Source organism: Dermacentor variabilis, chromosome 11, assembly GCF_050947875.1.
Source record: "Dermacentor variabilis isolate Ectoservices chromosome 11, ASM5094787v1, whole genome shotgun sequence".
NCBI lineage: Eukaryota > Metazoa > Arthropoda > Arachnida > Ixodida > Ixodidae > Dermacentor > Dermacentor variabilis.
In genome coordinates, this window is record NC_134578.1 from 105,014,242 (window position 1) to 105,136,137 (window position 121,896).

At 47.5% G+C, this 121,896-nt stretch overlaps 1 protein-coding gene across 1 annotated transcript; it reads right to left on the reverse strand.

Annotated features, from left to right (window-relative positions):
* Nucleotides 1–58,625: 58,625 nt before the first annotated feature.
* LOC142563418 (uncharacterized) lies at nucleotides 58,626–121,589 on the reverse strand. The gene is made up of 11 exons (XM_075673971.1): nucleotides 120,815–121,589; nucleotides 120,408–120,683; nucleotides 103,905–103,964; nucleotides 98,568–98,747; nucleotides 92,462–92,690; nucleotides 85,877–86,030; nucleotides 81,893–82,005; nucleotides 78,312–78,450; nucleotides 75,086–75,271; nucleotides 66,782–66,916; nucleotides 58,626–58,963 (listed from the first exon to the last, which is right to left on the reverse strand). Exons 1-11 carry the CDS (start codon nucleotides 121,587–121,589, stop codon nucleotides 58,742–58,744), a joined length of 2,469 nt encoding a protein of 822 aa, XP_075530086.1. The 3' UTR covers nucleotides 58,626–58,741.
* Between the last annotated feature and the right edge of the window lie 307 nt (nucleotides 121,590–121,896).

The following is a 121,896-nucleotide window of genomic DNA, read 5'->3' on the forward strand; positions in this document are numbered from 1 at the left end:
AATTGGTTTTTTTTCTATTTAGTGTCTCCGCACACAGAGTCACTGTTACTGTACCGATGATTTACAGTTGATTGCTTTCCTTTTTTGTTTTTACCATATTGCTCTCTTTTGCTACAATGAACGCCTTGCGTAGCAGAGAACTGACGGGCTGGTCGCTTGACGTGCACCAGTATCCAGGAGAGGTCAGTAGGTGATGAAAACAGACTTTATTTTCCTCTTTAAATTAAATGACTATGACTCTTGCGCTCTGCGCTAAAATATGATTCGTAAATAATCAGGCTCCCTTAATCTTTTGTCAAATTTGCCAACCCGCCATGAAAACTAGACAATTTCTGTACATTCAGCGCGCATTTTTTTAGTTATCCAGTTAAGGCAATGCCCTGGGAGCTGGAATTTCAGAAAAGACTGGTTTGCCGGGTGTCGCCTCACGCCCGCACCACGCTTTTTCTCTGGTTTAGGGCAACCCCACGTAGGATGTTGAGGCGCCGATATGCAACATCCACCCTCTCCTTTCCCACTCTGCTTTACACCTCTAGAGGCACTGCAGCTGAGGTCTCTTTTCATGAAATGCTGAGAAAGTGTGCTGGTGTCCGGAACAAAAACAAGATAACATTTTGGACAAGGGGGAAAAATACTGAAAACAGTTGTGAGTTCTGATAAAACGCTAATGAAGTACGTGCATTTGTTCAGTAGTTTATAAAGAAAGCAATGAAAAAGATAAGAAGCATGAAAGGATTCTGGCGAACCTACCATGGTAGGGAGTCGATATGATTCATTAGGAATGGAAAAGGCTTACACAGCCGCTATATTCAGCGCAAAAAAAATGACATTTGCTGCTGAACCTAGTGACCTGCTCTGATCGTGGAACCAGTAAAAATCGATCATATCGTCACACTTAGGAAATCGCATTGAATTTTCAGGACTGCCAAAGCTGATGAACAAGCAACAGGCAATATCCGAAATGATAATATCGGGAAGTTTGAGGTAGCCGCGCTACCCTCTGACATCGTCGGTGCCATAGGCGACTTACTAGCGGGTACGCCTTCGACCACAGCATACGACGACGAACTGAAAAGCACGGTCCTGCTCCGTATCGAGCAATCGCAATAGAGTGAGCTCCAACAGCTCATGTCTCTGACGAACTTGGTGACCAACGACCGTTGCCTCCGTTGCTGGGTGGCCATTCCACGAACGATAGCCAGCCTCCAATTTCGCGCGAGTGGTTCTTGCGGCACCTCCTACAGTCAGCACGCCTGATGCTAGCGCGTTCCGACGAGATGATTCTCGATCGGCTAGCTGCCCTTGCTGACTGCGTATGCGACGGCTCGTTTGCGGGACAACTACCTGTCGCCGCTGCGAGTGTCTCAGAGCAGGAAGACCGACTGTCGTGACTGGAGGGAACAGTCGACAGCCTTACCAGTGCCCTGGAGAACCTGACGACAGGTGACAACATTGGCGACCAACTTCGGCGCAACTATTTACCTTCACAGTCTCGCAGCGCACCGAGAGACTCGCCGCGGCAGTTGTGCTGGTAACACCGTCGCCGTCTCAAACAAGGAAGTTGCTGCACGCAGCCCGTTCGTGGACGGTAAATGCACCGGCCAGTCGCTAATGGCGGTATGCGACGCAGGCCCTCACACAAGCCGCCTACTCTTCGTAGTCGCCCGCATCCCTGGCACCCGCCTTCTCGTCGACACCGGAGCGGAGCTGTTGACCGTTCCCACCACGGCCGCAGATCGCCATCGCGGAAAGCCCACTCCTACGCTCCACGCATTGAACAATGCTGCAATCCCTTCGTATGGGCTCCGTTCAGTAGCGCAAGACATAGGACTCGAGCGCTCGCACAGATGTGCGTTTGTGATCGCCGACATGAGCGATGCCATAATGGGAGTGGAGTTCCTGAGCCATTTGAACCTAGATGTGAGTGTTCGCGATCGGCATCTAAAGGATAACGTCATATCCCTCGATTGACTTCGCCTGCAGTGGAACCTCACCTCGGCTGGCATCCGCACGTTTCGGCTGGTCTCAACGTACGACAAGATACTTGCGATTACCCGCAACTCACGAAGCCCGGGAAACACAAGGTGATCGACGCAGCATATGACGACCACCGGCGCACCTGTCGCCGTGTGACTTCGAGGGCTAGCTGGACTGAGGTCGGAAGTCACCCGCCGTGAGTTCGAACACATGCTCCAGCGCGGCGTTATTCGTCCCTTCTTTAGCAAGTAGTCTTCACGTCTCCACCTGGTTCCAAAGCAGGACAGTTGCGCCTGGCGTCCTTGCGGTGATTACCGTTCTTTTAATGCCGTCCCTATTCCGAATCAGTATCCCCTTCCCCACATACATGACTTCGGAGCCTGTCTCGCAGTAACCGAAATAACAACAATATCGGGTTGATGAGAGCGCACGACGAAATCCCTGTCGAACCCTGCAACATTCCTGAGACAGCAATCACTACTCCATTTGACCTGTTTCAGTTTGTCCGTAAAATTTACGGTTTGAAGCTTGCGGCGCAAGTATTTTAAATGTTCATGGAGGAGATTATGCGCGGACTCGATCCCGTTCATTTTTGTCTTCCTTGACGACATTCTCGTTGCAAGTCGCAGAGACAAAGGTCACAAAGGGTGTCTTCAACTTCTATTTGAGCAACTGGATGAACACGGCCTCGTCCTCAAGCCCCAGAAATGCATTTTAGGAAATGCAAGTACGAGAGTACAGGGCATGGGGTCAAGCGAGACCAAGCGTCCCTACACAGCCTTTAGAGTGGCTACCACAGCGCACTCACAGTTTGGCTGGCGCGATGCGTTACTCGCCGAACTGAACGAGAGGAGACCGCAGGTGTGTTCTCACAGACTCTGCTTCGTCTGCTTGTTGACGAGAGCGGAAAACGTGTCGTTTAGAGGCGCCTTAGTGCGATGGCACTCGACCAGGTCCCTCCGACAACTGATGGCGCCCGCCGATTGACATCCGACTAAGGCCAATGCGTCTTCCGTGCTCCGCTTCTCAGCTCTGCCGACGTGGTTTCTTCGCCTTCTGTAGGTTGCATGAATCACGCGTTTCTTGCCTATTCGCTGAGCGCTGTTTCTACAGCGAAGCTTTCTTTGCCTTTTCCTTCGACTTTCCCACTGATGCCAACTGCCGTCCGGCACCCCGCGTCAGAGGGTGCTTCAGAGCCTCTATATATATGAAAGGAGCGTGGCAGAGAAAGAAGAGACGCGAGGAACTCGTTTGGACAGCACCGCGTCTAATGTGCACAATGCCCTCTGGAGTTCCCGGGCCGTCGCCAAATTAGCCTCTTGACAGCTGTATTATCCGTGATCCCCCGCAAGCGCTTACCTTTCTACCAACATGAAAGTCCATAGCGAAACTGGATATAATGGAAGAGAGGAGCGGAGAGGGAGACACACAATAGGTAAAACTAACACAGTTACGAAACTAGTGAATAACAGCCTTGCCCCTCTTCGCTCGCACTTCTCACACATATCCAAGAGGGAGGAAGGGAAAAGGCGATGTGAGAAGGCAGAAAAACGCGGGATAAATTTAACCTAAAGGTGCGGCACAGTGCGTTTCTGCTATTTCTAAAAAAATAAAAAGATGCAAATATGTCGAGCAGACCACTTACGCAGGGCATGCCGAAGCAGAGCCGCATCAATTCGCTTGATGCGCTGCGACACCACATAGCCGAGCACACGAGGGTTGGACCCCCCCCCCCCCCGCGTGTAGCCGTGTACGCCTTAGGCGTGTCCGGGGAAAGGGGAATCCTGGAGGTTGAGTCGATGCCGGATGTTCGGACATTTAAGGCCCCCCGGCGGAGGCAACACTCGTCTTTGGCCTCTGCTTCACATAGATGGCACACCCGGACTGACCGACCTGGGGGAAATTGGCAGTCGCCTTATCCTGTCTCTCTCTCCTCAAATCTATGTCTTTCTCGCTAAATTTCTGGACTTTCCTGTATTCTTCTCTCTTCCATTTGTAGCTGGACATTTAGCTCCATTTATAGCTCTCGTCCATATATAGCTCGACAACAGCTAAAAGAATGTGTAATCAGCTTCGTAAGTTTAGAGGCGAATACGGTTCTTACACTATCCCCATACTATCACCCCAGGCACGCAAGCATATTTAGAAAAAGAAGTACACATAGTAGGGCAGCATTTACATGATAAATCAAGTTCAGTTAATTATTCTGTCACATTTCTAAAACATAAGCAATCAGCAGAAAAACTAAAGCTTACGACCGCAGGAAGTTCAGAGAGATCGTATAATGCCCCCTTAACGCTCCCGAAAATGATTAGAGTACTCACTACTGGAAAAAAAAACAGCACCTGTTCCGGACAGAGTACAATACGCAATGCTCGCTCACCTATTTTCTAAAGCAGTTGAAACGTTGCTTCGTTTCTTTTACATAATCTGGGAAACGGCAAAAATGCCCAGTGAGAGGAAGAAAGCCATTATAATCCCTTTCTTGCAAGCTGGAAAACCTCCCACAACAACAACTAGCTACAGACATATAGCATTCGCAAGTTGTCTAGCAAAGTCTTATAAAGCCATCATAATTATAAGGTTGGCATACGTCCTTGCAACCAAGAACCTGCTTGATAACCATCAACGTGGATACAAAGGTTGCTACACAAAGGATCACCTAGTCCGGCTAGAACACGAGATACGTGCGGCCTTTCTAAACAAGAAATACTGTTTCACTGTTTTCTTTCACCCGGAAAAGGCGTACGACACAACATGGAGGTTTGGTACTCTAAGGGACTTGGCGGATTTATGGATCCGCAGTAGAATGCTCAAATATCTTCCCGATTTCATGTCCAACCGAGGATTTCAATTCGTTTAGGAACGATGCTGTCACGCGTATTCATCCAGCAAAATGGTGCGCCACAGGGATGTGTATTAAGAGGAAGCTTTAGCTCGGGTGCTCCTATCTAAATACATGTAAAAGGAGAATTCGTTTTTCTCGGCAACCACTGCACCAAATTTGACGAGGTTTGTTGCATTTAAAAGGCAAACCTAAAATCTAGTGACTGTTGGTTTCGAATTTTGGAGTTAGGTCGTCAATTTTTTATTATTAATTGGCAAAAATAGAAAATTTTCAAAAAATGAAACTATCAGGTTTACAACTCTGTAACTCAACCACTAAAAATGATAATACAATTCTGTGAATTTCATCTAATAGTACATCTAAAGCGGACAAAATTGATATGTTACACATGAATATCAAAAAATTTAATCATAGGAAAATACAACTTTTGCAAAACCGTTGTAACCAACATAACAAATTCACGTAAGATGTAAAATGACATATTGAATTTGTCCGCTTTGAATGATCTAATGGATGCCGTTTACAGAACCGCGATATCAGTTTGTGATGCAGAGCTATGAATTTCTAAACTTCGTGCTTCTATTTTTTTCGAACGGTCAAATATTTGAAATTCATTTTAAGAAAATTGAAGCCCTAAATCGAAATTTGGCTTCCAACAGTCACTAGAATTTAACTTTCTCTTTCAAATGCAACAAATTTCATCAAAATCTGTCCAGGGGTTATCTCATAAAAACGTTTTTGCGTTTTACATGTATTTGAATAGGCCGCGTCGGAGTTGGGCCCGAGCTAAAGCTTCCTCTTAAGCACAATGTTTGTGGTGAAAATGAACTCAGTAAGTAATGTAATTCCAATCTCTGTAATGTATGCACTCATTATATGTTCATTATCTACAAATCGTGTGTCGTGCATCGAACTAGGCAACCTGCGAGGGGCTAATTCAAATTGCGTTAAACAACCTCATGCGGTAGGCACCTGAAAACGGTTTTCGCTCCTCAACTGAAAAAAACTAATAGTGTAGTTTTTTTCGCAAAAAAAGAGGCCTTCAACCAGATCCCATCCTTGAGCTACAGGAAGCCACCACTACCAGTAAAGCAAGAACACGAGTGTCTGAGTCTTCTGTTTGATAAAAAGTTGAACTTTCTCGCGCACATAAATCGGCTTAAAATTAAAGCGAACAATGCACTTAACATCCTCGAAGTACTGTGAATGCCTGCTACGCATCTACCGTACTTTGGTGCCTACCATCTTATACCACGGTAGGATCATATATGGTTCAACCAGACTGTCTTACGTCCGACGACTTGATCCAGTTCATAACACATAACTGCGACTGGCAAGCGGTGCTTACAGAACATCACCTGTTCAGAGTTTACACGTTGAATGCAATGAGCCTCCTTTACAGCATCGCAGAGTGCTACTAACTTTTTCCTAGATAATCAGAACCCAGTCCTCACGACAACACATATGCTACAACATCGTCACACAGCACAACTCACGATTACACTAAACAAATAAACCGAACGAGATTAGACCTCCTCTTCTACGGTATGAGGAATACTGCCGTGATTACGACATTCCTGATAAGCTCCTTCAGGTTGCTAAACGGCCACAACGATTACCCCCGTGGGGCGAATTCATGCAGTTATGTGATTGGACATTGGTCCTTCTAAAGAAAAATTACACCTCGCACGAACACATCATACAAGAATTCCGCGCTCTTCAAGACAAATATCAAAATTACATAGAATATTACACTGATGGCTCTCAAATAAAAGAGTACGGGGGCGTGGGGGCCATGACAAAAACTGGGAAAGAAGTATTCGATTGCCACAACATGCCTCTGTCTACATAGCTGAAGTCTACGCAAATATGGACTGTGGTTAAAAATGTCATCGCTGAAAAACACGAAAACACGATCATATATACACTGAATCATAAGGCACGCTGAATGCACTTCACGTGAAATCTTAATGTGAACCCCTGATAGGCGACATTTTAGACATGGTAACATCAAACAAATAGGGAAGAAGAATTTGGTTTTGTTGGGGACCAAGCCATGTTGGTATACCAGGTAACGAAACAGCGGATAGATGTGCATCAATGGCAGGGCACAAATACATAAGAAACACCACACTACCAAATAAGGACAGTATCACTACGATTAGGATAAGGCCTTGATGTCAAAATGGCAACAAAAATGAGAACATTGTATAAGCAACTAGCTACATCTCACTGAGCCCGTAATTGGTGAGTGGAAATTGTGCACTCACCAGCAACGGTTCTATGAAGTGATCCTGTGTCGACTTCGGATTGTGCACACACATCTAACACACAATTTTCTCCTTCAAAAAGACACGCCGCCGACTTACGAAAAATGCAATGATCCTTTTACTGTAATACATATCCTTTTAAGATGTCCGCACTTTGAAACACAGAGAGGGAAGCTTTTACCCAACCTATATAATTTACATATGCCTTTACACCCTGCCCTATTCCTGGCAGATGACCCTCTAGTGTTGTTGTTGTTGAAATAATCCTTGTTGTTCAAATAAAAGCACCGTGAGATTAACAGGGAGAGACTGATAGCAGAAAGGTCAACCAGGGTAGAGTATGAGAGCCCTGTAAACAGTCGTACAAGCAGTAAAATAGTATAGGAATAAATGAGAAAAATTGACAGTGTGCACAGAGAATATACACTCTCTATATTTGACATTAAAGGTGATCTTAAAAGGCAAGCAGATATACTTGGGCAGCACTTGGGTGGAATTCCGAGCCAGGCTTATAGCACTCCTGAATTTTTAATTTCAAATCCACTGCACAAAAGATACGTCGCATATCGCTGAATAGTACTCATTCGAATAAATGTTCTTTCACCAAAACTGACCTCCTCGACGCAATCAATTTAGGAAAGCCGGTCCGGACAACATACACTGTGAAATGTTGAGACACCTACACAGAAAAACATACCACACAATCCTAAACCTCCTTAAGAGTTTGTAGACCGAAGGCTATATTCAAAAAGCCTGGAAGAAAATTATATTATACCACTTCTAAAACCTGGAGAGGAACGCTCTGACCCGAACAGTTGTCATTCCATTGCTTTAACCAGCTGCTTAGGAAAGAACATTTGAAAGAATGGTTAACAAACATCTTGTGCACTTTGTCGAAAGCAACGGGTTACTCGATCAGTATCAGTGTATTTTTGGATCAAATCGCAGCATAATTAGTTAGTCAGACTATAAACGAAAATGCGTGAATCTTGCGTCCAAAGGGAAGATTTCGTCTCTGTTTTCTTTGACTGATCAAAAGATTATGATACATGTGAAGTGATAACACCCCACATGGAGACGTGGGGTGTTAATGGACTTAGACACATATGGGATAAAAGGGCGCATCTTTGCTATAATCAAAAGCTATCTGGAGGAGCGAATCTTTCAGGTAATGTTTGGCGCAACTCTATCTAGATGATTTATAGAGAAGAATGGAATGCCACAATGTGGCGGACTAAGTGTGACATTATATTTAACTAAGCTCAACTCTATAAGTACAGTTATTTCTTCTTCCTTAATGCACTCTTTATACGTAGATGGCATAGATCTTAGTTGCTACTTTTGTAATGTGGTTACTTGCGAGCGCCAACTGCAGCTAGGCGTAAGCTAACCCGCCGTGCTTGGTTACTGGCTATGGTTTTAGGCTGCTAAGCACAAGATCGCAGGATCTAATCCCGGCCACGGCGGCCGCATTTCGATGGAAGCAAAATGCGAGAACGCCCGTGTATATAGATTTAGGTGCACGTTCAAAACCCAAGGTGGCCCGAATTTACGAAGCCCCCACTGCGGCGTGCCTCATAATTAGTAAGTGGTTTTGGCACGTAAAACCACGCAGGCATCACCTACAGCTCTATGAGAACATTAAACTTGAAAAACTAGAAATTAGGCGACACCGTGAGAGAATTAAACTTTTTATCTTTTTTACCCTCAACAATTAGGTATTATAAAGGATACATAATTAAGCGGCATAATTGAGCGGCGCTCGCTCCTATCACACTAAAAAGAGTAACTGAGCTTTCACGAAACACCAAATTGTTTCGATATTCCTTTTTCCCAAGAACTACAACCAATTAGAATTCACTTCCAGCAGCTGTAGTCGAATGCCCGACAGTATCATCTTATTTGCATGCCTTCAATCCCGTAATACATAGATATGATGCATTATATGAGCCTTGATGTCAATTATTTGCGTCTCTCTGTGTATATTGTTTCTTTTGTAACTGTGCCGTACAGTGTTTCCACCAACTAAGCTTCTTTTCGAAATCTTCTCATTCTTGACGTTCATTTCTTTGTTTGTTAACGTTCATATGTGTTTACTCTATATTTGTTGTATGTATGAAAACAATTGTAACCACTCCTTCCTAAATTCCGAAACTAAACTGGCATTACTGACATAAATAAAAAAATTGGCAGATTGCGAAAGCAATCTCATCCGCCCACGTAACTTTCCGCCGCCCTCTGCTACGCTTCCCTTCCCTTGGAATCTATTCTGTAACTCTTAAGCACCATCGGTTATCTTCCCTCCTCATTACTTGTCCTGCCCATGCCCATTTCTTTTTCTTGATTTCAACTAAGATATCATTACCTCACGTTTATTCCCTCACCCAATTTGCTCTTTTCTTATCCCTTAAAGTTACACCTATCATTTTTCTTTCCATAGCTCGTTGGGTCGTCCTCAATTTAAGTAGAACCCTTTTCGTAAGCCTCCAGGTTTCTGCCCCGTACGTGAGTACTGGTAAGACACAGCTGTTATAAAATTTTATCTTGAGGGATAATGGCAACCTGCTGTTCATGATCTGAGAATGCCTGCCAAACGCACCCCAGCCTATTCTCATTCTTCTGATTATTTCATTCTCATGATCCGGATCCGCAGTCACTACCTGCCCTAAGTATACGTATTCCCTTACCACTTCCAGTGCCTCACTACCTATCGTACACTGCAGTTCTCATTCGAGACTGTTAAGCATTACTTTAGTTTTCTGCAGATTAATTTTTAAACCCACGCTTCGGCTTTGCCTCTCGAGGTTAGTGAGCTTGCATTGCCGTTGGTCCCCTGAGTTACTAAGCACGGCAATATCATCAGCAAATCGCAACTAACTTAGGCATTCTCCATTAACTCTTATCCCCAATTCTTCCCAATCCAGGTCTCTGAATACGTCCTGTAAACACGCTGTGAATACGATTGGAGAGATCGTATCTCCCTGCCTGACGGCTTTCTTTATTGGGATTTTGTTGCTTTCTTTATGGAGGACTACGGTGGCTGTGGAGCCGCTATAGATATCTTTCAGTATTTTTACATACGGCTCTTCAACACCCTGATTCCACAATGCATCCATGACTGCTGAGGTTTCGACTGAATCAAACGCTTTCTCGTAATCAATGAAAGCTATATATAACGGTTAGTTATTTTCCGCACATTTTTCTATCACCTGATTGATAGTGTGAATATGGTCTATTGTTGAGTAGCCTTTACGGAATCCTGCCTGGTCCTTTGGTTGACGGAAGTCTAAGGTGTTCCTGATTCTATTTGCAATTACCTAAGTAAATACTTTGTACGCAACGGACAGTAAGCTGATCGGTCTATGATTTTTCAAGTCTTTGGCGTCCCCTTTCTTATGGACTAGGATTATGTTAGCGTTTTTCCAAGATTCCGGTACGCTCGAAGTCATGAGGCATTGTTTATACAGGGTGGCCAATTTCTCTAGAACAATCTGCCCAGCATCCTTCAAGAAATCTGCTGTTACCTGATCCTCCCCAGCTGCCTTCCCCCTTTGCATAGCTCCCATGGCTTCTTTTACTTCTTCCGGCGTTACCTGTGGGATTTTGAATGCCTCTAGACTATTACCTCTTCCATTATCGTCGTGGGTGCCGCTGGTACTGTATAAATCTCTATAGAACTCCTAAGCCACTTGAGCTATCTCATCCATATTAGTAATGATATTGCCGGATTTGTCTCTTAACACATACATCTTGATTCTTGCCAATTCCTAGTTTCTTCTTCACTGCTTTTAGGCTTCCTCCGTTCGTGAGAACATGTTCAATTCAATCCGTATTATATTTCCTTATGTCAGCTGTCTTGCGCTTGTTGATTAACTTCGAAAGTTCTGCCAGTTATATTCTATGTGTAGGGTTAGATGCTTTCATACGTTGGCGTTTCTTGATCAGATCTTTCGTCTCCTGTGATAACTTACTGGTATCCTGTCTAATAGAGTTACCACCGACTTATATTGCACACTCCTTAATGATGCCCAAAAGATTGTCGTTCATTGCTTCAACACTAATGTCCTCCTCCAGAGTTAAGGCCGAATACCTGTTCGGTAGCTTGATCTGGAATTCCTCTATTTTCCCTCTTACCGCTAACTCATTGATCGGCTTCTTATGTACCAGTTTCTTCCGTTCCCTCCTCAGGTCTATGCTAATTCGAGCTCTTAACATCCTATGGTCACTGCAGCGCAGGACGCTACCAGCGCGCGTAGCGAGCGGACGCATGGGACATCGGCTCCGGCGATTTTCGACCGTGGCGGCGGCCGAACGCGTTTGATCCCGACAATTTTGGACTTGACAGGACCAGCAGGTCAGCCGGCACGCAGGGAGACCGCTCCCAATCCGGTGGGCCGATTTGTTGACCTTTTTAAGCGTTTTTCCTCCCATCCGCCATAGCGCCGCGACGCAGCCTCAAGGCTGAACGCCGGCGTTCGGCGGCGGGGAGGCCGCTCCAAGCCAACATGGCAAGCGCAAACCAGCAACGCGGCTACGACCCGGAAGGCATGGCATGGACAACTGTGCCGCAGACCAGTCGGGACCAAGCCTGCAACGCTAATGTGATCCGGGCCTTTGAAACAAGAGCCCAGAAACTCCAAGCCTGCGCACAAGGGAAGGCCACGTCAGCTCACGGAGGCCACCATGCGCAACCCGACAAGGCATCCGATGAGCGCGCAGCCGGAGGCCCAAGGCAAGTCAAAGCTGCATGGAAACCCAAGTTTCTCTGCAGATTTAGACCAGACGATGTGGTGCTAATCATCAAACCATTAACGGCGACAAGCTTGAAGAACTTACAACACGGTGAGCTAGGCCTAGCCCTACGACAGCGAGTCGGGGAGGCCGAAGCGGACAACTTTTACTTCACAATATCCCCGGACCAAAACCTGATCATCGTGGGCACGTCGAGCATCCACGCGGCAGACAAACTGGTCGGGGACTTTGCGATAAAAATCCAAGAAGGAGCAGACCTCCATTTGCACGGGCACGTAAAACAGAGCGAAGACAACGTGATTCACGGAGTCATCACAGTGGCCAATCTGGAAACCACCGAGTCCCTGCGAGGGAAGGTGAAAAGCTTTCACGGAGAAAGCACCATCCTGGAGATCCGAAAGTTCGGAACTTCTAACAAAGCCAGAATCACCTTCGAAGGCAAGTACAAGCCCAGAGCTGTACTGTACAACGCGGAAGTCATACCGGTAGCAAGGTACCGCCGCACCATACCAGCGTGTAACTTGTGCGGCACGGTGGGGCATAGGCCAGATACCTGCCCGACACCGAGACAAGAAAACTGCGGACTCTGCGGAACGCTAGCCCCGTTTGTGGAGGGGGTGCGGTCCCCTCACCTGTGCAACCCAAAATGTGCGGTGTGTGGCGGCGAACACGCCACGAACTCCAGAGACTGCACGGCGAAATTTCGCACGAACGCGCAGCAACAACCCAGCAATCAGGAGAAAAGGAGGAGGAAAAAGAAGAAAAAAAACAAGAAGACGAAGAAGGGAGGAAGCGGGAATCGCCCGCCCCCTCCACCTAGCAGGGAGTCGACTTCTGATCAACCCAAGCAAAAGAAGACCTGGGCCAGCATAGTCCAGAACGGGATGCGGCAGGTGAGTGGGACCGCCTCTCCTCCTCCTCCTCCTCCCAAACCTTCCTCTCCACCCACACCCAACCCAGTAGAAACAGAGTTACGAAACCAGATAGCAGCCCTAAAAGCGCAGATCGCGGTGCTAACGAGCAAACTAGAAAGTGCGCTAGCTAAACCCCAGCCACCTCAGCAAGAGGAGACGATGGAAAGCGACACAGAACCTAGTCTTGAAAATAAACTAGAAGCTATGATGCGAAGGGTCCAAGAATCCATTCCCACCATAGTCTCACAACAGATAGCGAAAGCGATGACGGTTCGCAAATACGCTAACACGAGGAGACTCCAGACTCCCCGAGCCTACAGGATGCGTAGGGTGATAAGCGAGGACGAGGAGGAAGACCACCAGGAGCAATTTCCCCTCCAGAATAACAACAATCTCCAGATACAACATGGCGAGACAAACTAAAAAGAGTCCCATAACATTAACGCAGTGGAATAGTCGAGGCTTGAAATCGAGGACTAAGAGAGCGGATCTTAGGATGCACCTGTCTACGTACGAGCATACTCCGGCAGTAGTGGCCGTACAGGAACCTGGCGGGAACGTGAGCCTCACAAACTACAAAACGTTCCAACTCGACCCCCTAACGTGCATCTTTGTGCACAAAAACTACACTGCAAATTTGGTAGATCTAGAATTACAAACCAGCTTTTCGCACGTGATGGTGACTCTTCTGCCACTGAAAAAGGAGGATTCGCCGCTACACATCCTGAACGTGTACTGCCCACCTAAAGCAAAAAACGTAACCTTCTCCACACTCCTGAGCAGAGCTATCAGGGAAACAGGACGAGACCCGTTACTAGTAATGGGAGATTTCAACGCGCAGAGTCCCTCATGGGGCTATCATCGAGAGGACATACGAGGACGGAAGCTAGCGGAGGCGGCGTCCGCGTTAGGTCTAACCCTACACACTGACCCGGCGTGCCCCACGCGGATAGGGAACTCGGTGCAGAGGGACACGTGTCCCGACTTAACCTTCACGAAAAACGCGAGGCGAGTGGAGTGGACGAATACGGAGGAAACTCTCGGTAGTGACCACTGCCTGATCACCATAACGATCCGTACGAAACCCCTTACCAGGCCTTCGGGGCACACTATGCTGCCGGACTGGACGAAATTTAGAAAGGAATACGAGGTAAGCTCCATCCAGGAGCAGGGATATCAAGCCTGGACAAAACAGCTGCTGATCAACCTGCGTTCGACGGAAACGCAGATAAAGCTCTCAGAGGCGGTGACGGACGTGGACACCCACCTCCTCCACCTCTGGGCAGCCAGACGCAGCATGGTCAAAAGATGGCGTAGACAGAAGCATAACCGAAAGCTAAGAGCTCGGATCGCGGCAATCACTAAAGAAGCGGCGGAGTACGCGGCGCAACTCGCGGACGCGAACTGGGTAGATAGGTGCAACGCGGCCGATGGGCAGATGTCTAGCAAGAACACATGGCGCCTCTTCCGGGCACTCATAGATCCCAACCAGACGCGCACCGAGACGCACAAGCACCTGCAGAGAGCGGTACATGCATTTCAAGGAAATACGGCCCAGCTTGCACTGAAGCTTCGGGACCAGTACCTGACCACAACCCAAGATCCAAGGGGAGACGCTTACAGATACAATGGAGCCCAAAATGCTGAGCTGGACGAACCTTTCAAAATATACGAACTCAAGGCCGCTCTAGCGAGGATGAAACGCGGGACCGCGCCAGGAAGGGACGGGATCTCGGTAAAACTCCTAGCCAATCTGCCGGACCGCACATACGAATCCCTCCTAGAACACTTTAATTCGATTTGGGTGGGCGAAGCTCCATTTCCCACGGAGTGGAAGACGGCGCTGATAACTTTCATCCCCAAGGCGGGCAAGGCCATAGATACGGATAACCTAAGACCTATTTTTCTCACCTCGTGCGTGGGCAAACTGATGGAAGCTATGGTCAGAGACAGACTATCTGAGTACCTAGAAAACAAGCGAGTCTTCGCCGACTCGATGTATGGCTTCAGGCCAAATAAATCGGCTCAGGACATCCTGCTGCAGCTCAGCAGGGAGGTACTAAACCCGATCGAACATCCGAACGGGGATAAGATAGTGCTGGCCCTAGATCTGAAGGGAGCCTTCGATAATGTGACACACGAGGCGATCCTCACACACCTATCAGAGACGGGATGCGGCAGGAACGCTTTCGAGTATATAAAACGCTTCCTCACGGACAGACAGGCCTACGTGAAGATCCAGAACGCGGAACACGGCCCCTTTCTATTAGGCACGAGAGGGACGCCACAGGGAGCGGTGCTATCCCCCTTGCTTTTCAACTTGGCAATGAAGAACCTGCCGGTCCACTTGGAGAAAGTCCCGGGTGTGCAACACGCGCTGTACGCGGACGACATCTCCATTTGGGCCACGCAGGGCTCTCTCGGTGAAATGGAGGCCAGCCTGCAGGAGGCGGCCACCGCGGCGAACGAGTACGCGAAAAGATGTGGCCTTCATTGCTCCCCTCAAAAATCCGAACTCGTGCACATTCGCCCCAACAAAAAATGCACAAACAAGATAGAATTGAGACTTGGATCGGAACCGATACCCGAAAGAAAAGAAATTAGAGTCCTAGGTCTTTTCATCCACCAGCGTCGGCTGGCGACGACCACGCTCGACAAACTAAAGAAGGTGGGAGATCAGGTGGGCCGAATGGTCCGCAGAGTCTCGAACAAGAAAGGGGGACTGCGAAGCAAAGACGCCTTGCGGCTGGCCAATGCCTTTGTAACTAGCAGAATCCTGTACTCGACCCCCTATCTCCGCCTGAACAAACACGACCAGAACATCATCGAGGTGATAATACGCAAAATGGCGAAGAAGGCCCTCGACCTCCCGATAACCACGTCTAACCTGAGACTCCAAGGTCTGGGTATGACGAACTCCTTCGATGAACTTAGAGAAGCCCACCTCACAGGTCAATACACGCGATTATCGCAGACGCCGTCAGGACGCCGCCTTTTGGCCCGTCTGCACATAGAACACACGACTCTCACCGAGGAGAGAGTAAGACTCTCTCAGGAGTGGCGTTACGCCCTGCACGTAAGACCACTCCCAATTAAGATGTCCAGGGACGACCACGAGGGTAGACGCAGGGCCAGGGCAGAGGCCTTAGCTCACCACTACGGAAGGAAACCCGGGGTATACTATGTGGACGCATCCGGCCCGCACCATGGCGGGTGGTACACGGCGGCAGTGATCCACGAGTCCAAAACGGTGAACGGGCTCACCTTCAAAGCCCGAAGCGTCACTCAAGCAGAGGAAGTCGCCATCGCTTTAGCGGCAACACACTCCGATTCCAAGACAATCATAACCGACTCGCGAGGGGCGTGTCGGAACGTCCAACAGGGCTGGGTCCCGTACCTGGCCTACCGGCTACTGCAAAATAGCTCGTACGTAGGAGGTCCATCCCACCGCTTCATAGTCTGGGCTCCGGCCCACTCGGGGCTAGGAGGAAACGAGGCAGCAGATGCAGCCGCCCGCGCGCTCTCTAACCGGGCAACCTCGTCCCCCGCCTCCTCTGAAGAAGTAGCGGAAGCCACGCCGACCTACACTTACAAGGAAATAACACAATTATACAAAGATAGACATAAACTGTACCCCCACCCGTGTAAAGGATTAACGAGAGCGGAGGAACGCCTGTTCCTCCGCCTTGTCACGAACACCATGATGTGCCCGGCCTCGCTAACGCACTTTGACCCTGCCTTTTCCGGGGAGTGCCCGCACTGTGGGGAGAGGTCCTCGGACCTCTACCACATGGTGTGGGCGTGCCCCTCCAACCCTGCTTTTACTCCACACCCAAACCCCACCCGGGAGGACTGGGAGGCGACCCTACTCGCCTGTTGCGACCTGAAAGCCCAAAAGGCGATGGTCGAACGAGCTATGGCGGCAGCGGAAGCCACTGGGGTCCCGTACTAGGGACTCCACCTAGTGTTTGTGAGGGGAAGGGCACTAAGCCTGACTCCAGAGCACCCTCCATGTAACTCCCTCTTTTCAGAGGAAATAAACGTTTTTACCACCACCACCTGCAGCGCACCTTGCTGAGCGCGTCCTCTTGTTGTATGATGCCAGGGTTAGCGCAGACTATGAGGTCTATTTCACGTCTAGTCTCGCCGTTCGGGCTCCTCCACGTCCACTTTCTGCTATCCCGCTTGCGGAAGAAGGCATTCATTATCCGCATATTATTCTGTTCCGCAAACTCTACTAATAACTCTCCCCTGCTATTCCTAGTGTCTATGCCTTATTCCCCCTCTGCCTTGTCTCCAGCCTGCTTCTCTCCCACCTTGGCATTGAAGTCGCTAATAAGTATAGTGTATCTTGTTTTGACTTTACCCATCGCCAATTCCAGGTGTTCATAGAAGCTTTCGACTTCCTGGTCATCATGAGTGGATGTAGGGGCGTAGACCTGTACAACCTTCATTTTTTACCCCTTATTAAGTTTCACAACAAGAACTGCCACCCTCTCGCTAATGCTATAGAATTCCTGTATGTTACCAGCTATATTCTTCTTAATCAGGAATCCGGTTCCTAGTTCTCGTCTCTCCGCTAAGCCCCGGTAGCGCAGGACGTGCCCGCTTTTTAGCACTGTATATGCCAACACTGCTGTGAAGCTTTAAATGTGCTAAACTTCTTAATAACATGCCCCAGCTTAGCAGAATTGAGACTAATATATTTTAAGCGCTTTTACAAAGAATTCTTTTCAATTGCGTGCTTTTACTGAGCGACGCTCAGCTTGCCTCACATCAAGATATTCTTGTGCTTAAAGGCTACAAGAATCCTGCAAGAATTGAAGCGCATTTCATACTTTTATACATTTACTTGGTTATTTACGCAAACTTACCACATTTTAATAAATAAGGTACGTGTGAAAGGATGTGCTTGGCGCATTATAGCCTGTATGGCTGCTGCGCCATTGAAATCCCAATTCATCGTCATGAGACCTCAAATTTGGCTCAGGCATGACATTCAGCAATACGTGTTTCTTACTAGTTATCGATGCTGTTCTGTTTTTAATTTGTAAATAAATCCGAATAACGATCGACTGAAATTATATTTTAATGTAGCACCATCGAATGCGATTGCTGAAACTAGCGATAAAGTGATTTCTTTTTCTGTCTGCGATTGCTGCAGTCAAGGCGCAAGGCGCATTTTGGTTTTATTATCGACGATATTCGCAAATAATAACAGGCTCGCAAGGCTGTCTTTGGAAACTTCGTCCTGTTAAGTCACGAGCACAGAATCGCCGTAAAATGCCGTTGATCTTTTCATAATACTCCATTTCAATGTTTCTAAAGTTTACTTCTTAATGAGCCATCACTATAATGTCAAAAACTTTTGAACATAATGTATATTGGGATGTCCTAATCCTTTGCTTCTAATGAAGAAAAAGGATTTTGTTTATTCGAAGGGTACTCAGTATTAGATTCAACTTAATCCACTTTCGACAATCTTCGATTCATATTCGATTCTGTAGCATAAATGTCAATCTTCACGACCCTAAGTTTGAATATCAGAATAGGTGTAATAACCAACATCTAAAAAAGTAATCACTGTTGATGGGCTTTTATCTCGGCGTTATTGCTGACGCCGGCATTAGGATGAATACGCTTTGAAAACAACTTCGGAATAACAATAAAATGTTGCCTGGCCCAATTTAATATTGACCAAGACCGGCGTGAAAAAAGCAAAAGTGCGTTTTATAACAAAGCTGCGACCATTGTGAGGAACCACTCTCAGATCTTAAATCAAAGACAGTTCTACCATATGAATAAATTTATTTTGGCACATTTGGATTCATTCTAAAAAGTTTGCGTTTCATGTATGCGCCATTCGCGAGTCTTAAGGAGCGGCAGTCACTTGATGAGAAAACTGAAATACTGTGTGAGCTGATCTTTTCGTTTAAAGCGAATATTTCTATGACTCTTCTCCCGACTTTACGGGCGCTGCTGTTATAGTATCGCCGCGCGTGCAGCTCGGTTTCTAACAACACCACCAGATGGCACTGGACTACACGCATCGCGTGGAGGTGAGCGCCAAGAAGGAAGAAGAAGCATGTGCTTGCTGCGCTAAACCTAGGGAAATAATGGAGCACGCTCTATTAGAATGTACAGACATCTGCCCAGCGGTCCATTTGGGCACCACTAGCCTCCTTGATGCCCTTGGGTTCAGCGAGAGCAGGGGAAAAGTAAACATGTCCACAAGAGAGATAAGTAAGGGGCGATTGTAAGATTGGTGGAAGAAAAGTACGGAAACGACTGAAAATAGAGGTAAAAAAGCGCAGTCCACAATAGGTGGTCAGAAAAGTTGGTCGTGGGAGTTCATATTGTCTTCTTTTTTTTTCTTTTTTAACCTAGGTAAGACATTAGGCAGTATAATAGCAAGAACTTGCGGGCGCAAGTTCCGCCCCGTTTCAAAGGCGACGCTCATAACATCCATCCATCGATCCCGGCGTCCACCGCTGCGGGCCGGGAGGCCTCGTGTGTGCGTATGACACGTGCTGTGCTTGCTTTTCTATGCGTCAAAAATGTAGGTGCTGGACGCTGGAGTTCGCGTGCTGTGCTGTGATAGTGCGAACATTACAAAAGTCAATAGCCTGAAGAGAGCGCTTGGAGCTGGCGTCTCAGGAGCGTGCTGGTCACTTATGCAAAGGCAGCACGTAAACACGCGCCAGTAAAATGGCCCCAAAGCATGCACTCAGCGTCGAGGACACCGATGCCCGAAAAAGGCGTCGCGCGGAACAGAAGTGTCTTCACTACGCAGTAATACGTGGTGCAGACTGCTTATGTTTGTATACAATGTGCACATGTAAATATATAATAAAATAATTAAATTAGGCACACTCCTATTTTGAGTTAAAGTTTAACACTTTTTTCACGATGCAATGTGGCATATGAGGAAATGGTAACGCTCAACTCTCTCGGAGATTAGGAACAATGACACACAACAACGCCTCAAGGAAACACGTCGCCCTGTGTGTTCTGTCGACTACGCAAATAAACAGCAGTGGTGCACGCAAGCTAACGTTGAACATCGACTCACTACTCTGAATAAGCTCTGAGTAAACGCTGAATAAGTTACAAATTCGCCACGAACATCCCGGCTCATTATCGGCGATCAAAGCAAACAGCATACAAAGCTTCGCTTACATCGATTCTCACCGTGTGTTGTATCCGCATCTTTCTCTTATGACACACTTTAAGCAGAACTTTGTATAAATTTGCAACATACGTGGTCTGATATTATAGCTTTAAACCATTCCGGCCCTAAAACTACTTGCACCTATCTGCCCTCGTGTGCAGAAACATTAAAAATTTTTCTGAAAGCTGTGCATGCTCTAGAAATTGTGCGTTTGGAAAGTATAAACAGCTATATGGCACAGAGATAAAATATTTTTGAGGGCTTGCTTGACGTTGACTGGTCACTAGTGTTAAGCCCTTTTGGATACTCATTTATTTACAGAAATAGTTCAGATACAGCACAAGATAGTTGCCATTGGTTTGGAAATATATCAGAAAACACAAATATATCGTTTTTAATGACCAGGTTGTGGGGTGAGTAAACCGATGTTGTTGTATTCGTTTCTGTATTATGCTGTATAATAACTGTAGAGCGCTACTCCTTTCTTATTTTGTGCATTGAGCTCGTCCTCTTTGTTTACATGTATTCAGCGTTTGAAAGAAGGCACAATACAAAACGTTTACTGCTACTGCAAATATTTCTTAGCACCCGCGACCGCAATGTGTGAATCTAGTGTTACGTGCTGTTATTTACATGTTCAGTGTGCAGTCGGTTTTCAATTTAGCACCTATCTTATCAGTCGTAAAGTCCAACTGCAAGAGAACTTCCGACTACGTAAGAATTCTCGATTCGTATATCCCATACAAAGCAGCCTATGTGCATAATGTCGCCCTTGAAAAACGAGTCAACGCATCTTGAAAGGCTCACGAACTCAGACGTATTTACTACCCAAACCGTAAAATGTACCGTCATTGCTGCTCGTCAGAAGTAAGACATCACTCAGTTGGTGCAACTACTCAGCGTGACCAGGCAGATTAGGTGCTACCTGCGTTGGTTCGTAGGGCGCTGAAAATTTTCAGAGGTGACGTTCTGTTATTAGGTCGTAGCCGCTATCCCTTATGAAAATGTGTGTGCTTTTAGCTGACAGTTTATTCCCCGGAGGAAATAAAACAAACAGGTAGTTGTGTTTTCTTGGCACTTTCTTCCTTGTTGAAAATTGCCCATCGCTTTGTAGTTTAATTCGTGTTACCATCATTTGTATAAAACCTATCTTTCCATTCTTCTTGTAGATTGTCTGTTTCCATCACTTGCGTAGACTCATTGTTTTCAACCTTTTTATTGCGTTTCTGTTTCAAATTTGCGAATGCTTTTTCTATTGATCTGTTTTCATTATTTCTCTTAACTCAATATTTCCACTTCTGTTCTTCCTAAGTGGCTACTGCTTTGTTGCGCACTTTTTTTGTACTCGTAGTATTTACTCTACGTTTACAGCCTTACTAGTGCATGAACACACAGACAGGAGAACTGATTGTTCTTCAGAATGCAAATAACAAGAGAAGGCGTACATCCAATAGCTGGCGGAGAAAATATCAGCAGCCCGGCGAAGCCAACAAGCCATTTGTGCTTTCCATTAGCAAGTCGGCTCTGTAGAGAACAGGCCCAACCAGAATGTACATGGATTATGTGCACGCAGGTTCAAAAAGTAACAAAATATGCATACTGGAAGCATATTGGTTTCTATGTTAGTATTCCACAAAAATAGGCAATAATAGGAAGTTGAAATGATTTCGCTACGCCAAGCAATCGAACTAAGTGTCATCTGCTAGTGTTACAACCTGCTCCGTGTTGAAGCGTTCTGCGCGGTATGTGTTGCTTTGATCGTTTAGCGAGCACAATGATTCGCCCTTGCATTGTGGGCTGTAAACGTAACGATGGGCGGCATGTCAAGCTGCGGCATCCTGTCCCTCTGCAAGGCAACATGCGAGCGGAGTGACTGTAACGCTGTTTGTCGGTGTCTAATCGGCCTTAGCATTTACGCGTTTGCAACCGTCACTTCACGCCGAAGGATTACTAGCACGACGGAGTTTAGCATGTTTGGTATTCTGCAAAACGCAAGTGCGAGCCGACTGGCCTGGGCGTTTTGCAGGATGAGAGGAGGGACAAACGCGAACACATGCACGGTGCAGCCACCTGGTGGCAGAGAGCTCAACCAAATACAGAGCTAATATAGTAGCAACCAAGTGTATTCTACTTTGCTGCTTGTGTGTACCTTCGCAAGGCGCCTAAACTTGTTTTCCTAAATGTGTTAAATGTTTTGCCCTGGCGCACAGTGTCTTAGGTAAGAGGCATGCGGCGTAAAAAGAAAGGAAGAGGACGATGTGCGCGGATCGGTCCGAACGGCACGAGCCCTCGAGGCGCGTGCGCTGAGAAGCGGCGCTGAACTGGGATTATCGACGTGACTTTAGACCAAGAAGGTGTTGAAGTGTCAGCATCCTACTGGCGACGGGAGCCATGGAGGTTTGGTCAAGCCTGTGACCCTGGTGATCCAGGGTGCGGCCGTCGACCTCGGCAACGTTCGAGTGAGGCTCCTTGCACCTGCTGCAGCCTCTCACAGCAGTGCCGGGCACACCAGAAAGAATCCTCCTTCAGAGGCAGACCAGCACGTACAATAGTCCTCGATGCGTCTCGTCGGCACTCGAAGAAGTAGCGGCGGAACCGGGCGTTAGGCCTAGCCAGTGAGGTCGTAGTGCCAAGTCACAGACGGAGTTCGGGACACCGGCATTGAAAGACGGACAGGTGGACTGGCAGACATTAAGGCAACGACCTCTACGCCGTCGGCGATGAGGAAGATGCGACAGGCATCGGACTCAGAGGATACAGGCGACGACAAAAGGTGGTAAGGACGCTCCTTTATGTTAGTGCGCAGCCATAGGCTAGGGTTGCCGGACTTTCGAGTAGAGCGCACTAAGGACTGACGTGGCCGGCAATAAGGTCATGTTTAGTCGCTGCTAAGTGGGTGGCTTAGGGCTGGCGTCTCTTCATGCTGTTTTAGTTATATGAGTTTTGCTTTGAGTTTTTGATTTTGCGTAAATTAAAATCTGTTTGCTGTGCTGCTCCTGCGTCTCCCGATTTAATCTCTCCTAACATCCGCAGGGCTCCGAGATCAGTGACACGCGATACAAAATGTTTCGCGACACACAGCAATATAAAATCTGTGTTTGGCTGGATAAGCCTTGCATCACCAGGTGGCTGGCCCTTGCAGACTCATTAGGCCAGTCACGTACGTCTACGCTGAAGCCCCTTCATCACAGTGGTGATGCAGTAAACTCTGAGTTGTACCAACGTTGGCTTAATGAACATTTGAGAATAAAGAACCTTAGGAAAAGCTCCGGCGGTTTTCGTACGTATTATATGCAAAAATATTTCAGTTAAACAAATTTCTGAATAGCGAATACTTCAGTTGAACAAACTTGATTAGTGGAACCAGGCTGATTTTTCAAATCGTTCAACGAAGTTTTGCGGTCTGCAGCGCTGGCGTAGCCGATGCCCACAGCCCCCAAATCACTCTTTCAGCGGCGTAACAGTAACAGTGGCTACAATTATAAACTGCTGGCATAAATCCTGCCCTTTCGCTCGTGTGCGGTGAAAGGGAGCAAGACGAACAGCGCAGTGAGGTGATCGACCCCGTGATACGGACAAGCGTCTGTAACCAGCTGGATATTGACAGGAACACTTCATTTGAAGACTATGTGCAGTGTGACAGTGAGCTCGTTACCTGAGCTAAACTATCACGTCTGGAAATTGTTTCCAGTGTTCGTCCCAAAGAGAAGAGTGCGACGAGGAAGGCGCAGTGGCAGAGACAGATTCAAATTCTGTAACTGTAGCCAAGACTGTAGGATGCCTTGTAAAGTTGCGAGACTTCCATGTCTCAGCAACAAGCTGTGCCAGAGTAAGTGCACAAAAGCACAGACTCTCTGGACAGGTTTGTTACTTTATGCGCTTGAAGCGCGCCCATACAAGTGAAAATTACATTTTTTTCAGAATGAGATACACAGCAAATTAACTATTACACCTTCGTATATATTGACTTGCATGACTTCATAAATTGCATTTCACACTTTTGACTGGATGTCTCCTATACCCTATGCAGTTCTGCGTTCTGGTGAATATTCAATTTAAGTGAACTTTCAGTTAGAGGAAATATCTCCTTGGGTTGCTTGACGTTCACTCAAGTGAGGCTTAAGTGTAATATGGAGGGGCTTTCGATAACGCCTCCGACCATCCGTCAATATGCCCAGCTCGCCTGCGGTTACTGGAATACTAGACACGCATGGTGCTGCGACAGAATGCTCTCAACGCACGCTGCTTGGATAGCTTTCGCTTGGGATCGACGGCCAGGCGGCTGGCGGAGAGGTTGGAGTGGCTTCGCGCGCTGGCTCAAAGGACAACGGGAAGTACACGACATGAGATCACATCCTGACGCAGAGCCAGTGAACAAGGAGCCTAGCCAGCCCGTATCACTTGTTGAGAAAAACTTGCCAGCCAGCCAGCCCTATCACTTGTTGTTGAGTTGAGAAAAAGCATGGCTATGGAGGAGTTTAACTTGTAACCGTCTGTAGCTCTCCTAATATGAGCCGCTTCATTTAAATTATGACACGAATGTTCGCTTTGTTTGCTGCGCTCTAAACGTCTACAAAATTGGTCTAAACCGTTTCTTCGACCCTGTAAGGTCAGGCGCATAGCGCCCACAGGAACAGTTCCCGCGCGGCATGGTAGCTAGTGGTTTGTATTCCTAGCTCCGGTGCAGTAACAGCCAAACGCCGACTTGCAGTATGCTACAACTTCGCGACCTTCTGGATGAAAGTCTGGGATATAAGTTCTATCGGCTGCCCAGTCAGCGTGCCAATAGCAATTGCATCGAACATGCCATGAATAACAACGTGCTTGGCGGGGAAGTCCAGCCAAGACTGCTTGCTTCTAAGAGTATCAGCTTTTCATGTAATGTCATGTTGCAGGGACGGTGAAGTGCGACAGACTGTCAAAAATTTGGAGAACGCTTGAGCTTCGCCTTTAAGAGTAAAAGCCCCCCCCCCCCCCCCCCTTGATAGCATTCAAAGATCCCTGACTGCTTTTCACGCTTCCCGGCAACTGCAGCTTATTTAACCATAATGTTTACCATGAAAGGCTGGCGGCGAAGGCTATGCACGAAGGCGATATTTCTGGTAGCAACGCGGCCTCTTGGGTGGGCCACGATGCGGCGGAGGCCAGCGCTATGTGGAGGTGTTAGAAGGAGGTGCTCTGCACGCCGGCGCGCACAAATCTCTGACGCCGTGTCCGGTCTATAAATGGTAGAAACGTTGGAAAAGGGGCTTGCGTTTCGAGTTTCCGCGTAACATAATTATGATTTCTCGTATATGCAAATTACAATCCGAAGCCACAATTCCTGCAGCTTGTGTGTGAGTCACAGTTTACAATTTTTCTGACGTATTTTACTTTGATAAATTCAGTTCGTTCAGAAACTTCTCGTGCATGGTTGGGTATGCGTGGTTAGGTTTGCAGGAGCCGGAATCATTTTTGCGGACACGACGGTTGATGTGGGAGGCGGGTCGCCGACGTCGGATTTCCTGCGCCGTCCTCACAGTTTTAACGCGAGAGCGTTAAAACTGTGAGGTTCAAATTTAAATCTTCATTAGGCTAAGGGTACGTTCACACTAGCGACAAAACGCGCGCGACACTCTGCACGCGGCAAGCGCCCGCACGGCAGAAAAACCCAGTTGCTCCCAGAGCAGAGCCGCGGCAGGAAGGGGTGGTTTGAAGATTTGGCAGTTGCGCTGGCATCGGAGCGTGAGTCATTAGCAAGGATTCTAGCTGCATAGGCGCGCGTTCACGCCACGCGCACAACCAATCAGAGCCATTTCAATTCCAGTGGTGGGGGGGGAGGGGCAAAGGGCAGGAAATGGTCTCGCGCGCGCTGCACTGGTTTTGTTTCCGTTCAGTTCTATCTCGAAAAGCCGATGGGACGCCCACACGTTGTGCTTTCCTCCGAGGAATGGGCAGCGTTCGACGTGTGCCGGCGAGAACACGCGCTTGAAAGGGCTCGCCATCGGTGCGCCGATCCAGTCTTTAGAGCCGTCCGAGCCCAGGGAATGCGACAGCAACGAGAAGATAATCTCGAGCTGAGGGAGCGGCAGGCGGAAGCAATCCGGCAATTTACCTGTCGGTTACTTAACCTCATGAAGATAACGTACACGCAGGACAAGCTTCGCTCACTCCCTTTTTCCAGTAGGGGAAGGGTGGGTCATCCTTTTCCTTGTTTCTGTCAGTGAGAATATTGAAAAATGTGAAGAGGCTATACTCATCGAGAACTAATCTACTTGTGCAAAACGCCCTCAAAATGCCTCGCGCAGAAAACTGCATCAGAGCCTTTCACCAGCAGCTGCCAGAGTTTACCACGGACCATGCTGCGGTGAGGTTTCAAAAGGATTGTGTGAGTTTAAGAGCTCTTTGATGCAAAATAAGTCGAAAAGGGCAACGATTGCAAATATTAAATTATTTTCTACGTTGAGAAAAGTATACCTTACAACGGAGATTCAGGGTTTCATGCAGCGAAATAAAACTTACGTGTGAAGAATACATATAAACGCGATCTGAATTCAAGTAATCGATCCCTTGTTCCATTGCTGCGTATGTCAGATGCAAATAGAGACAGTTCTCCTTTAAGCAGAGTGACGTTCATTTCGTTGGAGTCACATGGGGTAACCACGGCGCCGGAATTAAGGCAAGTCCGCATAAGAGACACGGCAACTCAACGTACCCCGCTTACACGTGGCGGACCGCCGGCCGACGGCGGTCTTGGTGGCTGACGGCGAGATGTCCCTGTCACACACGGGATGTCCCCGTGAGACCTCACTGCGGCACATCGATGTGGCCATTCAGCGAGAGAGGAGTGGTCGCGGCTACGCTCTGTCATCACCGGCAGTTTCACTGCCATATATTGCTCACTCGCCACCAATATCATCACCAGGCCTCATCCGGTTCTCCTCGAATCTGTATTAAACGGCGCTTCAGAACGAACAGACGACGCTCTCAAACAGCAATGTTTTGCTACCGTTGTTATCGCCTTATGCTCCCTTCACAATAATTTCATCGAATGGATGGATGGATGCAAAACTTTAATGAAGGTCCTGAGGTACGCGACTCCGCGCGCTGCGGGCCGCTCCCACGTTGGGACAGTCAGGCCATGCCCGACCACCGCACTGTGGGCCCTCTGGACAGTCCATAGTTGCGCCCCGGCATCGGGGCTCTTGATAGCGGAGAGCCACTTGTCCTCATTGATTTGTTCTGTGCCTCGTAATGAGGGGTAACGCCAGAGCATATGGTCTAGGCTAGCGATGTCATTGCAGTACCTGCAAGAATCAGTGGCATAGGTGTCGGGATAGAGCTTGTGGAATAAAGCTGGGCTGGGATACGAGTCTGTTTGCAATAATCTGAAGGTCAATGCCTGCGCTCTATTTGACTTCTTGTGTGGAAGGGGAAAGTCTCTCCTGCCGAGATAAAAGTGCTGCGCAATTTCATTGTATGTGGTCGGTTGATCTCTGTTCTCCACCACTGCGGGCCGGCGTTGGAGTTCTCCATGGTCGCGGAAAGCGAGACCTCGCGCCTTGGAGTGGGCCAGCTCGTTGAGGTTTGTGGGGCCTCCCACGATCGATCCCATGTGAGCGGGGAACCACGTGAGGGTGTGGGTAGCGACGCTTTTGCCGTCGAGGATACGGCAGGCTTCCTTACACACAGCGCCAACGCTGAAGGCACGGATGGCTGCCCTGGCGTCGCTGAAGATATGGGCATGTTTGTCGTCCAAGAGGGCCAAGGCAACGGCCACTTGCTCGGCCGCACGCGACGACGTGCTTCGTACCGAAGCGGCGTTAACGGTCGAACCCCTGTGGTTGATCGACACTACCGTGAAATTGTTGCTGTTGCCATACTGGGCCGCGTCAACGAAGCAGCTGCCGCCAGGGAGCCCTGTCACGCGGCGTAGGAGCGCCACCGCCCTGGCCTTCCTTCTTTCTACGTTGCGCTGGGGATGCATATTGCGCGGGGCAGGCGATATGAGGATGCTATCTTTCTGCTCTTTTGGAAGGCCCTGATAGGCGTCTTCGACAGTGGCCGGGGGGACGCCCATCTCTGTTAGGAGTCGTCTGCCTGCCCTGGTGCCGGGCAGCCTGAGAATATGTGCCCTTTCTTGTGCTTCTGCAATTTCTTCCAGGGTATTATGAATACTCAACTGCAGGAGTCGGTCGGTGCGTGTGTAGTTTGGTAGTCCGAGCGCGCTCTTGATCCCCCTCCTTATCATGGCATTTAGCTTGTCTCGCTCGGCCCTCTTCCAGACGTGCATAGCCGCTACGTACGTGAAATGGCATAACAACAAAGCGTGGACTAGCCTTAACAGATTCTCTTCGCTCAGGCCTCTCCTTCTGTTAGCCACCCGCCTGATTAGACCGATGACGCTATCCGTCTTCTTTGCTAGTTTGTGAATGGTGATGCTGTTCGTGCCCGCCCCTTCGAGTGTCATTCCCAAGATTCGAATGGACGTGACTTTGGGAATGGGATCTCTGCACTTGGTGTAGAGATTAATGTCAATTTCAGGGGGGGTTTCCAGTTATGTGGCTTGCGGCCCTTTCTAGTTGGGCTGTAGAGAAGGAGCTCCGATTTCTTTGGGGAGCACCGGAGTCCCGTGTCGGTTAGAAAGCGCTCTGTAGTGTCGACAGCTTCCTGGATAGCGGCTTCGACTTGTCCGTCACTGCCACCCGCGCACCAGACAGTGATGTCGTCTGCGCAGATCGTGTGACCGATGCCCTGGACCTTGCCTAGGTACGTTGAGAGGTCGACCATTGCGATGTTAAAGAGGAGCGGTGAGATGACTGACCCCTGAGGGGTGCCTCTTCTGCTCAGCTCCATTTTCTCCGATTCCAAATCTCCAGCCTTGAGGATGGCGCATCGTTTGCTCAAGAAAGATCTGACGAAGGCATGGAAGGACGAGCCTAGGTCGAGTTTGGAGATGGCGTCGAGAACGAACTCGTGACGGATGTTATCAAAGGCCTTCTCCAGGTCCAAGCCAAGGATGGCTCTCGTGTCCCGAGTGCAGCGTTCCAGGACTTGTATCTTGATATGCTTCATGGCGTCCTGGGTGGAGAGGTCTGGCCTGAAGCCTATCATGTTGTGAGGGAAAAGGTCGTTGGTCTCGATATACTCGGCAATTCTGCTATGGATGGCGTGCTCGGCCACCTTCCCTACACATGACGTCAGTGAGATGGGGCGGAGGTTGTCCAAGCTCGGCGGTTTAACAGGCTTTGGGATTAGTATGACCTTTGCCAACTTCCATTCTTCCGGAACAATTCCCTCGTCCCAAATCCGATTTATCTCATCTGTGAGAAACTCGATCGATGCGTCCTCTAGGTTTCTGAGAGCCTTGTTGTTAATGTGATCCGGGCCGGGCGCTGACCTGCCATTGAGGTCGTGTAGGGCACGACGGATTTCACTGGCTTTGAAAGGCTCGTCCAGCGCGGAGTTCGGCTTCCCTTTGTATACTGGGTATACCGCACCATCGGCCACAGTTTTGAGCGGCAGGTACTTCTTAGCTAGCATCTCCAGCACGTCCTTTTCCGAAGACGACTTCTTGGCTTCGTGGTGCGCTTTAGCGAGGACACTTCTCTGGTTTGACTTGGTGCCGGAGTCGTCGAGCAAGTGTTTGAGAAGATTCCACTTGCCTCCCGTGCGCATCTGCCCGTCGATTGAATTGCAAATTTCGTCCCATTGCTGCCTAGACAGGGCTTGGCAGTGCTCGTCGATCTGCTTGATCTCGGCTATCTTTTTTCTGAACTTGCGATTTAAGCGTCGGCTTTTCCACCTCTCGAGAAGTGATCGCTTGGCTTCGAGAAGGTGTGCTAGCCTGCTATCCATTTTGTCTGTCTGTAGATCCGTCTCTACGGTTTTGGTGGTGGAGCAGAGATCTTGCAGAATTAATGCGCACCACTGGACGAGACTCTCCGGCTTTTCTTCACGGGCGGCGCGGGCCCTGCGAACCTCACGGAATTTGTCCCAGTCAGGGACCGAGAAGGCTTTCTTTCTTTCCTGCTCCACTTGTAAGCTGGTGACCGTGATGTAGTGATCGCTACCGAGGTCTAAGAGCAGATTCGATCACACAGCTGAGCCAGCTGCGATGCGAGCACAGCCGAGCCGGTCTGCTGTGCACCGTCGGCGCACATGTTTTTTTAAATAAAATGAATACTATGCGCCACTTTAGCCAAGCTGACATCATTTTCCTAGTAGTAGAAGCTGCATAAGAAATTTTCGTGCCGCCGCGGTCGCGGCGACGCGCCGCTGCAGTTTCGATGCGCTGTTTCTGCGAAAAACATGAACCGTTATATGTTTATGTGTGCTGGGGAGGGGGGGGGGTGTATATTAGCATTCTCATTTTCATCCTTCTCATTGTGTCATTCGGTTCCGTCGAAGGCACCCCGCGCCGCTCGAATACTAGAGAGAATTTCTTCGCCGACTGGCACTAATATTACTCTCGGCGCCCACCCCAAAAATGCCGGCTATACTTATACATGCAGGCTAAGAAAGTAGGAATTTCGCAACAAACATCAAGATTCGATTGCGATAGCAAATTAGAGATAGCCATACGAAGTAAGGAAAACACCTTCATTGGCCGTATCAACTTCGAAACGTTCGCGATCGCTAACTAAATTAACAAGCGTGGTGTCAGCGCGTACAGCAAGAGAGGGAAAAGGATGCATAGAAACACAGGGAGGTTAAGCAGAGGCAGTTGCGGTTGGCTACCCTGCACGGGGGAAGTGTTAAGGGGTGTAAAAAGAGAAAGAGAGTTGAAGGGGAAGATACAGAGCGGTAGGGGGCGGCGTTCTTAAGGTCTATCGTGAAGCCCCGTTACGGAGACCACAGGAACCTTAATATCGCGGGCAGACACATATAATATGTGCGAGCGTCTCATCGCTGTTGCATGTGTCGCACGTGGGGCTGTTGGCCATTCACAGCAAACATGAACACATGACACTCGGTAAACGCGGACGCTCGTTGTCGAAACGTTGGCGCGAGCAAACGCCGCAGCAGAAGCAAGCAAAGTCATCTCCATGCTGTCTATCGCTTCAATGCAAACTGAGCGCCCAGAGCACACAGCACGCACTACGCTACGAGCAGTCAATGCACCTATACTCTGCCCCCTAGGAATATCGCTCTCAACATACGGCCGCGCGACCACGTGCAGCCGCCAAATACGCCATTACAGCCGGAGTAAAACGCCGCCCCATCCTACCCTCTTCCGGTGGGTTGCAGCGTTGGGTGTCTTGCGGACGACGCTAGACGCCACGCTTCCTCCCGACTCTTCTCACTTTCGCGTGGGCGACATTGAGCCGCGCTCGTCGGCTCCATTCGCATGCTTACACTCGCACATACAGCCTAGGGCGCACGGTGACGGTGTTATCGCCCTTGGCCATTATACGGAACATCACGGCGAAGCTGACGGCGACGCCGACGGCAGAAATACGCCTGGAGTGTCCCCATTATTGCTGTCGCAATGAAACAGGTATATATTTTTGTACTAGAAGAGTTTCCATTTGCAGTTTTGATAAAATCAAATGCGTATGGATATTCTGCCGGAGAAGCTAAGTTGAAGCAGCGTGCGATCGCGCCGGGCTCAATGCAACACCGTCGTCGCTCAAGTTCGCAGCTTTCACGAAAAATAATAGAATGATAGGGCTATATTACGGCTTTCCTAGTTCTGAAAATTAAACACACTGGAATGACAACGGCCTTCAAGCTTTGTATATATATATTTCATAGCTTTTGCACGTCCCCCCCTGCACCACCGCTGGTCATTTTCTTCTGCTTTGACGACTACACATTCTGCGCGATGTCCGCAAGGGGGTGCTGTGCGTCACATCGAAGTTGCAACGCTGGTTCCCCATGAACAAGCCTGGAGCTCCTAGAACACACACAGTGTTGTCCTTCCACAGAACTTCAATTGTAACTGTGAAAACATTTCGATGAGAGCCGTTTGCAACTTGCCAGCAAGAGACAGGTCGTCCGCGCGAGCAAATATATCGCGAAATGAAACCACGCGTCCACTTCCGCTCAGATTTCGCTGTTACATAGAATCGTTCTCGCCGCTGAATTATTTATTATTAAATTTAGGTGCATAGTAACTACACCCAGATGATCAATATTAAACCGGAACTCTCTACTATCGAGTTTCTCATAGCCTTAGGGCAATGTTTGTTTCCGATGTCAAAGCCATTTGACGTAGTAGTTCTGCGGAAACCCGAAAGGTGGAGAGAAGTAATGAATAAAGGGAAAATCATACATCCACCCGTTCGTAGCAATTGCTACAAAGGAAACCCATACGGTTTCCACGAAAGAAAAGCCTCAGGGTTGAAGAAAAATTTGTGCTGGTCCGGGACTCGAACCCGGGACCACCGCCTTTCCGGGGTAGCCGCTCTAGCATCTGAGCTAACCAGGCGGCTAGCAGATGGCAGGGCGAAGTCGAATTTGTCGACAACACGAAGCAAAGGCAAGTGTTTGACGTAGTAGTTCTGCGGAAACCCGCAAGGTGGAGAGAAGTAATGAATAAAGTGAAAATCAGACATCCACCCGTTCGTAGCAATTGCTACAAAGGAAACCCATACGGGTTCCTCGAAAGAAAAGCCTCAGGGTTGAAGAAAAATTCGTCCTGGTTTTTCTTCAACCCTGAGGCTTTTCTTTCCAGGAACCCGTATGTGTTTCCTTGGTAGCAATTGCTACGAACGGGTCGATGTCTGATTTTCCCTTTATTCAAAGCCCATTATCCAAGTCCTTAATAAATCAACCAAACAAATTTCCCCAGTTACTCAATACCGCTATAGGGGCACCGCGCTAGAGCCTAAGGCAAGCAAGCGACGAGCACTCAAAGCTACTTTTTGTCGCTGACTAATGTACTCGCATGCAGACAAAAGGAAAACATCCTACTGCGTCCAAGGAAAATGAGTAATTCTCGCCCTGCTACACCCTGATGCTACACGCCAGCGCGCAGCACGGGAAGAACTCACAGGGCAGTTACGAATGTGTAACGCTATGGTTGAAGCGCTGGATGTGGTGCGGGCTAGACTTTTCCACTCTCCATCTCAACCCTCTGCGAATCCCTATGGGGTCTTAAGGCCTGGATTTTTCGTAACATTTCAGCGTAAAGAGGTGCGGTAATGTTTGCGTTCAAACTACTACGCTACTTTACTATGAACGGCGACTGTCAAACTGTACACTGGTGCAGCCGGACACACAGCGGTCCGTCGAGGTAGACACTGCTGCCGGAGCTCCCGATGCTGCGATGTAAAACATCATCTGGTCAACTAACGCTCAGGTCGCCTCCCACTCACGAGTGAACAGGCGAGGCGTGAGCACGAAGCGGCAAATCTTCTAGGATAGCTGTGCGGAATAGTTGACTTTCATGTGGCAAACGCTCGGTGGCAGATGCTCATACCGACACTGAATCAAGAATGGAAAGTTCAGGCCTGACTATGATGCAGAAAGACATCCGCGGTACTGCGGGTGCAATCGGTGGGCTTTGCCACTCGTTATGCAGAGGGGAAAGCCATCCGGTGCAGCAACAGTTAACCAAGCCTTGCGTCGCGTCACCAAATATTGTCTCTGAATAGCGGAAATGTCCGCGCTTCCATCAATGGAAGTACCTTCTAGCATCTCTCTCGTCTCTCTCACATCTTTCTCTCGGGGCGGCGCCAAAGGCCTGAAACTAAGCAACAACAACAAAAAATAGAGCTTCAAAACAGCTACACAACTTGTCGAGCAGTGCACCGGCAATACCAACGCGTATTCAGCAGCAGTATTCATCTGTTCCACGTGCTCGGTGTTGCGACACTGGTCCTACATTATATGCACGCAACACGCAGCGTGGACGTAAGTTTACCGCTGTCCTTGAGAACTGCACAATCATTGCATTCTACCGTTAAAGACAGGGAGAATAAAAATGGAATTTAACAAAAATGTTGAGGACTGTGCGACGAGATAGCGAAAAAAAATAACCGTTTATAATTTAATAAATCTAAATTATGGTTAGGCACAGCCAGATGATAAAATTTTGGAAAAATACTTTATTTCAGATCGCAAGGTGATCAACTACACGGTGGAGTACTGGAATTCAACCGACGGATGCTTTATTATGACCTTCCATGAACAAAGTAAGTTCGAGGATATGTTGCCGGTGTGCTGTTGTGCTCACTCGCACATAGAGTTTAATTGGATACGACCAGGAACGTGCAACACCAAGGGTCACCCGTCTCCCTTTCCTCAATCAGCCTGTGGCAAGCCGCGCCGTGGAATCACTCGGCGGAACAGGTAATGCCAATCCTGTTTAAGGAATGCCAGACGCTGGAACATGTAGTAGAAAGAAAATGCTGCTTGCTGGTGCCGAACTTGTGTTGTAATTCGTGAGGGAGAGTAGGATAATACAGCACGCAAAGAATACAACCGCTCTCACGCGGGTAGCATTTCGTATTATCTACTGGGAACACAAAATACGCAATCTGGTTATTTATTAGATTGCAATTATTGCATCGCCTTGATTCGCTTATTTATTGTTCACTACAATGGTATTAGACCCGACTCCGTTGCTCCAGCCAGCGACCATAAGTCGGCAGTGTGGGAGAATGCTCACTCACCATAATTTTTCCAGGTCTCGCACTCACTCACGTTCACACTCACCTCCTCTCACACTCGCGAGCACTCAAGTACATCGCACTCAACTCCATTCACACTCACTGGTACTCACTCGCACTCGCCCCCGTACTCACTGGCTCGCACTCGAACTCCTCTCCACACGCACACATGCACTCACTCGCACTTGCCCTCACCTCCATTCACACTCACTGGCACTGACTCTCACTCGCCCTCACATCCACTCAAACTCACTGGTACTGACCTCACTCACACCTGACACTCATGGACACTCACTCTAACTTGCAGTCACCTCCACTTAGACTCAGTGGCACTCGCTCGCACTCGCACTTATTTCACTCAAGAAGGGTCGACATTCGGGGAATTGGTACTGGTTGAACGTCTGAAGATGACGAAGACAGAAGAGAGGGACACACTGGAGAGCGCTGAACTGCCAACTTTAGTCGCAGACATACACAAAGTTATCTACTACAACCCATAGCCAAGCGCGCTTCCATCGATGGCGTCATTGTAAGCGCGCAAGCAAAAACCCAAAATCCTGTAATGTAATGCTACAATTTGAGGCGGTTTAAAAATTCAAGTTGATTGTCACAGAAATTTATTGGTGGCATGCTTACACAACGAAATCACTTTTTCCTTATATAGAAGGCCTCATTAATCTCCCTCGTAGTCCAGTTTCTATGCGCGGAAAGTATTGTGGCGTCCTCATAGATTGGAATGCACCCATACTCAGAGCAAAGCCGCGCGACATGTGAGTAGGCATTACCCGTTACCGAGTGCCTATGCTCAGACAGTCTGATGTTCAGGCATCGACCTCTTCGGCCGATATAGACGTGACCGCAAGAAAATGTAAGCTCGTAAACAACTCCCATTCTACAGTGCGCTCACATCTATGAGGACACCACAATACTTTCGGCGCCTAGAAATCAGACTAGAAAGAATATTATTGAGGCCTACTCCATCAAAAAGAAGGATCACCTTGTGTAAGCTTGCCATGATTGAATTCGTGTGACAATGAATTTGAAATTTTAAACCACCTAACAGTGTAGCATTAGATGACAGAATTTTGTGATTTTGCTTGTGCACTGATACTGACGCCTTCGGTGGAAGAGCAGGTGAATATGGGTTGTAGTACATAAGTTTGCGTATGGCCTTCGAATAAGATCAGTTGTGTGTTCAGAGTTGTCATTTCTATTCCTGCCTCCTGTCTTCGTCGTTTTGCGCCGCCGCTTCAAGATACTTATTCCACTCAAACTCACTGGCACTCACTCGCACTCACTCGCACTCAACTCCACTCACACCCGCTGGCACTCACACTCACCTCTTTTCGTATTCACTGGCACTCACTTGCACTCACCTCCACTCACAGTCACTAGCACTCATTCGCAGTCGAACACACTTCCAATCACAATCACTAGCACTCACTCGCACTCGCCTCCGCTCAAAATCTATGGCACTCACTCACACTCACTGGCTATCACTTACACTCACCTCCGTTCACACTTCTGGCGCACGTCACTCAAACCCTCCTCCACGCACACTCATTGGCACTCACCTCCGCTCACACGCACTGGCACTCATACCCACCTCCAGTCACAGTCACTAGTATTCACTCGTACCCTCCTCCACTCACACTCATTGGCACTCACTCACAATCGTACTCACGTCCGCTCACACTTTCTGACACTCACTCGTAGCTCACTCACCTCCACTCACACTAACCGGTACTCACTCGCACTCACCTCCGCTCACACTCACTGGTACTCACATTTACCTCCACTCAGTCACTAGTATTCAGTTGCACTCGCGCTCTCCTCCGCTCAGACTCATTCGCACTCACACACAATCGTACTCAATTTCTGGCACTCACTCGCACTCACACCTCCGCTCACACTCACTGGCATTCACTCGCACTCACCTTTGCTCACGCCAAGTGGCACTCACTCGCACTCGCAATAATCTCCGCTGGCACTCACTGGCACTCACTTACACCCGCACTCACCTCCACTGACATTCCCTGGCACTCCTCATGATTACCTTGCGTGGTGATCTCATCTGTCTCATTGCTGGTCATTGACCGTGCATGCTTCCTTGACTTACTAGCGGCCACTGGGGGTCGGAATCATCTGCGCGCCTTTCTCCGGGCACATTCCCTAATATAAGGTCAAATAACGGTTCTTCTGGCCATACTACCCTCACCCCAACCGTATAGCACGGTGTTCACGCGAAAACCCTGGCCTCTGGGAGCCACTTAGTCGTTCCGTCCACAAGGACTACAAATGTTTGCTGGCCAGTGAATTCGGCACCATCCACTAAGCTTCCTCTTACCAGTATTGTATTTGTGCCACTATCTGGCAGTACCGACACCCGTCTTCCTTTTATGTTGCCCTCAACTGCTCACATAAGCGGTCCTGCTTCATCTGTTTCTTGTTCTTGCTTGACCTCAATACTAGACCTCAATACGTTTTTTATTGCGGAAATTTTCCCTACCATCCCTCCACCGTCAATCTAAGCCTCTGTGGTAGGGTGTAGTAGGATGTAATCTTATACCTTATCATAGTCCAATGATTCTCATGTTGGCATTCTGCCATACACACTCAGTGCTTCTCGTGACGAAGACTTAATGCACTTGCCCATTCACTCTTGTTGAAACCCTGACGAGCACTATCCGTTCGAATCATTGTACGTAAGGGCCGAGGTCGTCCCTATTCTCATCAAATGGCGTCATTAAATCTCTAGCGCATATTTTCTGCGTGCGGGTCGACCCTGTTTCTGGCGATACATTACGTATCTTATCTGCCGGGTTCTGTGCATTTGATTCAGCTAGTCCTAACTTTAGTTCTAATACTTCCTTTTCTATGTGTGCTCTTTCCTTATCTAGTTGTGCTCGTCGTTTGGCCCTCTCATGTTATTCGCGTGTCATCTCACGTGACGCCGCCCTCTCATCACGACAGACGTTAGTGAGTTCTTCACCCTTGAGACCTTTCTTTTTCGCCACATTAGGTAATAGATAACTGGTCTAAATCCATGGCTCGCGCTGATCGACCACCGTAACGATGAGCAGCAGGAGGACACCAGTGGCTCTGCACCGGTCGAGCTTGATCCTCCACGCACCGCGGCTGTGCACCGTGGTCTCCAGCAAAGGCTTGGTCCGAGGACAACGGCCCCGTCTTATGCTACGGCGACTACCTCACCCTCACCAATGACAACGCTCGACAAGCCAAGCATATTGTACGGGGACAACCTTCCACAGAGATGTGAGTACTCCACCAAGCAATGCGAAAGAACTACACCTACTCAGGCATGTAAGCCCCACATCGAACGTGACCTATTAGGACGTTTTAAGAACTTGTGAAATGATTTAAGAACTCAGGAAAGATATCAGTGGGAAGGGGAAGGATGAAACTCGGTGTAACAATTCTTTGGGGCTGTGTGTAGATTTGGCGGGGACTGATCGGTGTGATACATTTTAAATATGTTTTGTGTGCCTGTCCGGATTCACGTCTCGTGCGCCGGTACTCGTGACAAAATATTGGCGAGCCTGCCAGGAACTTCCGTAATAAAGCAGGTAGTGCGTGCTCCTTAATGAACTGGACCTTTTGTAACATCCGAGGAAGAGACACGGTAAAGCTTTGCGTACCGCAGTCAATGATGGCTCTTGAGGCCCGAAGAAAGTCGTTGCCTAAAAGCACTTCGTCATGAGGTAACTGCGTAACCACGAAAAATTCATGCTGCAATGACTCGCCGTCGACTGTTACAGCAGTTTTGCCTTGACCCATGCTTTTCAAGCGATGGCCGCTTTCTCCTTCCAAACGCAGCGACGAAGGCCCCAAAAAAGATTCTCTCAACGAGTGGTGCAGTAATTGAACTTTGAACAGCTCCTGATTCCAAGATGGCTTTAAGTGTTTCGCCGTTGATGATGACAGAAACGGAAAAAAATACCGGCTTCATTTGCACAAGACACCTGTTCAATCACTCATGACCGCTCGCGGGCATTGGCGTCACCAGTTAATCGTTTCTGTGCTGTGTTGGAGTGGTGGATTCAATTTCAACCTGCCACTTCAAAGATTCTGCAGATAGTGGTCGACGACACTGTGTGACAAAATGTCCACTTGTGAAGCATTTCATGTTCAGTCTATGAATTCTGGAGGTATTCTCTTGGGGTCTCTTAAAACGCACGGTGAATAATAGATTGGATGCCTCATGTACGGCTTCACGTCCGCATGCTGCCTATGAGGCGGGTTCTCTGTGGCAGCTGGTTCTCTGAGGAACCGCTCAACCGTATGCGCTGACGGTTCCGCGTAAAGTTCGGGGGCAAGCGTTTTGCAAAAACAGGGCGTCCCACGGTCTGCAGTGTTACAGGTTCGACCGCAACCAGAATTTTACCTCAGAATTACTCATTTGGTCGAAGCGGAGAAAAGATCTTACCATGTCGTTGTCATTTAGAAAATTCTTGCTACAAAAGTGTTCAGAAGGGTTTCTTGGCCTTGCTGAAAGCGTAACCATGGTTACCTAGCACTTCTCCTGTTGCAATACTAGAAAATTACGTTGTTCCATGAGGTCCGTATACAAAGTGTGCGCACGGCTCTGCAGGTCATTGTGTAGCTCCGAATATTCGCTGCTTAACGATTACACCACAATATATGTTGTAACGGTGGCGTTATGGTGCCTTCACGTCAGCCCAAGTAATGACAATGGACATCTTTACGTCGTGGTGCACCATGTGAAATCCTTAAGTTGGAACCTGGACATCATGAAGGCTGTCGCGGCTTCTTCATGAGCGCTGAAGATTCTGAACTAAAAATTATCTTATTAAAACCGGGCGGTGACATCTGTCCCGAGATACGGTAAGGAGCTACCCACGAAATTTGAAAGTCGGTGGCAAGTGTCTTCACGCGAGCCGTTAAACATACATGAAGTGGCTTCGTCTTTAGCTTTGCCGCGTCAGTGTCTCAAGCTGCGTTTAAAATTTCTCGACGCAATGCTCATCGCCGCACACGCGCAGGATTCGGCATCTGAGTCCTCACGTGTCTTCGACGCCAAGCTCTCGATGCCTTCCACAATTGGAGCGAGTAAGTCGAAAAATAGATCGTGACTTGCCTGCAACTCTGGGTCAAGAGGAGGCTTTGGTGCCTCGACTTCTTTGGTGGCGTGGTGTCTCTCCGAGAACTTTAGTTTCAGTCCTCCCAATTCACGCCGGAGCTGATCAACTTCGGTCCTTAGGGCACCTGCTTTTGACAAAACTGCCCTGTAAGCTTCCAGCGGGGCGGCGTCATCCAGCTGTTCGAACACATCGATGGAACACTGGGTGGTCGCCATGTTGGGTGCACAGAGCTGACGCTGTCCTGAAGACTGGTTTGATGAAAGGAGCGCTTAGTGAGCGACGCCTTCCCGTAAAAAAAGGAATAAACGTCTTCGTAGATCCCGCCGAACCGTTGGGCGCTAAATGTGACGTGCCGTAGTGGCTGTCGGTTTCTATTGGTTCTAAGACTGCGTAAGACGTATCCAGACGCAGTGCGGACCACGATGGGACTTCCTCGCCCTTCTCTATTCCTCGAGCCCTCCTCGCGAGCGTGAGCTTGGCGCCGATTTTTGTTGTTTTCTCCGCGCCAAGGCTCGAGACACGTACGCACCGAGCGTAATCTGCTCTCACTCGTGACCATTGCCTTCGTTTGTCCTGATAGCAAGGCATTTATATTCTTTTGTCCGACGTATTTCCTGGTACTGTATTATCACTGTCTGTTCTCTGTTTTTGTTAAATACCATAACACCTGATTTTCTGACACTCAATTTCAAACTTAAAATGCTCGCCTTCCTGCCCACAGACATTTGCCAGACGTTGGAAATCACTTCACTTGTTAGCTAGCAACACAATGTCGTCCGCATAAAATAAACCTGGGAGTTGCTGCTCTATTACTGTACCCGCCTGTTTGTATGAGAGAATAAACCCGATATTACTTCCTTCTAGCGCCCTCTCCATCCTCACCATGTACATCATAAACAGCAGCGGGGATAAAGGGCACCCCTGTCTCAGTCCCTTGTTGATATGAACTTTCTCCTCGCTCCTCATCTCTTCCAATTCAACGCAAACGGTATTTTCTAGGTAAATCGCTCTCAAAAGCTGTAGACAATCGTTACCTATGCCTTCCCCTTCCAGAATATCCCACACAATGTTGCGGTCTACGTTGTCGTAGGCTCCTGTAATTTCAAAAAGGCCACATACAACGGTCTGCTTCCTGGTTTTGATATTTCAATACACTGAGTAAGAACAAACAAGTTATCATCTAAACGCATACCTATTCTGAAGCCATTCTGAAGCTCTCCTAAATTCTATTATTCTTTGCCCATGCTTGAAGCTTTAATTTCATTGCCTGCATTGCTAGCCTGTATATTACCGATGTAAGGGTAAACGGTCTATACGAGCGAATTCTATCTTTCTCCCCCTTGCCTTTATAAATTAAATTCATTCTACTTTGTCGCCAACTCTTTGGTATTCGTCTATCTTTTAAAGTTTTTTCTACTGCTTTCACCCGAGCTTCCTTACTTATTGGTCCTAGTTCATTTATCAGCCTAACGGGAACCTCGTCTAGCCCAGTGGCTGTGCGCTTGGGGATTCTCTCCTCGGCTTTCATCAAGTTGAAATTTGTCAGCCTGAACTCCATTTCCATCTCGTTCTTTTTCATGTTTTCTTTTTTTCAAATACAAGCTCGTCATTGTTTTGGGAAAACCCGGCTGTCGTTTTTCGGATGTAAGTTGATTCCACGTCCCCTTCCAGTTTGTTTCGATCTTCGTCTAGGATATGTTGTATGGTTCTTGACTTCCTGCCTAATGATTTTATGTAGTTCCAAAATATTCTAGGTACGAGCTTCTTTTTCTTACGTATTTCTCTGAATAAACGTTCACTTTCACCTTATATGTTCACTTGAAACAGTATTTGGACCATAGATTATTTCTGCCGGTATATTTCCCATTTTCTGGCTACTTTATCCTGCGGCAACTGCGCTATTTGTTGCCTGCCTGCATTCTCGGGATGCTTTCTGTCTTTCGGCGACCGCTTCTCGTACCGCCCTGTTCCGCCTGCTTTTCGATTCCTTTCTTTTGTCCCCTTTCTAACGAGCATGATTCATTTCTTTCCATGTTTATGTCGTGATTCTACTTAGGAGCTTACTATATTCCCACTCTTTGCTTGACATTTTCCAAGTTCTTCCTCGACTCTTGTGACTATATTTGTTCAGTGTTCACATTTCCCCAGTACATATGCCATTTTCAAAGTGAGGCCTTTACGGTCACTCCCTATGCTGCTTTATCCTTCCTCGTGAGAGACCATTTCTCTCAACTTTTCACAAATTCCTTCTTTTCCCAGAAACTAACCAACGGTTCACCGCCGCTTTCCCACTTTCCACGTGGTGTGCCCGTCACACTTAGGTCCTGTATTCACGATAACGAGCTTGTCACCAGCCCCTCACCCGTCCCCTAGCGCGTGCTTCACCACGTTACTACGTACTCTCCTCCACACTCCTCTCCGCCATATACCACGTGTACAAACACGTGATCTCCAGCATTGCGCGCAGGTGAAGACGGTGCACATCTATCTGTCATCCTTCTCGGCTCTCCCCATTGCAAGCTTTCCTTCGAGCGCCTCGCATGCAGCGTGCGGGACACGATAGGATCATATCTAGCGCTTTGAGTTTACGCACAACACCGCAGCGACAGCGACAGCGGTAATGTTGGCAAAAGTTCGCTTGGAGTGTCCATATAATTTCTATCGCAATAAATACTTATTCGTGTCACTTTTCTTACAAGCGGTAATTGTTTATCATTCTTTTCTTTTAACCCAGATCAAAGGCAATGTGAACTCGATGTCCTGGGAAAACTACCTTCCAATGATACAGAAGTTCTGAGTTGTCAAGAACAATTCTCAACAATCTGCGGGCGCGATCCCTTATATATGTACTACAAACACAACTGCATGCAATAACATGTGGCCAGTCTGCAATCCTCAATCGACATCTTAGGCGCGCATTTTGGTTTTCAAGGAAGATCTTGTTTACTGTGATTATCCTGGCAGCACAAAAAATAAAACTTTCAAGAAAGTAAGAAAGTTTGTTTCATTCCTGCGATAGCTTAGGTGCTTGCAAAAAACACAATACTGTGGTTCAAATTTAAACTAACGTACATTTCTTGGCCTAATTGCATTTAAGACGCCCGGCAAACTTCGCGAGTATGATTTGTACAAATTATTTAGAGTTCTCTGAGGATGTATTGTGTGTGAAAAAATATATTCATCAAATCTATACCTAACTAAGATTTATTAGTACCCTTATAAAGCTTTACCCCTAAGGGACTGGAAACTCGAAAATAATCTTACACTCTTCATATTGCTTCATTTTCTACAAGGGTTATGTTTCGCGTTATTCATGCCGATATTTATAATTGCGTGCCATCAACTTCGTATGCTGAGCGAGAAATTTGAGGGCAAAGATCAACCGACTATTGTAGCTCATCGATTATTGCGCGCCTGTCGGAAAGTAGCGCACAGCTTTCAACAATTTTGCTCACTCTCGTTTGTCGAGTTGAAGAGAGTACGCGACGAACTGCTTCATTCCGGAACAGTTCTTTGCACAGACATTCCTGTGTTCGTATGCGTAATTAGCTGCAGTAAACAACGAATCTAGACTAAATATCGAGAAAAGCACATTGTAGGAAAATAGAAGAAAATAACTTGCTTTAGCTCGTTGGTGCACAAAATTTGAATAAATTGGATAAATAAATCTAAACACTGGGATTCCCTTAGAGCACGAAAAAACTCACATGTATGGTCCAAGAAAAAAATACCTGTATTTAGGACGATATAAAGCAAGGTGTAGCAACGCTAGGCACTTGCGGCCATACTACTGCCCCGAATCAGTTTTGGCGTCCACGAAAATGCTGCTTAAGTTTGGCGTAGTGCACAAGCGTGTGTCCGAATGTGCTGTACATTAGATCTGTTCTTGATTTGGGTGAATTATGGTCAGTGGCTAAATCAAGGCACCTCGTGTACTGTCTCGGGACCACAGAATGAGGTATCTGATTCAATGGGAGGCCTCCAGAACCGGCTACAGTGCCGGATGTTTTGCGTCCTTTGGGTCGCACTAGAGTTTTAATGCGAAAGCTTTACTGGCCGCTAACTTGCGATTTCGCCGTGGCGGTGCTCCGAGGAAGCACATGACGTCACGACGCGCGCCTCGCCGTGATTTATCTCTCTCTCTCTCTCTCTCTCGCCCCCTAGTCACTACTGCGCGTGCGCCGCTAGTAGCACCGAGCCACAGGTGTTCCGCCGCTGCGCAGCGCCGCGCCTTTCCTCTGCTGCCGCTTGGTATGACGCCACACTACGTTCCTCGTCGTTGCGTTCGCCTCCGCTCGCTTCGCCAGCTCCGTCGCATGCCTGATAACATGTCGGAGGATTGAAAAGGAGAGCTCCCGTGCGCCGCAACTACAGTTGAGGCGGCAGTATGGACGGCGACAATTGTGATAAGCAGGAGGAGGCCAGGAATCGACATTGGAAGGAGATGAAGAGGAAACGAATCGTCCAGGAAACAGACGAACAGAGCGCCGAACGACTGGCTGAACGCCGCAACATAGCTAGACAACCAGACTAACCTGGACGTGCCATCAAGATTAACCAAGGCTAATCATGCTATGCCTTAGCTTTCGCTACGTATATCCTGGCATAGACGAGCTAAGCCACTGCCAATTTCTTTTTCTTCCGATATTCTTCAGTTTTGGAGCAACATTATTTCTACAATTTCCTCATCTGGCAAGCACAGGGCTTCTTCTTGGTGTTATTCTTACCCATAATATTATAATATAATGATTTATTTCCATCACCATTACATTGATGGAGGGGATGGGAATAAACGCGATTGACGCTTGATCAAGTTCCCACCCCCAGAAGAACAAGAAGAACCAGAAGAACAGATAAAGATACACTTAAGAAAATAATTATCTCAACATTCTTGTGCATCGTGCCTCTATCTAACCATATAAAACTTGTTATATCGATTAGCACTATTTTATTTTCTTTTTGTGATATTGACATCAAGGAGTATGTATCCGAGTCCGCTTCCTATAGCAACAAGAGTTGCCAAACTAATGTCATATGGCTACGCGCCTATCCCGGCAGATACACACGCGAACCCCCATTCCCTTCTGCGGTGACATGGTCACCACTGACATGGTCACCACTGCCGGCACCTTTGTTATCGCGGCAAGCACGAGGGACATGCGCTTTTAGCAAGAATCTATCCAGCTGTGATCACTGTGATCCCTACAGCCCATTGTTTTTCTCTTCATTAACGATCGTATATACGGGGAATAATGCAGCGACACAAGTAGCGGCTGCCCAACGCAGCAGCTCCCATATGTGTTGGGCCTCTTCAGCCACCGCATTAGTCCACCCTACTCAGGTCACCGACAAGCTATCGGCTTCTATCGGCACCCGTGGCGGAAAGTCATATTTTTGGTGATTTGTTCAGGCTTTTGCTTTTCATCAAAGCTTGAGTGCATTTGAAGATAACCAAGACGTATTCCTTTAAATGAAGTGATCATACAATTTATTCGTTAAAATTTATCGTATTAAAAACACGGTCGACCAAATTGTGGATAGATAATGCGTCGAGCAAACAATTTAATAAAGAAATAAATTGTGGGGTTTTAAGTGCCAAAACAAGTTTCTGGTTATGAAGCCCGCCGTAGTGGGGGAATACGGAATTTGGGCCACGTGGGGTTCTTTAGCCTGCACCTCCGTGAACAGGCTAGGCAAGTCTCCTCCTCCCTCGTACAGCCGCATCCAATCAGCAGCGGCCGAAATGTGCAGGCAACTAGGTGGACTCTTACAGAGTACCCTCCCTGTTCACGGAAACCCCGCCGCGTTTGGACGCGTATGAGCCGTGCCGCGCTGTCTGCGCATGCGTGGGTGCGCGTTCGCAAGCGTACGTGTGGTCTGGGCTTAAGGCTTTTCATGCGTCTGGGAAACTTTCAGGCGTTCCGGTGCCGTTGCCGCCGCTTGGATAAGGCTACAGAAAAAAAAGATATTTTTTCGCTGCTATGAGATCTTTTATTGATTTGGAAATTACGGCTGACGGTCTACGAGGGGCAAAGTGCATGCTGGCGCCAATTTATTACAGCGAAGCTGCATAGTGCTAGCCGAATCGTCCGTCCGTGTGTCGCCTGTACCAACCGCCGGAAGGCAAGTGCTAGTTTCGGTTTCAAGGGACATGCGCGCCTCAAGCGGTTGCCGGGCATCCTTATTTTGTTATTCCTCTTTTCGTGAATTTTAAATCGGGCGAAACGCGGGATGTGGTTGTCTTCGTGCGCTCGTCGAGCTTAGCTCCACTCACCCTTGCCACTCGCTCAGCGATATCACAAGTCGGATCGCGCTTGGTCATCGATCTGCTTAGTTTGTCGTCCCAAGTATGAAGACGGGAAAGGTAAGACAGAGAAGCTCGGTCAGGCGTGCAGCGAAAGGAAGACGCAGGAAACCAGGTCAACCAAGCATTGGACGAAGATGGCTGAAACAGACATTTATTTCAGGCTTACTCAGATAACAAGTTTTTTACCAGAATCTACTTGATGCCTTGTACGCGTGCGCATGCACTCGGGGTCTGGGAGGGCTATATATGTAGGATGCTTCTACGCTCACTAAATAGTTGCAGCAGTTGTATCTTACCAATGCATTGTATTTAAAGAATAATAAACTGACATGTAAATTGAAACTGAAACTGAAGTAAAGCGCCCGTGTTGTCTCCTTGTGTGTGTGTGGTTTCGGCGCAAAACTCGTTTATTATGTCGACTAACCTACTAGGCCAGCAATTCGCTCATCTTAGTTAATACACTTCACAACACAGGAACAAAATTTACGATTGGTGGTGCCAGAGGGTTATTTTCTTTATTATACCCCCCCCCCCCTATATCTGTGGACTAGTTGAACAACAGCCCTAAACTTAACCACAAGTTAGGAATTCCAAAGCGACTATGTCACTGATCTCGGGGTCGTGCGGATGTTGGGAGAGATGGAGTCGGGAGACGCAGGCGAGCACAGCAAACAGATTTTAATTTACCCAAACTCGAAGTAGAAAAGTCAAAACTCGAAAAGGGAAAGTCAAAACTCAATTGGCAAAAAATGCAACTCCACACTTTCATAGCCAAAACAATGTCCTTATCCTCGCTCACGTGCGTCCTTAGCGTGTTTCGGGCGATTGTCCGGCAACCCTGGCCTATGGATGCGCGCTAACAAAAGGGAACGCTTTTAAAAAGTTCCGTTGTAGCAAGTAACTCCAAGTACGACGGGCGTCAGCTCTTGATCCCTGTCGCTTCTCCTGCCGACTTGCAAGCTTTGTTGTCGTGGCATCGACCGGCCAGCTCCTCCGTCTCGGATGTCGGTGCCCCGAACTATGTCGGTGACGTGGCACTCCGGCCTTCCTGGTCAGGCCTACCGCCGGGCTCCTCCGCTACCTCTCCGAATGCCGACGAGAAGCCCCGGGGGCTACCGTCCGTGCTGGTCTGCCGAAGAACGGGGATCCTATTCCTGGAGTTCCCGGCAGCGCTGTGGGAGGCTGCAGCAGGTTCAGGGAGCGTCGCTCGAACGTCGCCGAGGTCGACGCCCACACCCCGAATAGCCAGCGTCATGGGCCAGACCGAACCTCCATGGCTCCCGTCGCCAGTGCGAAGCTGGCGCTCCAACTTTTTTGGCCCAAAGCAACGTCGATAATCCCAGCTTGGCGCCGCTTCTTTCTCGATCACACCTCGGGTCACGTGCCTCGAGGGCTCGTGCCGTATGGACCGATCGGCGCACATCGTCCTCTTCTTTTTGTGCCCCATGTCTCTTACATATGACAGACTGCTTTCACGAAATGCCGAAATGTAATACATTACCTGAGAATATTGGACATTAACGACGCCTTGCTATATAAATATCTTTCATCATAACTGCTTGGCACTAGTGTGCACGAGCGCTGGCAATTACCCACGTCTTGGCATTCAAATATTTTTCATTGTAATTGTTTGGCACTGGTGTGTACGAGCGCTGTCTCAGTGCGTTGAAAAAAAGAACAGAAGCTTCCAAGGTAAACGCGGCAGTAAAAAAAGCGCTTCGTAACCACAGCACAGTTCAGCGGGTTCTGCTCCGCGATTTGCCCAATGTCGCCGTGCGGCCAGCGGGGCTGCAAGAGAACACGAACACCGCCCCCTTGCTTGCAAAGTGGGAATGCTTCGCAGCAAACATTTTCCTCCTGACGGCTCACCTACTGTCCCTACCTTCTGACCTCATCACTGACGTCATGGAGGCATTGTTTTATTTGTGAATTATTTCCAGTTGGATATCCGGCAACCACCAATGGTGGAAGCGGTGCTTCCGCCACGTATCGGCGTGGGACCGAGTGTCCCAAGGGAAGTATAGCGAGTTTCCCTTACAAAAATTTTTATAGAAAGTCCATAGACAGTCTATAGACATTTGTCTATGAAGTCTATAGACTGTGTATAGACATTTCTTTAGACTAGTCTATAGACAGTCTATAGACTTATGGCCATACACTTTTTATAGACTAGTCTATAAAAAGTCTGATTCTATAGACTGTCTATAGACATTTCTTTAGACTAGTCTATAGACAGTCTATAGACTTATGGCCATACACTTTTTATAGACTAGTCTATAAGAAGTCTCAGTCTATAGACTGTCATGGACAAGAGTATAGGCTTACAGTTCTACTTTTGTAGACTGAAGTCTATAGAATGTCTACAGATGAGATTTGTCCGTAGACATTTTATACACTTCAGTCTACAAAAGTAGAAATATATATACAGTTCTACTTTTGTAGACTGAAGTCTATGGAATGTCTATATACAAATGTATAAAGATAGTCTATAGACATTCTATAGACTTCAGTCTACAAAACAGAACTTTATAGTCCGATACACTTTTTTTCTATGACATTCTGCAGACATTTCTTAACAAATATGAATTTTTTTAATCTATAGGCACTCTATATACACAGACATCTTATAGACAAGTCTACAAAGAGTGTATAAGGCCATAGCTCCATAGCGGCTATCTACAAGTTAGTTTACATTTTTGTTTACATGCGGTAGCAAAAAGTTTTGAATGTATTTATGCATGTGCACCTGTTCCTTTTCATCTGCACTTATGCATTACCGTTAGTAGATTAATAATGCTTCTGAACCAGCTGTACTTTCATATATGTTGCATAAACAGAAAGAATTTATATAGTGCTGAATCATGCAGTGCGAAAAATAAAACAAATGCACCAGCAATGCATTCACCGTTTTTATTGCTCGATATAATAAATGAATTCCTTTAAATTCATGTCGTATGCTATTATGGAAACAGATTAAATATTTACACTACTCCTTGTCAAGCATGGTCGCCAGGCTGGCCTTGACCTTTGTGTCATTAGTCCCAAAGGTGCTGCAGGTGTATGCTGCAAATAAGTAGATGCAGCAATATGAGGCAAAAATAACAAGTGTATATTCTTTGTGTGTTCATTAAGCAGCTTAATATATTTGCTCAAACCATCTAAGTCAATACTTAATGCGGTTTAACTATGACTAATGGCTGCTTGTCAATACAAATCAGCACCTTTATACAATGTTTTATTGCATGGTATGGTGAACAATTAAACAGTCACAACTGCTGCTCATGCCAGCAACAGTATGTTCCCTTTTATGACAAGTTCATATATGATGCATTATTGTACTTATCCCAAATGGTCTCTATATTTATTGCTGAAACGTTACCCAGTTGGGCTGCCTGTACATTTTTTTTGGCTGGTAGTTAAGTATGCCCGTGCAGAGGGATATTTTCAGAAGACGTGACTGGAATATTCACAGTATCATGCCTAAGATTGTAATTTAATTTGCTTAATACACATTTAAATGTCTTTCTCATACTTTTAAATGAATGGGTGATTGGCCATAACTTCAACGGAAGGCAGATGGGCTGATTGTATCGATATGGTCACTTAATTTGTTACAGGTAATGAGGCCTCTTGGGCGTGCTAACAGGTTTCCAAGTTAGGTATACCACATGAGCACCCGAAATACCACACGAGCACTTTGTGTCATGGCACGACAGATATGCACCTCCTAGGAAACAGAACTGATAGTATAGTTCGAATGAATTCTATTACAGTAAATTATTTAAGGTGCTTTGAAACATGAAAATTTTTTCTAGGCTATCAAGGTTCAGGACGTTTAGTTAACGCAAAAAAAACACATATTGAGTAAGAAATTCCCTGTCAGTAAGCTTGACTTTCTTTTATTTTTCAATAAATGGAACCAATTTCCTTCAATTTTTATCAGGTGAAACGTTTTAAAAATATATTTAACTCAGAGATTCTCTGGAAACTTTGTATGACATATAACAAGACAGCATACCTATGTGGCTATTTTAAAATTTCCCGATCTTTTTCCAAGCCTTCCCTGGCTGTTTTCATGAAAATTTTTTGGCAATCTATGACGCCTGCAGCTTAAGTGTAATAAAAAAATATTGTGGTTTAATGCTTGCCAAGTACTGCCAGTCCATAATATTTAGATAAAACGAATAACACGTCAGTCACTTGACATATAGTATTAGATTCAACTGACTTGAATCCCTTGATTAATAAAGCTGACAAGGGCTTCGGCAAGTTCGTAATTGTTGGCCACACGAGTACAGCACGGAAGACACAGAGACACACGTAAAGCAAATGCAACAATGTGAGGAAAAACTATACAATGAGTTATACAATTAGTTATTTTTACGGTTCAATAGTAGTTTTCAATATAATTTGCTCTCATCACTTATGCCTCTAGTTAACTTTGTTTACCTCTGACTAAAGACTACATGGCAATATTAATCAGTACCATTATGATGTTTCGTTATAGTACAGTATGATAAGCAGTTAGACAACCGTAATGGTCGCCGGTGCCAGCAACGGTACGTTTCGTTTTAAGACAGGTTCATGTGACACACAGTGTACTTATAAAAATAAAAGAAATGCGAGAATCCCAAACGATTCCTATCATAATACTTGTTGAAACAAAGATACCCGGCTGGACTGTGCACATTTTTCAGGTGTTAATGCAATATGCCCGTGCCGAACGAACATGCTCAGCATACTGACTGCAGTTTTGAACAATCACGTTAAGATTTGCAATTTATTTCCGCTTAGAACAGTCTGCAATGTCTCTTTTCTCATACTTCGAGATGAATACATTTGCCACACTTTCAGTAGAATGCACATGAATGGGGGCGTACTGATCAGGTTACTTATCAACTAAAACATGTTACGATCTCTTAGGTGTGTTGATAAGGGTAGAACAAATGCAATGCCCACTGAATTATTTGAATAATCTGTGCGTTATCTACTTAGAAAAGACCACCAAATTGATAATCTGGCTCTTTTTTCTTTTGTATAGCGCATATTGTATGCAGTCTGTCCAAGACGACGGCACTACATGCAACAGTAATGAAAACCGGAACACTTATTACGCACGACAATGGCTTCATACCATGCACGATTAGCACAATGCGAATCTGCGCCAGCAACTGCCTTGTGATTAAGAGCACGTAAACTGCAGAACGCCGAAGCATCGGAAGCCGTTTAACGCTTTTCATATAGCTCGAAAGATAACTTCTGCTGCTAAATTGTTTAAAAAAGAGACAAAAAACAAATCTTCCAACTACCGTCAAACGCAATGCCTTCAGTTTGAAACGTGTATAGGTGTTCCCGGAGCGACTAATTTATTGTTCTCTAACTTTTTCGGCTAAGTTGCGAAGCTGCGAGTGACTGAGCTTATCGCAGGTTTCATGCTCCAAAAGCATTTGTCGTTGTATATAAATAGATTGGGTGAATCTAGAGATTTCTACTAGATATTTCTTCAAGTCTCGTGTTTTGCTTGCTGTAACTTCCCAAAATTATTTAGATTGGTTGCCAGGAGCCTTAAAAATACTGCTACTTTTCAACTATGCCTGTCTGTTTGAAAATTCTTGATGCTAACACAATTTCGAGATATATACGTAAAGCGTGTCACGAGAATTTCACTACACATACGGTGCAGCATTCATCGCGGCCGGATCAAGCGCCACTAAATGAGATCTACCACACTGGCTGCCCAAAACACACAATCCGCTTATTGGTAGCTCAGTATCAAGTTAAAACATGGTGTACTTCCTTTTTTACGCACCTAAGCTATAATGATAAAATCAACGAGCACGAGCGATCGCTCGCCGTAAAACATTCCGTATAGTAGAAGCGAGAACAAGAGCGCGTTATCAAACCATGTCAACGACAAACCGACACTATACCCGAGTCGCCTGCGCTACATGCAGCCGGTTCGCGCTAAAATGCGCTCACATAATCATGAGGTATTGACGCAAAACGTCTTTGATAAAGCTTACCATTCAGTGTAGTTGACGTGTGATGCCACAAAGAAGACACGCATACACAGACACCAACGTTCAGGGAGACACCGCACACCGGCACAACCGTTTACGTGACTGGCGCACTCGTTGAGACGGCGCACCGCCGCGCATGCGCAAGAGCTCCGAGCATGCGCAGGAGCTCCGCGCGCGGGGGCGTGCGCGCTCGGAGGAGTGTGAGCGCCTTTTCCTCCTTCATTTTTTTCTTTGTCTCTTTCTCTCTCTCTGCGCGCCATGCGCGCCGGAACGGGTGGCTTTTCTTTTCCGTTATGCATTTTTTTCGTGGACGAAGGATATGCGCTGGCAGGTTGTATGACAAACACTGTGGGCTATCGTATAAGACTGGAACGCTAACATGAATGCGCTGTTTGTAAAAGCCGTTACGGGGCCCTTCAGACGTTTTAGACGCATTATTGCCAGCGTCGATGAGTAATACAGCGTATTTGTAGCATATCTTCCAGCGTACCGCCAAATGTGATGCCCGCACGTATATTAGTGCTAATTTTCTGTTCCGATGATAGGTCAAAGCAATCAGAACAGCATTGAGGTACTCATATGCGTGGCTGCGCAGGCATACAGCCGGCGAAATACTGGGTGGGCTCAGAGAATTTGGCACCTATTTTAAGTGAATGAGAAACTTTGATGAGTTTATAGTGCAGGATATTAGGCAACAAAAGTCGCCCGATGTTAGTGACGCAGCCAAGATATGAAGACAATGTGAAAAGTATCCGAGAATCGGACGACACACAACGCGAACACCACATGCGCGACATCGGTTCATGGCACATTCACAAAGTCCGCGTTGTCAGCTACAAACATTACGAGTGTCTTTGCTGTTAGCTTGATGCCTGTTTCGAATCCACTTGTATCTGAAGCTGGCGTTCATAACATATATTTTAACAATTGCATCGGCGTTTTGCTTCCGTTATTCTACTGCCGCAAAAGTGATGCGACAACTGTGAAGACTGTCTTGGGATTGCCGAGAGCGACTACATAGATCATATGTGGTCAACAAATGCGGAGGTATACACTATTTGTGTACTAAAGTCTACAAATAGGCTCTACAGCAATCTCAGCAGTATCCAACTTCAGTGGCTTATATCAAATGCAGCTATGTATTATCCACCGGTACCTGCGCTTGGTTACAGCGTACACGGGTTGGGCCCAGATTAACGATGTTTGTCTATTGTTAATCTATAGACATGCAAGATCACGACAACTCAGAGGTGGTGAATTCACCACCTGGTCTGCGGGCTTTCGCTACTTATTCACCCCATTTGCCACATCTTCACCATCTGACCTTCACCACCTGGTCTTCGCGAAGTGTACGTCCGGGAAGCAGCCAGGTTTAGGGCCTTCGGGTGCCTGGAAGGCCTTGGTGACTCGGACAGTGCCTGCTCCACCGCGATCCTCGTTCGGTGCAGCTGCACCGAACGCAGACTAGCAGTCTGCACGGTTTGCCCGCCGCGCCGGGGTTGCGGTGCCGTCGTGCATGAACCAGTGCCATATCATCGCGTTCGCAGAGGGCGGGGGGTATGGGAACTCGGAATTACATATTATCGACTTTTTTCTATAGACATTCAATACACCATGAGTAGAGAAAAAAATAGAAACCTTGTCGACTGTTGTCCATAATATAGAGAGTCAACAGACAAAGTATGGACAAAAATAAATAGAAACTGTATCAGCTTTCGTCTACAGGTAGTCCATATAGAGGGGAAGTAGACAAAGAAGAAACAAACTCCTTATCGAATTTTTTCTATAGACCGTCTATAGACTGAGAGTAGACAAAAAGAAATAGAAATCTTATCGACTTTCGTCTACAGAAAGTCTATATACAAAGTATATGGACAAAAATAAATAGACACTGTATCGACGTTCGTCTAAAAGTAGTCCATAGAGGGGAAATAGACAAAAAGAAACAAACACCTTATCGACTTTTTCTATAGACCGTCTATAGACAGCGAGTAGACAAAAAGAAATAGAAACCTTATCGACTTTCGTCTATAGAAAGTCTATAGACAAATTATGGACAAAAATAGATAGAGACTGTATCCACTTTCGTCTATGGTAGTCCATAGAGGGGAAATAGACAAAAAGAAACAAACACCTTATCGACTTTTTTCTATAGACCGTCTATAGACTGCGAGTAGACAAAAAGAAATAGAAACCCTATCGACTTTCGTCTATAGAAAGTCTATAGACAAAGTATGGACAAAAATAGATAGAGACTGTATCCACTTTCGTCTGTAGGTATTCTATAGAGGGGAAGCAGATAAAAAGGAAACAAACACCTTATCGACTTTTTTCTATAGACCGTCTATAGACTGCGAATAGACAAAAATAAATAGAAACCCTATCGACTTTCGTCTATAGAAAGTCTATAGACAAAGTATGGACAAAAATAGATAGAGACTGTGTCGACTTTCGTCTGTAGGTATTCTATAGAGGGGAAGCAGACAAAAAAGAAACAAACGCCTTATCGACTTTTTTCTATAGACCGTCTATACACTACGAGCAGACAAAAAGGAATAGAAACCCTATCGACTTTCGGCTATAGAAAGTCTATAGACAAAGTATGGACAAAAATAGATAGAGACTGTATCCACTTTCGTCTGTAGGTATTCTATAGAGGGGAAGCAGATAAAAAGGAAACAAACACCTTATCGACTTTTTTCTATAGACCGTCTATAGACTGCGAGTAGACAAAAAGAAATAGAAACCCTATCGACTTTCGTCTATAGAAAGTCTATAGACAAAGTATGGACAAAAATAGATAGAGACTGTATCCACTTTCGTCTGTAGGTATTCTATAGAGGGGAAGCAGATAAAAAGGAAACAAACACCTTATCGACTTTTTTCTATAGACCGTCTATAGACTGCGAATAGACAAAAATAAATAGAAACCCTATCGACTTTCGTCTATAGAAAGTCTATAGACAAAGTATGGACAAAAATAGATAGAGACTGTGTCGACTTTCGTCTGTAGGTATTCTATAGAGGGGAAGCAGACAAAAAAGAAACAAACACCTTATCGACTTTTTTCTATAGACCGTCTATAGACTACGAGTAGACAAAAAGAAATAGAAACCCTATCGACTTTCGTCTATAGAAAGTCTATAGACAAAGTATGGACAAAAGTAGATAGAGACTGTATCCACTTTCGTCTGTAGGTATTCTATAGAGGGGAAGCAGATAAAAAGGAAACAAACGCCTTATCGACTTTTTTCTATAGACCGTCTATAGACTGCGAATAGACAAAAATAAATAGAAACCCTATCGACTTTCGTCTATAGAAAGTCTATAGACAAAGTATGGACAAAAATAGATAGAGACTGTGTCGACTTTCGTCTGTAGGTATTCTATAGAGGGGAAGCAGACAAAAAAGAAACAAACACCTTATCGACTTTTTTCTATAGACCGTCTATAGACTACGAGTAGACAAAAAGAAATAGAAACCCTATCGACTTTCCTCTATAGAAAGTCTATAGACAAAGTATGGACAAAAATAGATAGAGACTGTGTCGACTTTCGTCTGTAGGTATTCTATAGAGGGGAAGCAGACAAAAAGGAAACAAACACCTTATCGACTTTTTTCTATAGACCGTCTATAGACTGCGAATAGACAAAAAGAAATAGAAACTTTATCGACTTTCGTCTATAGACAGTCTATAGACTTTATATCAACAAAAGTCCAAATCTATAGAAAGGAAAGGTCGTCTATGAAAAGTCTATAGACTTTCTATAGACAGTCTAAAGTCATTTTTGTAAGGGTTCCGCACCCTGCCTTTACGCCGAAAACTCCTCCGGTGCAACCCCATGCGTATGCTCGAAAAAAAAATGTGTGGCGGTAATCTGCCCGATTGCTAATCGCATCAGCTTCGACAGCCGTCACGAGAAGGTTTCTGTCGGAACTCGGTTTGTTCATTTGCACATCTAAGATCAACGCAAGTTGACGCACATAAAAAAGAGAAAAAGAGGCGCGTGGTTTGCTTTGCCGGCAGCGGTATCTTCGCTCTCCGTCGCAGCCGAGCGCGTACGCAACAGTTTTTCTCCGGCTCCTACGCATCATACATACTCCTGAGAAGCAGGCACCCTTCAATCAGCAACGCCGCCAGCAGAACCGGAAAGGAGCTCGTCTACGCCGTGCCGATGCTGCAGCCCGGGCGCAAGAACATGCTCGTGCAGCCGAGCACAAGCAACAACTGCGTACCGAGGATCCGGCAACTTACCAAGCCGTCGTGTAATGAACCATCGAGATTAGCCCAGTGATGAACGCCGGGGCCGCACATTTGAGCTTCGCTGGTTAATCATCTGTACGGAGTGCTTGGGCGGTGCTTGTTTCTTTCTCCAGTGCGTTTATTTTTTTTCGAAAGTCATACTCGACTACCCTTACCTTGGTGCGTAGAAATGATATATATTTGCAACCGCTCATCATGTACCGGAAACGCACTATGCCATATATAACCGTGTATGGGCCGCACCCCCTACTGACGTGCCCCAGATGCCACGTGCGCGCATCGCCGAATTCTCGTGGGCGGCATACATTGCTAACGTATCCGCGAGAGTCATGTTTAAGCGCTCCGTAAAGCTATTCGTTTGCGGATGGTAGGCGGTTCTCCTCCGGTCCACTGTAAAATCAGTTCATCTAATGGTGTCGAGTAATGCTGGGGCAACGTGTCACCACAGGATGTGCTCGACGAAGCATTTCGCCACTTTGGCTGAACTACATTTGGGCGGGGCTTTCGTTTCGGCATAGTCGGTAGGTAAGGTAAGGTAGCTGGTAGGGTCGTTAGCCACAATCCTCCATATCTGTTGGGATGGTTAGAACGAAATTTCATTGGCCGTAGTGGTCCTAAACTTGTCCACGACATGATCAACACTGATATTGTCATTGGTATATTGCATCGCTGGTAATTTAAATATGTCTTGCTGTAATGGGGCAGCGTCCGCATTGAGGCACCGCCAGTAATATCTTTCCTGATGCCTAGCCACCATGCAAAAGAACCCGAGGCGCCCTGCGGTTAGGACATCATCAAGGGCGAACAGAACCTCTGGATGCAGTGTAGTTAGTTACAGGGAGATAGTTGACAGGCACTGATGACGAGTTCTTTTACGACGACGTCATTTCGCAATCAATATGAAGACCATCTATTCATAAATACCTTAAGGACAAAGTGGCTCTTACCCTCCAACTACTCACCAAGGCTTCTCAGCTGCGGGTCTGTTTGGTGAGGCAGTCGGAGCTTATTGTCCGTAAGGTGGTGCCATCATCCTTTTATTGTGGCGGCGGGTCAGTAGGGGCGCGGGGGAGGCAGTCAGCTTCGTACTGTTTCCATCGATGCTTCCCAATCAGGGCATAAATATCTCACGGTAATACGGGGAGAAACTCTATGATCGTAATCACGGTGACGTCGAACTCTTCCCGTCTGAGAATTCAGCATTCGAGGTGGCCTGCAGTGGCATTTGCTTATGCCCCACTTCTCAAAGCGTGATACTGATTATTGACTTTCAAGGGTCTCCTGTATAGCGAAGGCCGGAATTTTGCCATAAAAACGATGGCAAAATAGTTTTTTTGTCGTAGGACAATTGGCTTCGGCTTCTGATAGTGACCGAGTAGCCTAGGGTACGACTCCTCTTTTCGTTGGACTAGCGTGGCGCCGAGGCCTACGCTACGTGCGTCGTTGTGCATTTCGGTGCTCGCGTCGTTGTAGAAATGTGCCACCCGAAGTCATGATGGAAGGCGCGCGCAGTTTGAGCTCTTGGAATGTTTAGACTTGCGGCGTGTCTCACTTGAACTCCAAATCTGGTCTCGCGAGATGAGCCAATGGCTAGTTGGTGATGGCGTGGCCCAGGACTAGAAGCTTTGCATACGCGAAGCGGCCCATTTTTCAGCTTCAGGATTAAGCCACATGGCTTAGTGAACTCCCACTATCCCACGCTGCGCAAGCTGCCTAAGGTGATCGTCGAAATTTGCGGCAAAAACGAATTCCTCTTGCAGACTGAACAGGTCTGCCATTTTGAGCCCACGAATACCTCGTCTATTAAGCTCAGGAAAGTTGGCGTTTCCGAGCAAAGACTGAATGTTGTGTAACCTTGAATATCCCAGAGGCCATCCGGTGTGATCAACATGGTCTTCTCTCGACTGCTTTAGCGACTTGTATTTACCAGTTACCGGTCTTGATATCGCCCCACAAAAAATACTTAGCATGTTCAGAGCGAAGCATGTTCAGAGCGTCGTTTATGAGCGTGAGGGGTATGCGTCTTTCTTCGTGACGTGGTTCAGGCGACAATAATTGACGCAGAAACACAGTATGAAGGGAGCCCCCCCAAATGACAGAAAGCTAAATATAAAGTAAAATTAGGAACACAATCGTTACATTATTTTCTGCCCCGTGCAGATTGCATTATGCCGTGTTTGCGGCATCCAGTTGTTCTTGCCTCGTACTGTTGAACTGTTCCTTATGCGGTGCAGGTGTCGTTATGAGCTATGCTTTGATATCTCCCTTTTCGAATACGCAATGAATGCAATATTCAGATTTGTGTAAATGAACCTGAATAAACCAGCAGTGCGCTAACACTGATGCGTATTACTTTATTTGAATTCTATTTCTAGCCGCTTCCTAAAGCGGAAAACCATTATGCCTAATAATTATGATGACGGAAACCAGCCCATTAGGCTAGTCTACAATAAATCAGTATTGACCTAAAGAAAATATGTTGAAAGCGATAGGAACATTAGAATGTTGAGGATATCGCATATGTAAAGCAGTCCGTTTTGTGCATTGCCGTCTTGTAGCTGAGAGCAACGAACCTATTAAGTTTGCCCAACACCGAGAGACGGGCATAGCTTCCTTTCAGTGTAAGGGCATTGCACACGGTTTTTGGAGAGTCCCTTTCTATGTCATATGCCACGATGTTGAAGTCCAGTGCCAGGGCTGTCTCCTTGATGGTACAGACCTGAAATGAAGAGAATTAGTAAACCAATGAAAATTATCAACCCCACTTTTATTTTTTCTTCATCATCAGCCCAGGAACGCTAGTATTGCGAAAGTGGCACAGTGGTAGCGCTGACAGTGATCGCAATCTAAAAATTGAAAGGTTCCACTAAGTATATGAACGTGACAAAGCAGTTCAATGCAACCTCACAAGGTAGAAGGTGCTCCGCAAAAGGAAAAAATTGTCATTCGCTCTGTGGTATGAGCGAGCGGATAATGTGTTTATTAGATAACCCTGACACCCTCATTCATTGAGGTTCTATCGCCTTCTTAATGTGGCCGATACCACAGTCAGACCTAACATGCTATAGGAGCCTCAAAAGTACGTACGGGCATTTACAAATATGGTGTCCGTGCCCTAGTACCAACCTAGCCTTCTAATAAAGAGGTCTCATGCGCGGTACACCTGGCTGAACAAGTATCGAGATTTCGTTAAACATCTTCTATGTGTCGATCTTACCCAATTCGTTATCGCGCCACTGTAAGCGTTTAGTGCTCCCTTTATTTGTGACCCCATGGTGTACGACTATGTTTAATAACTCAAAGTAAACCTGAATTCTCGCAAAATAATCTGAAGGTGATGGATGGGAACTCATGATCTCTCACATCATCCCTCTTACGTTTAGCTCCACGACAGCTCTGCTCAGGAACTGCATGAATATTGATTTGAATTTCATTTCTTTCTGTACATCAAGAGAAACTGGAGAGAAAACAAAAGGCTTAGTGGCCTGACAAAGCCTGTTGTTCCAAATACAATGCAGCATGCTGGCCAGCATCTAATTTTTTGTAACAAAATTACAATTAGCACATCGCAATACAAAACGTAGTTTAAGAAGAAAAAAATAATTTTCGCACATTTCCAAAATGTAATATTTATGAATTGCATACATGTTTGAGGCGCCACATACAGGTATAAACACTTTTACCATACTGGAATTGCACTATTCTACATGTAATTAAAAATTACTACACTTGCTCATCATAATCTAGAGCAAAAATATTCTCACAAAGACACACAAGAAAAAAAGAAAATGTGTGTCAGTGTAGTGTCGCGCGGTGCTTCTGTGCTAATCATTGTAAAAACGAAATATAAGCGTGCTAGAAAATTTACATAAATTTAAGTCATTTTCAGTACAAACATTCTGATAATTCCAGAATCTGCCAGCCTAAATTTCATCTTTGTGTAGTTACAGAGATCAAGTATGAACCGACATTGAAGTATATGACCTATACTTCAATGTCGGTTTCACGCAGAGTGCCCCGAGAATGAGGACTAACATGAAGAGTAGAATTTTGGGCTAGTTGGCGACGCATATTTGAGAACGGTGAAGTGCAATAGATGGGGTAAAGTAGGTCTAGACACACAGGACAAGTGCCTAAATGTGCTTAGCAGTTATTTTCCCATGGAGACTGTGGTATTCAACTGTAGAAGTACCTTCTATTGCGGTCCTCAATGGAATGTATTGTCTACAGATGTTCTTTGCACCGAATATAGACGTCGTCTGAATCACAGTTTGTGATTCTTAGTACATAAAAATGTGCACAAGTGCTCTAGGGAGAGAAGTTTCACAATAGATCAACAGCTAAGGTAGTTTTCCTGTAAGTTCACGCGTGGCACTATCGAAAGCGTCGAGTTAGAAGCGCGGGAACCTGTACTCACGTGGGCTCTTTTCATATTTCGCGGGCTTTCTCTAAAGCTCGGTGCCATTCCGTAAGAGACGAGAAAATATATAGTTGTGAAATCAACATGTCTTTCAGTGCTATATAATTTCCTCACTGCAATGTGTACATATATATTTGTGTCGTTGATTGAATTATCCTTGAGTTGAGACACACTGCCATAACGAGTGTTCTTAGTGCGTATAGTGAAAACAAGCATGCTTTTATACAATGCAATCATGTTATGAAAGAAAAAAACAGCCCAAAATACTCCATTAGGGCACCAGTAGACGGCGATGGTGGTCAGATTGTTCTAGAGAAACTGGCCACCCTGTATACGCAACGCCTCATAACCTCGAGCGTACCGGAATCTTGGAAGAACGCTAACATAATCCTAATCCATAAGAAAGGGGACGCCAAAGACTTGAAAAATTATAGACCGATCAGCTTACTGTCCGTTGCCTACAAAGTATTTACTAAGGTAATCGCAAATAGAATTAGGAACACCTTAGACTTCTGTCAACCAAAGGACCAGGCAGGATTCCGTAAAGGCTACTCAACAATAGACCATATTCACACTGTCAATCAAGTGATAGAGAAATGTGCAGAATATAACCAACCCTTATATATAGCTTTCATTGATTACGAGAAAGCGTTTGATTCAGTCGAAACCTCAGCAGTCATGGAGGCATTACGGAATCAGGGTGTAGATGAGCCATATGTAAACATACTGGAAGATATCTATAGCGGCTCCACAGCCACCGTAGTCCTCCACAAAGAAAGTAACAAAATCCCTATAAAGAAAGGCGTCAGACAGGGAGATACGATATCTCCAATGCTATTCACAGCATGTTTACAGGAGGTATTCAGAGGCGTGGAGTGGGAAGAATTGGGGATAAAAGTTGATGGAGAATACCTTAGCAACTTGCGATTCGCTGATGATATTGCCTTGCTTAGTAACTCAGGAGACCAATTGCAATGCATGCTCACTGACCTGGAGAGGCAAAGCAGAAGGGTGGGTCTGAAAATTAATTTGCAGAAAACTAAAGTATTGTTTAACAGTCTCGGAAGAGAACAACAGTTTACGATAGGTAGCGAAGCACTGGAAGTGGTAAGGGAATACATCTACTTAGGGCAGGGAGTGACCACGGATCCGGATCATGAGACTGAAATAACCAGAAGAATAAGAATGGGCTGGGGTGCGTTTGGCAGGCATTCTCAAATCATGAACAGCAGGTTGCCACTATCCCTCAAAAGGAAAGTGTATAACAGCTGTGTGTTACCAGTACTCACATATGGGGCAGAAACCTGGAGGCTTACGAAAAGGGTTCTGCTGAAATTGAGGACGACGCAACGAGCTATGGAAAGAAGAATGATGGGTGTAACGTTAAGGGATAAGAAAAGAGCAGATTGGGTGAGGCAACAAACGCGGGTAAACGACATCTTAGTTGAAATCAAGAAAAAGAAATGGGCATGGGCAGGACATGTAATGAGGAGGGAAGATAACCGATGGTCATTAAGGGTTACGGACTGGATTCCAAGGGAAGGGAAGCGTAGCAGGGGGCGGCAGAAAGTTAGGTGGGCGGATGAAATTAAGATGTTTGCAGGGACAACATGGCCACAATTAGTACATGACCGGGGTAGTTGGAGAAGTATGGGAGAGGCCTTTGCCCTGCAGTGGGCGTAACTAGGCTGATGATGATGATGATGATGATGAGACGGCGACAGTAGTGCTCACTTTTAGCGGAATATATTATTTATGAGAAGTGTAAGTGGAGAAAAAAATGGCAAAACTTACAAAAATACGACCTGCAAATTGCAGCGATGCATCTAACACGTAAAATCCCCAAGCAGTGGCAAACAAGCGACAACTTACAATAAGTTAATTAAGGAGCATCGAACCTGATGCATACTACAAATATGTCATGATCCCCTGTAATCAAATATTTGTCTGGAAGTCTTTGGGATTTGGAGGTGGTCAGCATTTTGTCTCTTGTTCGCACTCTACCTCACTCTTTCTTGTTGCGCTTGTTTGATGGTTCTCTATCTTTTGTACGTTCATGCCATCCTTTTCGCAGTGATTTTTTTCTAAAATAATATGTTGAGCTACGAGTTCTAAGCGTCGTGGTCATCTGGTATTTTGTACGCGTCTTTTTATTTTTTACATAACAAGGATGTAGTCTACCTACCAAGCGTAGTCTACCTCAGGTAGACTACGCTTACAGCCTTGACGCAGCACCAAATTTCAAGAATAAAGACGCTTGGACAAGTTAGGTAACCTTCATATTAGGAGCAGCGTAAGAAAACACGGACAGGTAAGAACAGGACATGACTGGCGCTGACTCGAAACTGAGAAATTTATTGAAATAAACACGTTACTCCGCTAACAATTATATCGACGCTCCAGACAATTTTTTTTTCGCATCGCCATCGCCGTCACCATGATGTTCTTTTTAAAATCCAAAACCGATAACACCGTCGACACATACCGTATGCTGTATGTGCGAGTGAAAGCACGCGATCGCGGTTGGATCAGGCGCGCGCGAGGTAGGAAGGCGCAGAGCCAACGTGCATCTTCCGTCGCGCGAAAGCTCGTGGGGGATGGAAGGATGGGAGGGAGGGGACGGCTTCGTCGGGCTCCGCAGTTCTGTGTTTTTTGCTACTAGGCGCAAGGAGAATCACGGTTCAATCGATCACGGTTCAATCGATCACGGTTCGACGATCACGGTTGAATCTAGTGCGCGAAAAGGAGGAAAGTGAGGAGGCGTGGCAGGGGGGAAGCAGGCTTGTACTCCACCAGCAACCACGTACTATGCTCGACCGTGCGCAGTCGCACGCGTGTTGAAAGAGATCTGCAGACGGCTGATACCTTTGTGGGTGCTGTTTTTTCGCCGCTGTTTGCGTTCAACCGATAGACAGCACGAAGGTCACTTCGCTCGCTGCTGCTGCCGCATTTGCTCACGGGAGCGTTTTGACAGCGACTGTCTGCTGTGATCGAGAATGATGTGTTCATGTTTGCCTGTTTACCAAGCATTGATTCAGTAATTCAGTTAGTCAGCGAATATTTGCAAGATTATAAGGCCGATAAAGCTACATGCTTACTTTGTATAAGTATCTAATTTATTATCGCAATCAGTGCTTCGCCTTTTGTGTGAAGCTCCAAATTATTTATTCGCGATCACATCACGTGCAGACAAAAACGCTTTACAAGAACAAGCGTGACGTGTAACCAGGAGCATGCTCATAAAGCTCAGGTGTCAACATTATGCCGGCATGATTAGGCCTAATCTCTGTCGGTCTTTTGAGAAATACTCATTTTACTCTGATAATGATACTTAAGGAGGGCTGATTCATACATCTTTTTCTTTAGAAATACGAAACGATTCTACTGCTTCCCTTATGAGTTGATTACTATGATGGTGAATGATAGTGCGTAGCTGAAAACATGGTTCGCAGCCACATACGCTCCGATTTGCGACACTTTACCATTCTTGCTGGTCCTTTCATTATCGTTTAGGCGCACGTTAATGTAGTGCCCCGTCTGTGCTATATACGCACTTCCACATGATAATGTTTACTGGTACACCACGCCCATTCTGAGGGGAACAAATGAGGGCTTATGCTTAACGCCGCACTTGTCGTAACCACAAATGCTCTTCGCGGGTTTGCCCCGAACAGCGGCGCAAATGGCGCGAGTTTTCCTTGAAGCCGAAAAAAAAAACTACGTCAAACCTGCACATTTTTGCCGCGCTTTTTAATGACAGGTGACATACGATACACTTAAAGCATGAATGGCACCTTGCATTTCTATTGCATTAAGTGATTTGCGCCTCCTTTCAGCTACCACATAATCTTCTCGCAAGAACAAGAGAGCAACTGTGCCATGTAGCCAGCGCATTTGAGGCCACCCATTTGGTGGTCGAAGGTCTACTGAGCGGTCGCTGGGTACAGCTTACACAACGCTGTCTTTAGGCGCGAGACTGTGATACCTCCTCTAGTGAGCTCAGAGTAAGCTGGAGTGTAGTCTAAGAGTGGTTTTACTAAGCGAGGGGCGTATCTTCAGCAAAGATGGCATAATTTCAACTTCAAATCTGGAAAACTCTATAGCACCCACTTTTGGCGTTTCACAAGTAAATTTAAAGCCTAGTCCAGTTTCTATGAAAATATCCAGAATATCATTTATCCAATGAGTGATTCGATATGTGGACGATTATGTTGGGTTATTGGAAAAGGTCAAAGTGGTTCGTAGGAGGAATGGTGTCTGGAAATTTTCAAGGAAACTGGAGAAGGCTTGAATTTCGCTCGTGAGACAGCAGAAGTGGGCGTTATACAGTCTCTGAATTTAAATTTCAAGTTGAAATTAGACCACTTTTGTTGGAGGTATGCCCCTTGCATAGAAAATCACTCCAATACCACACTTCAGCGCACTCTAAGCTCATTAAATGGGGCACCATAGTCCCGTACCTAGAGGCAGAATTGTGTAAGCCCCGCCCTGAGACCACTCAAGTCAGCTTCGACCAGCAAGTAGGTATGCTCGAACACGCTGGCTGCCCGGTAGATTTGCTCACCCGCTGTTGCAAGATTTGTTGGCAAAAAGAAGGCGGCAAATCATTTGAACGCACAAAAGTGCATCGTATGTCACATGGCCTAAAAGGGAGGCAAAAAGGTACAGGGTTGACGTGGTTTTCGCGGCACCAAAGAAAATAAGCTGGATTTGCGCCGCTGTTGAGGATTCATCTTTAGGATGTATCTTCAGAACAAGTGCGGCGTTCAGCATAGGTTTTCTGAAGAACGGGCGTGGTGTGCCAGTTGCCATTATTATGCGGAAGTGTCTATATAGAGAAGACGTGGCGCTGCATCAACATACGCTTGAAAAAACACGAAATGGCCAGCAAGAATGATAGACTGTCGCACATTGGAGCACACTGGGGTGGCGCAAGTGGCTGCAAACCCTGTTTTGAGCAATAGCCTATCATTCACCGCCATAGTGATGAAGTCATAGGGGAAATGGTACAACTGTTTCGTATTTGTAAATGAAACGATGTGTGCAACGGTCATCCTTAAGTATCATTATCACCGAGTAAACTAATCTTCTTCACACGACTGAGAGAGATTCGGCATAATCATGCGCGCGTATTGTTAACCTCTGGGCTGTATGAGCATGCTACATATCGCGTATCACGCTTGCTCTTGCATAACGTTTTTATTGGGTACTTTGACATGATTATGCATAAAAAGTGTGCCCATTTCAGTAGACTTCTGAGCGGCGAGTCTGCGCCCACCCTCTCGTCTACTTAGCTGTCCGCACTTTTCTTGCGCTGTTCTTAAGATGAACATTATAAAATATAAAGGCGCCAAATAAACGGAAACACGCAAGAGAAAGAACGGGACAGGGCGCCCGTTGGTGTGTGTCCGTTCATTTGGGGTCCTTATATTTTATAATGAACAGATACCAACTAGCCCAACAAGAAGTGCTTTTAATCTTGAAATGAAGCTTGACGCATCACATGTCCCGGTTAACGAATCTTGCGCGAGGTGACCTTTCCTGCGTTAAACTTAATTCCTGGTCTCCTTTGCTGTCTGCGGATTTGCTTCATGAGACCACCAATCTCAAACATAGTCGTGCAGCTGAAGCATACGCGTGTTGAGCGATGAGAGGGTGCTACGCACCGCACGTGCACCAACGTGACAGGCACGGTGTCTCAGTTAAAAGTAGGGTGCGGGGCACGAGACTGTCGTGACCGAAAGCCATCAATGTTTCTCCGCACCTGGGGTAAGTGCTCGAGTCTACTTGCTTCTCAAAGCGACATCGGCAATTTTTAGATCGCTGGGCTTGAAAACGCAAGATGACTGATTCAATACTGGGTCTACAGACTGAGACATCTTTTCATGCTATGCTCCGGTGCCTGGTCTAAAGCATGGTGAACAAACTAACATGGCGGGCTCGTGTTTTGCTGACAAAGGCTGTTTTCAGTAGAAGCTGTCTTTTGAGAAAAACTAAAACAAAGCAGGTGTCAGATGCCTGCTAACTACTACTACGCTGGTTAACTACAGCATAGTGACCACTGACAGGGCCAGCTCATCGCGGATAAAAATGTCAATGAGCCATGCGAGCACGAACCTTGGCAATGAGCGCCTCTTCGCTTTCGAATGTGGACGTTTTTCTTGACGCTTTATCGTAAGACTGGGCCACATACAAACGCTTGTTGTACACGTAGTTAAACTGCAGTCCTTGGGGTGATTGAGAGTTGCATATCTGCAGCAAATTGTGCAAAAATGAAGGCATTAACGACCACACGGCTGCGAGATCTCTGCAATCCCTCCTCACTCGCGGTATGATGATTAGCTGTGCGCAAAAGTCTAAGCTCCGTGCTTACTTGGAATAAGCACGAGTTTGAATGAAATACACGCGTAAGAACGAAATATATCTTCCAATAGATGTAAGTTAGCCGCACCAAATATCACGAGCACCAAGAAATTCAGGGCCCTATAACGTAAAACTATTCCAATATGTTTTTATTCCAATCTACTGACGTCAAATTTGCGTAGCCGCCAACGCAAGCATCGCGCGGTGACCCACAGGGTTGTGTGAACCGACCAATCAAATGCTCTCCTCGTTCATTGGAGGTCACTTTTGTTTGCTTGAAAAACAAATAACGTTGTCTACACTGAGCGGCTTGTCTTATCTAATTGGCTGACAAGAGGCGTGGAACACGCTCAAGTGGAGAGGGAGGCGATGGGGCTGAGCCACTGCACTGAAAATCGATAACCGGATGAAGAGGGTGCTGCGGCGTGCGCGATTGGTCCGCTTTCCCTTACTTAGCTTGCAGTGCCTGGTAGAAAATCGCGGCGGCATGCAACGGAAGCTCAAGAATGACACTAAAAGGGATCCTCAGCAAAGAAGAGTTGGCAGAACGAGGTCGTAAATGGGCCGAAAGTGCTCGAAAACGTTATACGGCCACGCAAACAGTACTATTATACGCAAATAAACACCGGCTCGTCGGCAGATGGGAGTAGCGAGTGCCTGAGCGATCGGCAGCAGCCATTTTTTATTCCTTACGGAACGGGGCAGCCTGCGGCTATTCAGAAGAAAATTCAGTTTTGTTCGGAATATTAATGCATCTTTAGCGCGGGCACGTCACTTTGGCGCGATGAGTTTTTGCGGTCCTGTGACGTCGCGTGACAGGCAGTGGAAGAGCGTGCAACCCGATAACTTTTGTCCAATCATCATCATCATCATCATCAGCCTAGTTACGCCCACTGCAGGGCAAAGGCCTCTCCCATACTTCTCCAACTACCCCGGTCATGTACTAATTGTGGCCATGTTGTCCCTGCAAACGTCTTAATGTCATCCGCCCACCTAACTTTCTGCCGCCCCCTGCTACGCATCCCTTCCCTTGGAATCCAGTCCGTAACCCTTAGTGACCATCGGTTATCTTCCCTCCTCATTACATGTCCGGCCCATGCCCATTTCTTTTTCTTGATTTCAACTAAGATGTCGTTTACCCGCGTTTGTTGCCTCACCCAATCTGCTCTTTTCTTATCCCTTAACGTCACACCCATCATTCTTCTTTCCATAGCTCGTTGCGTCGTCCTCAATTTCAGCAGAACCCTTTTCGTAAGTCTCCAGGTTTCTGCCCCATATGTGAGTACTGGTAACACACAGCTGTTATACACTTTCCTTTTGAGGGATAGTGGCAACCTGCTGTTCATGATTTGAGAATGCCTCCCAAACGCACCCCAGCCCATTCTTATTCTTCTGGTTATTTCAGTCTCATGATCCGGATCCGTGGTCACTACCTGCCCTAAGTAGACGTATTCCCTTACCACTTCCAGTGCTTCGCTACCTATCGTAAACTGCTGTTGTCTTCCGAGACTGTTAAACAATACTTTAGTTTTCTGCAGATTAATTTTCAGACCCACCCGTCTACTTTGCCTCTCCAGGTCAGTGAGCATGCATTGCAATTGGTCTCCTGAGTTACTAAGCAAGGCAATATCATCAGCGAATCGCAAGTTGCTAAGGTATTCTCCATCAACTTTTATCCCCAATTCTTCCCACTCCAGGCCTCTGAATACCTCCTGTAAACATGCTGTGAATAGCATTGGAGATATCGTATCTCCCTGTCTAACGCCTTTCTTTATAGGGATTTTGTTGCTTTCTTTGTGGAGGACTACGGTGGCTGTGGAGCCGCTATAGATATCTTCCAGTATCTTTACATATGGCTCATCTACACCCTGATTCCGTAATGCCTCCATGACTGCTGAGGTTTCGACTGAATCAAACGCTTTCTCGTAATCAATGAAAGCTATATATAAGGGTTGGTTATATTCTGCACATTTCTCTATCAGTTGATTGATAGTGTGAATATGGTCTATTGTTGAGTAGCCTTTACGGAATCCTGCCTGGTCCTTTGGTTGACAGAAGTCTAAGGTGTTCCTGATTCTATTTGCGATTACCTTAGTAAATACTTTGTAGGCAACGGACAGTAAGCTGATCGGTCTATAGTTTTTCAAGTCTTTGGCGTCCCCTTTCTTATGGATTAGGATTATGTTAGCGTTCTTCCAAGATTCCGGTACGCTCGAGGTTATGAGGCATTGCGTATACTGGGTGGCCAGTTTCTCTAGAACAATCTGACCACCATCCTTCAACAAATCTGCCAAGGGCTAATGGCAAAAAGGCGTCGAATCAGAAATAACTATTTTTCTCCTGCTCGGTCAAATCATGCATAATCAGCGTGTACACATCATATCATATGGGAAGCTATCGCGGTTTTCGTAACGTCGCGTGACAGACAGGTGAAGTGAGGCTGGTCCAAAAAAGTTTTTAACCAATCGCGGAGGACTGATTGCAGAATTGGAATAAAAAAGTTTGGAATAGTTTTAAGTTATAGCGCCCTCACACTGTAACCGAATGCAAAATAAGTACGAGGCGACTGAATCAACAAAATTTGAAGCGCAGAATAGTAACAAGGCTACGCGAGACTCCCAATAGCGATGTGATGGTAACACACCTCTTGCATTGAAACATGTTGTGTGTATCGGAATCGTGCGGCCAGTCTGGCAACAGTGAGGCCTAACCTATGTCTAAAACGCCAGGCGTTGCAATAAAGAGCCTTTTCGTTCCGAGCCTGGTGTTTTCTTCATGCTGACGCATGTTGTCAGAAGAGCCGATTCACGCCAATGATCTGGCACCTCTAAGTATTGCCGCCGTCGGAGCGTCTGCTGCTGCCCTAGTCGGCTCCTGGAAACGGGACGACATTTCTTCAACAGATGGACGGATACTTCGAAGCCACCGCTACGATGCTGGAGCGGACAAAGGCACATAAGGCAGCGAAATTCCTTCACGTGGGAAGTCATAAAGCAATCGATATTCTCCACAGCTTTCAGCTGACGGCTGAGCAACGCGATGGTTCCGAAGTAATTGTACCAAAATAAGGAGAGTACTGTAGTCCGAGGCAGTACAAAGCGTACGAACACTACGTCTTCATAGCGCGCCACCAATGCGAGGACGAACCATTCGAGCAATTTTCAAGAGATGTTTAGCTGAACTTCCCAAACTGCACTTTCGGAGAGCTGAAATATGCACTGCTTTTAGAGCAGCTCGTATGGCGCACTGCCGCTCGAAAGACAGCAAGCTGAGGGCCAGACTACTGCAAGAGTGAGACCTCATGTTGGAAAAAGCCAGTAAATATTGCAAAACAGCACAAAGTGCCACCAGTGAAAGCCATGCTTGGGAGGAAACCATGACACACCTAAAGGCCTTAAGAGTGCCCCGAAATGAAATGCCTGTACGGCGTGCGAGGGCATAAAGCAAGGATGTGCCTGCCATGGGGAAAAGCATGGGGCATCTGCAATGAGAACAATCACTTTGCAGCTCTTGCTGCAAAACAAGAAACAATGTTCAGCAAGTTCACTTTACCGGAAAGGCACAGGACGAAAGTAAGGAATATGTGACGAGTTCCCAATTTCAGCGGTTAGCGTCAACGACGCGTCAAGAAACTCGGACTGGGCAATCGCTGTGAACCTGGCTAATAACGAGCCACAGCTAAAAGTTGACACGAGAACACAGACCAACCTTCTTCCGCAAACTCTTTTTCTCAACCTTGGCAAAAAGTGATAACTCGACCTTCGGCAAAGGTATTGAGAGGATAAAGTGGTGAATAATCAAGCTCTTTTGAGTCGTCAAGCTACCTCTCAGGATTGGCAAACTCTAGGAGCCAGCGCACTTTTTTGTTGCCAAAAAAGGCATGCAAGTGCTGTTAGTACTGAAGGCTTGCGTACGCTTTGGTCTGGTCTCAAAAGTCCGTTGTCTGCAGGTTGAAATGCACTTGAAGTACCAGGTCCTCAGCGAGTTACCACAGCTCTTCACCGGTCTGGCTTACTTAAAGGAAGCCTGCAGCATTCGCCTCGAAGAGTCAACATCAGTGGGGCTGCCGGCGCGACGAATTCCGCACGCCATTCGAGAGGCAATGCGGACTCAGCTTGCGCGCACGTAAGAGCGCGAAATCATCGAAAGAACGCATGCGCCCTCTGATCGGGTAATTCTGACGTCACTGTCCTAAAGGAGAACGGTCGTCTACGCATTTGTTTCAGCCCTAGAAACGTTGATCCATGCTCGAAAGGGGAACACTGCCAGGTCCCGTTTCGTGACGAAGAGGCCGAGCTGTCGAGTGCTAAGACGTTGAGCAAACTAAATGCAAATTGCAGATTTCACCATATTCCGCTCGACAAGCCACCATCGAAAATCTGTACATTCGGGCAGCACCGTTCTCTTGGGCGGCCTTTCGGAATTCGCACTGCGAGCGAGGTGTTTCAGATGGGAACGAATACCATCTTTGATGTCTTAGACGGAACGCGCGTCAACATCTACCATGCGCGTCTCCGTCTACCTCTCCCACCGCGGTCTTATCACGTCCGCGGTGCCAAGTATTATCACTTCCTCCAAAATAAACACTTGGTAAAGATGAGGATTTCAACCCAGGTCAGAGAACTCATGAAGAGTAGGACGACGCCACAGCAGCACAGCCGGGAAACAAGCTCCGATCCCCAATGCAGTGCAAGACGAGAAGCAACCGAGCAGCTGCAACTCCGAAGCAGAGCATGCGCTAAACCAGAACCAATACCGCCTTCTCCAGGTTTATTGCAACGTACAACGGAAGCTGACCAGTCGTTCTGGTTTTCACCAGGAATCCAGCGCGGTGCCTGGACCCCCCAGCTCACCGGCCAAGGCTGCAACCTACAGCCCCGCTATTCGCCGTAGTACAAGGACACGCAAAGAGCCCTGTCCTCTCGAGTACGGCAAATATTTTCAGCGGATTTCCTAGCGTTTCTTTCTTCGCTGTTTTTCTTCGTCCACAAGGACGGAGGTGTGTCGTAACTGTGTAGCTAGTCTGGGAACGGTGATGCCTAACCTTTGTATAAACACGAGCAGCTGCAAGTTTCCGAAATGAATGAAGACATACTTTTAAAAGATTAGCCAGAATGAACTATAATTTGATTGCACGTCCGTACTTAATCTGCATCATTGTGCCACACTGTTTTTAACTGTTTTAGCAGAATGTGGGCACCTACACCAACTTTTAATGATGCGCCATCTGTGTTGAGTTGAAGCACAAGAAGCAGTAACCCTAATACTAGACCTTCGCATGCTGAACCTAAAAAGGTTTGCTTTTAAGATATAATGGCCGCTTCGAACTTGCTATTGCGCAGCTTAGGGTCAGCTTTGCTTGTTAAATAAGAATAAAAGTACGGTAAGAAATAAAAAAATAAAAATAAAAGTATGGTAAAAGGAGCCGTCTGGTATGTGAGTGTTCTGGCTTGGCGCACAGCCTTTTATCTCCCATATAGGGATCTCAGCTTATCACATTTATGTATAGATATCCGCGAACAATGTTTCAACGCATGTTTGCAGCTCACGGTAATTAGAGGGGCAACTTATACTCAATATTTCTGCTCCCGATAATATAACCACGGGCTAACCAATGAACAAGGGGCACATTGAAAACTTCCGCCTAATGCCATTACAATAGAAAGTTCACGTTTAAAAATCTGAGAAGTGTGATACGCACTTACAAAACTCCATACATAATTATTCGCATATTGCGATTAGTCGCGCTCATGGACTACTATCCTCAATTGGTTCAGATATATTGCTAAGCGTTTTCAAAGGTTACATTTACAAATGTCGAAAGTGGCGTCATCTGACCTCAACTGAAGCATAAAAAGAAACATACTTTAAATGTGGGCCGCATTCTAGTACTCCTCAGAGTACTGACATTCAAGCCAAAAGGGAGATTGAGACGACCTCACTTGAAGTACAGTTCATCTACATTCCCGACGACAACGAATTTTCATGTGTTCAGGCCATATTTGATATTTAAAAAATGCTACGGAAATTCTGATAATTATTTACTAATACATAGGCACACTTTGGCCCTGCTGCTACATTGCTTTTGCTTACTTATTTAGCTGGCTTAGGCATCTCTACCGATCGCAATAAATCATCTACTATTGCACTATTATAATGACTACATGTTCAGACGTGGCCAAATATGCATTTATTTTGCAGATATATCGTATAAACTTAGTAGAAACGCCGCCACAACCGCTTTTTCTCTTGCCACACCACAGCTTTCTTTTCTCATTTTCTTTTTTTTTCTTTTTGGTTACAACCTTGAGGCGGCGACGGTGATGTCACCAGTTTCCCACTCATTTTTTGTTTGTTTTTGTAACGATACCAATCAACTACTATTAAACTATTACAACGATTACAAGTGTAAGCTTGGCCAATTATGCATTTACTTTGCAGATATAAGGCGTCGAGGGTCCGACACATTTTGCTGGAGTATTTGCCAAAAAGTGATTACGCATTAATAAATAAAACCCAATAAATAAGCGATCGTATCAAATAAAAGACACAGGCCGGCATATTGCACGCGGGATGGCTGACGCAAGTCTGTAAGCAGCGTAAAAACATTTCGGTGTCAGAGGGACCGCCGGTAATTAAGTGTTATCTTACTCTTCTCACGTTACATTATCATTGCGAAATGTTTTGAATTATTGCTCAAGCCATGAGTCTGGCCAGACAATGCTGTAGCTGAAGCAGCCGTAGATATTATGGCTCTACTCAGCACGAGCACGTAAAAAAAACATTGTGACATTGTTGTGTAGGTTAGCAGACCCTCGTACTGACACGCACGCCGAATTCAGATTCAATTTTACAAGATGCCGCTTAGAAGCGGCCTCCTGGAGTGAGGTGCGTTTGTAAATTGATTAAGTTTCCGTTACAAAGCGGCATGGCATTTTATCACGATATTTATGGAAGCATTAGGCTGTTTAGGCTAACAGTACCATCATCACCTAATTGACTTGTACGATGCCAACAATGCCAACACATTCTTTACGTTAAATTGACAGAGCGTGTACAAAGTGCCCGAGAAGCTATTGGCACTTAATGCTGGCCAATGTGTATGCTCCAGTAGAATAAATAAAATAGACTTTCCAATTATGTTTTGTTGTAAGAGAGAGAGAGAGAGAGGACATTTATTTACTTAAAATGCGTTACGTCGCTAGCGGGCAGTGTACCAGGAACCACTGGGTTCTCGCGGCCTCAACCGCTCTGGCATCCTCGGTGTGCTGGGTTTTGGTATTGAGCTGGTTAACGTGGTCTCCCAGTCCATTTTATTAAATAATTGTGGTGTTTTACGCGGCAAACCCACGATATTATTATGAAGCATGCTGTAGAGAGGGAACTCCGGAATTATTCTGACCGTATAGGGTTCTTTAACAAGCATTCAATGTACGGTACACAGGTGTTTTCCATTTCGCCCTCGTCGAAATGCGGCTGCGCGGCCGGGACTCAATCCCGCGTCTTCGGGCTTCGCAGCGCAACGCCGTGGCGACTACACCACCACGACGGGCCCCAATCCGTTTTACTTGGTGTGTTAACGGGTGTAGTAGGGTATTAAGGGCATGCCCACATGATATGCTAAGTATCAGCTGCAGTGATACTGAACCATCGACAACTGTTCTTGTGGTTGATGGTGAAATATCCCGGTAGCTGAAATTTACCACATCAAGTGCGCATGCCCTAAAAACACCCCACCTTTGACTGTTCCGCATACTTTCTGTAGACAAGCACAAGTTTATATGGACACAGAATAATCTACTTAACATCTTCAAACTAAGGGTATCTAAAAATATATTCATGCAGTAGCTACTCCAGCCACAGCTATGCTAAGAAACAAGCCGAATCAGACTTCCGGCAGGTAATAGATTCGCAACATGGAGTGCACCGTTCTACCCTGCAAGGAGGCTCATCACAGTACCTACGTGTTACCATTTATTGAGATGTTATTTTGGTAAAGTTGACGAGTACTCATTATTTATCAACAATATGGGCGTGGTTAGACAATCGTTTCAATACCTCAGTGGGAGCGACGATTTTGCTAGAGTTGCAGCTGTTGAAAACGGAGAAAGTGCCGATGTTCTGAGGATTCTGGTCTTCCGGGTTCCTGACTATGTAAATACGTCCATGCAGACTCAGCGACAGCCCCAACGCCGGGTGGTCTGGCATGCTCTGTACTTGTCGTAAGAGCTCCACAGAGTCCTCCTGCAGGAGGCATCACGCTGTAGATACGTGTGTAAGGCGTGTAGAGGTAAAGTTGTTTCGTTGTCATTTTAGGGTTTACTAACGAAGTTCCATAAGCAAATCAGTTCTTTCTAAAGACAGTTCCACTTCAACCCGGTTAGGACATGTCTCACGAAGGGAAAAAATTGTGATGAGACCTCACGCAGTGGCTCGTCGCTGGGCGAATTAGAGCTGATGTGCGCGTCAGTGCCAGTACTGTGTGCGCATGCGTGTGTTTGAGCTCGCGCATGTGCGTCTGTGTAATGCCCACAGTAATACCTACTTGTAATATCCACAAAGTAGTAAGCAATAAAATTACGCACCACACGAGAGAGCGAATGTGCCGCACAACAATTTCAAGAAACAGCGCAAGAACACGAGCTCTAAAACTGTGCAGTGGCATTTGACTCGACCATAACGGTTATAAAGGTAGTTAGTTATGCAAGGTTTCATGGCGCAAAAGCAACTAAGGCTATGATGTGCCGTGCACAAAGCGGACTATTAGGTAAATCCACAGTAAAGTGGAAAAGTGCAATCTACTCTAAAAGACTACAATAAACTTAATCACAGAAAATCACAGCGCAAAATCTGTTTATACATATAATAACCTAATGCTGACAGTACAGCATTTGTCTGCGCTGTCTGAATTTCTCATTTGCCGCAGCTGCTAATGGGCTATGTCATTTTGCTTCTGCGCGTGATATTGTCACACATAAGTGACGGTGAAGGTAACAGGGAAACTGGGTGCTCCAATGCGTCGGATGATCTTGTAAGGTCCGCAAGAGCGCCGCAAAAACTTCTCGCTAAATCCTCGTCGGCGTATTGGGGTCCAAACCCAAACGCGGTCGCCGGGCTGGTACTCGACATAGCGTCGTCGAACGTTGTAGTATCAGCTATCGGTCCTCTGCTGATTCTTGATCCGCAGGCGGGCCAGCTGTCGGGCTTCTTCGGCGTGCTGGAGATAGGTTGCGACGTCTGGATTCTCTTCGTCGGTGACGTGCGGCAGGATGGCGTCGGCCGTCGTCGTCGGGTTCCTGCCGTAAACCAGCTTAAACTGCGTGATCTGTGTTGTTTCTTGCACCGCCGTGTTGTGAGTAACGGTTACGCACGGCAGAACGGCATGCCACGTCTTGTGTTCGACGTCGACGTACATGGCTAGCATGTCGGCGAGGGCCTTATTCAGGCGCCCGGCAAGACCATTTGTCTGTGGGTAGTAGGTAGTTGTCCTCCTGTGGCACGTCTGGCTTTATTGCGGAAATGCTTAGGTGAACTCCACTGTAAAGGCCGTTCGTCTATCGGTTATGAGGACTTCTGGAGTGCCATGTGGCAGCAGGATTTTCTTGACGAAGAATTTTGCCACTTCGGCTGCGCTACCTTTCGGTAGAGCGTTCGTTTCAGCGTAGCAGGTGAGGTAGTCGGTCGCCACGACGATCCATTATTTCAGGATGTTGACGTCGAAACGGGTTCCAACAAGTCTTTCTCTGTCTACTGAAATGGTCGGCAAGGAGGCTCGATCGGCTGTAGTAATCCCGCTGGCTTTGTCGATGGTGTCTTGCGTCGCCGACAGTCTCGGACTTGTAGATTACAGTGATGTCATATTGCTGCAGTTTGAGGCTGCACCGTGCAGCCGTCCTGAAGGGTACTTTAAATTCGCTAGCCAACATAACGGGTGATGGTCGCTGACGACTTTGAATGGCCTGCCTTATAGGTAAGGGCGGAATTTTACCGCAGCCCAAATGGTGGCGAGGCATTCCTTTTCGGTCGTAGAATAATTGCCTTCCGATTTTGACAGCAACCAGCTAGCGTAAGCTACCACCCGTTCAAATACGTGTTCTCTCTGGACTAGCACGAAACCGTGGCCTAGGCTACTGGCGTCAGTGTGGATATCGGTGTCGGCATCCTTGTCCAAGTGCACAAGCACCAGTGGCGACTGCATGCGTGTTTGAGCTCTTTAAATGCGTCTCCCTGCGGCGTTTGCCACTTGACCTCAACATCACACTTAGTTACATGTGTCAGCTGCTCAGCGATGCGTGAAAAGTCTTTAACAAAGTGCCTGTAGTAGGCACACATGCCAAGGAATCTACGCACTGCCTTCTTGTCGATGGGCTGCGGGAACTTTGCGATGGTAGCTGTCTTCTACGGGGCGGGGTGGACCCCAGATATGATGATGAAGTGACCTAGGAACAGCAGCTCATCGTAAGCGAAGGGGCACTTTTCCGGCTTCAGAGTAAACCCTGATGACTTTATGGCCTCTAGTGCTGTCGTAAGCCACCTGAGGTGATGGTCGAAATTTCCGGCGAAGACGACGACGTCATCCAAGTAAACAATACAGGTCTGCCACTTCAATCCTGCTAAAACCGTGTCCATCACGCTCTGGAATGTCACTGGCGCCGAGCACAGTCCAAATGGGATATCGTTGAACTCATAGAGGTTGTTCGGCGTGATGAAGGCGGTCTTTTCTCGATCCCTCGCGTCGACTTCTATTTGCCACTAGCCACTCTTGAGATCCATCGACGAGAAGTATTTTGCGTTGCAGAGCCGATCCAATGCGTCTTCTTCGTATGAACTTCCGTAGAACTTTCGTACGAACTTCTTCGTAGAAACTTCCGATAAATGCGGGCACGTCCACTCTGTGCGATATCATTATTTAGACGGTTAAAAGCGATCACCCGAAAAAGACATACAAGTACAAGTGGCAATATTGTCAGTTTGATTCATGTGGGTCGCGTTCCGATGGAGACAGCGTGCAAGAGGGCATGTGTGCTGATCCTTGGGTGGATGTGAAAGAACTCGAGGGGGTCAACAATATTTCATAGCTTCTTCAGCCTCTCCACAATCCCTAGCCATGTACGTTCTACCTTGTAGTCCATCTTTGGCTGTGGCAATAAAAAACAGGCGAATTTTTTGTTTATTACCGGTACAAGAGTTGTATATTATGCTGCGTTGTAAAGGATGCATCCTAATTTATTCGCATAGTCCTCGAAATGTAGTCGTCGTACCTAAAGTTTAATCATGTACTCACCAGAGTGTGACCATAAGGAGCAGTGAAATACGGTGGAAATGTGTACACGCTCGGAGGAAAGATGACGCAATCTGGTCTGCCATCATCCGAGTACGAAATGTGCCCGATGGCAATGAAGAGGTCTGGCATGAACACCTGCCTGCATTGAAGAAACTGAACGCTAAAGAAAATTGTACTTGCGCGTAATGTAAAAAAAAAGCCGCAGTCTCTAAAACGAAGCCCCGCTTGCAATAGGAAATTAGTGGACAGCTAGCTATACGAAGTAAGGATAGTATATTTATTGGCCGTATAAACTTGTCAACATAGACATACTAACAAAATAACTATCATTGCGCACAATAACTCATAACTCGTGCACAGGCAAATATGAACGCATCTCACTCGATCCCCGCGGGAACTCGCTGTCAAAAATCTGGACCGAAGAAGCGCGGCAGCAGCAGCGAGCGCATTTACTTTCGTACTGCGGCTCGAGTCAACGCGAACTAATGGTAAATTCCAATGGCAGGTTCTGAGCACTTCCTCTAGTAGTTATTCTGCTCCTTGCGGAGCAAGTCTATTCCATTGGGAGACGGAGAGTGCCTCCCCTATCTTTCGTTGGCGGATTAGGGAGCAGCTCCGCCGCCAGATCCACTCCGCGGAGCAGCGCTCTCTATTCCGCAAAAATTTACGCAGTTGACCCGAAGTAACTTGATGTCAGGCCACCCACAGCCAATGTGTCGCTATATGTGCGCGAGCCCATGAACGCGAAACGCGATCTCTCGGAGGCAATGAGTGGTGCTTCGCATCGTGAACTAGTGCTTTCACTGCTTGCAGAGAGCGATGATTAAGTTAGCTTAAGTTTTGAATCCACCAGTGGGAAGTCAAGTGAAGCAGAAACTTCTGAAGCTATTGTATTCAAGCAAGCTTTCTATGTCATGTTTCCGCCGCCAACCAAGAGACGGAAAGTTGCTCGTTTCGTCGACGACGTCGTTGGCCACTATTCAGATGAAGAGATAACGACGGCACCTTTTCGGAAGTTCTGATTTTAACAGCCTTTACTTTTGTTGATGAAATGCAGTTCCTAAGGCATTTCAGGCTCTCTCGATGTGTTGCCACCGAATTGATGGCCGGCTTCGCTGCGTCTCCCATGTTTCCGACACACAATCACGGCGGACAAGACGACATGCCTTGTTACTTCCATTAGAGCACCCGGGGGGCTCAAAAGGAACACGGAAGTTCTAAACACCACACGCGCGCGAGTTCAAGCCGAAAAGGCCGAAAACGATGAAAAACGCGAGGAATACTGGGCGCTTTAGGAGTGCCCCCTGCCAATTGCTCTGGCGGGAATGCCTGTGTTTCAATCGCACATTTTATTTAGTTAACCTCCACCGTAGTGCAGTGCTCCGGCGTAGATTTCGTCAGCCGCTCCTAATCTGCCATTGAAATTCACAATAAACCGCGAAAGCGCGGTGCGCGGCCGGACTTTCTCTCCGTCGCAGATGGCTTTCAGGATACAGCGACGCGGGCAGCCGCGCGCGCCAGCCCGGGCCACCCGGAATAGGACGCCCCCCCCCCCTTCCTACCCTCCCCCGACATTCGTGCACGCGACAGAAGACGGCGGGCTTCTTCCCCGCTTCCCTCGCTTGCGTGCGCATATTCAGCCGTGATCGCCGGCTCACTGTCACACTCTTTCTTTCGCACATACAGCACAGAGCGCCCGGCGACGATTTTATTGCCCTTGGAACTTTACCGCTATCTCACGGTGACAGCAGAAATGCCCCTGGAGTGTGCGTCTAATTGCTACCATAACAACATAAATATCATGCCTGGCCGAAAGGTCAGCGAACAAAAACTTTGTGAGTTACTTTATGGATACGCTATAACTGCGTTCTTGTGCGAACAGCTCGTGATTCGAACACCGAGAGTGCATGAAGGACAAACCATAGCCGTTGAATAGCTAGACACGCCACACGCGCAAAATGTTGAAGAGCTACTACTCTCAGATAGTTCTACTAATTCCCGCGTGACTCGTCCCATATGATCCATTTTCCAAAACTGTTTTCAAGCATTGTGAAAGCTGTAGCCTCTGGAAGCAATGAGCTTAAGAAAGATCAATTTAGTCTTCCTTGTGATGACTATTCAAACAGTATTGCACTACTATACAGGTGCGATAAGAATTTAAAGGTTGTTCAAACACCACCTGGATGAACCAAAAATTCCCAATTTGATGCCAGACTTCAAGCACATACGTCATATGCCTACTGTATCCACTGCATTTCTCCCCAAAAATTCACACCATCTCAATTTTCTTGCACCTCTACTGCACCCCGTGAATTCTCAATGACCTTGCAACTGCTTATCTCAGACGACTCTTTAGGTACGGTTTTAAAACTTAGACTTGATTCTCTGCCTTTTTTCTTGACCTCCGTGGTCCTGTTTCAGTATTCTTCTACCCCGTCAGTATCTCACTTACACATGATAAGTAAGCCAACAAGAAGCACTGGCACGCGTTCATCCAGCCGCATAATTCTCCTCAGCTTTCTTAGGGCACTTCACATGAGAACGCGGAAGTTGGACGAGAAAGACACGGACTGCTAACACCTGCTCGCCATTGAAAAGATTGTGGCTGCATGCTCGACCCTGCGTGCTAGCCATTGCGACCAACTTGGCTTCTCCGTTGCTGCATCGTCTGAGCATAACGTTCTCACATACTTACAGAAATGACATTCTTAAAAAATGATTGAGAAATTCACTGCCGTCTAATTTTAATCACAGCTTGTCGGAGTAAAAAAAAACGAACTTCATTACATTTCCAGCGCTGTTATTCATAAAGTCCCAAGTGTAAGGATGCTGGTCAGCTGGGGCTCCCACTTTTTTATAAAGGGTTTTCGACTAACAGGCTGCAAATTTAGTGGATGACTAGCTCAAGCTTGCGCACAGAGCGAACAGGACCGCTCGGTGCCAAAGCTTCCCGGACTAAGGCAGGCATCCCACCATAAAACAGTAACAACCGTCTGCTCAATGAACGCTTATTCCTTATGGACATCCGTGTGTAAGACCACAAAAGTCACTTTTGGGTCACTCTTATATGATGCCTTTGGATCTTCGTTTACACGCCTGCCTTAACATTGCAATGATAGGGGAAGTTGTCTCCTGACACAAAGGCGGCATATGCAATAATTTTATCTTTATTGTACAACCATAATGAAAATTTCATATATGTGGCTGTATAGGTGGCCTCGACCATGAATTGAAAGAAGTAATATTGAAATACTTTTTATTCAGCAATTAAGGAACCGCTTTCTTACGAACTGCACCAAGGACACAGTGCGCTCAGCGCGTCTGGTTTAAGCAATGTGTATTAACAATACAAATTTCTTCTCTTATACATATATTTTATGCTGCAGTCAACAGAAAAACTTAACGTTACAGTCGAAGCAATCCAACTATTCATTTCTTGGGAGTGTGTTTGGAAAAGAAGTAAACATTACTGTCTCTGCTAGTATTTGTGCTACTGCCACTCGATCTAGCCACGCGCCTCCTATACTCAGAACTAATTGTAAATTTCGTTGCATATTTACTGACTCAACTGGTTTACTCACTTCATGAGTTCAATGTAGGAGCTGAACTCTCTTCGGTAAACAGGGGCCACGCCCAGAGCCATCACTGTACTACTGGTGCGGACGTTCCTAAGGTTGAGGTAGTTGTCGATTGTCTGCAGTGAAAAAAAAAACATACGGGGTCTGTTAGAGAAGTATCCGAGATTGTTTTTTTGCGAACACCTCATGGATATGAAACAAGCGCGCTTGCATCAGCCGACCTTGAACCTTCGTGCACATGCTCGAATTTCTTTCCCGCCTGCCCATAGCGTCAACCACTTGGGCGCAACGTTTGAGTGAGGCAGTGCGCAGTGCTCTCGTCGGTTTTTCATTGCAAGAAAAATGGCGGAGCGACAGGAGCAGCGCTACTGCATCAAATTTTACCAGAAACTGGGTCGCAGCCAAGTGGAAACCATTCGGAAGATTCAGACGGCTTCCGGTGACGATGCTATGAGCAGCAGCACGCAGATTAACGAGAGGTACAACCGGTTTAATGACGGCCGCACATCGGTGGAGAGCGAGCCATGCTCTGGTCGGCTATCAACATGCTGAAATGACCAGGTCATTGCCGAAGTGAACGCTGTGGTGATGCAGGACCGTCGTGTGACTATCCGAGAAATTGCCGAAGAGGTGGACATCAGCACTTTTTCGACACATTCCAATGTGACCGAAGGTTTAGCCATGAAGAGAGTTGCGGCGAAATTCATGCCGAAGCTGCTCACGGTGGAGCAAGAGCAACTTCGTGTTGAAGTCTCACAGGACATGCTGAATTCCACAAACAGTGACCCCGACTTCATGAACACCATAATCACTGGTGACGAGTCTAGGGTGTACAGGTATGGTGTACAGGTATGACCCGGACACCAAATCCCAGTCGTCACACTGGAAGCATTCCCTGTCGCCAAGACCAAAGAAGGCCCGCCAAGTGTGCAGCAACGTCAAAGTGATGCTGACTGCTTTCTTTGACTCCCGCGGTGTGGTACACCACGAGTACGCACCACAGGATCAAAGAATCACCAAAGAGTACTACAGGGATGTCCTCCGTCGCCGACGTGATGCTGTGCGGCGCAAGTGACCGGAGTTGTGATCAACAGTAAATTGGTGCATCCATCACGACAATGCACCTGCACACTCTTCGCACTTGTTTCGGACTTTTTTGGCTAAAAACCAGACTCCTGTTGTTCAACAGGCTCCTTACTCTCCTGATATGGCCCCCTGCGACTTCTGCCTGTTTCTAAAAATCAAGAGGCCATCGAAAGGAGCGCGATTTCTGACAAGAGAGAACGTTAGCGCTGCAAGAACAGCTGCGCTAAATTCCATTCCGAAAGAGGCCTTCTCGTAATGTTTTCAACAATGGCAGCACCGCTGGGAGAAGTGTGTTGAGTCCCAAGGAGACTACATTGAGGGTGATTAGGTTTCCAACGCTGCAGTTATGCCAGTTCTATTAGGTTTCCAACGCTCCCGTTATGCCAGTTCTTTTTTTCTTGGGCCAAAGGTCGGATACTTTTCTGACAGACCTCGAATGAGTAAGAAAGCCCAATTAACTCGCTACAACCACTCCATTGGCGAATGCACAAATTTCTACAAATTTACTTAGGAAAAGTAAAAGCGGTAGCGTCAACCTACGCCGAACAACTTGCGTTTGCTGTTTTAATTTGTTTGTTTTTTTGCTTGGGTCGGAAACATCTTACAAGGGGTCCTCTTCTTGGATGCAATCAGTGATATTTCAATAACCGACTAATAACTAAAATGTGCGACTTTCTTTTTTGTGAGTTTTACCATCAAGAGTAGACCTGTCAACACAAGGGCTACGAACCTATTCAACTTTCGTCTTCTGTGGCTACTCTGAAGAGGTGTGCCTTGACCAAATGTTTTAATGACAGCCACCGCGCTTCTAGGTTCGCCTCCCAAAATTACAGCCCGTATTCACAAAGGTTTTTCACGTGAAAAGCGTTCGCCATTGTTCATCGCATCGGCGGCCGCCCCGTTGTCAATCTGATAACTAGAACATACAACAACGTTCGAACACTAGCCAACGAGAAAGGTGAATAAACTTTTCAATGTGGTCCAATGTGTTGTGTTGCTACTCTCGCGAAAGCACAGCTCTCTTCTCTTCTCCCGCAGGAGGACTCTGTGGGGCTCTTACGACAAGTACACAGCATGTCAGACCACCCGGCGTTGGGGGCTGTCGCTGAGTCTGCATGGACGTATTTACACAGTTAGGCACCCGGAAGACCGGAATCCTCAGAACATCGGCACTTCTTCTCCCCCTTCGGGTGCTGTGGGACAAGAGCATGCCAGTCGCCTTCCACAGCGGCGCTAGCACTTCTGTCAAAATCCGCTTATGTCTATAGCCACCTACACTTTCGCTACAGATGTGCTAGTCAATGACTCCTTTCTTTGCGGAATTTAGCAATGAAACTGGAAATGCCACCGAAACAGTTTCTTCGCTACAACATATATACGACTCTTGGAGCTTCAATCCTTCATTAAAGCGAGTAGCCTTCTTGAAGCGCTCCACTATTTGCTTACCATGACAAGAATCGCCGGTGATTTCCAGACAACCTTTTATCTTTAGAAACAGGCACCTCGCAGTTTTCGCATTTGCCGAAAGGCAAGGTTTCGTGCAACTACAAATATCGCCCCTTCACACCTGCGGCGTGGACAAACGCTCTCCCAAAACTACCGCAACGCCATTCTGTTTTTATAATAGTAATAGCCTCTATTGTTGCTTGCTGTCCTTGTAAAAAGAAAAGAGAAAGTTTAAAAGTATGCGCTGGAGAGAAACACGTTTCGTTAGAAATTCAACGCTCTCGCAATTATTCATAGCATTAGGAACATCACGCGAACGACAGAAATGTAAACTTGAGACAGCTTATAGCGGCCAAGGAGGTTTAAAACTGTGCTCCTCAAAGGTTCATTGGGTAGCTGATGTTCGTGTTGGATGCGCAAACTGGTTCCGCACATACCTGCTCATCTCTGATGTAAACTGTATATCTTTTTGCTCACCTGCGTTTTTTTTTCTCATGTTTACAAATGTATCATGATAGCAATTACATGGGCAGTGTAGCTCGCACCACCACCGCACCACCACCGCACCACCACCGTAGCTCGCACCACCACCGTACAGTCCCGACATCGACGGTGGACTCACATGTGAAAGGTTAGAAGTAGTGCACTTAAACGGGATATTTGTCAGCGAAATTCTTCATTAGTGTTAACAGAGCTAAAGAAACTCGATACGAACAGGAGACGCGTACGCAATAAACACCTTGACTAAAGCTGACATTTACCCTACACAAAGATAGAAAGCTATACAGCGTACTGCAATTTTACTGCGCATTCGTGCCTTTCTTTGTATCCTTTCACTTGACTACTCCAGTTCCTGCTGTATGATACAAGAGAAGCGGTGCTAATGCAGTTATAAGGTTCCTTTATGACGCAAAAGGCCGATATACAAAAAGCCACAGGCCAGTGCCAAACAGCACTTGCAAACTAAAAAACAAGCTTTGTGGATTATTCCTCAGAAAGATAGGTGGCTCATAGTTTGTTTCATTGGCGCGACAACACAATGACAAAGCCGTGAGCTGACCGGACACGCACTTTTCTCAAAACTGAGTTCTCTCTCTTTTTTTTTTTTGATGACCGAACGCGTTGTTCAACGGAAACTGGCAAAATAAGTGTCAGGATCAAGCACTATGTATCACATCAGCAACATGTCTCAAAAATTCCACGGTGGGTATTTGCCATTATGCTGTTTTTGCTTTTACTGCAATAGTAACTATATAGACATACAAGGTGAACTTCAGCCGTAGGCGTTGCTGCGAGATTTCACATATACAATAGCGAACAAAAATACAATATTTTGCATTTGTGTCCTCTTACCTAAACTGCTCAAAATATTCCTGCTGCGCTATGCCTGACCGCTAGCTTATAAGGCAATAGTCCTTAAACACGCATTCCAATTGGTAACTGTTGCTGACGCACCTTGAGTACTTTGAGGGCCACGTTGATATACGCCGGGGAACTATAGCTTAGATAGGCATTGAGCAAGCCGAAGTGAGCGATTCCTTGCCCCAAGATCCAGCTGATACCGCTTTCAAAACGTTTCGTCTTGACCTGATGTTCAAGGTTTTGGTCACTGGAAAAGGAACAAGAAAAGAATGAAGACATCACTTTAACACTGTAAAAAAATATTTGTGATCAAGCTCAGGTAATTGGTAATAAATAAATAGGAACAACTAAAAAAATATGCCGCCTCCATTCCACCCTGTGAGAGTGCATGCACAGCTAAGCTGTTGCCGGCGTTACACAAGCACCGCCACCACAAGGCGTCGCACAGTCGAGATCAATGTAGTGCCCGCGACCGCAACCGCGCCCTCTGCGTTTGCGCTTCGACTCCATAGTGTATGCTAGCGGCGCCCATACGGTTGCGCGTAACCCGCATCCGCGATGTTTTCTGGGGTATTCGTGCCTCTGTGTGTTCTTGTATCCGTCGCGCTGTTTAAGTGTAGTTGTGAAGATGAACCAGCTAACCCTCACTAAGAGATTACTCATCCCCGGTTTCCTCCGTGCAGAGTAGGAAACCGGGAATCTTTCTGGTGAGCGTCTTCGCTTCTGTTTTAGAATGCAGCTCTTAGACGCCGGTTCCTGCGCTTAGCGCAGACATCCCTTTGCGCACCTCGCCGTAACCGAGCGAAGAAGTACAGCGAAGGATGAAAGAGCGAACGTGGAGCGCATCTTGGGTTCAAAGTCGGCAGCAGCAAAGAGCGTGAGGAGAAAAGTGCAAGAGGAGGAGGGTGCAACGGAACCATGAGGCGGAATGCGTAGTGCCGCCCAAGACGTGTTCTGCAGGGACGATCGCTACGAGATGGCGCCAGAGTACCGCTCGTCGTGTACTCACTCATGGCGCCATCGATAAGGCACGCGGTATGCAGGAAGGAAACTGAGGAGAGGCCCCACCCCCTCCGCGCGCTAGGAGGAAAGTGTGGAGGAAATGACGTTGTAGGTTCTCCTCTTTTTTGCTCATTTTTTATTTCTTTGCCGTAGCGGCCACGCCTTTCGGGCCACAATGGCGGCTTTGTTTTGGTTTTGTGTGCTCACACGTTTTGCTCCGTAGGTTTCGTACCGTGGCAAAGGCGCCGTGCGGGCAGGTTTGCGTTGGTCTCCGTGTTTTGTTGCACTGCGTTATCTGCATCGTGCTCTCCTGGATGTTGCTGTGGCCAGGTGGGACAGGAGGAACTAAAGTTTGTGAAATTAACGCGCACGCAACGCTGTACGCAATGTACCGTGCGACGACAATGGCAACGGACGAAGGACTATCCGCGGGAAATATTCCTCTTTTGGAGTAATCATGCTAACGTGCCATCGCACGCCGAAACCGGTGCGTTTCAGAATCTGTACAATGAGCGCCTTGCAGGTCAGTGATTCCTGCTTTTGACAGCGCATACAGTGCATTTGCGGCACGTAGACGTACGTTATGAATACATAGTTCGTGTTCAGTAGCGACTTCCTTTTCTGCATATTAAAACACATGTTGCTGAACTGTTGCTTGTTCCTCGCAATACTCGCGACAGCACGAAGTCATTTAAGTTGAGCGCGTTCGAGGTTCATGCACACCGGCACAGGTGTACTTCAATACACGTGCTGATAGAGCGTTACGCCGAATATGTGCATTTTGCTGCCCACGGCACCGTGCACCTGCGAGCCGACGAGTCATCCTGGAAGATGGGAAAGAATCGGGTGCTTTGACTTAAGGAACGAATCCTCCCTACTACAGGTGTATCTTATCTGTGCGCGCGAGAAGTGAAAGCGGATGCGCTGCTAGAGTGGGCAAGGCTCCACCGAACGTACGCCTGCGAACACATCAAACGGTTGTTCCATGGTCGCACGTCGGCCGGTTCTACGCGCGTACTGTTCTGCAGCTTACGCCGGCTATCGCAAAACTTTGATTCCGTGATGCTTCACTTACAGTGGTAAGAAGGCACCTCAGGCCGCAGTATATCAATTTAAACGCGAAGTCAGAAATGACATTTTGCCTCCTCGCCGGCGCGCTGTCGTAGTGATGCGCGGCCACCCGAACTTTGTTCAATAAAACACGACGATTCCTCAAGCGAGAATGTGTTTGTGCTCATGAACTCCGAATGGATCGCAAATGAGTCGATGTGTCGTACGTGTCTCCAGTGCGTTCTTGCAGTGCAGTGAGAATGCGTAAATTTTTTTCGTATCGCCAGACGTCTAGTTCGCAAGATCGTCTGAGCGCCCCAGGAAGTCCAAGCAGAGAAAAGCAAGTAAAAGTCAGCAATAAAGGTGACCTTTTTGAATAACGCGCAAGAACTGGGAAGCGGCCGGTACCCGCGGTTGATGAGAATAGCTCATTTGGCTGGCCTGATAAAGCATGTTTATTTTCATAAAATCCGGTTAAAGCAGCCGATTCAACCTCACGGCCCAATTTGCGAAGTTCATTATTAATTTATTTCAACACGACTTCGGCAACGGTAATGCACTGAGAGATCGCGATTGTTTAGTACTGCTGCGGAGCGCGAGCGCCCGAGCAGCCCGGTTGCGCGCAGCGCGGCGTGGTTTCGCGAGAAATGTAAACAAGAGAGGAGAGCTGGCCGGATAGGCGGAGCAACGCCACGAGCAACGCCAACTTCCGGCTTCACTTTAGCTTCACAAAGAGTGACGTCAGGGCCTCTCCTTAGTTTCCTTCCTCCGTGGCACGCGGCGAGCGCATCCACCGATTCCATATATGGAAACAAAGCGCTACATGAGCAGAGGTCTGTCTGTGGCGACTGCTGTGAATGGCGCCCATGCGTTCCCTACGCGCTGCCTCTCGCGATCTCCCAATTAGCGAGGCAGTCGTGCCACCCTTCGCTCCGTTTGTGATGTGCCGCACGAGACAGATTGTCCGCACCAGCTAACATGCTGCGAAATGAAAACACATTTAAGCTGGGCTCGAATTTCGTATTAGGGAGTAGTGTAATCATCGGTGAATTTTTTCTTGTTTTTACACATGAGTTCAAATGGCCACGATACACTACACCCTACACTGACAGCTTCATTAACAGCGTCGACTAACGTGACTAATGGAATGCGTTTATTTTAGCTTTTACCTTATCTTGTGACCTATAGTCCTGAGACATTAGAGCTAAGAAGCGAAAATTCCGGATGATGACGCTTTCATTTTACAAGGTTTAAGGCTGTATACCCACAGACTTCTCATGACTATCGAGAGCGGTGCCTGTTTTGGAACATTTTAGGTAACGAATTCTCGAATTAACCTGTAACTTTTCTCGGATGCGAAGCAAGTAAGACTGATAGATATCGCTGGAAACCACTGGTAAAGAAATTGAATAACTAATCCGTCCATAGGCGAAGGCCTTGCTGTAACATGGAAATATATCATTTGACCATAATTAGATGACAATAAATGACCATAATTATATCACGATAGTTTATATGATGCTTGGTTTTTAAATGTGATGCCATTGCGCATTTAATATGCACAATAAAATTTCGATGTTCCCGGTGGTTGATTTCTTATAGCATATATCACGTTTTGCGAATTAAGAGAAGGTTTCAAGTCGCCTCGTTTATGTCTCCCCTATCTCGATACTGTAGTGTCCTTGCAACAATTGCAGCCTTCGGAACTATTGGAAAAAATCTGCGGATCCCACGCGCTGTGGGAATCTGCTTTTTCAAACCTTTCATTGGCGCTTATGAAGTAAGCTGTTGCTGCTTAGCGGTCATTGTAGTAGAGAATAGACGACCTAGTCAGACACATTTTCCAATGGCAATCACCTAGCCCAACTTCATGGCTTGCTTCATGCCACGCATGAGAAGAAGAAAATGACGACGAGTGAACCACCACAATTGCATGAAGATGGCTATATAATGATGACGCAGCAAGAACCATGAAAAGGCGACGACGGCATGACAATGAACAAAATGAAGGTAAACGAATGACCACGACTGCATGAAAACAATGTGGAGACTACATTCCTTTGATGAGGATTAAATGACAACGACAATATAAAGATAATGGCAAGACGACCACAGTATGACGACACTGGAGAGAGAACAGTGGCGTTATAATAATGTGCTGTGGTTGCTGGAGTTGTGCACAGGGTATAATAACTACGGCGTGTTGAAGAGAATTATGTAGTTTTACCGATGGCGATGGTATGACGAACGAAAAATATGATGACAATAATAAATTATTACTTTGATGTATGTCGATGATAACAGAACGACGATTGTATGGCGACGACAGCATGACGACAGTCAGAATCTCTGCTACAAAATAAAGAAGACACAACAGTGACAGCTGCATGACGACGATGATGTGATGACAGCATAACGACAATTGGATAATGACGTTGGAGTGACGATGAAGGTATGTGGACAACGACGTGGCAACAATGTGATGACGATGGTATAATGATATTGATTGTATGAAAACGACGGCATGACAAGGATGGTGCGATGAAGGGAACGGCGGGCTGGCATGAAGACGATGGCGTGACAAAAAAAAGTCGCAGTGTTTCTGGAGGAAGCATCAATGACCATAGCAAACTAGTCGATAGATATACGAAGTAAGGATAGAAGTTTCATCCGCCATATAAACTAAATTAACAAGTGTGGTATCACGCGCACACTAGCAAACACGAACACATCTCACTCGATGACCGCGGAAACTTGCTGTCAGCACGCTGCAGTGAGGTAGCACGGCGGCAGCAGCGAGAGAATTGACTTTCGTGCTGTCTCTTGCAACAGCGCGAACTAAGTCGAGGAAACAGCGCACGGCGGACTGTCCTTGTCGCAGATGACTTTCAAGGTAGCGCGGTCTGGGCGGGAGCGCCGGGCTACGCAGCAGCCACCGGAGTAGAATTTGCCCCCGGAGCGTGCACGCGACGGAGGACAGCGCGCTTCGTCCCCGCTTTCCTCCTTTGCGTGCGCGAAATTGACCCGTCATCGCCGGCGAGCCCTCGCACACCACACGCGGTGCGTGGTGACGATTTTATCGCCGTTGGATTTTATCCCGAAACTCACGGCCATACCGACACCTACGGCAGAAGTGCACCTGAAGTGTCCATCTAATTGCTATCGCAATAATATGATAACGATGCTAAAGTGATTGCAATGCCATGAGAGTGATGGTATGATGACAATGGTGTAATGATGGAATGACGATAAATGTATGACGACGACGGCGTGTCGATGAAACCATGAAAACAATAGGATGAAGGTGGAATGACGACGATGAAATGGTGGCGAAGGCACTACGCCAAAGCAATGACCACAGAGATATGACACTGGAACCCTTGCGACACAATAACGAAAATTACCATGAGCACATGACGACGATGGAATGATGACGTGAGACTGACGATAACATGATGTCGAATGCGGCCGGACAACAATAGCGTGTTGGTATGGGAGCTAACTTATGCGCTTACGTGGGTCACTTGCCACCACCGGCCACCTCCATCCGAACTGTGTCCGTCGTTTGTTTGCACTATGCCCGGTATCGGCAAACCATCCAACGCGGAAGCCAGCAGGGATGGCTGGTACCACGAAGGCGCGCTGACAACAGCACTTTCAGTACTATTGCTAAGGGCCCAAAGGTACCGCACTAAATATTGGCACCAAGATGAGGCATGTGTATGCAGCGAAAACTCGGAGTCCACACAGAATAACCAAAGAGAATGCGAAGAGATTTACCCAGTGAGACCTGCATGCAACGTGCACCTTACAGACCTACTTGGATTTAAGGGGATTAACAGTCGACATGATTAAAAGACGTTTACATCATTGGTGGGAAAAAAGCACAGGTAAGAAATTGATATGACTGGATTCGTAACAGCCATAGGTGCGGTAAAAGGTATATAGAGAAGTTCTGAGCAAGAAAAAGAAAGATTAAGGAGTTGTATGCAAAAATGCTAGAGCGAAAGAAAGGTACAGCCCACTTGATTATATCAAGCAGGCTAGGTGAGTGTTTGTCACCGCTCCATTCCAAAAGGGATGCCAATAAATCATCATCGTTATCATTATCATCATCAGTATTACCCACGCATTTGGCATGATGTGCCTCGATTTACACTATATCCGGTGTTTGCGCTGTCCACCAGAGTCCATCGCCCAAGTCTGTAGTTATGAGGCAGGAGGCAGCAGGGATGACCACGGTACGACGACGACGGTGTGATGGCGGCTACGGAATAACCATCAGAGCTTGACGATGACTCTAACGGCGACGCAATGACGGCAATGGCGTGACGATGACCGAACGGCAAGGACGGCATGACCCACGCATTCCGCAAGAGCCGCTTCGATTCGCACTATATCCGGTGTTTATTTACTCTACGTCCGGTATCGGCCGATTGTTCAAGACTAGCCAGGAGCCAGAAGCCAGAGAGGATGGTGATGATACGAAGATGATGGCGTTATGACGGCACTACTTTAAGTATGACCCACGTATTGCTCAAAAACAATTTCGCGAGACAGCAGCCAGCACCGGGAAAATCTAAGACAGAGGCAAAAGAAGCTTCGCTTTAAAAGGTAACCGCTCACTCTATGGCCAAGGAAACGCCGAACTGCGTGGTTCCTCCTGCACTGTTTATCGCCCACTCGAGGAACGCCATGACATTCCCAGCGAGGCCGGTGGGGCCCAGACCGCTGCTGCCACCAGCGTAGACCGAGTCGAAGAAAACCAGCGTGCACAGGCCGTCCTTGGGCAAAGGTATCCCCGCTGCGAATGCCGGACCCACAGTGCACACAAACCGCATAGGCTGAGGGCTTCCTGCAAACGACCCATAGATGTTAGTCTTGGTAGCAAAACTTCCAAGTTGTAAAGCATGGTATGGACAGCTGGGCTAGTTGGTTGTGATTAGCATTAAACTAGCTAAATTGGCATGTTTTACAATTAGCATTGTAAACATGCCCCACTAGGCCGGGCGCCGCGTCCACGTGACTATGCCTCAGTGTAAGCGCTTTGCGATTGTACTCATCCGACTGGACAAGGTATTTTGGACCAAGCTTGATTTTATGATATGGCATTTGTTTAAACAGGAAGTGTCTGTTTAAGCAGGTTGATTCAATTTTTTTCAGTTGTCAGGAAGCGTCCGGTTTTATTTCCTCTGTTGGTGCATCGCCATGGGAGACTGCGAAAGGAAACCGTCGTTTTGAACCTGTTGAATTATTCGAATCACCACAGAGGGGTTCTCAATTGTACAGTGATGCCTTCTGGGTGCGAGCGATGGTCTGCCAGTTAAAACTTGAAAAACAAAAGTTTTCATAATTTGAACTTTTTTTTTATGTCAACACTATCTTTCTGTCGTAATATATTGCAAACACTTACAGCACTTCTGTTAGTTGTGGCTATTGAAGCGAAAGCTTTACTAACCGCGTCGAGCCGAGTTTCGCCGTCGCCAGCAATTTCGCCTTCATTTGACCGCACCTGCACCGAAGCCTTGGCAAAACATCACGTGACTCGCCGCGCCGAGCTCCACCACCGCCGCCGGTTTGGCGCATGCGCACTCTGCGGCTGGGTCGCCGCCTGACCACGTGACTCGCCGCGCGCCTGGCTAAGAAGAGCACCGCGCTCGCCTAGTCAGTGCGAGCTTGGCCATTGATAAGAGCGAGGCCAGGCCGTCTTCTCTGAACGCTGTGCGGGAACGGGAGGCTTTGAGCCGTCGTCACCAAGCGGCGTCTGACCACCCCGCGGATATCGCCCGATGAGCTGCTTCACTGGAGAAGGTCCGTAATGCCACAGGCGTTGCACCGTCGAGATCAATGTAGCAACCGCGTTCGCGCCCGGTTCTGTTTGTGCTTCGACGCTGCCAATGTTCGCGGCGTGTCTTTGCATGTCAAGCACTTGCGCTCTTCCTGTGGCACAACAGGCGTCCCACCGTCGAATTATGCGTGTATACCCAAGCCTAATCACAGTCATGTCTAGCTACCGACCTAGGCACAGCCGTCATACCTGGCGTAATGATGATTGTATAACTAATATAATAATTACAGCTAAATCAAAGGTTAACCAAGTGAAACCAAGACTTAACCAGGCTAAACCAAGCTTTCGCTTTGTAAAACCAGGGTTAGCTGAGCTAAGCCGTAGGCAATATTTTTTAATAAATATTCGCACGCACAAACCAAGCTTCCTTCAAAGATGTTATAAAACAGTATTACGTACAAAGAACCAAGCAAACAGCGTTAAACATCAATTCCTTGTCATTTATAGACTTGACTATCATTAATAGAGTTGGCAGGAGAAACCATTTTTATTGCGATGGTGGACACTCCAGGCGCATTTCTTCCGTCACCTTCGCCGTGATGTTCCGTATGTAGTTCAAGCGGGATAACACTGTCCCACGCATCGCCTACTGCATGTGCGAGTGAAAGCGCTCGAGCGGAGCCAGCGATCGCGGCTCAATCGAGCGCGCTTTTAGGATCGGCCTGCAGGGGTACTGCTCTGCAAAGCTATCTCAATCCGCTGCCTGACCGCATAGGCCGCATAAGCCGGTGCTCGGGTTTCGATCGTTCTACGGGAGTGGCGTCTTTCCGAGAACCGGCGACGGCAGGAAAAGTTAACCGACCATGAACTTCCTTCGGAGAACTGCAGACTTACGGCACCGTTAATCCACCATGCGCCTTCTTCCGAGACTCGGCGACGGCAGCAGGGCTGGCCACGTTTGGCGGCACATGTATTAACGCGAGAGCGTTAAGGAGCTCGTGTCGCAGAAAAGCCGGTGTCGTCAGCGTTTACCGTGAGCGAAAAATGGCGGAAAGCAATTCATAAATAAAAACTAGTTGCAAGATGGGCTGGGTGGGAATCGAACCATGATCTCCATAGTGTGAGACGGAGACGTTACCACTCAGCCATGAGTTCGATGCTTCAAAGCGGGACAAAAGCGCCTCTAGTTAATGCGGTGTTGCCTGAGAAACGTGCCGTAGAAAGTTATACTGCGGTGTATATTGGTAATTATGAGCCTGTAAATTACAGAAATCGCAGTTCCACGCATAGCAAAGTACGTTTCCGCTACATTTCTTCTGCGCTTGGCGCACACGCAGAGCCATCTTGCGGCAAACACAGAATACCCTCTCCTCGCAATGTACGGTGCTGCCCCGACAGGTGGCAAGCCACTCGCCCGTTTCTCACACTCGTCTCGTTTGAGCGCGGTGGGGCCATGCGCGGACCGGTGATGATCGAGGATGCCCCAATACCCTTGCGTTTAATAGGTTTTCTCGCTCTCTGCCCTTCCAACTTCCAGCGTGCGTCACTCGAACCCTCGTGTCTAGGCGACGCGGCTCCTCTTCCCGCTCACAGCGCGATTCCAAGGTGCAGCGCCCGATGCGGGACGCCTCTGACGTGATCGCTGCGCCGTAGCGCGTCTAGTGGAAAAGCGTCCCCTGCGATGTGTGCCGTGCTGCTGGCGAGGAGTCATGCGTCTGCATGGTGCTCCCAAGCGAGATAGAGGACGATCCCATCGAAGCGTCAGCCCCGTGATCGCGTCCGCCCTCATGGCGCGTCGCGGCCCTGCTGTCCGTGCCGATAACGACGTTTTACTCGCGTAGATCGTTTTTCCCTCTGAGACACCGAGTTCTTTGGTTCGTTCCGCTTGCTCAGGCATACGTTTCGTCTTTATGTGACTCAAGAGCATGCCAAACGAATGGGTGGGCGCTGCGAACGGGGTGCGATAACGCTATCGCGTTCCACTCTTGAAGACGAAGCTTAAACGTCCTCCAAGGTTTTGTTGGTTGATTTGCCGTGGCCTTTACGGTCTATTTGCAGCAAGAGAGCTTCTCTAACAAAGGGTCTTTTCCGGTGCGTTCCTCGGGCCCGAGGATTCGTCACAGTCGGCTGACACTCGTGGCGACTACCGGAGAAAGTCAGTTCTGGGATTAAGAAGCGCCCGTTGGGGTGAAGCTTGACAATCTGGCTACGAGGACCCGCTCAACTCGGGTTCTGGGAATCCAAATTATGTACGTGTGTTTGTGAGCCCTACCCCTCAAAGGCGGCTCGACTACGCCCCAACGACTGTGGACGGTCCTATTGGACGAAGGTTGGACAGCAGTTTTCCCTCTCCTAAGGATCTAGGGAGGATAGAGGCTTCTTAAGGGGTCACTAAAGCGAAACAATAAATCAGTTTAGACTAATGATACACTGTTTGAGAACCCTGCAGGCAGCCATTTCAAAAAAATAGTTTGATTATTAGATGAGAAAATGACGGTCCAAGTATCAGTATTTGAATTTCGCGCCGAAACCCAGGCGCCGGTACGTCAGCGTGACGTCAGAGATTCCAAAGTATGTTTTCGCATTTGGGCCGCGTTGGCTGAATAAAGGTTCGCGAAACTTGCCATGTTTAATATTTGGTTCCTTTAGAACACAATGTAGTCAATCTGTACCTATATATATGATTAGTAGGCCCTAGAAGATGCCATCAATATCCAAGACGTCACAGCCCCCAGGTGCGGGAAATAAAGTAGGCGTCGCAACCCGTATTTGGTTCTTGCGCTTCTTCTACCTTACCAAACGTCTTATCGTTGTAAGAGTGGTGTTTTTGGTGTTGTAGAACGGTAATTTACGGATGCAGAAATCATTTTGCACTTTAGTGTCCCTTTAAGCAGCAGTTTGTCGGCTGCTGTCGGTGTGCTTGGAGCTTGGCGCTCGTGTGCAGTGTGCTGTGCGCTTCGTGGTGGGAGCTTCGTGCTCCTTTTTGTAGTCACGCTAGACTGTTGAAATGTATCTCATGTTTTAATGTAAATATGTAAATAAATCCCGTACTCGTAGTTGTCGATGAGAGCAAGTTCCTCCCTACAACCACGTCCCAAGCGTGGCTGAGCAATACGACGGCATGGGCCAGCTACCACATAGTTCATGCCCGACTACAAACCTTACAACTGGGTGCCAGCGGTGAGATCGTGCTGCAACTCTTAAGGCACGTTCACACCGAAAGCGGCGCGTCTAAGCGGCCAAGCGGATTTTCAACGCGGTGAGGCGGTGAGCGCGTACGCCTGTTCAGACCGGACAAGCTTGCCTGGCGTCCCGCGTCCTACGGAAGGCGGGGCATCTCGCAATTTCTTTAGCAATGTCAGGGACGTGCCGCCATCTCGCGGCACTTTGGGTTTGTACGCGCACTTTCGATATTTTTTTCGTCGTGGGTTGGCGCGCTCCCGTCCGCTATCTACTTCTGCAAAATGATGAGCTCAGACGAAGGCGAGATCGTTGGCATTTTACTCGCCCCTTGTGTAGCGCTGTTACAAATATTGAAAAGCGACAACACAAGACAAGGGCCAAAAAAAAAAGAAGTATAAAGCGACGACACGGCGCCGTGTCGTCGTTTTATACCTTCTTTTGTCCTTGTCTTGTGTTGCGCTGTCACAAACCTTACTATGAATCCCAACCAACTGGCCCAACTTGCCGTGTTTACGCCTTTCAAGAACATAAGCGAAAAGCCCAGAGAAAGACATTCGTTTACATTCGTTCACCAGCGCTTCCTCAGTGCCGGGCTCTGATTGGCTGCGGCCAAAGCGGCCAACTTGTCCGCGCGGAAAAAATCGGTCCAGGCGCGATCCGGCCAAGCGGCCGCGTATTTTCCGCAAAGCGGAAAATCCGCGGCCGCTTGGCCGCATCCGCTTGGCCGCTTGCCCGCTCCGCCTTCGGTGTGAACGTGCCTTTACAGCGCAAATCAAGAAAGGGCAGAGCAAACACGCTGTCTTCCGACGCGGGAAAGGCCGTAGGAGGATGGGAGGGAAAGGGGAGGGGGCTGCGGGCGGCTTTGTGCTCCAGCAGCATCTGCGCGTTTAGCGACCGGGCGCAAAAGCAGCTGACGATCGCGGCTCAATCGCACGCACCATGTATGGAGGAAAGTGGGGAGGCAGCACGAGGGGGGGGGGCGGCTTCGACTCCGCCCTTAGGCGGCGAGCGGCTGCGCGTGCCGTATCTTCAACGGGGCCTGCAGACGGCTCGTACCTCTGTGCTAGCTGTGTTCTCGCCGCTCTTGCGTTGAAGCGACAGACCGCGCGAAGGACACTTCGCTCGCTGCTGCTGCTCCGCTTGTTCATAACAGCGTTTTTATAACGAATGTCTGTGGTCATAGTTTGTGATGTATTCACAGTTGCTTGTGCGCGCTGACACCATGCTTGTTAATTCACTTGGCGAATATTTCCTTGCTTGCATTGCCGATAAAACTACCATCCTTACTTCGGGTAGCTGTATACTAATTTGGTATCGCAATCGATTTCGGCCGTAACTACCACATTTTTTCGCAGCAAGATATCTATGTATCGCATGAACAACAGCTATAGTGGTTATGCTGTTTGTAATTGTTAACAATTCGACATTTGTGCTTTTGTTAGCAGTGAATTCTGTTGATCACGTTGTACGAATTCCGGAATAATGAAATGCTGCACTCCCTGACATAAAATCGAGTCTAATGTCGTGCTACCTGCTTTGTTTATAGCTACTTCTAATATATCTATAATGGTCTTCCTTGCAGCACACTGCAAGAAAATAATTGCAATAAAATTAATTTAGGATAAATCAGAGCGTTGACCTAATTAAAGAACGACAAGATTTTTAAACATAATGTGGTAAATGATATGCGTACACAAATGGCCCTAGAGGTTAAGCATTCGGGGCTGTTGTCAGGGGATATCAACTCTGAAGTCGACTTACTTGTGGTGATTTTAGCTGTACCAGTAATGCCTGATGTTGTGAACGTGAAGCTTTTCTCCGTGTTGGTAGCGGGAACTGGAGTCCCGTGTGCAGATTTGGGCGCTCCTCCACTGCGTTCACTGTCGCTTGTGCCATGGCCCTCATCAAGCGAGGCGAGAGTGGTCATGTCCTCTGCGGGTACTGCAAGCAATCCTGCTTATTCGTAACCACAACATATTGCACGTGCTTTCTTACAGCGGAACTGTATTGAACCATTGCATCAGCGCATTGTAGCAGCACACCAACATTCAAACTCCTATTCTGTTTGTTAAACAACGCAGGTCTGCTTAAAGAAAGAAAGATATGGTCATTTACGGTATTATCTCGCGTCCATCACTCGATTACGAATATCCAAACAATATTCTACTTGAAGTGTGAGCCAAAAATATTCTTTTCTACAACATCACAGAAAACACAGTCGCCCAATGTTGCTGACAGCGTTGCTGCCAATATTAATTTGTTATCGCGAGCGACTTCGGTAAGAAGGCTGTTGGTATTTTGACATCGCAATTTTGATATTGCTGCGGAGCTTTGATGCAGAACTCTAAGCGTACCAACTGGGCTTTAATCAGACGGCATGACTACTTTCCTGAAGAACGCGACATCAAGGGCTGCTTCACTATATCCGGACGGGATATGCCATAACTTGCGCATGTTAAAAAGGGGGTCTCCAGCACTCAATTTATCACGGAAAGCGTGCGCTACTTTCCGGGACATTCAGCTTGCTCAATCCCATGTTAAAGAAAATGACTTTAGAAATTTCAATTCTCTTTCACGGCAAGTAAATCTTATGGCACTTTCAAGTCAAAATACTATTACTTATTAATGCGGAAGATTGCGAGGGCAGGCTCGACGAGGACCGCGAGCATCAATCCGCTATTTTGTGCATAAATACACAATGGAGGCATAGAGACATTAGCTTTTATGTTGAGATAAAAGTAGCAAGTTAGAGGAAGGTGAAGCTGACAAAAAAATTAATCTTCTATGGAATCCGGCTGAATGCCTTGTTAGTATTCTTCTTTTTTACTTTTCAATACATGATTATTTATTCGTCATGCTTCGTTCTTCAGCAAACAGGCGAACGCAGCTGCCATCCTACCGCTCACTGGCTATGCATGTGGGAAGGTAGAACCAAATAAGTCTAAAAGAATGTTGCACATTCGGCCGCCCTGGTGGCACATGACGCTGGCTAACACTCGCATGCAAATCTTCTACTGAAGTAGGTAAAAAGCTTGACGGGAAATAGGCAGCTGCGATATCTTTTTTTTGATGAAGCATCGCACGCCTGCAGTTGGACAATGTGTACTCCGCTCAAAACTGCTGCAAGCAATATTTTTTTATCGCTTCAGGTAAACAGTTACTTTTCCCCTATGCTTTATCTTGCATCATTGTCTGTTTCTTCGTAAGGTTGTGACTAATTTAAAAAATCCATCGCCTCGAGCTCCAGTCTCCTTATCCTTCTGGCTTCGCTACTATGGGTGAGTTACCGTTGGGGCCCCTTAACTAATACTTTGCACTTGTACATTAAGAAATGAATGCGTGCGAAAGTTGACTGTCGTCTCCAAAAATGCCCTTGAGATATCCGGCATGCACTGCATCTGCTACGTTCGACCCGATTTCGTAATTTGAACTTACAACGCAACACTATGAAAAAGCTCGTCAACTTACTCAGGACAAGGAACAGGGAAATCATAACGATGGTGGCAAGGAAGCCAAAAATGCTTAAGGAACAGACGGAGAGAGTGAACCTCCAGTTGTCATCGTCCCTTTCTTGCCTGCACCACGCAAAGATGCGAGTAGAATGAGTGACTCGATTTCAAATTTCCCGCGTGTGCATTGGCCTAGAGACATCTGTATCACAACGCTAGGCAGCATATGTTACCGTTGCAGGAAAACTCAACTGAAATCCGTGGCTGAACTACTACGGCAGAGCGTGGACTATTCAAAGGGGACACATCTCCACGAGCAGCTAGCCTTCAATTACGCCCTCAGAGAACACTCAGCTGAAACGAGAACTGCTTGGTGATCTGTATCTATGCTTTAACAATAAAAGCAAGAACAACGCAACAACGGACGAGCGAGTAAAGAGCACAGGACAGCTCCATATGCATGATGCATCTATTTGCACAACAAATTCTGAAAACACGGGAGTTAGTGTCTTTCTTTGATATATATCAATAGGTCTTGCCGGTAGAGAAATGAAAAATTCGGCTAATAACAGACAGGAAAAAATTTGCGAGATATGATTTCACACACTTACAGCTCGGTTGTCGTCCCTGGTGAAGTAAAACAAAGAGGGGGACAAGGAATCAATATGCTTCGCTCTAACAAATTTAGTATACTTACGCTAGATTGACACAAAAAAGCACTGCTTTTACTGCCAATAATTAGCCATAGCAGATTCGTCAAGAGGGCCCCAATAATCAAACCTGTGCGGCACCAGAAAAGGCGGGGACAGCTTCCATTGCAAATAGGATTAGGAACACGAGTGAAGATTTCTTCATGTCACCGCACCCTGGTAAACGTTTATTCACGTTTCGTGGTCATGGATACATCGTCCAAACCGGCTGGTGTATCAAGGACTTCTTAAGGAACGCGCTCATTTGTTGGAGGGGAGGGCAGGTAGCCTCCTTGCAGCGCAATAATCCAGTCACTAGGGATGCCTTGTTCCACGCCTTCCTCAAAATAAAGCCGGCGCGAATTCTAATCGAAACCGTCATATTTCACTGAGCAGCAGGACGCGACAGACTGCACTGCTGCCGGCTAACAAATCCGTGGACGCCCGGTGTGCATAACACAGCGTTTCGCATAGATTACAAGCCACCGCTGTGGTTTCTGTGCGTGAACTATTGCCTCTGGGGTTGCAAGCGTTTCAGCTGTTCCATTCATGTGAATATAATGCCCGCGAGATACACAGCATTGCATTTCACTTAAACGGCATTGCGAAGACATGATTCTTCAACCACGCGAGCGAGCGAGATTTTAGAAAGACGCACCTTCATATTTATGGATATTTCAGCGCAGCCTTCGGACCATCTTAGCTCGCTGCTCGCTAAAGAAAAGCTCGGCAAGCCTATGAAAAGGTGAGATATCAATTATTCGTTTATTGAACCCACTTTGAAATTTTGTCATTGCTCTTCCTCACAAAAAAGTGATACAGATACTACTACGACTTATTTCTTATGTGCATTTTATTGCGATTAATATCGTTTGCCTCTTTCGGTCACCTTGAACATTATCTATCTATCTATCTATCTATCTATCTATCTATCTATCTATCTATCTATCTATCTATCTATCTATCTATCTATCTATCTATCTATCTATCCATCTATCCATCTATCCATCTATCTATCTATCTATTTTGGGTTACTGGGTGGTCCTTGTTCGAATGGGAGTATTACTGTCGGCGGTAATGCGATTAGCATATAATCAATATAGCGACACAACGCACAGTCACCGTCCGAACGAGTTAAGTTGGAGTCGTGTACTGCAGTGGGATTCCTCGTTCGTGCTTGCTTAAGAACACTGCGCGCCATCTAGCGCCGGCGCCGCGAAGCCTGCGCGTGGCCTCCGAAATGCATGGCGCCCCAGTGCGTACGAACGCTGAGGAACTCGTCATGCGACAACCGGGCTTCTCTCTTTCGCTCGCTTCATTCTGCACATGCTGCGCCATCTAGTGACACGGCCGAGGATTCCGCGCGCGGCCTCTCAAGCGAGAAGCGCCGCGCGCCATTGCTTGCGAACGCTGGGAACTGTTCCCTTGCTTGCCGCACACTCAATGATACATACTCAATGACCCAAGTTGGTGACAGGTTCGTTAAAGTGCGGCACATACCCAGTGAATTCATAGCGCAGCTCGCTAAAGCGTTGGCGTTGAAGTACTTCACTGGAAGGCGTCACATACCGATTGCATTTGTGGCGCATCCTGCTAATCCGTCGGGTTGGTCTCTTTGAGGAAGCTTGTGACGTGCGTTCAATACCGCTACGCACAGAATAAATTTAAAGCATCTCTTTTGCCATTGTAGGTTGGCAAATACCTATATTTCAAGTGGGTGCCAAAGACGTTGACTGAAGAGCGGTAGACACCTACTAACTACTGGCACATATCCAGCGAGCCAAAGAGTTTCGTTGAAGACCAACACAGACCGAGAGGTACATATCTAGTGCTCTAAATCCACGTGAAAGAGTTTCTTCGAACAGTGGTACCTACCTAGTCCCGCATCTACAGTGACGGAAGGCGACCTGAAACCAGTTCCTTTGTAACCAGCGGCGGCACGTATGTACACGCGACCCACACGTAATGGCCCAAGTTGGTTTAATTGTTGGTTTTCAACCCTGTTCCCTCAACAAAACAACCCCATGTGCTCTGCAACACAGCAGCTCGAGATCGTTTAATTGGGCTGCCTCTCTGTTTGTTAGTTTGTTTGTTTGTTTATTTGCTTGCTTGCTTCTTTGTCGTGTGAACAAAGTGAATTTACCCCTAAATAATACTTGGGCTCCTGTCACTTTGGGCTGAATTAAGTCTTGAAACAAGACGCCACATGCATGCGGCGGCGGGTACGTAAGTTTGATGTTACGAAAATCAAATAAATTCGCAATTAAATAACTTTACGCTATAGCGTCCAATTTAAGGATGAATACGTCGATAGTGGTAGCACACTTAGGATTCCAACTAATCAGTTTTTACTCGGGCACTGGCCGTCCGAGGCAACACAAGTATGGGGACGCGCGCACAAAGTAATGAATTCAAAAGCGTCATCAGCTCTACATTTAGCAGACACGAATATCACGCTGTTAAGTAGTTTTCACAAAACTATTGTTAAGAATATAATTGACTGAAATGATTGTTATAATTACCGCTGTTCACAAATTAATCCATTGCTATTGAAAACGAAAAAGAGCCCTTGGACCACTATACTGCCAAAAGCCAATAGCAACGTTGAAAGACGCCCTCCTTAATGGATGAGCAGCATCAATCTGAAAAAAAGTTTGTTTTTTGTTTTGTGACGCATGTGCCATAGAGTGTATGTGCGCAGCAACGCCTTCTACAACGTCTGCGTCAGCTACGCCAATGTAAGCCTGCTTGATTTTCTTGTTAAGTGGTGTCTGCTTAAATCTTAAGTTACTCTGCATAGTTTATGTCGGCATATAGCTGACTTCTTTTACAAATACGCACTCTCGCGCAGCTTCCAAGCGAAAAGTTCTTACAGGACTGAAATTACTTATCGTATTTCGATAAAAGTCCTCGGTTCACCCAGCATGATGCCATTAAAAGCCAGAATTGAATGCACTCACCTATGCTCGTGCTTGAAAGCGTAGAGTAACCGATGTCGATGCTTGAAAGGGTAGACTCGCCTGCATCAAAAAAATATCACAGGCACACATGGTCGGGATAAGGGTGTCTTTAGAGAAAATTCAAAAAGACCCCCGCATGTCACCGCATAGTGCCTCTAAGAAGCACAAAGTACAATCGGCGCAAGTGGAGCGTTTTCTCAACTTCTTTTAACAAGTGGAAGACACTTTTGTGAAAGTACATGGTTGTATCGTTTTAGCGGAAATGGCTGCGCGAGCCGAGCCCCCTACGGAACAGCGTCTAACCTTGATAAAATTTGGCATCTATGGGAAGCTGAAAGGTTTTCCAGAAAAAATGAGTGAACATGTGTACATAATGGTTTTCGACCCTCCGAATTCGAATATCGTATCGAAATTGAGCGAAAGAAAGCGCAAATATATTTTATTTCGACGAAAAGTGCAGCAGCGGACACGCCCAGCTCGCGCGTCTCGTTTCCGCCTGTGATTGGTCGGGCGCCTCGTGACGTCAACTCTAGTGACTGACCGCTGCCGCTACACATGAAGCGCGGTGCCAGGTAGTTTGGTGCTGTAATGGAAAATTAAGAGGTAATGGAAAATTTAGAGAGACTGCGTTTTTCTGAGGAGTTCGGCGTTATTCCCTACATGTACGAGCCGATTGCGAAGAGCCGGCCTCTCGAAGAAGCAAACGATGCTGGGGCGAGCAGTGCTTTCGACGCGAACGAAAGCGAAGTCTTGGGATCTCCTCGTGTTGGAAATGCTCTTTGGTGAGTATGTTTTTTGCAAAGCGATCTAGTGATCTCGCCGATCTTTCGCCGATCTAGTGAGCTCGTTTCCGGTCAAACAACTGTAGTGTTGTGTTCCTGCATGCCTCCTCGTGGAACGTAAGCAGGGATGCGATCGTCGGCATTTGTGCGCTGTCCAAAGCTGTCGGCAATGTACAAAGACGGTTTAAACGCGTGAAAAGCTTCCCGGTTCATGCAGTACGTGTAGTGACCTTCATCTGCGCGCCATCCGCACACTACTCGTAACCGAGGTCGTACAGGCGGCGAATTCCGTCGGCTATACGTGAGACGGCCGGTTTCTCGCTGTGAGCGATAGAAGGGGGGAACGTAGCGTCCTGGCGTGCGCCGGCTTTCCAGCACATGCAAACTCTACATTTGCACTCCGTTATGGTAGCTGCATGCAGGCTGTTTTACAACACACGTGCAAATAGAACATTCGCGGCGCTTTGCGACGAAACCTGCGTCAAGGGTGGGAGATAAACATGCACCTTCCGTTCAGCGTGCTAACACGAAGGAGCTCGCAGTAAATCAAAATCCAGGTTTGGGCGAGTTCGTGTATTGATAAGGCCTTCCAACACCAGTTATCATCAGTCAGTCCGCACTCGTGCCGCCTTTGTTTTCGTTGCTCCGATCTTTTCGCGCTGCGTTTAGAAAGCCTGCTAGTGCCTAGTAGTCCTCTCTCATTCTGTGGCCATATACATCAACTGCGCAGGCCGAATTGCGGGGCTGGCCGTATACTACCACTCTACATACACTCAGACGCACCAACAAAGGAATGCAGGGTCGATCGAAGCAGATTACGATGGCACGCACGCAGAAACAAGCACGGTCAGGCACGGTCGCGCAGGCTGCGAAGGAACAAAACGCTAGAGTTGACGTCACAACACCGCAGTTTCCGGTCTCCGCTCGCATCGTCAGTGTCAGCAGCAGCGCACGGCATTCGACGGCGGGCGGAGCTACAGCGCAATTTTAACCGACGATTACGTCGCTCCTAATTGAAAAAAAAAACCAAAATTTTACCTACATGGTTTATAAGGTGCCCGCATCCGTATATGAGCGTCTTATTGAATTCGACAGACTCTTCAGCTTCCCTTTAATCACGGTGCCACGCATGAGGGCAAATTCTGTTCGTAAAGGTGCCGCGTCTTTTACAATGGGTCTTCAGTCCTCGTCTATTCTAAGTATGCAGAGAGCAGCAGTTTTTTTCTAGAGCCGTTTGTCTCGCAGATGTCAGGGATACACGTCAACCAAAAGGTCGTTGCAACATCAGACCTGAGGGTAAAAGTTTGTCTCTGTCAGTAGTCCGTCTTTGAATGGGGTTGAATGTCCTAACATCTAATGCTTGAGCAAGCAGTCTAGGCGAATGGAACACTTGTTTGACATGAAAACTGTTTACAGCGCAAACACATGCAACCACAAAGTATAAGGAACAGGACACAAGCGCTTGTGTCCTGTCCCTTATACTTTGTGGTTGCATGTGTTTGCGCTGTAAAAACAGCGCTTGTGTCCTGTCCCTTATACTTTGTGGTTGCATGTGTTTGCGCTGTAAAACAGCGCTTGTGTCCTGTCCCTTATACTTTGTGGTTGCATGTGTTTGCGCTGTAAACAGTTTTCATGTCAAGTATGCACCAACTCGCCCAGAAAGAAGTTTTAATGAAGGAACACTTGTGTTCCACTGCTTCAGAAGTGAATAACTGCTGGTTGCCTATTGCCACTCCCAAGTATAAGGTATACCTGTAGCCACAACTTAAGCTGATATGGGTCCAGCAAAGTGTATACTTGTTAGTAACAACGGAGAATACCCGTTTTTCTAGTCTGTTGGACCTTGAGGGGTGCTTTCAAAACATAGTGGTGCAGTGGACCACAAGCAGCGACTCCACTTCATCTACAACTAGCCGTTACCTGTACTAGAAGTAAACGCGGTTAAACAAAGTAAGGCATTCGACGTTTCAACAAGAATGGCTTCAATGTTGTGCTCTTGTCTTCAGTGCAGACGCGTATGCATCCCTGTGGGCCTGACGCGCCGCTCAGTTGACACTGAAAATGCCGTCCAACAACGCTCTGTGTGCCGTATTTATCGGCTTCGTGCAGTACAAAATGCGATGCCCTGCTGTTGGGTGCAAAGTGCCGCTGTATATCTGCTCGTGTGAGTTGTGCTGCGGCAGAAATTTTGGAAAGTTTCGTACATCGGAGGCTCTGTAGGATGTCGCGAAAGACGTAAAGTGCTGCGTCAAATGCGTGCCGTGCGTGCAAGAAGTCGTAAGCGCAGTTTCTCTGCGCTACCGCCTACGAATGTGCACCGCTGGATTCACACGATGTCGCCAGCCTGCAGCGACATACTGTTGCAATGCATCCCTACTCGGCTTCAAGTCAGAACAATAGATCCTGAACAATCATGTAAACAACTAATAAATCTAATAAAGGAATGGATAGGCTTCTAGCGTTAGCGCCGGGACTTATTCTGACCGGTTCTGGTTATGTGTTGACGCTAGCTGCCATTGGGCTTCTGGCCACGAGCGAGGCATTGCGACGGATACACATTCCCCGATCATGGTCGTGAGTAGAAGGCGCGATTGTGTCTCCCTAGCTTTTCCGTTCACATGCAGGCATTTCCCTCGCGGGTATTTCGCTCATGGAGAGAGAATGTTGAGTCTGCAATTATTTCATTTGTTTGTCGTAAATTCCTTTAATAGCATTGTATAAGGAGACAACGAATGTTTATATAGCACTGTTTATGTAAATTATCCTAACTTCATTCTACAACTGACACTGTAGTACGTCAGCCGTTTTGTTTTGCTTTTCCTTTCATTAAGATCCTCTGCCCCGCTTTCTTCCGTTCTTTGACTTTTCTCCCAATTACCCGTGCCACTCACCATCCTTAAGTCCTGTAAGTTCCCGTGCATGGCGGTTTTAGAAAATAAAAGAGAACCACAACGCGATGTTCTAGAGGCGCAATCGGGTTTTCGCTCAGGTATTTCTCTATGGCTAAGCTAAGAACCTCGCACATTCTCGATTACATGAGACTACTAAGGCTACACTGAGCCAACTCGGATTCCTTAAAAGGTAACACAACACCCAAGTAAAGGAACAGCTGAAGCATGAACACACAAGCAAAACATAACGGGCCGGCGGCACACACCGGTGACAGCGCAACACAGTGCGGAGGTCTGTAACTTGTACTACCCGGCTAATTTCACCTCTTGTCACCAGGTGGCAGAACGATGTGTTCAAAACTAGTGCGCCTCGATGCCACGCTTGAGGCGGCGCTCACATCGAGACACCTTTTTCAAAACTGTACGATACCAGGTGCCTGGACCGGCAAGGATATTAAGGAATCAAAACTTATCAAAGCTGTCATATACGCAAATTCACTAAGTGTCGTCAAAGTATAAAAATGTCTCATAAAACACCGCAAAATGCGCAAGATATATTGAACTCTACTCAACCACTCCCGCAGAGCTCGCAGCGATGCAAGTGTTTCTCGGCACTCCGCTCCCAACCAACCGGTATAGCTGCGTATAGCGTACAACTGGCGCAGCGCATCACATCAACTTTCTAGCGAATCGCAACCGTGTAAACGGGGCTGATGAGCTATGAAAGCACGTCACATTAATGCGCCGGACAGGGATGGATTCAGACGAGCAAGCCGACTTTGGGCATTCGTGTAAACGAGGTCGCATCGCATTATGAATTATGGGAAGGGAACTTGCTGCCATTCTGCAGCGCGCTCGCCCAGCTGCGGGACAGCAAGGTCGCCGAGAAAACGGCGGCCCCGAACGCGACGCCGGAGGCGCTGCTATGGCTACGATGCGCGAAACCGTACGCCGCCACCATCGCGCACCAGGGGTAAAACGCTGGGGCAGCGCATTACTCGCGATGTGCTAGGAAATGTGATGCGGTGCTGTCGCATTCTGTCGCATTGATGCAACCGCGGCTTACGAAAACGTCTACTCGGCGAAATACCAACGCTGAACACAGGGGAAGCGAAATAAAAAGAAAACAAGAAGAAGAAAGACGGCAGGCTCCGTTCGCTCTTCGAGTCTAATGGCCACTTTCGTAGCGGCCGTTCCGTGCCCTTGCGCCACCTTCTTAAGCGCACCTTTTGTGCCCTCATGCTCGAAAGCTTCTGCGTTCTCAGTCACCGCACGAAGTGTCCATTTTATGTGCATCATCAGCAGCAAAATAAAAAGTGAATAACTCACTCATGGCTCTTGGGTACCACAGAGGTGACCACGTAACAGCGGGCACCGCAGCGTCCTTCTTCTTCTGCTTCTTCTTCTGCCGAGAGTACACCGGCGCACACTGTCGAGAGGTTTCAGGACACGTAATGTGCGTGTTTGACCTAATCGCCTTATAAATGAATTTCATTTATTGTGCGTTTTTAGTCCGATGCATTATTTACCTCACACCATGCACCTTGTGGCACGTAGGTTTCTGCCTCGCCCCGTTTCGTGAAACTTGATTGATAATAATAAAAGAAGCGCCGTGCGCAAACCATCAGTGAGGATCGCGAATGCGCTCCAATAGGCAAACGCTTGAAAGCTGTTCACTTTATTGTTAGAGTAAGAACATTCAGACAACCTTGTAGCTCCACTGCGTAATTACGTGGGGAACACACCCATTAACTAGCACACCTGTACCTTTACTATAGGCTGACTGAACGTGCGTCTGAAACAGCGGTAGTAGTTAGCGACGAACGTGCGCTGCTGAACAGGGTCATCACAGCTCTGCTTATTTAGTCTGCTTTGCATATATCGAGTCTGTTGCACTGCACACAGCATACATTGTAGTCATTACCTGCACCTGTATTGATACGTACTATATAGTTGTACGGACACCTACACGTGAATGAATTGTCTGTCAACCCGTCCATGCGAGAGCATGCATCCTCTGCATCAGCGCAAATGTATCGGCTCTGAAAGTCCAACCGACCGACAAACAGCGGCGCAGTAACCAAGCGAGACAATCAGTCCTGACATTCGCGGACAACCAAGCCTCGGTATTATATCTCCGCAGTATGATGCACCAATCAATACGTCATACTTTGTTTTTGTCTTTATTATCAGCCTTTGTGCACAATATATAAATATCTTAAATGTTGTGCATACTTTCATTGTGCCAACGCCGGCCACACACGATTGCAACATGTGTCACGTGCGCCATCGCACGACCGAGATAACGTGCGCGCGCGTGCCACTTTTCATTCAGCCGTAGACGCAAGACGGCGGAACGAACCGCACAAACACCACTATCCTTTGTGTGTGTCACATCGAATAGGAAGAAGCGGATTTCAATGCGAAAGCATTGCGCGAAACTCCGTCGGGGTCACCGAAAGATGGTACCTAAAAGGCCGACGGCAAAAAAAGAAAGGAAACGTGAAATAGATCAGCTAGGTTCATGCAAAGAAACTACATTACTGGCTTTGAAAAGAAAATTTGGTATATTTATCTACGGTGGCAATGGAATCGCACACCGCTATGAGCGGCGGCGCGCTGCCAAAATTACCATTACTCCAATTCTTAACAATTACTCTAAAATAGAAATACTACCGTTACTATCTATAATGCACTTCATACACTCCTCAGCAGTTGTAGTGGTGGTTATAAACAGCTTCGCTGGACATACACTTTCGCAGGGCCGGGTGGTGAGCTTTTCTTTTCCTCAGGCCGCTTTTTCACCTGCTGTTAACTGTTAATATTATCACTTGGCGCAGGACGCACTTCCAGGGTCAAAACTTTCTCTAATGTTGTCGTCGTTCCTATAGCGAAAGAATCTTGTCTGTAATGAGAAGGCATGCGCGATAACAAAAAAAAAATTTACGCAGTGCCCTTCCCCTCTGTAGATAAGGATGACCAGCGAAGCTGTGTATTCGCGGCGGAGGATCAGTTTGTCATTAAGGGCCGCTTAATGGCAAACTGCACCTCCGCCGCGGGTCGGCCCGGCGGTGCACTATGTTCGGGATCCGATCATGTATGAGGAGAGCTTAACGCTTGCTTCACATCCACCGGGTGCCAGCCTCGCATTGCACTATATCGACACAAGTATGGGGAGTGCTTGAGGCTGCTTCACCTCTGCTGTGGGTCGGCCCGGCATTGCACTATCTTCGGGATCGACACACGTATGGAGAGTGTTTACTGCCTGCTTTACGGCCGCCGCATGTCAGTTCGGCATTGCACTATCTTGATGATCGGATCACATATGGGCAGTGTTTACCGCCTGCTTCACTTCCGCCTCGTGTCAGCCTAGCATTTAACTATCTTCGGGATAGGCTCACGTATGTGGATTGTTTAACACCTGCTTCACCTTCACCGCGGGTCGGCTCGGCATTGCACTATGTTCGGGATAGGCTCACGTATGGGGAGCGTTTAACGCCTGCTTCACTTCGGCCGTGGGTCGGCTCAGCATTGCACTTCTTCGGTATCGACACACGTATGGGGAGTGCTCAGAGCCTGCTTCACCTCCGCCCCGCATCGGCTCGGTATTGCACTATCTTCGGGATTATTTTATACACGCCAACACGATAGTGGGGAAAGTAGCCGATAACAGTTTCACTGTAAAAAATTAGCCCATTCACCGTTTGGTGGTCATTGGAGATGTTACTGCGATTAGTAGTTTTGCGCGTAAAGGAGTGTATAATGGGTGACGATATTTTTCCGACGGCTACTACAGCCATACCAAGCACCCCGTCACGCTTACTACGGCCTTCAACGGCCTCTGTTGCCACTAGGACATCATTAGCAGATAATACTTTGATTTCACCTTCGAACGGGCTACCAATCACAGGTACTAGCCTCTTCGGCTCTCGACAAAAATCTGCCAGCGACTTCCTTCCACTTTCGCTACGTAATACCTACAGATTTTTCAGGCTGCTTGCTTGTTCAAATGTTCAAGCTCTTTTTTCAGCCGCCAGCTACACGCTAAGCGGGTCCTGCAGGACCATAATACAGCCTTCCACTCCAGTTCAATGCAGCTATTACTTTTTTTTGTTTTGCCGTTCTCGTAAACGTTCACTGTAGCGCACTTCAGCTTCTCGCTCATGATCTTGATGTTCTCGCTTGCACTCTTGACATTCTCGCTCGTGCTTCACTTGTTTCTTGAACCACCTAACACGCAGTCTCAATTAACTCGTTATCATTGTCACTATCTTTAATTTCCTTTTCGATAGCTGACCTTTTCATTTTTTCATCTGCCTCAACTCTCAAATCATCGCACAACAAGTCTGGCCTTTAAACCTTCTAAGATCTATTGCAGCTGCCCAGACCGGTGGTTAGAACTGTTCCTTACATAATTTCTGCAAACGAAAAGTGTGCTACAAATGCCCGATTGCCAGAACAATCAAAATAAACATACAAGATTGGAAATATGACGAATCAAAAGAAGAAAAAAAGCCATGCGCTTACTCATGAATGCCACACCACGCCACCTGGTTCACCTGTCCACTGTTCTAGGTTGCTCAGGACTAGCTGGGTCGAAGGCTCATTCTTCTTCGTTGTTTACAGTTACTCAAGACGCCTTTAGTCGAAGGCTCATCCCTGTCGCTGTTACCAGTTTGCTCAGGACTCCCTGGGTCGAAGGCTCATTCTTCTTCCCTGTACCCAATTTCTCCGCACGCCTGTGATCGAAGGCTCATCACTGTCGCGAGCTTCTCCAGACTCTATTGATCGAAGGCTTGTGCCTATCGCTACTTTCTTCAGACACCTTTGATCGAAGGATCGTAGAGTGCGGGAGTTGGTCGACTTTGAGGCGGACTTGGAGAAATTTTGTTTAACTTCTGTACAGGAATATCTGAAAGCAAAGTAACAGTAAAATGTACTCGACGGCCGGCAGAAAATAACAGTACACTGCGGCCCGCAGGCAAGGTGAACGTGTCTCTCTTCCGAATGTTTATCTGCCTTATAACCCCTTCAGGCTGCCGGAGTCACGTCATTTTCAGCCAATCGTCCAGCCCATGCAAGTTACGTTATGCTTGACCGATGGCTGCATCCGATGCGTGTTGCCTCCCTTCCCGGAGGGCGCTAAGCTGGAGAAGACGCGTCTTCTTGGACGGTATTGGAGTGCGGCGAGCATCAATAACCTTGAACCGTGCTGGCTTCTAGTTGCTATTTCGGGAAACGTCGCGGTACACGAGGGCTGGACAGTCAACCTGTCTGACGGGTCAGACAGCATGGTTGACACACGCTTGCGCTCCGTAATTGGAATGCGACATCGAGTGGTTGCGTTCGTAGAACATGGCGGACGCTATTTGATGGTTCGTATCTAGCATGTCTTAGTCGAAATGAGGAATTCAAAATTCTGCTTGTATATTTAATAAGCGCTGTACGTGTTATAAGTAAATCGCGCGTAAAAGAGTAAAATTTATTCTAGTCTTAATTTATTGTCTTGAACTGCATCGGTTTATTTATTTTGTTGACTAATCGCTCCCATAGAAGCTAAGCATGAATTTGTGCTAGCTCGTTAGATTCACGTATCAGACAGTAAAACAAAAATTTGTCGTTCAATCAAACTTGCTCGAACTGTACGTAGTGCTTTGGTAAATGCTGTTTTCTGTGGGCGGGAGTGGAGTGGATGTGCTGTTGAATTGTGTAAATATTCCTTGCCTCTGATGCAGTAGGTCTCAAAGCTTTGTAACCTAGCTTTGCGGCCAAAGCATCCTTTAATGAATTTATTGATAGATACAATGTTTTCCAGTACTGGTTCTTCTGCTCTGAGTAGTATGAAGAGATCAAGAACATTGTTTTCTCATATTACAGTCTCCAATGTGTGAATAATTAGTTTGCCAGTTTGCCATGTCCATGTGATCAGTGCTATAAAAATAAGCTGTCGTAACTATTAATAGCTCATTGCCTTTCTATTTGCTTTGAATTCTGCCCTCTCCCCAAAGGCTCCAAGAACCAGCACTCTGGCCCTGCTGCCAGCAGTGTTTGGTCATCCATCCCCTTAAACAAAATAAAAGTGATCTTCAAGCTCCTACATGTTGAGCATTTCTCTACTTGCACATTTGCTACGATCAGCTGTTTAGTCTGCGGTATGAATGAATCGTCCGCATGTGAACATTTGAAATGCGCTTCAGTGTACGTGTCTGCACCGCATACCTCGAAAACCGGCAGCTGCTGTGAGCGACGCTTAGTGATAAATGACGCTCTGTTAACGGTCACTGACATAACTGCCGGCATGGTAGTTCTCTCGGCGACGAGCATATACAGGGACACTAGAATCCCCAACACTGCAGCGTTGCTGTCGCCAAAGTTTTGAAGCCCGAACAGAGTTGTAGTCCGCCCGCTGTGTAGACAGACAGCGCTGTTCAGACTCTGTCATACTCTTCCACCTTGGTCTGTACTCTCGTGGCAGCCGCAGAATTGGCGTCACAGGAAAAATAATTTCACGGACGATTACGAGAGTTCCTCAATGCAAACTTTGAGCGAATCTCTATATGTATTTTCATTTCGCGATATATTCGCTGGCGCGGACAATCTGTCTCGACCGGCACATTGCAACCGGAGCGAGGTGTGACACGACTGCCTCGCTAATGAGGAGATCGAGAGAGGAAGCGCGTGGGGGTACCGTCGGTCCGATGCACAGAAGACAGACCTCCGTTCACGCAGTGCTTTGTTTCCATATATGGCTTCCATATATGGTTCTCCGACGCGCTCGCCGCTTGCCATCGGAGAACAGACGACGCCGCGCTACCGTGGCGCCATTTCGTAGATGTCGTCGCCACAGAGCCCGTATTGTGCGGTACGACACATTTACAGCGAGGCTGTTTACCTCTAGCCCCCGTATGCATCTCTAGCATCTGTTCCCAGCGAGGGTACCCTGAGCGACTTACGTACTTATCGCGGACACGGCACGTGGACAGCAATCGAGACGAGTAGGGGGAGAGGGGAAAAAATGTGGCGACAGCGCTGCAGCGATGGAGACGGGTAGAGCAACAGGGGAAATATGTGGCGAGTGCGCCTAGGAGCGCGGCCTGCGCTTTTTTAGTTATGACGCCACGCGCGTCGGAGGTGCCGGCGCGGCTGCAGCAGCGGTTGCGGCAGATACATGGGAGGTGCGGTGACCTAGAGTCCCAAGATAATTTTTGCTTTTTTGAAAACCTATAGTCTTTACGGGTGACCGTGACAGTGCTTGTGTAGGCGCAATATGGCGGCGCTGCTGCAGTGTGACGTCATACATGGTATGTATAAAACTGGGATGCGCGGGTTAGAGCACTGCGAGAAGTCGTAGACGGCGAGATGGCGCAGCGCGCTCACGCCGAAGGAGCAAACGCAGAGGCGTTGACAGCATGAACGCGAATACAACCAGCGACAGCCGGAATCATGTATGATTTCATAATGCGTGCAGCTCATGCCTTTAGCCTAAACAGCTTCGCTGGTAATCCGTCCCCGTATATATCTTGCGGCCCCACGAATTTCTTCCTTCCCGCGCTTTCGCCATACCCTCTTCCTCCGTTTTCCGCCCCATGGGTCCGCTAAACCATCCTATTCCGCTTTCCTCCTCGTGCGCTCTTCGCTATCACCGTCTTTCATCCCCCGCTGCAGTTCCCGTTCGGTCTTTCATCCTTCACTGTGCTCGTTCGCTCGGTTACGGTGAGGGACGACGCCAACGTGCAACGCAGGAACGGGCGCCTAAGAGCTGCGTGATAAAAAGGGGATGCTCCCATCTTGGCGCGCACGCTTGGTTGGAAAGATTAAAATAAGTCTTTAAAACCGCTGACGTGTCCTGTCTGCACTCTTTGGAGGCCTGTCGAGACCTGTGGGCGCACATTATCGTCCGTCATGGCAGTTTAGTGAAGCGGGAGGTGATCCAGACCACAGGCTTCTTCGGCACCACCGGCCATGGATCTGTCAGACGCTACGAATTCTTTAATCTAAATCCCTCGAATAACGTAGTAAGCACTCATGTTAGGCCATTGCCTTCCGCCTCCCGCAAGACTAGGACCAGCATCTCTCAGCGTGGGTCCTTAAGCCGATGGCGTCCGTTCTGTTGGCAAAAAGTTTCGCAACGCTGTTTCATCGTTCTGCTCGTTGCCATAGATAAAGTGGTGAGTTTGGGGAAAACACCGCATTCCGCCATCATCTATGACGACCTCAAAGAAACCCTGTTGTAGCGCACAAAAGCGTCCCAGCATTCTCGCATCCAGCAGCTGCTGTCCGCTCAAGAACTCCCGGAGCGCCACCCAAGCACACTTCTCCGCCGCGTGAGACAGCTGCTCGGAGACAACACGAGATCCACTGACAACACCCTCTTGCGCGAGTTGTTCCTGCAACGGCTCCCGGCTACGGTGCCGAACATAGGACGGCGCCTTAATTGCAAGAAAACACGGTAGCTCATATTGAATTGTTGGGCTACAAATTAGCGCACATTCTACTTGTAGCGACGCCGGAGCTTTCTCAACACCTCTTCATTCCCTCCTTCTCTGCATTGTTTAGACATAACGCTTTCATTTCTAGTGTTGTTAGTCTGGCCCAATTCGTTGTGGCATGCCTAACGAGACACTTCTCCATGGTCATGTAGTCCTGAGTTTATATCTTAGACCCATAATAGTGATATAGTGGTTGCCCGCCAATTATTGGGAATAAAAGGGCTCAGTCAGTCAGTCAAGAACTTTATTAAAGTCCTGAGGAGTTTCAATCCGTTGGAGATCCCACGCGGGGAACTCCTCCGGCAGAAACCGTAGGCGACACCCAAGTCGGGACGGGAACGTGGTGACGCTCCGCCAGTTCTTGGGCCCTCTGGACGGCCTTGAGTTGTAGTTTGAGGTCCGGGCTTTTGAGGGCTTCTTCCCATTCGGGCTCACTGGAGAGAGGGCCCTTTGGTAACGCGGTACATTGCCGTAGCATGTGCGAGAGTGAGCAATAAAGTTCGGGGCAGTCTGGGCAATTTGCCGGGATTTCTGAGTTATAGTGACTTAGTAGGCCTCGTGACGGATACGAGTCCGTTTGTAGCATTCGAAACGCGGCCGCCTGCGCGCGTTCGAGTTTGGCGTGTGGGAGCGGGAATTTGGTTCTGCCGTTCCGATAGTGGGAGGTGATTTCTTGGTAAGTGAGCAGCGGGTCATTAAACTGAATGTCCAGCCCCTCGTAGACCGTGGGACTGTCGCGGCGGGCAAGTTCTCGCGCACGGTCGTGGGCCGTTTCATTGAGGTTAGCTTTTTGCGGGTGAATGTCTTTCCCCATGTGAGCGGGGAACCAGGAGAGGCACCGTTTGCTCTCTTTTGAGTTCGCTAGTAGTATACGCGCTGCTTCTTTAGATACGTTGCCGCATTCGTAGGCCCGAATTGCGGCACGCGAGTCCGTGAAGACATAAGTAAATGTGGGGTCAGCCATGGCGATGGCTACGGCTATTTGTTCCGCTTTAGCGCTGGTGCTCGTTTTAACCGATGCGGATGATCGTAGCGTTCCGTTGCCGTCCACGACCGCTATTGCGAAAGTGCATGTGCTGCCGTACTGGGCCGCGTCCACAAATGCGGTGGCTTCACGATCCGCGTCGATGCGGTCGAGAATCGCGAGGGCGCGGGCCCGGCGCCTACCCACGTTGTGTTGTGGGTGGACGTTTCTGGGAAACGGTGAGGCTTTGTATTTGTCTCTAATTTCGCTCGGTAGGGTAACCGCGTGCTCGAGATAGGGAGACGGGGAGACATTGGCGTCATTTAGGATTAGCCTACCGGCTTTGGACGAGGATAGGCGGAGTATTTGCGCCATAGTCTGAGCCTCGATCAGTTCGTCGATGTTGTTGTGCATGCCTAGCTGGTCAACCTTTGCTGTACTTGCTCTTTGTGGAATTCCCAAGACCTGTTTGATGCTCTTGCGCATGAGTGTGTTTAGCTTCGTCTTTTCTATTTTCGTCCAGTTGTGGGCAGAGGCGACGTAATTAATGTGACTCATAAGGAACGCGTGGTATACGCGCAGAAGGTTATCTTCGCGGAGACCCTTCCTGCGCCTCGAGACTCTGTGGATGAGTCTGATCATGCTTTCGGTTTTGGCGGTTAAGTGTTTGATCGTGTGTCCGTGGCATCCGGTGGATTCGATGAGGAGCCCAAGAATGTGTATGTGGCTGACTCGCGGAATCTGTTGTCCGTCTCTTGTGTGTAGTGCGAGCGGAAGTTCGTCTAGAGGTGTTAGGTGGCGGACTCCTTGGCAAGACTTGCGAAATAGTAATAGTTCCGATTTCTGTGAGGATAGTTTCATGCCTGTGTTTAGAAGGCACTCTTCCGTGGCATCAAGGGCAGACTGTAATGCCTGCTCCATGTCTCCCAGGGAGCCTCCCGGGCTCCAGATGGTAATGTCATCTGCGTATAGTGCGCAGTTTACGTTTGGGATGTGTCGTAGTTTGTCTGCAAGTCCCTTCATCACTATATTAAATAGTAATGGAGAGATGACTGAGCCTCGTGGTGTTCCGACGGAGCCCAGCGTGTAGGGGTCCGACTTAAGGTGCGAGACTCGCAGTCGGGCTTCTCTGTCTTTTAGGAAGGAGCGTACGTACTCCTGAAATCTCTGGCCGAGGCCGAGGCCTGCCACAGACTCCAGTACGAAGCGGTGCGAGACGGTATCAAATGCTTTCGTGAGATCGAGGGCGAGGATGCCTCGAACGTCTCTTGTTTTAACATCGAAGATCTGTCTCTTTAGGAGTAACATGACGTCTTGGGTGGATAGGTGGGGTCGAAACCCTACCATGTTGTGTGGGAGGAGTTCGTGTTCTTCAATGTAGCGTGACACTCGGTTTTGAATTACGTGCTCGGCTACTTTACCCACGCATGACGTAAGAGAGATGGGTCGTAAGTTGTCGAGGTTAAGTGATTTACCGGGTTTTGGGATGAGGACCACCGTGGCAGTGCGCCATTGCGTTGATACCTCTCCTGTTTCCCACACGTGGTTGATGTCTTTCGTCAGTAATGTAACGGCTTGGTCGTCTAAGTTACGCAACAGTCGGTTGGTTACACCGTCGGGACCTGAAGCAGACCTGCTGTTTAGATTGTGTAGCGCCTCTCGGGCTTCTGCTTCCGTGAAGGCAGCGTCTAGTTCGGGAGTGGTTTCGCACTTTATGATCGGGTAATCATTGGGGTGAGCGACGCCTAGCGGAAGGTACCGTTTGGCAATTTCTTCCAAGAAGGACTCTTCCGTTCCCCCTTTCCCTTTATGTGAGTGTAGAAGTCGGTCTAGCGCGTGGCTTTGATTATCCTTCGTTTGGCTGTCGTCTAACATGCGTTTCAGGAGGTTCCACTTACCTCCTGTCCGCATGCGGCCGTCTACTGCCGAACAGAGTTCGTGCCATTGGAGTCTTGTGAGCTCCGTACAGTATTCGTCTATGTCTCGGTTGAGGATCGCGATGCGTTTGCGCAGGCGTCTGTTGAGACGTTGCTTTCTCCATCGCGCAAGTATCGAAGCCTTGGCCTCGAGTAAGTGTGCGAGGTGAGGGTCAACCCTTGGGACTTCCAGTTCCGTCTGTATGGTTTTCGTGGCTCTGGTTACGTCGCCCTTTATCGCAGAGAGGAGTTCCGCGAAGGAGTCATACGTATTCGTATCTTCCTTCCGTAACTGACGGAACGTATCCCAGTCTGTGAGGGTGAAAGATCGGGGTGGGGCCGTCGTGTTCGGTATTTCTGTGCGTATGACGAAGTGATCGCTGCCCAGGTTCTCTTGCGTGTTCGTCCATGTGTAGTTTGCAACATTTCGGAGTAACGTGAGGTCTGGCGTAGTATCGCGCTGCGTCGACGTACCCAATCTGGTGGGGAACCTGTGGTCCGTCACCAGGGTGAGGGACAGGTCGTCTATTGCGCGCGAGAGGTTGTTGCCGCTAGGCTTGATTATGGGGTAACCCCACGACGTGTGGGGGGCGTTGAAGTCACCTGCTATAATGAGCGGTGAGTTTCGTGCCAATGACGTGGCTTTAGTGAGGATCGCGTGGAAGGATTGGTTGTAGTGCGCGGGGGAACTATAGACGTTTAGTACAAAAACACTTTGTTTTAAGAATCGGTGAGGGACGAGCTCCATTAGGATCGCCTCGATGCGACTGTTTTTTTGGTGGGACGTCGTGAACGATGTGGGCGAGCTTTCTACTAACGAGCGTGGCGATGCCTCTCCTGGCATCCCCTTCTCTTTTTGAGACGGTGCAGTACCCTGAGAGCGTGAGGGTTTCGCATAGGGTTTCCTGTAATAGTATTACGTGCGGCCTTTGGGGTTGAATTTTGAGGTACTGTTGCAGCGAGGATTTGCGTTTCGCGTAGCTAGCGCAATTCCACTGCCAAATTTCTAAAGTATCCCGTGTCGTGTTAGCCATGATGGTTTTGGGAGGAAATTATTGGCGTCGAAGGGTGCGTAGTCGTGTCCATTTGTTGTGGCTGGCTAGCTTTGTTTTTAATTTTTATGGCGACTTTGTTTTCGACAACCTCTACACAATTTGCTAGGGTATGAATACTTTGTAGGTTCTCTCGCGTGAGGCGCAGAATTTCGTCTAGGGTGTCTTGCGGTCCATTACACTCTTCTTCCGTCTCTGGGAGCGGAGGTGGTTTGCGTTTCGCTGTGCTTACTTTTACATTTGTCTCCTGGGGTGGTGCTTGTTTGGGACATTTAAGGTTTTGAATCTCCTGTTTCGCGTCATTAAGCTGCGCTGTAAGCACTTGTATGGTCGCTCGGAGACCCGCTAGTTCCTGTCGTAGGGCTGTGACTATCTCGCTCTCATGCTCGGGCAATGAAGACCGCGTTACCTGTTTGATAGATGAGGCGTCCTGTTGCTGCTGCTGGTGGTGTTTCCCTCGCACTCGGTCGGTCCACGTCAGTTCGGTGTGGCCGGATGTAGGGCGCCCCCTGGAGCGGGAGCGGCTGCTGCGGAGGGCGCTGCGGCGCTCGGGTGTCGGCGTGACTGAGCGACTCCTTGTGGTCGCTACGGGAATTCCCGTGGTGGCGCTCGAATCGCGGTGACTGGCGCCGCTCGGTCCTCTGGAGTGGTTGCGGCCGCGTTGGTTGCGTCTGCGGCGGCGTCTCTGTCGCACGATGTAAGGGACTTGAAACTTGCGTTTGCAGTCCTTGTCGGCGGTGGGGTGTGGTCCACCACACAGAGTGCAGTGAGGAGTACACTGGTGATCTTCTGGTGGTGTTTTGAGGCCACACTTACGGCACCACGTGGTGCTGGGGTTAGGACAGACATCCGCGCGGTGACTGACGTTGCCACAGTTGTAGCAAATTTCCGTGTGTCTGCGAAAGAGCATGCATCGAACAATGCTTGCTCCGCAGTAGATGTAACTTGGTACTTGCATTCCTTGGAAAAGGATTGTCACGGCTGTGGTGTTCTTGATTCTCTTCACCTCCATGGCGTTGGGGTTGCGCTTCGTGACGGTCAGTTCTCGGAGTTGGGAGTCGTTGAGCTCGAGGTCAATGCCTCGGACTACGCCTTTGCAGGTATTATCGGGTGGGGCCGGGTATACCGCGACCCGATACGTAGTGTCTTTCATGCGAATCTGTTGCACCGTGGCGTATGCTCTTGCGTTACGTTCGCTGGGGGTGCAGATGATGAAGATATTCTGAGTAACGTTGGGGCATATGGAGTCTTCCGTGAGGTCTTGAGGAGCCAGGGCTGCCGCCATTGCCAGGGCTTGCTCAACCTGCACTGGTGTGGATTTGGCCACGTTGAGACCGTCTCGGGGCCTTACGATGATACGGAACGTGTCCCTCGGTAGCTGAGGGAGTCTCGAGGTGGCGACGAGGCGCTGGTATGCGCTGTTCGGTCCGGCGGTGCGATCGCCGTCCCTTCGTCTGCCACGTGTACATGACGAACTTGCTCCTTGGGGTTGACTGGCCTTGCCCTTGCGTGGTTTGCGGTTATATGCCGCGATCCAGCCCGGGTCATTCGCGTCTTCCGGCGATATCGTCTCACCGGTGACGCTTTCCATGCCGGTAGTGAGTGACTTTCGTTGGTCGCCCTAGGCCTACCTGCCTTTGCACGCCGAGGTTGAAAATTCGAACGCAGAAAATGTTGAGAAAGGGTCCACCCACCGAAATAAATCCGGTATCCACAGAATCCGTGTAACTTGCTGCTTTCGTTGGTGCACAATTCACTTCGAGTTGGGGTGAATAACCTCGTGAAATCATTGATGATATCGGGAGCCGATGTTTGCTTGTCCGCACTAGTCGGCGCCCCACTACTCTTCAATAAAAGGCCTAATTATTTTATTTATTTATTTTTTGCACTGGCGGCAA

Excerpts from the sequence above, each read along its gene's own strand:
- LOC142563418 (XM_075673971.1), bottom strand. The coding sequence starts at position 121,589 with ATGGAAAGCGTCACCGGTGAGACGATATCGCCGGAAGACGCGAATGAC. Across the intron at positions 98,748-103,904 it reads GCTTTCAAGCACGAGCATAG|TACCCGCAGAGGACATGACC; the intron begins GTGAGTGCATTC and ends GATTGCTTGCAG. Across the intron at positions 92,691-98,567 it reads TACAGCTAAAATCACCACAA|GAAGCCCTCAGCCTATGCGG; the intron begins GTAAGTCGACTT and ends GGTCGTTTGCAG.